This window comes from Erpetoichthys calabaricus, chromosome 8 (genome assembly GCF_900747795.2).
Source record: "Erpetoichthys calabaricus chromosome 8, fErpCal1.3, whole genome shotgun sequence".
Lineage (NCBI taxonomy): Eukaryota > Metazoa > Chordata > Cladistia > Polypteriformes > Polypteridae > Erpetoichthys > Erpetoichthys calabaricus.
The window spans coordinates 114,854,895-114,958,165 of NC_041401.2; the positions used below are offsets into that span (position 1 = coordinate 114,854,895).

At 38.2% G+C, this 103,271-nt stretch overlaps 1 protein-coding gene across 2 annotated transcripts; it reads left to right on the plus strand.

Annotated features, from left to right (window-relative positions):
• Window positions 1-1,230: 1,230 nt before the first annotated feature.
• On the plus strand, window positions 1,231-94,121 carry itgb2 (integrin, beta 2). 2 transcript variants are annotated; one of them, XM_028807315.2, is made up of 16 exons: window positions 1,231-1,383; window positions 30,519-30,567; window positions 38,641-38,729; window positions 41,032-41,224; window positions 46,616-46,786; window positions 49,017-49,258; window positions 51,421-51,576; window positions 51,663-51,758; window positions 51,967-52,056; window positions 53,789-53,923; window positions 64,701-64,885; window positions 77,079-77,317; window positions 80,049-80,268; window positions 81,674-81,876; window positions 83,151-83,317; window positions 91,733-94,121. In XM_028807315.2, the coding sequence occupies exons 2-16, from the start codon at window positions 30,522-30,524 to the stop codon at window positions 91,802-91,804; spliced, it is 2,304 nt and encodes a 767-aa protein (XP_028663148.1). In that variant the 5' UTR covers window positions 1,231-1,383; window positions 30,519-30,521; the 3' UTR covers window positions 91,805-94,121. The 2 variants fall into 2 exon arrangements, with proteins under 2 accessions (XP_028663148.1, XP_051787170.1); XM_051931210.1 differs by lacking the exon at window positions 1,231-1,383 and adding an exon at window positions 21,582-21,649.
• The last annotated feature ends 9,150 nt before the right edge of the window (window positions 94,122-103,271 follow it).

Genomic DNA, 103,271 nt, shown 5'->3' on the forward strand with positions numbered 1-103,271 from the left:
CGTGCTGCCTGACAGGACCAGTGCTGTACGAAAGGTTAACAGGGTACAACCAGTTCAGCCACAACATCTGCCTTTTTTTCCTTTCATTTTTTCTTTTCCTTCCACTCTCTTGTGGTACATAAAACACAAGGCATCAGATGGATAAACCTCTCTTCTGTTTTCAATGACCAAAACATCTGCATTCCTCATTCCTTGTCACTGCATTACAAGTGCTCACAGTGCATATAATGCAGTGACAAGGAATGAGGAATGCAGATGTTTTGGTCATTGAAAACAGAAGAGAGGTTTATCCATCACACGGAGCCCGCCCTTACGACTAAAAACAAAACCAATACTATTTTGTCAGGGAGAGTGGCAGACTAGATGGAGAGAGTGGCTGTGCATGTCAGAATACATGACAGATGGCCACGGGAGTGCACCACGAATGTATGTAACTAGCTAAAGTTATGTTAATGAAGTCTATGTATGAAAATTGCTGGAAAAGTCATATAATTTGACATGACCTCGAAATCAGCTATCAAATGAGTTATTTGAATTAAGAGTCATTAGTGTTGGCTTGCTCTTTGTGGGATTTCCTATCACATAAACAATTTTTTTAAGCTAATGCTCAATTACCTTCTACTCATCCATTGCTTAATCTCACTAAAGGAGTTAATTAAGAATAGAAGAAATAGCTTTGAGTTTTACTGATCAATACAGATTACTCTCATTACAATATACGTGAAATTTAAAAATACACATGAAGAACATGCTAATTTCACACAGCAGTGAACCCTATCATGAAAATTACATTTGGATGCCAGATTCTGTGAAACAGAAATGTTACCACATGTACTACAGCACCAAAAACCTTTTTTTATCAGTGTATTTAAATGCTTCAAACAACATTTTATTCACTGAGACATTTAAGACTGCTAAAGAATTATGCATTAGTTCAGTTCTTCTTAAAAATCCCTTTGGAGCCAGAGTGAAAATAGAAACCAGACATGAATGTTGCAATCTTTGGCTGTAGTACAATGTTTGAGAAAAGGTTTACAGTTATACAATATATATTATGGCAAACAGTTCTAAAAATATTTCTTATGAGAGCATTGATCTTTAATGTACAATCAAAAGAAACAAAACAAATGGAGCCCCCACCTAACTGTCTTCATAGAGTATCATAACATTCTTGCAAAATGGGCTGAACCTTACACTAATGTCTTTCCTTATTTGTGCAGATGGTGTATGCTTCCTGCAAGTTTGTGGCTTTGGCAACAACAGCGAGAGGAAGCAAACTCATAATCAGAACTACCAGCTTCATTTAGTTCAGAGCAAGTACAATTTTCACTCCCTTTTCAGCGGCAGTACGTGAAATAAATAACAAGTAAGAGAGTAACTTTGGTAAGTACATATTTTCCATTAACTCTTTCTCAAGCAGTGCACTCATTTGTAAAATAATGATTTACAGTACAGTGATAAAGGAGCTTGAAAAAAGTTAAAAATGAATTGATTATTATTTCAGATATAATGAATATTTTAAAAATAAGGAAGTGATGACGGCATACAGCCTTGTAGATATTTTATACTCTGAAACTTTCTAACTTGTTGTGTGGCATTGAAACTTGTGATGTATGTAATTAAGCAAGAAATCTTTTCTTTTAATTTAAGCTACTTCCTTTATGGATGTCAGTCTTTTTGTTTGCCTCAAATATAGTGCCCTAACCAAGTGCTGCTCACTAAAAGGAGTACAAAATAATAAAAATGAGCTGCAAAAGAGCATGATATGCAGAGATAATCAAAAAGGACAAAGGGTGTGCCATGTTTATAGATGACAACACAAAATAGATTTGTTTTAGTTTTGTTTTTATAATACAACATACAACAATAGAAGGAAATAGGAAAGTGGCCTTCAGTATTAAAGCTTTGTTGATCTTGTATGCTGAGATGGAAACTGAAAATTATTACCGCCAAACACAGTACCCTCACCATGACCCTGAATTGGATTTAAACGCTGTGAGAGTGTATGCAAGTACCCGCACCATGTTGCTTTTTGAGGATGCAAGGCATGCGTTTTTTTTTGTGACATTCATTTTTCTAGAAATCATTAATGCAAATTATTGATCATTTTTCTGAACATATTTCCTCAACTAAAGCATGAAGAGAATCTATACCTCCACCAAAAACAGTGAGTACCAACAAGAACACAGTAAGAACCAGCTGTGGATGGTATGTCAGTCCATCGTAGAGCAGAATTATACATACACACATACTAGCACCATGTCATTTAAGTAATGCAATGCACTGGTGACATCTCAGTTGAAGCACTGCTTACAGTTTTTGATCTCATGCTAAAAACAGACATACAAAAGTGAGAGAAGTGTTAGAAAACGTCTAGAGAATAGTGACTAGGCCAATTCCAGGGCTATGAATTGTGATTTACTAGGAAAGATTGAAGGAGTTGATTATTTTCTGTTTAAGCAAACTAAATTAAGAAGTGACATGACTGTAGTCCATTAAAGTCTTTCTTTACACTAGAACCTTAGACAATAAATTACCAAGTAGTGTGGTGGAGAGTAGGAGTCTGGGACCTTCAAAACTTAACTTGATGTTATTTTTAAGCTTTGCTGGGCTGAATGGCCCATTCTTGTCTTTTTTTTTTCTAATGTTATAATTTAGGGATGCCACTTAACCTGACATCAACATTCTTATTATGTGGAAGGAGTCTGTACTACCAATAGAAAATCCATGAAATTTCCAGATTGGGATTCAAACCCAGGTCCATTGAGTTTTAAAAACAATATTTCTAAGCAAGGCATCAGTTTGGGGTGCAAACCCTACTGATCAGAGATAGGATTAAGGTGCAGCATGAGGCATTGCTTCCACCTGGTTCATGGGCTCCACATCGATTTCTATTAGGGTTGCTTTCTTTGTAGCATTTTCATGTTCTGCTCATTTTTGTGGGTTTCCATTAGAAGTTCTAATACTTCCTACATTTGAAAAGCTATTCTGAATTGACCCAATATGAGTAAAGTTTAACAGTGGGTTGTGTTAATACGTCCACAGAGGCCTGTTTCTTGTCTTGTGATCATTACAGTTGAAATAGAATGTGGTTCCTTAAGACTGTGAACTGAAAAAGAAGGTTCAGGATAAACTGAAAAAAAAACTGTATTAAACAAAAAATACAATTTTATTTTTTCAGATAAGTGGTAAATTATTGATTGAACAGTAGTGGGTAACGTTACATTAATAGCAGGCCTTTCTGCATTTGTACACTACCAACTCCTGACTGTTCCACATAAACAACAGGTTATCAGTGGAGTGGATTTAGATGAACTTGCCATTTTGGTTGGAGATTGTTTGTGTTGTAGGAAGCATGAAAAAACAGCCCATTCACCAACAACATACTGTAGCCCAGTATCCTATGTAAGGTGCTCCACCATAGACTGCTCAGTTGTCTGTAGGTACTTTTCCAGGCATTTAGTATAAACTATTCTTTGATAATATTGCTGTAATTTGCCCAGTACCTATTTCAATGTGTTACTTTTACCACAGCTATTTTGTCTTATGTTTGTTCAACATTCTATGATCGTTCCATCTAGCAAACAGAGAAGTACAACACAGATGTTTCAAACTTTGTACCGTTAAGATCAAAGGTGTCATATATTGTAGTGCTATATTGAGAATGGAGATGCTACCTATAATTAGCAGCACTGGAAAAAGTCCAGAGAAGGGCAAATCAGCTCATCCAGGGCTACAGGGGAATGAATTATGAGGAAAGATTAAAAGATCTGAGCCTTTTCAGTTTAAGCAAAGGAAGATTAAGAGAGTCATGATTGAAGTGTTTAAAATTATGAAGGGAATTAGTACAGTGGATCGAGACTGTTATTTTAAAATTAGTTCATTAAGAACACGGTGACACAGTTTGGAAACTCTTTAAGGTATATTTCGCACAAACATTAGAGGTTTTTCTTTACACAAAGAACAAGAGACACTTGGAATAAGCGACGAAGTAGCATGGTAGACAGTAGAACTTTAAAAAGTCGCCTTGATGTTATATTAGAAGAATTAAGTGAATACAGCTAGTTTACTTTGTTGAGCTGAATGGCCTTTTCTTGTCTAGATTGTTCTAATGTTCTAATAAACATGAATTTCCTAAGTAATTTTTATAAGATATATTTGAAATGAACAGTGACTGTTAACTGTTCAATAATGGTAACTATCAATGAGTAAAGCAGGGCAGAAAATGAAAAAACCTTGTGTTATATAAACAACTGATTTCCAGCATGAGGAGAAGCAATTTGTAGATATTAATACTATACTCTAAGTGATGTTGCTTTGAGCATACTTCTGTTTTTTAGTCAGTCAGTCATTTTACAATCCTAACACAGGGTCACGGGGGTTCTGCTAGAGCCAATCCCAGCCAGCACATGGCACAAGACAGGAACAAATCCCTGGGAAGGGCACCAGCCCACCTCAGGGCACACACACCCACCACACCAAGCAGACACTAGGGACAATTTAGGATCGCAATGCACCTAACGCTGCACGTCTTTGGACTGTGGGAGGAAACCCACACAGACACGGGGAGAACATGCAAACTCCACACAGGGAGGACCCAGGAAGCGAACCCCAGGTCTCCTTACTGCAAGGCAGCAGCGCTACCACTGCGCCACCAAGCCACCTACTTCGGTTTTTTATTTTGTTTTATTTGTTATTTTAAGACATGTCCCAAAAGCCAGTTTTGGCAACCGAGGATAGGACGCCAGAGTTCCCGCCTTCGGCTACCACCCATATCACATTGCACCCGACCCCTATGCCTCTCTTGCTGGTGCTGGGCCCACAAGAGAGCGGAACCACGTTGCTCATCTCGGGGCTGAGCCCGGCTGGGCCCCGTGGTCAAAGGTCCTGCCAACCAGGCGCTCGCCAGTGAGCCCCATATGGGGTCTCTTGAGAGAGGCTGGACTTTGTTCCACTCTGGAGTTGCTGTGGGTGAGACGCGTCGGGCAGGGGTGGGCTTGCTTATGGTCCCCCGGCTCGAGGCCTGTACGTTGGGGTTCTCCCGTTGGATGAGAGGGTTGTTTCCCTATGCCTTTGAGTTGGGGGAAGGACTCTGACTGTTGTTTGCGCTTATGCCCAAGGTCGCAGCTCGAGAGAGGGGCTGAGCTGTCAACTGATCACCACCTGGTGATGGCAGGAGAGGCTGCCAGACAGACCAGGCAGACCCAAACGAATAATGAGGGTCTGCTGGGAACGTCTGGCGAAGGAACCGGTCAGAAAGATCTTTAACTGCCACCTCCGGCAGAACTTCACCCTCATTCCAATGGAGGCGAAGGACATTGAGTCTGAATGGGCCATGTTCTGAGCCTCCATTGTCAAGGCAGCAGAACGGAGTTGTGGCTGAAGGCTGTCGGTGCTTCTCGTGGTGGCAATCCACGAACGGTCCGGGTGGTGGACACCTAAGTTCAAGAGGCCGTCAAGCTGAAGAAAAAGTCCTATCGGGTCTGTTAACCAGTGGGACTCAGAGGCAGCTGAGGGGTACCGGCCAGGCCAAGCGTGTGGCGGGCATCGGCTGTTGCACAGGCAAAAACTCGGGCATGGGAGGAGTTTGGGGAAGCCATGGAAAACGACTTTTGGTCGGCACCAAAAAGGTTCTGGCAAACCGTCAGGCGCCTCACGAGGGGAAAGCAGTGCTCCACCAACACTGTGTACAGTGGAGATGCGGCCCTGCTGACTTCAACTGCAGACTTTAATTGACCGGTGGAAGAAATACTTTGAGGATCTTCTCGATCCCACCAGCATGTCTTCCTTAGAGGAAGCAGAGCTGTAAGACTCCGGTGGGGGGGGGGGGGGGGGTTTGGGGGGGGGGGCCCGTACATAACAGGGGCTGAGGTCGCTGAGGTAGTAAAAAAGCTCCAAGGTGGCAGGGCCTCTGGGGTGGACAAGGTTCACCCTGGGTTCCTTAAGGCTCTGGATGCTATGGGGCTGTCCTGGCTGACACGTCTCTGCAACATTGCATGGACATTGGGGGAAGTCCTCTGGATTGTCAAAACCGGGGTGGTGTTCCCCTTCTTAAGAAGGGTGACCGGAGGATGTGTTCCAACTATAGGGGGATCACATTTCTCAGCCTCCCCGGTAAGGTCTATTCAGGAGTGCTGGAGAAGAGAGTCGGTCAATGGTTGAAACTCAAGAGGATTCAAGAGGAACAATACGGATTCCGTCCCGGCCATGGAACACTGGACCAGCTCTACACCCTGGCCAGGATCCTGAGGGGACATGGAATTTGCCCAACCAGTCCACATGTGTTTTGTGGATTTGGAGAAGGCACTTCGACTGTGTCCCTCGAAGCATCCTGTGGGGTGTGCTCCAAGAGTACGGGGTACAAGGCTCGATGCTATGAGCATTCAGTCCCCGTACAGGAGGAGCAGAATGACAGCTTGGTCTACATTGCCGGTAATAAGTCGGACTCGTTTCCTGTGAGGTTGGACTTCACCAGGGCTGCCTTGTCACCGGTTCTGTTCATAAGTTATATGGACAGAATTTCTAGGCGCAGCCAAGGAGTGGAGGTGGTTTTGTTCGGTGACCTCAGAATCTCGTCTCTTGCTATTTGTGGATGACGTGGTTCTGTGGCTTCATCGGACAGTGACCTCCAGCTCTCACTGGGAGCAGTTCGTGGCCGAGTGCGAAGCAGCGGGATGAGAGTCAGCACCTCTAAATCCGAGGCCATGGTTCTCAGCCGGAAAAGGGTGGAATGCTCTCTCCGGGTTGAGAACACAGTGCTGCCTCAAGTGGAGGAGTTCAGGTATCTCAGAGTCTGTTTCACGAGTGAGGGAAGAATGGAGCGGGAGGTTGACAGACAGATCGGTGAGGCATTATGCGGGTTCTGCAACGGTCCCGTTGTGGTGAAGAGAGAGCTGAGCCAAAAGGCGAGGCTATCGATTTACCAGTCGATCTACGTTCCTACCCTCACCTATGGCCACAAGCTGTGGGTAGTGACCGAAAGAGCAAGGTCACGGATACAAGCAGGCCAAAATGAGTTTTTCTCTGGAGGGTGGCTGGACTTTCCCTTAGAGATAGGGTGAAGAGTTCAGTTATCCAGGAGAGACTCGGAGTAGAGTCGCTGCTCCTCCGCATTGAGAGGAGTCAGTTGAGGTGGTTCGGGCATCTGGTTAGGATGCCCTTGGACGCTCCCTGGGGGGGGTGTTCGGGCATGCCCCACTGGGAGAAGGCTACGGGGCAGACCCAGACACGCTGGAGGGCTTTATATCTCCCGGCTGCCTTGGAACACCTCCGGGTTCTCCCAGAGGAGCTGGAGAGGTGGCTGGGAAGAGGGAGGTCTGGGCTTCCCTGCTTAGGCTGCTGCCCCCGTGACCCGACCTCGGATCAGCGGTGGATAATGGATGGAATATTTAAGACATTGTTGGATACAATAAATACAGTGAAACATGATATAATTATTAGGTGATAAGTCTCTGGGTGAATGGATTTGGAAAAGTAGAACCTTCTTCCAAAACCCTAATTATTTAAAAATAATGATAACTGTATTTTTACAAAGTAACAAACTGTGCAACTTTAGTTATATGGACAAGAAAGATACTTAGTACAAAAATCCTATACGCTCTGTGTACACTACTAATGAGTGGTTTCAGATACTAGCCACACAATAAATACAGTAGCATAAATGGCACAATTTATTACTAGAAGTTTGTAGGATGCTGAACATCTTTATGCTTACTTCAGACTGTGACCAACAAGAACTTCTGTCTAAAAATTACAAGAATGTTGTTGGTCTTCTTCTTTTTTATATATCTTCTGAGTGGCAGAAATGTACATGAGAATTAAAACCTAAAGACAAGAAATGGGTTGGGCAATTCAAATAAACTCCGCAATGATGAAATACAAAAATCATAGTCAACAGAATTTTTTAAATAGAAAAATGAACTTCTTAACAAAAATAAACTCTTTTTTTTTTCTTTTTGAAACAGAAATTTATTTTGTGGTTAAGTTGAGAGCATTGATTATTTGTAAGCCTTCAGTCTTAAGTATCATGCTGCTCAAAACTGCACGAACCGACACCACTGAGCTACACAATTAAACGGGCACTCATAGCAGCCTGAGTTATGCAAACATGAATGCAGGAAAAGAGATTAAAAAAAAGATAATAAAATAAAGAATTATGTCAAAATATCCAGGTCAATTCTAAACTACTCCAAAATAATCTTTAAGTAGCTAGAGATCATGATAGAGACAAACTTTACATTATAATTTGATTTCTATTGGTTGTAAATGAAAAAGAAAGTTTTGGTTATCCTTAGTGACCCTCCTGGAGACATGTCATAAAATTAAGCTAGTGACTGATATTTACCCTGTTCTCAGATTTTTTTTTCTACAAGCTTCAATTTTTTTAGTTTTTGCTTATGCCTTTTTGCAGTGTGGCATGAGACATTTACTGAATTATTTTTTTATCTATTAGTGAGGGGGAATTATTGTACCTTATCAGAAAGGTGTCATGTCCTATTAATCTTAATTTATATATGACTCAATCAGTTTGACTGCTTAATGGAGAAAAACATAAAATGGTTATCGTAAAATTTCTTACCCTGGGTTACTTAGGTAAAAACTCTGCTCTCCTGGAACCTAAACTTGGTTAAGTAGGCCTATTTGGTAACAGATTAAAAAGTTATTTTGAAATGAATGATTTAAGTAATTAATTATTAAATATGTAAATCCCCACTTCTAAATGTGCTTAATATGAAGTAATGTATTTTAGATATTGACAAACAAATGTATCTTGATTTATTGTCAGATAAAGTGTGAAATAAGAAGTGTTGTTATTCTTGTTTGGTATTACAATCTACAATCTATTACAATCTATGTGTTCTTGTGTATTCAACAGCGAAGTGTTGATGTGATTTAACATGTATTTTCTTTATTTACAATAAGCAAGGTTAAAGGGATTTATGCCAATGATGTCAAAATGAGATACCCGTGATAATTATTCAGCTAGCAGATATTTAAAGCAGATTGTAAGCCACACCCAAATTCTTTATAGCAATCAGTGATAATGATAAGAGACAAAGCTGACACAAGTTCTCAGTTGCATAACTTAATTTCCAAATCAGGCAGGCAAAGAAAGAGAGAGACAAAATTCATTAAATGTTTCTGGGAATTGGATATTCTGATAAACCTAGCCGTCTTCGCACCCTCGTCCCACGTAGTAGTGAACAGGACAGTGAGGAGGGCCCTGCCCGGCTCCCCCACTCCTGACTCCTCCCCTCGGCCCACTGCCTCTGTCTCGGATTAGCATGAATATATCGCTCCAGCAAGCTAACTATGATTCTTAGCAAATGAGAGAAGTCGCAAATCAACTGGAATGTTCAAGCAAATTATAGATAAAAACCCAATCTGAATCTGTTAAGTAGTTCTCTCGTTCAATAGCTAAGTGGAGGTAAGCTACACCCCGAGGCTGGCGCGTGAGTAAGGAGGGCCCTACCCCCTCCCCTCGGCCCGTTGCGTGTCTCTTGGATTCGCGCAAATAAATTGGTACTGCAAGTAAAGTATCATACATAGCGTGATGAGAGAGGTCCGCAAAATCAACCGGAATGGTCAAGCAAATTATAGAAAAAAAACCAATCTAAATCAGTTAGTAGTTCTCTTGTGAAAAGTGGGCAGGCATACAGACAGACAAACAGACAGACATTGGATTTTATATATATAGAGATATTGATACATTTTACCTTTCTTCGTATTTTGGCCATGGAAGAGGAAGCACCTACCTCAGTGGCAGTGGCCCCTACCACGTCCAAGGCTCTAGGAGCCTGCATATAATATTTAGTCTAAACTTAAATTATTATTAAATTAAATTAAATTATTATTTTCAAATTACAGTATAAACATCTAAAGTAGAAAACACGAGTGTAAAAAAATGGATGGATAATACTGTGTAATGTAGTGTCTAAAGAACTTCACTTTAAATGATAAGGCGTCTGGTTCTACTCCTGTACTCACATCCCTGTGTGACTCAGAGAGAGTCACTTGACCGTCTGTAAAAAATACACGTTAGCTGTTGCATTGTATATCTGAACAATTTATAGGAAAATCAAAATAAAGGTTACTTGTTTCTGTTAATATTATCAAGATTAGCAAAGAATTTCAGGAATTATTCTCCCTCACATTGTTTCAACTGATGGGCAAAATACTAGTCCTTTACAGTAGACTGCAAATTAGTTATGAAGACTGCTACATTGTTTCCAGCATTCAGGATGATCATCAACATGAAAGACAGAAAGCTGCCTTACCTGATATATGCCACTTCTACAATTCTGTGTTATGTTTACTCAAAAATTCATGCTTTTTTGTATTTTGAAGCTGTGTTTTCTACTACATAATTATATTGAGCTGAAGGCTTTTCAGTTGAACTGAACAAAAAGGTCTGAACCAGCTCTGGCTGGGATGCTAGCCCATCTCTGAGAAACTACACATGCCAATACTCACTCACACAAGGTCAAAAGAGAGTCAGTCATAAGTTACCTCAACACAAAAGAATTTAATTTCATGTGCTGAGTTTCGAATGAAAAATTTTCCTCTCCCCCTCATTCACTGGTGAAGAGTCCTGCCTTTTATTCAAAAGCTCAGCATTATGTGAATGTGTTTCCTTTTTATGATATGCACTGATGTATAATATTATAAAAAAAATGTTTTGTTTTTCATATTGTTGCACAAACAACTGAATAACTGAAAAATGACTGACACTAATGACTGACTGTTTTTTTTCATCTACATTTTTCATATTGTTTCCCATTCATGATCATTGGCTTCTATTAAAGCATAACATTTTTTATCTTTATTCTTCACGAAAAAAGTTTTTCTAAGTTAACACTACAAAACATGTGACATAAGTATAAACAAGTAGATAAGAAAACAGGTTTGATGAATTAATTTTTTTTTTTTTTTTGTAAAATGTCTTTAGTTGTCATGTTCTTAAATGTGTGTTTGTGAATTTGAAGCTGTAATTACTGTCAACCCTTAGGTGACACATTGACAACAAGTGACTCAAGTTCATTGAACACTCAGGTCATAGTCTTTGGACTACAGCCTGACACTCTGAACAAAGGCTTGGGTTTTGCCAAACATAAAAAAGACCCAAATCCAATGACTTCTACAGAAATAGAAAGAGAGCTGTAAGTTGGGAAACTGTAGCACACCTTCAACTGCACAACTCTTTATTTACTTCATTTAAAAGAAGAGATCGCCTGATCGCATATGCTTTAGTGTTGACTTAGTGTGTTTTTTTCCTATACCTTTAAACAAGCTGATACTCTTTGTATAGTGGTGGCTCTAAATGTATTATAACGTAAATGTGGAAGATAGGGAGTACTATTGAACAACTTCTGAACCAAGATTGAATGGCCAGTAGGTTCAGATTAAAATATTATTGACTCAGGCGCCGCCGCTAGTGGCAGCCTTTCCAACAGCTCCATGTATGACTTTATCTTTTTACCTTTTTTCTGTATTTTTCTCTATTTCACTGTCAACTCCTACCACTTTCTTTTATGTGGACTAGTTCCCTAGACACTTTTTACACTTTTTTTACTACTTTTTACTACTTGGAAAGTGTGAATTTCCCCTTGGGATTAATAAAGTATCTATCTATCTATCTATCTATCTATCTATCTATCTATCTATCTATCTATCTATCTATCTATCTATCTATCTATCTATCTATCTATCTATCTATCTATCTATCTATCTATCTATCTATCTATCTATCTATCTAAAAGAAAAAAATACATCTTTGTTATAAGGCACACAAAGGAGGGGATGAGCTGAAAAAGAACCCCACTACAGTAATATAACATTCTCAAACTTAAATATACAAAGATGTAGGTCCCTAATTGACTCGCTGGTAAAGTTGATCATGGTTTCCACTGTTATCCTTTCTTGGAGATAGTGAAGGAAATGCTAAGTTGTCCTTGTGTGCGTGTGTGTGTGTGTGTGTGCGTGTGTGTGCGTGCGTGTGCGTGCGTGTGTGTGCGTGTGTGTGCGTGTGTGTGCGTGTGTGTGTGTGTGTGTGTGTGTGTGTGTGTGTGTGTGTGTGCACTTTAGTTTATGTGAACTCTCTTATGGGCTAACATCCTGTTCAGAGTGATTTCCTCATTTAGACATGTTCCTTCTGGCCTGGATGTTGACTGGCCATGACTTCTTAGATGTTGCTCAACACAAGTTGCACTAGCCCACTCACACACAATTTTGTGAAAAAGATAATGATGTGTTAATTTCTGGCCATACTGTGGTTCATTTTATTATTCATAACAAAAAATAAGGCACTGATATAAAATATTATCATTTTTACTTCATGTTTTGTTCAATACCACACCTAATTGAATGTATTTACTGGAAAGGTCTTCATTTAATGACTTTTCTAATTGTCTTGTAGTTTTATCAAATGTGAATGTGCCAGACCATTTAAGAATCTATGTGTGCATTAATCATTGGTTCCTCCTTCTTTTGCATGTTTTTGTACATCTTAATGAAATCACATAAATGTTGCTCATTTGCTGATTAGATCTATCAGCCCTTGCAAAAGTGATCGCATTTTCAAAAGAACATGATACATAAATGAGCAAATGCGGGTTACACTTTAGAACCATGACCCCGCATTACTTTAGCAGCTCCACCCACCCCTCCTATAGAAGTTCAATAAATGTGCTCACTACCAAACAATTTCTTATGAACAGTCCTGAGAACAGACAGCATGACAGAGTCTGAACAGCTCAACGAGCGTTTGTGGGGAAATAAAAGTGAGGTGTGATGTTTTCATTATATGTGGTCTGAATATTTTAACTTAAGCATTCTTCAAAAAACTAAATTTCCTCTGCACTTATTATTGAATACTCATTTGTTCAGTGCATGATGGCTACGCAATAAATGGATATTGATCTATCCGCACACACATGCCAACACTGCTTTTCAGAGGCCCAGAAAACTGAACCCCATCCCAGCAGCATACAGTGCAAGGCAGGAATTGAACTATGGATGGACAACCAGCTCATCACAAAGCATGCACAGATGTCTCTAAGATATGGGAAGAAAACCAGAGAATCAGAAGAAAAATCCTCTAAGAAACATGAAGAATGTGGAAACTCTACACATACATATAATACTATCTACATTACCTGTCAAAATCAGGTGATAGAATAAATGTAAAAATATTGCATATCTTTTGTCTTATGTGTACTCTTAGCATTCATCCTATGCCTTCTTCAGTATGATTGTGTGCCTCAACCTGACTTGTCTGGTGCATCCTCTCTCATTTGCGCTCTGATAAAGCCTGGTTCTCAGACTCTGTCATTTTGAGGCCCCTTGCTTGCTTCCTGTTCACTTTGTGACTACCACTAATGATAGGTGGCCCCCTATTATCTGCTGCAAAAACGTTTGTATTTCTGTGAGTACTTCCTTTGTTTGAAGGCAACTCTCAGTGAACCTCTACACCTTTCTTTGGTATCCTTCTGTGTGTGTCAACCTCCCTTTGCCTGGCATTTCCTATCTCAATCACATTTGACTGAGCAACTATAGCGAAATTGATTAATCATAATGCTCGGTGGGACCAAACACACACATAGACATTAGCGTTCTATTATATAGATAGATTATAATATAATGTAATATGATATAATAAACATCTACACGTGAAGTGTGTCTGTCTGTCTGTCCGTCATGGAAGTGCGAGGTTGCCCAGAAGTTCGAGTCTACAGCATGAAGCTCAAAGAACCGGCAAGGTGTCCCCAAGTTAATGAGTCAGAAGAAGAAAGAAGTACAAGGCTACAACATGAAGCTGAAAGAAAGTGACTCCGTCGCCAAAGTAAAACCGCTGAGGAAAGACAAACGAGAAAGAAATTCGCTTAGCTGCTGATAGACAAGGGGGCGAGCACATCCACAAAACAAAACCGCTGACTCTGCATTTCAATTTTTTTTCCTGACGATTGCAACAGTTTCTAGGAGCCCAGGCTTTTTACAGCATGGGCTTACACAGCTAATATAATATAATAAGAGTCATAGCCTTACAAGTAGCTTCAAGGAGCATTATTTAAAAGTGCCAAAGCACAACAATGGGTCTAATGTTTAAAGCAGGTTTTTACCCCTCACTAAAATAGTATTTTCCATAATGTAGTGTGCAATTTTATTTAAAACAAATTATAGAGAAGAATAAGATATAGTTCTGATCCCCAGACTAATTTTATAGAAAATATCAATAAAAGAAACATTAATAGGAGTGAGACAGTGGCAAGTGTTTTCTGCTGAACAACTCCAGAGTTCAAATTTCAAATCAAGTCCAATCAAATTTTATTTGTCACATGCAAATTATATACACAGTGCAATATATAATAAAATGCTTAATTGCTCAACTCCAAGACTGCCTTTAAGAAGAATACAAAATGACAATAACAATAATTGATGACTTTATAATTATCTGAAATAATTAACAGAATTTTAAGTATGTGATAAAGAAATTATTAACTTAAATAACTTAATGTTAGTGAACATGAGGATGGCCTGTGGTAAGAAACTCCTCCTCAGTCTCCCTGAACAGGACTTTAGGTAGCTGTAGCATTTACCTGACTGCAGCACAGAAAAGGCCCAGTCCGGCATTGCTTGGTGTAGGTGTCCGTGAATTTAAGGAGTGCACAACCAGTGATGTGTTCATCTGATTGCACCACTCTCTACAGAGCCCTTGTGGTCCTGCTGTGTGCTGTTTCCAAACTAGGCAGTAATACTTCCTGTCAGAATACTTTTAATGGAGGATGTGTAGAAGTTCTTTAGTAATCAGTAGGGCAGCCTAAAATCCCTGAGGTGGTAAAGACATTGTGCCTTCTTTACCAAGGTGTTGGTCTATTTGGACCAGGTTAGGTCCTCTGTGACACTGAGGTATCTGAAACTGTTCATCCTCTCCACCCGAGTGTTGTTAATACTGAGAAGTGTGGTTGTGCCTTTGCTGTTTTCTCCCAAAATCCACAATCAGCTCCTTTGTCTTACTCACAATTCAGGAGTAGATTGTTGTCCTGACACCAGTGTGACAGACTCTCCACTTCATCCAGGAAAGCCTGCTCATTGTCAGATATCTGGCCTACCACACCTGCGTTATCAGCAAACCTGACAATGATGCTATAGTCGTATGTAGGCAAGCAGTCATACTGTATGTGTGGAGGTTGTACAGCAGTGAAGCCAAAACACAGCCCTGTGGAGTCCCTGTGGGAGAGTGAGGGTTGATGAAGTGTTGCCCACTGTTGAACCACCTGAGGTCTGCCTGTCAGGAAGTTAAAAATCCAGCTGCACAGTGATAAGAGTTTAGAGAGATTTATTGTGTTAAGTGCAGAGACATAGTCTATAATTAACATTTGCACATAATTCATACTCTTGTTAGGTTGAGGTGGGCCAATATTGTATAAAGGTGATGGCATCCTCTTTGGTTCTACTGGAGTGATATACAAACATTAATGGATCCAGTTCCTTTGGAAGAGAAGAGCATATGTGATTTTTGACTAACCTCTCGACACACTTCATTTCTATAGGCAATAGTGAAACAGAATGATAGTCATTCAGACAGGTTGGATGTCATTTCTTAGGTACTGGGACAATGGTGGATCTCTTAAAGCATGTTGGTATGACAGACTGGGTTAAGTCTGGGGACTGTAAGTGTGAGCTTTACATATTCTCACTGTATCTGCCTTCTTTCCAGTTTCCATCCCTCATCCAAGAGATGTGTATGTTAGTTATGAATGCTAGGGGTCACCAGAAAACGCCAAACCTCAAACACTAACACAGTCCCGAGTTCAAATAAGTGGCATTTATTATACAAATACTTTGTAAACACAAGCACAAATAACTCACTCTTTCAACCTCCTCTCCTCTCTCTACTGCACTGCTTACCTCCAGTCGAGTGTTGCCTTCCTTCCTCCCAGCTCCAACTTGCCTGAAGGCAGTGCATTCCCGTTTATTAAGGACCAGGGAGTACTTCCGGTGCTAGGGCTCTGGCCTATTGGAAGCAATTCTGGGTCATACGGAAGTCCCAAATAACAGCAAGTGCATCTCCCTGCAGTGCCCTCTTGTGGCACCATCAGACCCCAGCAGGGCTGTGCTATTGTACTACAATCCTTGCTGGTGTCCGAATGGACACCTCTACCCAGGGCTGCTGCCATCTAGTGTCCTGGGGGAAAGAACATCCCTTAGTGCCAGGTCTTCTCTGGCCTTCCCTTTCATCTGAGCCAGGAAAGTTATTACAACTGTGTCCGAATGGATGAATGAAACACCAGTTTAAATAATTAAAATAAAGTGGAGCTGTCCTAGGTAACATACACGTGCATTTGCAACAAACATGACAATAGGGATGCGGAATTGGTTTTTAAGGTGGCTCCAAATGGTTCAGGACATTAGTAGGTGGGGGAAGGTAACGAACATGGATGACTGATAATGCCGCCCTTGACTCATGAGACTGGTTCCTATGGGTATGTTAGTTTCATTCTAAAGCAGTGCTTTTCGTTTGAGCTGCACTATACACACTCACACTCCTATACATACTGTGTTAGTTGTAATAGATTCCATTAGGATATAAGAACATTTTAAAACAGCTCTGGTGATATTCTTCAGAGGTCTTGCCCATTACTAAGATGTAGATATGCAGGTCGTTAGGATGACACGGGGTAATGTTATAGATTCTATTGTGACCCCACAGTCATTTTTGTGCATAATTTGGTACCACAGGTGAAGTAACAGCTTCATCATTGGAGAGATAATTTATTGAACATCATATTTCATGATTACATACATACACTTACATACAAACACTGTTGTAAGTCGCTCTGGATAAGAGCGTCTGCTAAATGATGTAAATGTAAATGTAAATGTAAAATTTGAACTTTTTGCTCCCGATTCATAAAGTAATAACAATACTTAGATTTATGCCAAAGGGTTTCAATAATTACTATTGTTTTTTTTTCTACTGGCTGGACTCAGATTATCCTGATCTTAAAATGACCAGGAAACCATATTAAATGCCACCAAATACTCAAGTTTTCTCAGGCTCAGGTCCTAAGTAAACACTTTCACCTACAGCACCATGGAACCCTTCAAACCAACCTAGAGCAAAGACTACTTTTAACACATATATGTAAATAATGTACATGTTTGAATTGATGCAAATCAGAATATGATAAACTCTTCTCTTTTTAATGTTTTATGGAAGTAAATTTGTCATTTTGTGTTCCACAGTATGCCTTCACATTGATGAACAGATTTATGTCTGCTGAAAGCTGTCTTCCTTGATATTTTGATCTAGAACTTAGCACTCTTCCATCCTCCAGTAAAAGAAAAAAAAAATGAAATGAATGAGCCTGTTTAACTAAGGCTGCTCTTAACTACTGCAGAAAGGCTTTATTCCTCTTCTTTGTAAGATCATTAACATTACTTTGGTATGAGGACCACACTTCCTTTATTTTATAACAGTATTGAATCTTACTGTATGGTTCCATGGTATCCATGGTTCCTGTATCATGGCCTCCCTAGTCCATTTTCAGTTCCACATCATCTAATAGAGTGTAGATTGTGATCCCATTTGTTTTATGGCTGAATGATCCAGAAAGAAGCATAACCTTAATGTGAACATGTCTCCCCTAATCTTTTAAATAACAGTATTTTTACTGCTACAGCTATGTTTTTGTAGGTGAACTAAAAACAACAAACGCAGAGCAGCACAAACAGTAATAAAGGCTACAACTCTGCATGTATACAATATACCCATGCTGCAATGTGCACCTGCTTATGCCAGTGGTCTAGATTGTGAGAATTGTCCAGACCACAAGCCATCATCTGCCTAGCTTGTACTACTCCACAGATCATTAAATACATTCTTCTTTCTGTTAGTCCCATAACTTTAAGTCTGATGAATTATAACTGACTTAAAATGTAAAGCTTTGTTAACTTTAAATTTATTCTAATAATGGCTATTTATTTACTACTATTCCTTTGTACAGCTTTGGACATGAAGCCTTTAAACTTTGCAGTAAGTTACCCTAACATCTATCCTTTCATCTATTTTGAAACCCGCTTAATTCAGTACAGGGTTACACTGCCAGTCAAAAGGCAGGAACCAACCCAGGATGGGACATCCGTATTTACCTAACAGGAGTAATAGAATTCAAACTAAACAGTTGATTTAATGGTGGCTATGCGTATTAGTTTTTCTTATCCATTGTAGTGTTCTTGACATTTCTCTGACTACTATCTAAGTAAAAGTGTGTTTTTTTTTCTGTAACTGAACTGGCTCTAGAAAGCAAAAGCATAGCCAATCATCACACTAGGTAATAGCATTGCTATAAAATACTCCATTTGCTCCCAGTGGTTGTCAGTAAATCAATGCAGAAATAAAAAATAAAAAAATAGACAGGCTGCTCAGTTGTAGACCTAGAAAGCTCACCCTTAAAGATGAAAGGCTATAAATATGGGATACAGCACTGAAAATGCACTGCTTCCTAGACCCAAAAACTTAATGCACTTTAAAATTCAGCAGTAACCCCAAAACAAGAAATCTTGCAGTTTAAGGTCTTTTGTGAAGTAGCACCTTTCTAGTTGTTCTGGAGAGGAAAGTGAAAAGAAAAGGAATGGCAAGCACTTCAGACCTAATTTACAGCAAGGCTTTAGTGAGATACAGTGAACCCAGAAAGTATTTACATACTGTCAATTTCAGCACACTTGACTGTATTTGTAGATTTAATTGTAAATTAACACATTTTCAATCTATACTCAAAAACCCAAAATGTGAAAAAAGTGAAAAAAAAACATGTTTTCAGAAAGGATTGCAAATTTATTAAAAACCAAAAACTGAAATCTCTCCTTCATACAAGTATTCAGGCACTTAATTATTACTTGGCAGTAATTACAGTATTACTTTGACAGTAATTACAACTTTAAGTCTTCTTGGCTAAGTATCTACAAGCTTTGCACAGCTGGGGCCTCATGTATAAACGGTGCATATGCGCAAAAATGTTGCGTAAGAACATTTCCATGTTCAAATCGTGATGTATAAAACCTAAACTTGGCGTAAAGCCACGCATATTTCCACGGTAGCTCATACCCTGTCGTACGCAAGTTCTCCACTTGGTTTGCAGACTGGCAGCACCCAGCGTCAAAGCAGTGCTACTGTTCCTGTGTGGTTACCCATTCTTTTTTAGATCCACATCCCTGACGCAGCTTTATAAATACATTGAAATTAACCGCATATTGTTTATTAGTTTAATGCATCTGACTGTAATTAACCTGTAACAATATAATGGTCCACAGAATGGTCAAACTATTCCAAATACCATAACTGCTTTAGCGTTGTTACTTTCACTGCACCTTCTTCTTCTTCTTTCAGCTGCTCCTGTTAGGTGTTGCCACATCAGATCATCTTTTTCCATATTACTCTCACTGCACCACTCGGAGTATTTATATCACTGTATCTGAGTGTGAATCACAGCTGTACAGCAGCTGATCGGAAAGAGAATTATCGGTATACAGCATCAAGCACACGCTGCCTCAGCCATTCGCTATTTGAACTGCTCTCATATGACAAACGCTTCAGTCTTTCCTGTACTGACCTCGCGGTTCACAAACAGTTTCATCCCAAGAACTCTAAACGCACTCTATCAGTCTCCATCAAGTGCTCCTTGCAGAACTGTTTGTACTTATAAGTACAATTACCTCACTGTAAACTTGCGATACACTTATAATATTGCACAACTTGAGCCACTTTATAAAGCGCGTATTTACATATGATGATGAAATCATTTTTAAGATGAAATGCAGCAAAATATGTTTCTTATATTATACAGATAAAACTTTAACTTTAACTACACGGTGCCGCAGCGCTAGCGAGGAGCTGGAGCTTCGTTCACGGATTGTTCCTGCCTCACGCCGTATTCTTGCTGTGGCTGGTGTGACACTGGAAGGATAGATGGATAGAATAATTAAACATTACGAAGATATTTCAATGTTCCTTAAAAGTTTTGAAGAATCGGCGCTCTAAGCTTACAGATGGCTTAACGTCTATTACAGAGCTGATTGTGTGGTGATTGGGTATTTGGAGAAAGAAAAGTACGGACAGGAATTGGAGGTTAGTATGTTTGAAAAAGACAGTACTTCTGTAATAAAGTATTTCATCGAAGGTCGCACATGGCGCAGCAAGCATCTTGCGTGAGACATGAACAATCACTGCACCACCGTGTTTCCATGTTTAATAACATGCTTTAACTCCTATCATCATGAAAATGATATCACGTATACTTCTCAGTATTTTAATTATTCAGAGAGCTGTAATATTATGAATGTAATGGATTCTGTGTCCAGTCGGAGGAAGAGAAAGCACGGAAGCACGTAGTGATTCACGCACATAGAGCACATAGAAGATCAAATACAAAACATAGCATTTAACGTGCTACTTTAGTTACGATGGGATTGAGAAACTAGTAAATTAAACGATTTAAAGATGAAGTGTATGATGTTCAGCTTTAATGACAAAATAAACTACGTGATTAAAGTGGAAATTTCATGTTTTTTTCACACTGTGTGCCTTTTTTTCCTCTGTACCCTAATAAGCTTTCACATAACACTCAGACGGTGGGCTACGACTCGCCTTTTCACGGTGACTTTGATATGTGACAACTTCTTTTTTATTTCGGCACTGTGCGACTTTGTGAACTTGAGCTTTCGAGTTTCTCCAACACACTATGTCACTCGATCGACTTCCTTTTGTAGTTTATACCATTGTTTAAACCAACAAATAGTAAGTTTTTCCTTGCCTCCACTTGGTATTCGCTGAAATTCTTCTATTTTCCCTCGTACTTTTGTTATTGTCTTTTCACAGAAGGCTGAGCTTAAGGGCTATTTATATTGATTTGCATATTCAAAGAGGCATGATTCTGGGAGGAGTTGGGGCGAGACAGCAAGCGCGTGCACGTGCGTTAATTTTCACGCTGACCGGGATTTATGTAGTGGAAGAACGTGGAAGCTGGCATTCGCACAGATTTATGCATCTGGATTTTTTTGTGCATAAGCACATTTCCGGTTTTGTGCTTACGTCATGTTATAGTGTGAATTCTACGCACGGCGTTATGCATGAGGCCCCTGGACTTTGGCAGATCCTCCCAACCTCCATTAGATTGGAAGGGAAGTGTCTATAAACTACCATCTTCAGGTCTCTCCACAGATGTTCTATTGGATTTAGGTCTGGGCCGTGGCAGGGCCTCTTAAGAAAAGTAAGAGATTTGTCCTGAAGCCACTCCAGTGTTGTCTTGGAAGTGTGCTTTAGGTCATTGTCAAGCTGAAATGTGGACAATTGGAACAAATGGAGTAGATTTTTTTTAAGGACGTTAGGGATTTCTGGCTTCCCACCCAATCACTAAAGAACTTCTATGAATCCATTATCGAAAGTATCCTGACAGGAAGTATCACTGCCTGGTTTGGGAACAGCACACAGCAGAACCACAAAGCTCTGTCGAGAGTGGTGCGGTCATACATCACTGGGTTTGTACTCCCTAATTTCGAGGACTTGTACACCAAGTGATTAAGGCCAGGGCAAAGAAAATTAACTGTGACACCAGCCCTCCCAACAAAGGCCTCTTTTCTGTGCTGCAGTCAGGTAAACACTACCACTGCCTAAAGTCCAGTTCAGAGAGACTGAGGAGGAGCTTCTTACCACAGGCTGTCTGCATCTTGAATAAGGAAAGTGTCTAGAATATATGATGCCCTATTTTTAACTCTCTACATTTATTTAGGTTACTAAGTTATTTACTATTTATTACATATTTATAATTCTATTAATGATTATTGCTATTATAAAGTCATGCATTATTTTTATTATTCTTTTATATGCTTCCTAAAAGCACTGTCTTTGGAGCCGAGCAACTACACTGCAAAAAATGAAATCTAAGCAAGTCTATATGTATTTATTTCATGAGATTAAATCTTGTCTTCCTTATTTTAAGAATTATTGACTTATCGAAAAATTTGTATTAACGATCATTTAGCTTACTTTAAGAAGTCTTGTCAAGTAAATTTTGCTCACCCCATTGGCAGATTTGTTTGCTAAATAAAAGCAAAACAGCTCCCGTTCAAAGTTTTTTTGTCTAGTTTTTGCGTATGCATTTTTTGCAGTGTACCCATTTCACTGCATAGTGTACTGTGTATAGAATTTGTATGTGACAAATACAATTCGATTTGATTTATTGGATTTGAAAGTAAAGGAGTCTGAGTACTTGCTCAATCCACTGTATACTTAGGAAGAAGTTTAGAGCACGTATTCATTTCAGTGTTCAGTTTCATTATCTTTCAATACTTCAATACACTTTTTTCTATATTCATTTTGAGAATTCTTTGTGAAATCCTTGATTTTAAAATACACAGGTGTCCCTGCGCCTATGGGGATCGTTATGACAGAGAGCCCTTGTCCTTATATAAATAACATAACCTTCTCAAACCTGGTAGCGTTTGACATAAGACAGAAATAAACCCAAAACAACATGCCAGTCCTTCACAGGGCCCACTCATGTTAAAATTCATACAGGGGCAATTTGGAGTTGCCAATTAATCTAACACATATGTTGTTGAGGAAGTTAGAGGATAACCTACTTGAACATAGGGAGAACATGCAAACTGACAACAATTAGCGACACGACTTCAACCCATTGTCTCTGAATCCATAAGTTAGTAGCAATGATCACTATTTCAACATCCAACACACCCAGAGACAGCTGCTATTCTCATGTTTCCTTCCTTATAAGTGGCAACAGTATTAACCACAGAGGAAGTACTGTGGAAATACTTTGAGTTGGCATCATTTTGTTCTTATTCCTGGGCATTGGACTACATGGTCTCCTATTGACTATAAAACTTCATTCTTCTAGCATGTCTTGCATTAGTTCACTTGCACACAAAAAAATTCAAAGTTTAACTAATGTGGAAGTATTTCACTTCCTTTTGCATTTTCAAACTGAACTATACATAGATGCAATGAGCTAAAGAGTCAGGAAGAGTATTTAATTAAGAAATGGAACAAGCAAGCCTATTTTCAGAAGAGGAAGAGAAAATCAGTTTGTTGTTTGTGAATGTTATACAAAAAATCAAAGAACTCATGAACCTAGTCTCACCTTACAAGTTTCCAGTCCCAGTTTAGGCATCTTTCTTTGCAAATGGCCAAGCAGAGACTGAGTGACACTATATCAGCAACTTCCACACAGCCCTTGATCAAGATGGCAATGTGCATACCTCCAAGCACACATATATTATTCATGGACATGACACTAGGGATTGGGGTGTGTTTTCAAAAAGGGTGCAAGATATTTAGAAGGTGGGAGAAATTATGGATGAATATTGCCACCTATGACCCATGGGACTGGTTGCCTTGGAGCATGCTAGTTTGGTTGTACAGTGGTGCAGTTCCTTTGAGTTGTACTCCATACTCTCACACTCTCATATATACTGTATATGTTGTAACACTTCTTGTCAGGCTACAAGCAATTTTAAAACAGTTTTACCGAGTTCTCCAGGAGTCTGATCCAGGCAGACCAAGACTTAGACATGCAGGTCGTTAGGGTGACACAGGGGTAATGTTATGGATTTTTGTACACTTTCATATGATTTCATATAAGAGGGAATTTATTAAACACAACATTTCATTATTACGTAGAATTTGAATTTTACACTCCTGATGCATAACATAATACTTAGGCTTAGATTAGTACCAAAAGGTTACAATATTTAATTTAGTTTGGTTTTCTCTGGCTCTCTTAATCTGAACAGGAAGCGATGTCAAACCTTCTCAGATACTGAAGTTTTCTCAGGCTCAGGTTTGTGTGTGTGCCTACACTCTACAGCTTTGAAGCTGGCCTTTAAATAAAACAGTTTTTTCAGAAAGGCAAACACTTTGCAGAGATGAGGGAGTGCCAAGGTAGCAGAGCACACATCTCAGTGGCTTGAGAGCTTAGACTGCTTGCAGTGTAGGACTTTGTGGTCACCACATCGATCTATTTAAAGTAAAATACTGCATTTTTATATCATTAACACATAGTCGCATTCACCACTTCTTTGTTAAAAAAAACCTGTTTACTGTTATTCCTACCACACCTTTTTCAGAGTTTTACTTTGTTGTCATTTGTGTAAAATTTGATTTGGTGTAAACTAATAACACTTTAGAACAAGAGCTACAAGGGCTTGTTAAAGTGCATCTATTAGGCACTTATTGGTATACAGTGCTGTTTAGTAACAAAGTACAAATACGTCTTTACTGTACTTGAGTATTTTTTAAGAATATTTCTACTTTATTTAAGTATAACATTTTGTCTACTTTCATTTATACTTCACTACATTTCCAAATGCAAATGGCTTCTTTTGTTTTGACATATAGTTTTCTGGACACATTCTTTACTGTAACATTAAACCAGAAAAGAGTTGGGCTACACAAATACACACCAATGCTTTGCTCAGTCATTTATCTGAAATACAGGCTTACCTGCTTTTCATACATTCACTGCAGACGATAACACTGTTATCTATGCACTCTTTCACTGCAATCGGCAGAACAGGACAGGGTTGGTTGACAGTGAGAAGCAGTCCAAGTCTCCCTCTTTATATGAGCAGATCCTGAGTTCACTGTCCTCATTGCAGACTCTGAACCAGGCAGGGCTGGATGTCACTACATTTGGTTCAAACACTGTTTTCAGGGCCATAGATATACGTTATGTACTGTATGTTCAGGCAACCTGCTGGATGCTATCTCTGCAGCATGGAGCCTCCACCCTGGAGCTCCAAGTTCATGGAGCTAACTTACTTGCCAGTACTTGTAGTAATAGGGTGTTGTACTGTGTTAGCCAGTATGAGAAGTCAAGCAAAATGACACCTTTTATTGGCTAACTAAAAAGATTACAATATGCAAGCTCGGGGCCTGAGTTGCCTCAAAAGCTTATACAGGTGCTGGTCATAAAATTAGAATATCATGACAAAGTTGATTTATTTCAGTAATTTCATTCAAAAAGTGAAACTTGTATATTAGATTCATTCATTACACACAGACTGATTATTTTAAATGTTTATTTCTTTTAATGTTGATGATTATAACTGACAACTAATGAAAGTCCCAAATTCAGTATCTTGGAAAATTAGAATATCAATTAAGACCAATGCAATAAAAGGATTTTTAGAAATGTTGGCCAACTGAAAGGTATGAACATGAAAAGTATGAGCATGTACAGCAGTCAATATTTAGTTGGGGCTCCTTTGGCCTGGATTACTGCAGCAATGCGGCGTGGCATGGAGTCGATCAGTCTGTGGTACTGCTCAGGTGTTATGAGAGCCCATGTTGCTCTGATAGTGGCCTTCAGCTCTTCTGAATTGTTGTGTCTGGCGTATTGCATCTTCCTCTTCATAATACCCCATAGATTTTCTATGGGGTTAAGGTCAGGCGAGTTTGCTGGCCAATCAAGAATAGGGATACCATGGTCCTTAAACCAGGTACTGGTAGCTTTGGCACTGTGTGCAGGTGCCAGGTCCTGTTGGAAAATGAAGTCTGCATCTCCATAAAGTTCGTCAGCAGCAGGAAGCATGAAGTGCTCTAAAACTTCCTGGTAGACGGCTGCATTGACCTTGGACCTCAGAAAACACAATGGACCAACACCAGCAGATGACATGGCACCCCAAACCATCACTGACTGTGGAAACTTTACACTGGACCTCACGCAACGTGGATTCTGTGCCTCTCCTCTCTTCCTCCAGACTCTGGGACCTTGATTTCCAAAGGAAATGCAAAATTTACTTTCATCAGAGAACATAACTTTGGACCACTCAGCAGCAGTCCAAAGGCGAGACGCTTCTGACGCTGTCTCTTGTTCAAGAGTGGCTTGACACAAGGAATGCGACAGCTGAAACCCATGTCTTGCATACGTCTGTGCGTGGTGGTTCTTGAAGCACTGACTCCAGCTGCAGTCCACTCTTTGTGAATCTCCCCCACATTTTTGAATGGGTTTTGTTTCACAATCCTCTCCAGGGTGCGGTTATCCCTATTGCTTGTACACTTTTTTCTACCACATCTTGTCCTTCCCTTCACCTCTCTATTAATGTGCTTGGACACAGAGCTCTGTGAACCGCCAGCCTCTTTAGCAATGACCTTTTGTGTCTTGCCCTCCTTGTGCAAGGTGTCAAGGGTCATCTTTTGGACAACTGTCAAGTCAGCAGTGTTCCCCATGATTGTGTAGCCTACAGAACTAGACTGAGAGACCATTTAAAGGCTTTTGCAGGTGTTTTGAGTTAATTAGCTGATTAGAGTGTGGCACCAGGTGTCTTCAATATTGAACCTTTTCACAATATTCTAATTTTCCGAGATACTGAATTTGGGACTTTCATTAGTTGTCAGTTATAATCATCAACATTAAAAGAAATAAACATTTGAAATACATCAGTCTGTGTGTAATGAATGAATCTAATATACAAGTTTCACTTTTTGAATGGAATTACTGAAATAAATCAACTTTGTCATGATATTCTAATTTTATGACCAGCACCTGTATATTGTAATTTTTTTAGTTATCCAATAAAAGGTGACATTGTGCTTGACTTCTCATTGTCAGTTCTTGCAATTATTTAAGCCAGATAACCCTCCCACAACTCTAATCTAAACTGTAGACTACAAGGGTGGAGCTCTGGAGGTTTACAGCTAGACTCTATTGGTGCCTATTGGGGTCAACTCCACCTACGTGGAGCTCCAGGCTGCAGAGATATATACTTGGTTGAATGGCCCAGGTCTGATCTGAAGTTCACTTGTCAATTCATATACAAGGACATGGGAAGGAAGATGCTGAGGGTGCTGCAGTGCCCTTTTTGGTTGTGATAATAATATAGTACTAGGTGTCCTACCCATCTAACATGGGTTGATATCTGAGTATTCAATATTAACCTAAGCCATTAATGCAATGCATATGCCTGTGTTGGATTCATAAAAGCTTTGTTGATGTCTGTAATGCGCCATCTTTTGGGATGACAGAGGTGGACAACTGGACGGACACACAGACACTTTTCATTTTATTAAGGTGGATTAGTATGGTTGGACTTCTGCACAAGCTAACCAGAGCTCAACGGGCTACAAGCAACTCGAAACTTACTAACTTGTATGAAAATATATTTATTCTTTGGTTTTTCAAAGATTGTGTCCTCTTTAACCTTGTCAGTATTATCCCTGGCTAGCCATCCCCCGTGGCTCCGCCTGCATAGTAGTGAAACAGGACAAACTTTAAAAATCAATAAATAAACAGGTATCGCTTGCTGGAGGCAAGGTACAGTCCAAAACGCACAGGTTTTCCAACTCGAATGGAAGTTGGCGTGTAAGTGAGGCTCCCTACTCCTGACGTCACACTAATCCCTCCCCTCGTCCCACAGCCTCTGTCTCAGATTAGCGTGAATATATTGCTCCTACAAGCAAACTATGATTCTTAGCGTGATGAAAAAAGTCGCAAAATCAACCGGAATGTTCAAGCAAATTATGGAAACAAAAACCTGATTTAAATCAGTTAAGTAGTTCCCTTATTCGCTAGCTAAGTGGAGGTAAGATACGCCCTGAGGCTGGAAGATGAGTGAGGAGGGATCCGCCCCCCTCCACTCAGTCCACTGTTTCTCTCTTGGATTCACACAAATAAATCAGTACCGCAAGCGAACTATGATACTTAGCTCAATGAGAGAAGTCACAAAATCAACCAGAATGTTCAAGCAAATTATAGAAAAAAACCCAATCTGAATCCGTTAAGTAGTTCTCTCATGAAAAGCGGACAGACAGACGTTCCATCCATCCATTTTCCAACCCGCTGAATCCAAACACAGGGTCACGGGGGTCTGCTGGAGCCAATCCCAGCCAACACAGGGCACAAGGCAGAAACCAATCCTGGGCAGGGTGCCAACCCACCGCAGGACACACACAAACACACCCACACACCAAGCACACACTAGGGCCAATTTAGAATCGCCAATCCACCTAACCTGCATGTCTTTGGACTGTGGGAGGAAACCGGAGCGCCCGGAGGAAACCCACGCAGACACGGGGAGAACATGCAAACTCCACGCAGGGAGGACCCGGGAAGCGAACCCAGGTCCCCAGGTCTCCCAACTGCGAAGGCAGCAGCGCTACCCACTGCACCACCGTGCTGCCCCCAGACAGACGTTGGATTTTATATATATAGAGATATCACTCATTCACCGATAGTTGCTCACACACTGCCTTTCCCGATTTTAAATGTCTCCAGTGAATAGTGGCTCTTGACACATCGTTTGCAACAGCAGAATGGGCAGAACATGGGCTGTCAGAACGTGAAGTGTTTGAAGAAGAGAGCCATTTGTTGTGTTAATGACAGATATTCAGAAATGACTTGTGACTGCATTAAACAGTAGATTTCAATTCTAGTGATAGTGAAACATATGGATGTGATGACTTTGATGAAACAGTAAACTCTGAAAGTACACATAAATATTACACATTCAATGCCCAGTACTTAGCTAAACAAAGTTTGGGAGACCATTGGGCATAGACCATGGTTAGTCCATTGCAGGTCTAAACACACCTTTTTTTGTTGATGATTAAAGTTGTAAGGTAAGCCTACATCTTTGTTGTTAAAATGACTAGTAGCCTAATAAGTATCAAATTCAGAATATAGTCACGTATAAGTCTTCCTGTTTCTTTGTGTATGCACTGGCTTGTGGCCTGGCGGAGTGAGCTAAGGATGTTTGTGTTTATTTTCACCCTTTTCACTACACTGGCACCGAGCCACACACGCTCAAAGCCTAATTCAAGTTGCTGATAAAGTCTGATGTCATGACGAGTTGCTTTCTTTGCAGTATAATTTAGAAGGTAATCATTTGAAATGCCTTATGGACTACAGATCACAACTAAAAAAATGTCAAGTGTTTGCATTTTGTTACTTGTTACCTTGCACACTGCCTGTGGTGAGAAACCCCTTTTGAAAATAAAAATGTTATTTAATTATGTTATTATTTAAGATTCACTAGGTCTACATACCTGAGCAGAATGTTGTTGTTCACAAATCATTTATGATTTCAAAAGATCATTTGGCAATGACGCGACATCAGACATCATACAGACATGATGCAATTACTGAGCTGGCACTATGTCCACCCTGCTGAACAACAAGCAAAGGTTATTGCAAGTTTAACAAATGAGTCTTCAAACTGGAAAAAAATAAGCCTGCTTTGTTTGTTTTTTTAAATTTTTTTCAATTAAATAAATTAAATTAAATAAATAGATTATATGGTGGCTGTTGCCACAGTAGAGCTAGACATGGGGACTGATTTCTCATGCATGTGCTGCATGTAGGTCAAGTAGGTCTAAGTGGATCATGTATGCATACTGTATAGTCTTTGTAGTCAGCAGCACCGACTAGGAAGCCTTTCATTAGCATGATCCATGGGCAAAATGTTACATTTCAAGAAATATTTTGAAGCACAGAACTAACTTTCGCTTATGTAAAAATTGTATATTTTGCAAGTACAAGCTGAAACAGCTGTTTCCCAACCGCAGGGTGCATTACAAAAAATGTTGGATGCAAATAAAATATAAGAATGTATTTTTTGTTTTTAGACAAAATCACTTAAGGGATGAAAGATTATAAGAAAAATGCAAAATGCAATTATGGGATAGACAAAGTATGAAAACCTGCAGCCCTTAAAAACTGGGGTTCTCTTGCTACACCACCAAATATCTCACTTTTCTTATTTTCCTTTTCTTCCTCTTTCACTGTATCCATCTTTATCACTCTCTCTCTCTCTCTCTCTCTCTCAAAGTTCACACTTCCTCCAGACTTTTCCTCATGCAAAGCCCATTTTAATATATAATTTCTAAAATCATTTGTCTTACTCCCACTATCCGCATACTCTTCTATATACCATCTCTTTAAATACAATCGGTTTCTCTAACGGTGGAGTGCCCCGATGCACTTCTAGCAGCTAACATCTGGCCTCGGAGGTTGGCGAGCAAACCAAGCAGGGGGCGGAGCCTCCTACTTTAAAAAAAAAAAAAGTATTCTGTATATTAATGTACCAGCCGCACTTGAAAATAGATTTTATTTCATACATTGCGAAACAAAAATATATAGATTATTGATATACATTTAATGTTTTTTTCTGTTTAGACATATTATTTCTTGAAGTTATGTCTGTTAAGTTAAGAACAATACAATAATAATTTTAATTTAAAATAATATTAAACATTTCTCTTTTTTCACTTTACAGTATTGCAGACATATTTTCCTTATATAAGCTAAAGTATCAGAATGCACAATGCACTCCATAAAGTATACTTTATGCAGTAGTCGCACCAAGAAAATATCTCTCCCTGTGTCTCACTTTTAACTGCCTCTAAAATTTCTCACAACTGACATGCAACATAAATCTTACCAACAGAAAAATCAACATCTTTAAAAAACCGTTTTGCTTATTTTTATTTATTTTTTGCTTTTTAGGTCATGTGGTTCCTCTTGTTCACTCTCTTGCTGCTGGATAGAGAAGCAGGTAAGTCCCTAAGCTGAATATAGAAGATGAGCAAATTCCAGTGCAGTGGAATATAATAAGATAGCAAATAATAATATCAGCAGTTCTTAAACTCACAGGTCACATGGCTGTGCATATCATTAAAATGTTTGATGTTATTTTGAGTTCTGCTTCCCATGCTAAGACAAGTTTATTAAAGAATAATATGGAGTTTACCGAGACTTTATGGGCCATGTCCAATGTTGTGTGGAGCTGTTTAAGTAAAGAACTCTGCTTGTGGTGCAGTGCACTCATTTTCTTTGCTATGTGGCCCTTTTTCTGTGTCTTCACCTTAATTTTGGTGTTAGGCTGTTTGCTGTGTGCTACTGCTACGATAGGAAAATGAGGAAGTTTTTTAATAAGAATGCACCAGGAGATGAAATGTTCTTCACAAGTCTATTTAAATGTACTAACAAAACTCAGCCAGCCTGTCATTAAGCTTAATACAGAACCCAAAAGTTGAAGGACTAAAACCACAAAGTCTATTGCTAGTAAAACCCTAACCAAACACAGACATGTCAAAAGTTTACATTTCTATCTGTAAACTCGGATAATCAGGCCTTGACCTATACACCAGTTCAACTATGACTTCACAGGTCGTAACCAACAAAACCATGCACCCTAATAATGGGTCACTGCATCATGGCAGCAGAGCTAAAAAATGGAGGTGTCCATGGAAAACCAAAATGGTGTCAATGAAGATGCAAAACATTTCAACTTCTAAAAATAATTGGTTTATAAAAAAAAAAATGATTGTCAGTATCAAGTTCTGTTTGCTTCAAAATGACAAACAGATAGAAAACAGTCTAGAAAAAGCTTAAAATGTAATGGAAAAAAATTAAATCAAAACCAAATCATAACATGCTGTGGCCGTTCCTAGCACAAATGTTTAGGTGCTCCGATTAATTTCTTATCCTAGTATGGACTCAGTGATTGTCTAGGGGCTTAAGTATGGAGTAGGTAATCTTAGGGTTAGTGATCCCTCCACAGAGTTAACAGAGATTTCCAGCTTCAAGGCACCTAAGAAGTGTGACGATTTTTCAGGCCCAAACAGAAAATGAGTGATCTTCCTGGCTCCAAGGAGAGTGAAAAGATTCATATACTTATATTTAAGAAAAGATATAGCCATTGCTGAGTGTAGCAGATTTCCCTTTCTGCTTGCAGGACCATGTCGTCTCTTAGATCCCGAGTGTCCATCAGCGTAACGAAGAGTTTAACATGTGATTGTATGGTCTTTTAGAGTTTTTAGGTGTTATGACTGATGCAGCTTTTCTGGGGAATGTTTGGGGCATCTTGGTAGCTAATGAGAAATTTCTGAAGCAAAGGAATCTGATTTGACATTTATTTTGCTCTATATCAGTTTCTAAGAAAGCAGTAAATTTCTACCATCTTTCCATGATGCCATCCTGAATATCAACAGGTGCCACTATTTTGAGATTTTTACAATGTCCATTGTTGAGATATAACTTCCCAGAACCCCCTGAAACGCACTTCGCATGACATCTTCTGGACAACCCTATAAATGGTCATATATATGCACTGCTTAGGCATCAGTGTTTGGATTCTCTTAACTTTTTGTGTGCAGCTCTTGCTGTGGTTTTTCCAACAACTTCCTGAACATTTTTTGTCCTTTGATTTCGATTCTTGGTTTGTGTTTCTGGCTTTGCAAAAGATTGGTTTGTCATTTGTTGAAGCAGGCTGACACGGCAGGGACGCCCTCAGCCCCCAAGAAGGCACTCAGAGACTTCAGAACAGACAGCAAAATTAAGCTTTATTGTATGGTGCCCATACAGACTCATCTTGGATGGAATAATGAGTCAACAACTAAAAGCAACTCTTACATTTATTACATTTCTTATCACACAAGTGATTATTCATCCTCATGTGACTCCTAGCATTCCATTGCTCTAGACCAGGGGTTCCCAAACTTTTCAGCTCACGACCCCCAAAATAACCGTGCCAGTGACTCGCGACCCCCACTATCCTCGGAAGTGGTTAAAATATACAAATGTTGCGCGCAACGGTGCACATGCGCCAATAGGCCTATCCAAACACGAGAATGACAACACGAAAGAACACAATGGTCTAACAACCATATAATTTTTTTTAATAGTAATTTACTCATTTGTTTAATTTCAACAAAATATCTTATCCAAACAAGAGCACGACAACAAAAAAGAACATAACGCTCTAACAACCATATAACTTTTTTCATCCAGCTCAGAAAACATATCAATCCTTCCTATTTCAACTCGCTCAGTCCAGCGCTCAAGTTTTCTCTTGAATGCGTGGATTTTATCATTTAGCGAAATTATGTGTGTGTTCTCACCTTGAAATGACATATTAAGTCCATTCAGTTTTTCAAATATGCAAGCCAAATACGCTAGCCTTGTTAACCAGTCAGGATCAGTGAGGTGATCAGCGAGCTAGGACCCATGCTCCATCAGAAATAAGCGCACTTCGTCCCGCAGCTCAAACAGGCTGCAGAGCACATACCCTCGCGAAAGCCACCTGACTTCTGTATGGAAAAGCAAGCACTCATGCTCCGATCGCAGTTCGTTACAGAGAGTAGCAAACAGTCTGAAATTGAGTGGATGCGCTTTTATATTGTTGACCATTTTTATCGAAGTCTCAAGAACACGTTTAAGTTCTGGGTCAAGTGTTTTGCTCGCAAGAGCTTCTCTTTGTATAATACAATGCGTGAATTTTACGTGAGGCGCCACTTGTAAGACTCTTGCTTTAAGACCTTTCTTTTTCCCCAGCATCGCTCCAGCACCGTCTGTACACACACCGACGCACTCGCTTCAAGACAGTCTGATGGCTTTTTAATTTGCATGTTTTTTTTAAATGTAACTATTAACTACTAGTTTTTATCTTTTGTTAGTTATGGATAAAATGTTATTTCTAAAAAATTAAATTAATTAATTTCTAAAAAGTTTTAAAAAAGTATTTGATTTCTTGGAAATCATCTCGCGACCCCCCTCCCCCCCGCCCCCCCAAATGTCTCACGACCCCCTACTTTGGGAACCACTGCTCTAGACCTGCCTCTAATTGATCTACTATTATCTCTCGGCTGGATGGGTGTCAAACTCTTCACTGTCCGTCAAATCTGTCTGACAGCCCCTACCTGCACCCCCCTTCTTTCCCAGTGCTCACCCATTATGTACAACCCAAGAGTTTACATTCCCTTCATTATCAAGGGGCCAATCTCTTCTCAACTCTCCTGCACATCCAGACTTTAACTTTGAGAGATAATGGTGGTCTGTGGTTTATACAGGTTAATAAAAATATATAGGCATGAACTTTTTAACTCCTAACTCTCACATCTTAATACTTAATAAAATATAGTGTCTGCTTTTCTTATGTGGTTATAAAGAAAAGCCAAGCAAAATGACACATTTTATTGGCTAACTAAAAAGATTACAATATGCAAGCTTTCGAGGCAACTCAGGCCCCTTCTTCAGGCAAGATGTAATACAGAAACTGGAGTTCCCTGTGTTTATATACACACTCTAGGACAAGAAACAACATTGGTAAATCTTTAAATGAGAAATTTTAAATGTAAAAGATTAATAGATTCATTCAGGCTAGGGTTAATTTAACAAGAAAGAGAAGAACAATCATACTGAGAAAAGCACTATATAAATGTAATGAATTATTATTATTAACAATGTATGGTCAAGATCTTTGAATAAGATAACTGTCCAACAAAGTCTTTTGAAGTTTGTAATGAGTTTTTCAAAACAATGTGGATCTGTAGTCAGGTTGTCTGTCATTCTGAGAGATGTAAACAATCCTCATATCTGGCCATAAAACTCTTGTCTTTATTCAAGCCATGTTGTAATGTATTAAATTTTAGCATGAGTTTAACTTCCCATTCTCTTCTCTCTTGCTGTGTTTTGAAGTTGCCCATAAGCACTGTGACTTTAAAGTCCCTCTCACAGTGTCCATGGCTGTTGAAGTGGGCCGCTACAGGAACATCTGTGTTGCCATGTTTGATGTAGAACCTGTGTAAATTCATTCTCTGGCGGAGTGTTTGTCCAGTTTCTCCCACATAGAGTGCAGAGTCAGGACATTTCATGCAGAGAATTAGGTAGACTACATTAGATGATCTGCAGGAAAATGATCCCTTTATGTGATGTTCAAGTCGGCAGTGTGGTATAACTATACGGTCTGTATCATAAATGTGGGCACATGTTTTGCATCTTTTCTGTAGACATGGAGATGTGCCATTTTCTGTTGGTTCACTTAGGGAGCTTCGGACAATTAGTTGCTGAAGGTTTGGTGGTTGTCTGTATGCCAGGAGGGGAGGTTCAGGAAATACATTTTTCAGTGTTTGGTCATTGTTTAGCATTGGCTGAAGTTCTTTTATAATTTTTCGAAGTGTTTCAAGATGTGGGTTGTAGGTGACAACAAGGGGGATGCGGTTCTTGTTGTCTTTCTTTATATATTCCAGAAGGTTGTCTCTGGGTATGGCAGTAGCTCTTCTTATTTGAGTGTCTGTTGTTTTGGGGGTGTAACCTTGTCTGATGAAATCTTGTCTGAGCTCCTGCAGTTGTTTATCCCGGTCTGTTGGGTATGAGCAAATACGATTGTACCGTATTGCTTGGCTGAAAATAATGGAGCGCCTTATATGCTTGGGGTGGAAGCTATCACTTTTCAGGTAGGTCAGTCTGTCTGTCGGTTTGTGAAAAACAGAAGTTACAAGGGTGTTGTCTTTCAGTTGAACGGTGGTGTCAAGGAAGCTGACTTCTGTTTTTCAGTAATTCAGCTTCAGCTTTATGTTGGGGTGAAAAGAATTATATTCATTATGAAAATGAAGAAGGTCCTTCTCACTGGCAGTCCAGATTATGAAGACGTCATCTATGTAACGGAGATACAACATTGGTTTTACAATGCACATTGACATGAAATCCTCCTCCAATTTTGCCATAAATAGGTTTGCATAGTGAGGTGCAAACCGACAGCCCATTGCAGTCCCCATTTGTTGCAAGTAGCAATCTTGTCCAAAAGAGAATAGATTATGTGTCAGAGTGAATTTTATCATTTCTATTACTGACTTTGTGGGTAAATCATGTTGTTTGAGGTACATTTCACATGCCAATATGCCATCATCATGGGGGATGTTTGTGTAAAGTGCCTCACCATCCATTGTTGCCAGTAAGGTTCCCTCAGGTAAGGGGCCTAAAGCAGACAGTTTTTTTAAGAAGTCAGTGGTGTCCTAGATGTAGCTGGTTGTATTACGGGTGAGGGGTTTAAGGATGTGCTCCACCCAACCTGAAATATTTTCTGTAAGGGAGCCAATTCCTGAGATTATAGGCCTTCCTGGGTTCCCTTCTTTGTGGATTTTAGGAAGCATGTAGAAGTAACCCATTTTGGGGTTCTCAGGAATTAAACTGTTTGCATGATCCCTGATGTCAAGAGGAAAGCTACTTACTATCTAATACATTAAAATTACCAATTATATGAATATATTTTTCTATACTTTTTGGTAATGAGCCCTGATTGCAACATTGCTTCAGTTCCTAACCCTAAATGAAACTTCTCTCTGCTGCAGCAGAACATTAGGTTAGCAAACATGTCAGCTCATGTGGTTATCAGATGAAATTCAGAAAGCAAGCTGACCAAAGCTAGTCTAGTGTCAGAGCAGCAGAACAGTTCAGCCACTCACTTTAGGGGCAGCTGGCTTTCTGCAACTCTGTCACAATGTTCTTTAAGCAGAGAAGGTGTTGTGTGCCATTAACAATGTAACAAAATGGAATAATGGCCACAGTATTGCTTCTCTGGCTTGCGTATTTGGCAAATGTTTTTTAATAAACATTATGTCTCATTTAAAATGAATATAAATTCAGTTAGTCATTTGTTAACCCCCTTAGTCCTGAACAGGATCATGGGAGGTGCTGGCGCCTATCCCAGCGAACATAGGGTGCAAGATAGGAACAAACCCTGGACAGAGCCCATCGCAGGGCGAACACAGCCACACACACACACACATAGCACACACTAGGGCCAATTTAGGATCGCCACTTCAACTAACATGTAAGTCTTTGGACTTTAGGAAGAAACTGGAGGTAACCCACATAGACACGGGAGAACATGCAGACTTCACATAGAGAGAACCCTGGTCTCCTTACTACCACTGTGCCACCATGCCACCCCAATGTAAATTAATTTTTGAATATTTAATTTCTGCTTATTTGCTGTATTGTGTTCTCTTCCCTTGCTTTATGTTGTGATGATTGTGTTGTGTTTTCCTATTTTTCATGTGATTTGTGACAAGCCATACACCATTCTGCAAGTAGTACATAACAGTCATGTCACTCCTCTCACCTATTAACACAGCCCACTGTTTATCTCTGTCTGCTTACCTGCAGTGCCCTTTGAATTCTATGTATCTGGCTTATTATAATTTAGTTTCCAAGCTTTTTATCAGGGTTCATATCCAGTTACATGTATTTCAAGCTTTCATTATTTCATCATTAAATATGTTGTAGTGCTTGGTTTGGTGATCTTATTGCTACAGGGATCCATGATGGCTGCCATATAATGACCATAACATAATGTAATGGGATGAGACTTGTCAGCATGTGGTGTTAGCAGGCATTTTCTGCCAGTATCAATACAAGTCTTCAAATGGAAATTTCTTATCAGTTTTTGATCCATTTTCTAAACTTTTTATTTATTTTTTTGTTACAAGTCTGTGTCTGTAGAGTTTTGTATCTATAAGGAGTAGTTAAAATGTAGATGTGTTTGCACTGACTGCATAGGGTAAGATGGACAAAGCAAGCTTGTGCTTGTATTTTCTTTTGTAACTTTAGTTATGTGATCTGTCAGTACTTTTTCACACTATATACTATTTTCTTTGTTTATGTTTTTCTGCTAAAATCTTTGGCAACTTCAATGACATTTTTGTTAATATTAAAGTCTTTGCTTTTATGTGTCAGCTGCTTTTTGCATATTGCTTATTGATTAGCATTATTGACCTTTTAGCTACCGTATATACTCACAGATAAGTTCTCCCGTGGATAATTATTGTTGTACTGTTGTTTTATAATGCCGGTCATATAAGTCAAATGCAGAAAACTCATGCTATTGGTCCAAAAGAGATTATGATATGCTAAAACCCACCTGAGAGAGTAACCATGGAGCACACTGCCTTTTTTTCTATGTGGGTGCGGCAATGCGCTATATCAGCGCGTGCTCCTAACCTCTCTCTCTCTATTGTGCCTAAATGACGACATGGTAATACCCAAACTATTCCGAAGCAAAGTTTGCACTGATTTGTGTTTTTTGTATCTCACACCCTCATACACCTTAATTGCAAGAGCATCCCTTATCTACGATGGAGCGTGCGATCAGAAGAAAATATGAAGCTGGTTTTAAATGAAACATTGTTGAAGTAGCAAAAGAAATTGGTATCTGTGCTGCTGCAACAAAATTTGATGCGTCTGAGAAACTGGAGCGAGATTGGAGCAGACAAGAAGATGTAAAAAAAAAAAAAATGAAGTGTCGCTTTTCTGAACGGGCTTATAAGTCAGTGTTTGATTTTATGATTGATTTTTCGGGTTTCAAGACCTGACTTATATGTGAGTATACGAGTATATGGTAACTGTCAGCATTCTGTATGTTGCCATCTTGCATTTTGTCAACCATTTACCAATTTACTGAAAAGCTCAAATGACTAGTACTATGCACACATTCAGAAAGGCCTTTGTACTTATATTTCACACAACACTCGACTAATGATAAATTGTAAGCGTGGGAAACGATTGCTTTTATAAAAATGCAGAGAAATTCTATGTACCATGGCAGCATAAATTAAAGCAAGTAGCCTAATGCATTATGAGAACATTTAAGTCCACTGTTTTCTGTCTCCATTGGCAATTGTTAAGTTCAAGATATATTACAAATGTCTACGGAGATCTTTATACTTGGAGCACATACAGGTTAATGTGACCTTTTCAGGATTGCATATGGTTCAAGGTTCTATGCCTAAGCCACTGCACCACATTGTCTGCCTAAATTTTATTAATCTTATCCTCCATTTTTCTTCAGTTTTGTCCCAGGAATGCACCAAAACAAATGTGAAAAATTGCAATGACTGTATGGTTTCGGGCCCTAATTGTGCCTGGTGCAAACAAAAGGTATGTGCCATTTCATTTACTGTTCCCTGCTGCATAAATTCTTCAAAATAAATGCTTTGTTAATTGATACCCTCCAAAGAAGAAGTGAAAATCCAAATCCTTAATGATGGGACTAATATCTAATAAATGATAACTGTTATTAGGTGTTGATTAACAGATTACAGATGTATCATCACAAAGGAATGTAATTTATTCTTTAATTTAGAAGTCTGTGTTGGCTTCAGATATCCTCTTTGCTTGATACACAATGTAAGTACCCAAGAGGACAGACGAACAGCCTGGCCAGGATGGAGGAGGATTTCTTGCCCAGTAGGGAAGCCATAATGGAAGGATGGCCAAACTGCAGACATCACCTGACCAGGAAGCCTTATAACTCCTGTCCTGACTGTGATGCTGGATGGAAGAATAAACTGGTTAGAGGTGGAAGCCAGGAGCAGTTCATCCCCCCAAATTAATAAGTGGCAGTGTTCCTCGCAAGTACTTCCAGTTTTGACACCCACAGGACTGCATGGGAATTGGAATCTAGTGGGGATCTTTGGGTGATGAGAGAGGGCGCTGCTGGGAGGTGACTCCCCGAGTTTTCATTTGACCCAGAAGTGCTTCCAACAAGCCACAATGTGCCACCAGAAGTACTCACAGGTCCAGCTTAAAAGGAACCAGCTGCCATACTTCTAGTAGTCAGAGTCAGAAGGCAGCAAGGAAAAATCTCTTAGAGGATGGAAGGAGATAAGATATGTATTTATTGTATTATTGCAGCTGGTTGGATTAAAAATCTGTTTATTGAGCCTGGAGTTATGTTGGGTCTTGTGTGTCTAGGGATTGGGGGTTCAAAGACACCCCTACTGGTGACAACAGGTTACTTAGATTCTTTTAATACTGTGAATGTCCAGCCACAGGCCCCACCTTTGCACTAGTTAGTCTTCATAACTGAACTCTGTATGTAAGAAAAGTATAAAAGTATGGCACTATTGTCAGGATTGTGTTCTTTCATTTCTCCAGTTTCTTTAACACTGTCCTGCCATTTTGCTTAGATAATTAGAAAAAGTCAATACAGGTAGATTCCTCTATAGCTTTCTGAATCATGGACTATATAAATGAATGAAACAGTGTGTGAGGCGCCAGGAATTCCCACTGGAGATAATGATTAGCAGTGGTAGCAAGGGAATTGCCTTGTGTCCTTGTCTCTTCACTTGCCGCACAAAGTACATCTTCAATTTACTTCATCTACAAAAGTTCTCTGATGACCACTGTGTAGTAGGCCCGAAACAGCAATGAAGATGGGAAGGAGTATGAAAAATGGTTGTGGAGCCCTAAGAATCAGACTGAAACTGAACATAATATTTACCATAATGAGGAAGGAGGTGCAGCCTTATTTCTAGGGGTCTGTCTGATCAGTAGATTGTAAAGGGAGGACAATACAAATTTTCTGTACACTGCCAGAGCAGTCTGTTCTTTTTGAGGAGGTTCAGGTCTTTTAAAGTATGAAACAAGGTATGTGGGATGTTCTACCAGTTCACAGTGGCCAATGCACAGTTCTACACTGTGGTCTACTGGGGGGCAGTCCAGGGTATTTCAGACAGGCCAATAAACTGATCAGTAAGGATAGCTACATTATGGGCCAACCCCAAACTTAATGGAGACAGTGTGAGGAAAAAGAATGATAGCAAAATTAACCTTGCCAAATCAGCATCAGTGTTTTCAGGACTACTTTGCACTAAAAAAATTTAAAAGACTTAAAAAATGTTAATTTACCTACTGTTATTTATAAATTAGGAGGTTTCCTCATACCCCAATTAAAACTGACTATACTTCATCATAAAAGTGTTTATCCAGTAAAAAGAGTGGAAATTTCACTTTGAAATGCATGTAAACTTGAAAATGTATTTTGTGAGGATTGGTTGTTAGAAAAAGCCCTTTTTCCCTACTTTTCCATTCATTGATGCCATGTAACTAATTGTTTAAAAATAGCTTTTGACTACTCACAGGCAGCATGACTGTACTTTACATTAACATTTGTGGGCTTCCTTTTCAAAATGTCTGGCACACAGAGCCTTAGCAAGCCTTAAAACAATTGCTCTACCAAGCACAAGTCTGTGTCAGAAGCTTGGAAAAGACAAGGCGCGGGTTCATTACTGCTGCAGGATGATGAAGTTAGTAGATAGACCCTATTAAAGAAATAATACATTGGCTACTTTTTAAAATCCCTTTTACTTCTCTCATACAATTCAGTTCAATGTTTGTTTGTTATAGTGTATTCTTTTGTTTTAGTACTTTTTTTTAACGTTGCTTCTGTCATTCACAGAACTTCACAAAACATGGAGAGCCAGATTCGACTCGCTGTGATACTGAACAGCAGCTTCTCAACAGGGGCTGTAAAAAAGGAAATATAATTGACTATAACAGTGTATTTGCCATAATACAGAACAACCCTATTACACAAGGTGAAACGCCTACACAGCTGGCACCACAGAGAATCCGACTGAACCTCAGACCTGGTGGGCAAGTTTTCTTGTTGTTGATGTTGTTGTTTTTGAACTTTAAAAGAACTGAAATGTACTTTAGTGAAAACAAAATGTAAATTAAAAAAAACTAAAAACCAAAGTAGCACATTAAAAATAGAAACACTATTACAGAAACATCTGTCAGAATACCATTTTTCAATACTTTTTTAAGAAAAAGGCATTACAACTACATTAACAACAGCCACAATCCTTATTATTAAATATATTAAGAGAAAACATAATAATAGGTGAAATATTGTTCTACATTCTATCCATTATTGAAGCTGTTTAGTTTAGTTTTGAAGTGTAGAGAGTAAAGCATATCTTGGCATATGGGTCCAATGATTAGGAAGAAAATTGCTCTTGGCCAAAAAAACAGAAAAAAGCAAAGTATTCCTTTCATACATTTGTGATCTCAATCCTAGATGTCTCAATTTATCCACAAAATAGATGTGTAGTCCAAAAAGAAACCATGCTGCACAAAAAAAGAAAGCTTTGGACATACTCTAGAAAAGAAAATATCCAAAGTTTTAAAAAAAATTAAATTGAAAAACATGGGCCACATTAAAACATTTTAAAGCATAAGGGTCAAAGGTCCTTTGGGACTTATGAGTGGTAGAAGCAAGCAAAATTATTGGGCCTGATGGTGATTGCTTGTAATGCAGAAAAATAATTAAAGACGTGATTTCTGAGCTGCAAGAAATAACTTTGTAGCAGTTGCATCATACACTAAAAGTTGAATAAAACATTGAAAATGTGTATTCCAATGTACCTGAAGAGAAACAAAGGTTCCATCCATCCCTCCATTTTCTAATCTGCTCATCCAGTTCCAGTTATGTGGTGTCTGTCCTAATACTACTTGACAAGCCTTGGGTGGGGTCTTGGTCCATTGCCAGGGCACATTAATGAAGACAACTACTGTATACCCACATTGACAGTTCCACTCATTCATCAAATTTTAATTAGTCAGTTAGCATAAGTACTGTATAGCATGACCATTGTGGACCTACAAGAAGAAAAGTCTAAAAAGAAGTTGGGATTTAACAAATCATTCAAGAAGAATATAGAAGAGTTTGAAAGGCTAATAAAATGTTAGTCTAGATTGTGAAAACTGTCAAATATTAAGCAGCAGCAGATGTTATATCAAATCTCTGTCATGTTGCAGTAATACCACATTTTGGAATTCTGTGTGCAATTTCGGTTACAATGCTGCCAAAAAAAAACAATGGATAGCTAGACAAAATGGGCATTGTATTCTCTTGCTAAGAGGGCTTAGCCTTTTAAATAGTACGCTATTTAATTACGCTAAAAGAACAGTATGCTGCTATGCTAACAACAAGCCATGGATTACAAGTGACATCAACGGCCTTTTGAACCAGAAGAAAAGGGCTTTTAAAGGCGGTGATCAGCATGAGCTCAAGCGCGTGCAGAAGGAACTACAAGTCCAGCTCAGGGCGGCAAAGGAGCAGTACAGGAGAAAGCTGGAGCAGAAGTTGCAGAATAACAGCATGAAGGAAGTGTGGGATGGGATGAAGATCATCACTGGCTGCAGCTCGAAGTGGGGTGCCACCATCAAGAGAGATGTGGAGAGAGCAAACTAGATGAACAACTTTTTTAACAGGTTTGACCATCCTAACCCACTCTCACCTCGGAGTACTGCACCCTCCACCCATCCTTCTGCTGATACCAGCATAGGGGAGAGTCTACCCCAACCCACAATTACAGCAGCCCATGTAAGCAGAGAGCTGAGGAGACTTTGTGCCAGCAAAGCAGTGGGTCCAGATGGAGTATCGCCACGACTGCTGAAGGCCTGTGCGTTGGAGCTGGGGAGTCCTCTACAGCGTCCTAATGAGCTGAATGACTTCTGGCCTGTCGCTCTGACATCGCATGTGATGAAGACCATGGAGCGGCTGCTGCTTCACCACCTGAGGCCACAGGTCCGTCATGTCCTTGACCCTCTGCAGTTCGCATACCAGGAGAAGGTGGGAGCGAAGGATGCCATCATCTACATGCTACACCGATCCCTCTCCCACTTGGACAGAGGCAGTGGTGCTGTAAGAATTATGTTTGTGGACTTCTCTAGCACCTTCAACACCATCCAACCTCTGCTCCTTAGGGACAAACTGACAGAGATGAGAGTAGATTCATACCTGGTGGCATGGATCGTGGACTATCTTACAGACAGACCTCAGTATGTGCATCTCGGGAACTGCAGGTCTGACATTGTGGTCCGCAACACAGGAGCGCCGCAGGGAACTGTACTTTCTCTGGTCCTGTTCAACCTATATACATCGGACTTCCAATACAACTCGGAGTCCTGCCACGTGCAAAAGTTCGCTGACGACACTGCTATCGTGGGCTGTATCAGGAGTGGGCAGGAGGAGGAGTATAGGAATCTAATCAAGGACTTTGTTAAATGGTGCGACTCAAACCACCTACACCTGAACACCAGTAAAACCAAAGAGCTGGTGGTGGATTTTAGGAGGACCAGGCCCCTCATGGACACCGTGATCATCAGAGGTGACTGTGTGCAGAGGGTGCAGACCTATAAATACCTGGGAGTGCAGCTGGATGATAAATTGGACTGGACTGCCAATACTGATGCTCTGTGCAAGAAAGGACAAAGCCGACTATACTTCCTTAGAAGGCTGGCGTCATTCAACATCTGCAATAAGATGCTGCATATGTTCTATCAGACGGTTGTGGCGAGCGCCCTCTTCTACGCGGTGGTGTGCTGGGGAGGCAGCATAAAGAAGAAGGACGCCTCACGTCTGGACAAACTGGAGAGGAAGGCAGGCTCTATTGTAGGGCCAGCTGGACAGTTTGACATCTGTGGCAGAGCGATGGGCACTGAGCAGGCTCTTGTCAATCATGGAGAATCCACTGCATCCACTGAATAGTATTATCTCCAGACAGAGGAGCAGCTTCAGCAACAGACTGCTGTCACTTTCCTGCTCCACTGACAGACTGAGGAGATCTTTCCTCCCCCACACTATGCGACTCTTCAATTCCACCCATGGGGTGGGGGGGGGGTTGGTAAACGTTAACATTATACAAAGTTATTGTCTGTATACCTGCATTGTTATCAATCTTTAATTTAATATTGTTCTTTATCAGTATGCTGCTGCTGGAGTATGTGAATTTCCCCTTGGGATTAATAAAGTATCTATCTATCTATCTATCTATCTATCTATCTATCTATCTATCTATCTATCTATCTATCTATCTATCTATCTATCTATCTATCTATCTATCTATCTATCTATCTATCTATCTATCTATCTATCTATCTATCTATCTATCTATCTATCTATCTAGTATACTTTGAAGGCTTTACAAAGAATCAATACAAGTCATCAGATTTTCCAACATCATGGATGTAGATGGTCAACTGGCTTTATTCACTGTAACATTTTTCACTAAGGGACCTTTATGGGTGAAATGGATCAGTGGACTTTTTGTCACATGCATATTGACTAGATTGGTTGTCATGCTAAACCATGACTGACTAAATGACAACTGTTTTAATTATGGCCTTGTGATAGTGTATCATCACTTCCTCAGTGACGTCAAAGTCTATCAGCTGTTGTAGACAGATGCTAATGGGCTTTTTTATAATGACTGTACGTGGGGGTTCCAAAGAACTTTAAACTGTCCAAAAATTCAGACAGGAAAGTTTTGATTTATCTGTACAGTACTCCGATGTTTTATCTTTGTATCATTTGATAAGTATCATAATCTATGCCCTGTTAGTTAGCTTACACTATTTTGTAATTTCATTGTTATCATAGATCAGACTGGTCAATATTTTAGCATCGATTGCTCTTATTAATTTACAGACTGCGAATAGCATACACTGCTATTTGCGTTAAAAATTAGCAGAGGAGATAAGACATGATGTGGTATTCTTGTAAATCATCACGATTTTGTCAAATAGCAGATACAAACCACATTTAAACCTCATTTGATTTCACATAAAAAAGCATTATGATTCTATATTATCAGTATAATATACATATAACTGGTTCTCAGACTTAGTCCCCTGTGGCTGCTGGCTTTTGTTCCAACCAGATTCACAATCAGAAAGTCATTTTACCTCCAATTGATCTCATTTACATGGGGTTTCCATCCTTCCCTACCTCTGCATTCAAACAGAACACCAGTGCAATTTATACCTTTGTTAGAGATTTAGAAATGTTTGTATTTTTGCTATAGATTTAAATGCCTGACTATCTTTTGTAGTTTTCTATAGCAAGCCAAATTAATATTTAGAGATATCTCATAATAAATTTCAGATACCTTAAAATGTAATTTGCTTTTTAAGATATATGAAACTCATTTTAGGATATCCATCCATCCATCCATCCATTATCCAACCCACTACTGTATATCCTAACTTTTAGGATATCTGCTATTAAATTTTAGATATCTCAAATACATTTTCAGATATCTCAAATAACTGCATGTACATTTCAAGATATATCAAATGAATTTTTAGGTATCTTAAATTGACCTTTAAAATATCTTAAAGGCATTTCAAGATATCTCAAAATCACTTCCTGTAAAATTGCCTATTCTTTCAATGGGACTTCCTGTTTATTGTAAGATATCTTTAAATGTATCTGAGATATCTTGAAATGAGCAGAAGTGATTTTAAAATATCTTGAAATATATTTCAGATGTCTGAAAATACACAGGAAGCTATTTTGAGATATCTGGAAATGTATTTCAGATATCTGTAAATGTATTGTAGAAAGATTAAAATACTATTCAGAATTCATGAAATAATTTAATGCCTTTTTAAAGATGTTTCAAAATGCATTTGAGATACATTGAAATACAATTTGAGATATTTCAAATTCATTTCAAGATATCTTTAAATAGTTGTCTCTGCTCCACTTGAGATATGTTAGAAAGAATTTCAAGGTTATCACAGGGTAGGCATGTTTCCTTTTTATACCAGAAATGATTGCATGTATGGTAACCTTCAGCACATCCTAAAAAAAAAGTGCCAAATCAACCTTCACACCCTGGAGTATTTATCCTCATATATCATATATGCTGACACAAAAATACAAAATAATTAATCATTTTTACTACTAATTCTTATAATAAAACAAGTTCAGCAACAATAATTTTATTACAAAAAAAAGCTATAGAAATGGCCATAATTAAATCATGTTTCCAGAACTATGAGGCATCTCTGCTGTTGTCCTTTAATCTATCCATTTAACACATTGAGGGAACAGACACACAATCCCTTAGGATTCTAATCCATCTTACCATGTTTTTGTTTTTATTAATTGGTTAATGAAAATGTTCTTTTATTGCTCAATGTATTATGTTTTAACAATAATTACTAATGAAGGAAATTTTCATTTTTAGGAAAACCATCAACTTTTACAGTGTACTTTAAGCGTGCAGAAGGCTACCCTGTGGATCTTTACTATCTTATGGATCTTTCCTACTCAATGAAAGATGATTTGCTTAACGTGAAAACATTGGGATCAAAAATCCTGGATGCTCTCAACAGTATCACCAAAAATTCACGCATTGGTAATGTCGTTTAAATCCTAACTAAAATATTAATATGAAAAAAACCACCCCACAAAATAGGACCTCTTCTGTCCTTTGTGATGTTTAAAAGGAACAAGACTGAATTTACTGGGTAGACAACAGTAATGCTACACCTTCTTAATGTTCACCTTCTTAATTGTGTTAAAATATAGAAAAGATCCTTCTCTTGCTATTTTCATTTACAGATAATCTATACCTTTATACATTTTATCTTTGCAGGCATTGTGGCCTCAAGTTTGAAGTTGCAAGGCTCAAGGTTCAGTTCTCTATGTGACCTAGAATGTTTAATCATGGGGAGGTCACTATATATTGTTTTATACTTTTAGAACACCCCCATTTTTCCCAGCTTTCATTGGAATTTTAGCACAATTCCACTAACAGTTCATAAAGCTGTCCTGACTTTTGTTGATTACTTATAAATGCTCTGTCTGTATAAAAGCAGGCACAAAGCTGAAACACAACCAGGTGCCTCACTGCACAGCAGCTTCAAGTGCAGCTTAACAGCTGTGCAATGTCCATATCTTCAATTGCTTAATTGTTCTATGCATTAATTTTATTACTATTGGCAATGGTTCCTGCTCCAGGTAAGCCTCTTTTTGCAATTTTAGCAGTGATGTTCTTACTGCCACATAACCTGTTATATCTGCATATTGAAATCTTCTGTTTACAGTTAAGTGACACTTGCTTACCTCAACCACTGTCCTGTGAAATGCCTTTTACTCAAGCCATTGACTCTCAGAAGATTGTCTTCTGATTCTGCTGTATTAGAGTTTCCTCCAGTTTTTAAGTTACTTTTGATGGTGTAGGAAACTGTACTCACTGACACCTTGGCTCTCTTTGCAATTTCTCAAAAGAAAAGACTGTTATAATGGTCTGTCTGTCTTCCGTTGTTAATTGTTTTTTTTGCCACTATGATAACAATATGCAGTTCAGTATTGTCCAAATAATACTTCAAAGGGTATAGTAACGCAGCTTGTTCCAACACTGCTTTTATTCAGACAGAGAGTTTGTAAGTAATCAACAAAGGTTGGGACACCCGTAGAAACTGTCTGCGTCAACTTTCAAGGCATTAACTTTCATTGCTACAGAAAATGTCATTCGACTCTGTGTTGCTTATTTGTTTCTCTTTGCAACATCTTAAACTTCATTTTGGGTCCACAAACACTGCCATTTTGAATACCGTTGTTTCTAGGGGTATGTTCTCTGTGGTCTTGACCTGTGATTATTGATGCAACAGGATAAAAGGATGGCTTTGAGCTCATTTTCTAAAATCTAATGTACTTGAAATCTGCTAAAAGAGTAAATGCTTGACAAAATAGGTGGATTTTGTTCTTCAGCAGATTCAATTTTACTATAACATATCACCATAGCAGTAAGAATGGAAAAGTAGATGCTTTTTCTCATGTTTTTGTGCCAGATGAATGTAGGGAAGACCCCGTATCTATATACATGAAGAAAATGTATTGGTATGCTTATTATACCAGACACAGAGGTTTATTATGAGCAAGATTTGTGCCATGCAAAATCAAACAGATTCCTTCAAAAATGTTCCTTCAGGAAAATTAGTCACTTTTGAGTAACTCCGTCTTTGGCCATTTTAAAAAATTACCTTTTCATAGAAAGGTATGACAATTGATTTAAGAAGCTATATCACAACATGTGAAGCTTATTTTTGGTCTAAGAATCAGATAGGATTGCCTATTTCGATGCTCCATCCCCTTTCAGTGCTTTTTTGCCCTTGGGAACATATTTCTATGGACTTATATCACAGATCTGCCTCCCTTCAAGAGATACACCACCATTTTAGTCGTAGTGGATAGGTTTTCTGTCTAAAGTGCAAACTTTGTTCCCCCTAAAGGGCTACCATCATCCAAGGTATTAGCAGATACAGTATCTTCTTGTATAAAATAGTTTGTCTCCATGGTTTTCATCATATTGGACAGAGGTCCACAATTTATTTCTAGGTTCTGGAAGTCATTTTGTGAAAGGTGACCTTGACATCGGGGGTATCATACAGAGATAAATGGGCAAACTGAAGAGGTTAGTCAGGACCTAGGGAAATACCATCGACGTATGGTAAATTCAAATCAACACGATTGGGCAGATTTGTAGATATTTTTATTAGTACAAAAATGCTACTGTTTAGCAGATATGTGTTTTGTTAAGTGTTTACGTGTATCCTAATCAAAGTTCATTTTTATTCTCATAGGTTTTGGGTCTTTTGTGGACAAAACTGTTTTGCCATACACAAATACTCACCCAGACAAGCTGAAAAAGCCGTGTCCAGAATCAGAAACATTTTGTCAGCCAGCTTTTGGATATCAGCATGTACTTGATTTGACAGATAACGAGGAAAATTTTAAGAATGAAGTTTCAAGACAGGCCATTTCAGGAAACCTTGATGCACCAGAAGGTGGCTTAGATGCCATCATGCAGGCTACAGTCTGTGAAGTAAGGCTTTTCTTTAATAACGTTTTAAGATGAAAAAGTGTTGTTTCCAGTTTTACGTTAAATACTTCATAAACTAGTCTGTAGAAAACATAATACAGTATGTTGATAAATATAATTTGAAAATGTTTGCATATTTGTTAGCATATAGGTCTTAGTAATGTTTGCACTTTGAGAATTACATGTGGGATGAGAATCAAGAAAAAAATAATCTTTGCACAAAGGATTTTGGGAATCTGAAACATACTGTCAAGAACAATACGTGAGGTGGAATCTTTGACATTTAGTAGGATGTACCTGGTTGAGATATTTATGCAAGCAAGTGTTTTTAACTGAATGTTTTTCCTGTTTGTCAAACATCTTATGCTCGTATTCTTATTTTCAAAAATGAAGAGAATCTGCATATCATACCATATTAGAAACAGAAAAATTTATAAATAGATTTTTTTTATATATCTAGCTTTTCTGGAGTAGAGCTACGGTGTCCTCCATAGTGTTTAAAATACTGAAGATTCAGCAGCCTTCAACCCAAGTCATAAAATATTGAACTCTCTGTCTTCCAAACACAATACACACACATGCAGATCACTGAAATATATTAAATTGGCAAATGCTAACAAGTCCAAGACTTTAGAGGCAAAAGGATGATGAATATAAATGGATGCCATCAATGTCAACCCAAGTGTTTTACTCTGCACGATCTACACATAACTCAGTAAAGGAAATATGAAGAGTAAATAAAACAATCCACTGTCACAAAGTCTTTCTTGAATTGGCATATGTCAACAACGTACACCAACAGGGCATGTACCACATTGTCAAGTACACTTCTGTCTGACATAATTACTCACTGGCTCATATGTTTCTGTCTCTGTGCTACCAAGTAAAGATATTGTATTGTATTCTCTTTTCATTGGCATTCTCTGCTGAATAACTGAAGAAATATTTGCAATTAACTTAAAAATATTTTTAAAATACACCAATACAACAAATAGCTTTCTGTATGTTTGTGAATTAGAACCCGGCACAGACTCACACAGAGGCACGTGTGAAGTCCAACAAAGACTTCATTTTTCTTCAGTTGGAGGGCATGTCTTCCCCATGAACCCTCCAGCCACAACACAGCCCCAAAGCACTTTAAACAAATCACCACAACACTCCCGTTTGGCACCACCACTCCTCCTTGGCAACCTCGTCCTCTTCCTCTCGATTCTGGCTCCTGAGTGCTGGTTGCTGGCCCTTTTTATAGCCCACCCAGAAGTGCTTCAGGTGCTTGATCACTTGTTTCTGATTGCACCTCCGGGCGGGGCTGTATAGTTGTCCAGGCCAGCTCAGGGACCCATGCAATATCCCCTGGCGGCCACCCCAGTTCCCAACAGGGCTCCCATGGAGCCCTGCGGGAAACTGAGGCACCATCGTCAGCCAGGAAGGCTGCCACCAACCATCCCGAGGGAGGTACTGAGGAGTCCATGGTTGCTCCCCCGGAACATATGTAGAAGGGGCGTCCTGGCCGGGCATGGGATCCAGCCATCTGCCACACAATGCTCTTTCATTTTCATTGCATTAGGGTGTAAGGATAGCACAAAAATGTTACACAAACAAAACACTAGTGAGTCAAAAAGGATCAATGTTTCTACTGCAAGGCCACACATAAACCAAGAAAAAAATATATAATGCTCTCTCAACCAGTTAAAAAGTACACCCCAAAAATTTCTAAATTAATATAATGTTATTAATATTTACAGAAAAGGGAACCCTTCAGAGTAAATCACAGATTGCTTCATTTATATCAGCTTATGTCTAAAATATCAACTGATTGCTGTGATCGTAAGCAGTAAGAAGAGAAACGCCTAGCCACCAAGCAAAATTCAATAGCCAAGGAGGAGGACAATGCTTTTATCATTTTCTTGAAGATAACTGCAGCCCTAACTCCACTTGGCTTTTTCAGAGGACTAAATCAATACTTTTAGGACAAAAAAAAAAGCATTTTTACTGATGTGGAACCCAAGTCTTAGTAACAAAGGCAGGAATTCACAAAAGTTTAAGAGAGGCATCTGTCAGATAACGTAAACAGGACTTTTTGCATTCTCTTTCTGTACACTTACATTTTTCACTTCCAGGCTCGGGTTCTAAGAGTATCATGCTACTGTATGTCTCTCTTACAGAAAGACATTGGGTGGAGAAACAACACCCGCTTGTTGGTCTATGCTTCAGATGATGGCTTCCATTTTGCAGGAGATGGGAAACTGGCAGCAATTCTTACACCTAATGATGGCCAGTGTCATATGGTAAATAAACGCTACTCCAAAAGTAATGAAATGGTATGTGAACTATATTTAAAATATTTAATTTTTCATAAAATGTTAGTTTAAAAATTAATTATAAAGGATGAATATTGTTTGCTTAGGACTATCCTTCTGTGGGACAAGTGGCACAAAAACTTCAACAGAATAATATCCAACCAATTTTTGCTGTTACAGAGAACATGTATCCTGTATATGAGGTAAAATGAATTTACAAAACTGTACTGTAGATTCTTTGGTAAAAAAGTGTATAGAATATTTTTTATATCATATGTTTTATTTTCTGAATAACTACAAAATTACATTTTTTAATTTCTTGTTTCTTTTTTGTTTAATAAACTGAATTAATGATTTCCATTTGTCAGAAACCTAACAAGCACATACAGTATATTGATGTTTTATTCACAGGAACTTAGTCAGATGATCCCGAAGTCGGCAGTTGGCAAGCTGTCAAATGACTCTAGTAATGTTGTAACACTCATAAAAGATGCCTACAATGTAAGTTCATTTTAAAATTCTGTTCAAAATAAATACTCACAAACCCCAAACGTTACCAGTCAAGGGCTTTGTTCCTGGTTAAGAGTGGCAGGGTGGTTCAGGGGTTAGCTCACATACGGCCCCATGAAATTCTTTGTCTGGTACTCTTTGTGTGGAACTGAGTTTTTCTCCAAGCACTCTAGTTTTCCATCGTCATCCCTACGTTAACTGGTAAATCTTAATTAATGATAGATTTGCACTTCATTTAAGGTTGGTTTCTGTCTTGTGCCCAATGCCAATTCAGACAAGGATTAGTAGGTTTGGATTAAGATAGATTCTAATTATTTATTGTTTATTTTACTGAAGCATAAAGCTGACACAGATGTACAAAAATATATTGACCAGGCACCAGAGTTGGCCAAGCACCAGAGTTTCTTCACTAGATAACTAGACTCAAGTGAGCATTGTAGATGATGTAAGCCATGTTTTATTTATTTACTAAAGATTAAGAGGTAGTGAAGTATTTAGAGCTACCACTGTAATATAAGCTTCTTTTTTACATAGTCTCCTGCATTTACAGATTATGCCCACACAAAGAAATGGGACCATGTTGCCTTCTTAGGGCCAATTCATATTTCACACATAAATAGATCCACACTTCTGTGCTCAGACAAACACGTGCCATATTGATATTAATCAAGATGACTGCACTACTCAAATCTCCATTTGTGAGTATCCATGCCAATGTAGTCCCAAATGAGGCACATTACCTACATTGTGAGGGAGCGTCAGTTATAGCACTATGGTCATGTGGCGTGATTCCCCAAGGGTGATCTAGCTCACAGGATACTCATTGTTGACGGCCAGAGTGGCTGGACCAGGCCAATGGGATGCCCACATAACACCTGGCTGCAGCAGATAAATGGTGGGACTGGACTACATGTCTGTTTGAGGAGTTTGCAAACCAGGATCCCAAGCTGTTTTGTTGTGTGGTGGGTGCGGCAATGCACTGTACCAGTGGATGCTGCCCAGCCTGACCTGACAATGCCAATGTGTCCACATTGACTGCAAATGTGTTGTGAATGACATATACAGTACTTGACATACTCTAAAAATGTAAAAGGTTACATGTTCAAACTATGTGGTAACCACTTTGGTATGAAATGACTCCTGTCTTCTTTCTGTGCATATGTAAACTTAATGTCTTTTGTAGTACATGGGGACTGGCAGGTGGTAAGGTAAAATCTTTATGACTCTAGGTGGCAGCAGAGTCACAATGTAGTGCCTCTTAAGCGTGGGCAAGATGTTGACTGCCTCAGGTATCTGTAGTCAGGAGAGAGTTCTGTAAAAGTTCACAGTAGGAGGAAGAGAGGCCTGGTGATATATAAATAGGAGATGAGAAAGGATGAGCCACCCCATCTGGTAGGCAGGGTTTGAGACCTGCATAGTTGGGCACAGAGGGGAAACCCATTTGTATTTTTTATGTGTTCTCACTGTTTTAATCCCAGTTTGGCATCATTTTGTTTTATAAGGCGCTATTTTAATATTTACAGTTTGCAGTCTATATAAAAATTACTGTTATAAGTGAATTTTGAAGCAATATGGGTGATAAAGGAAAAAATCAAAGATAGAAAAATGAAATTTCTTAATTACTTGATGCATGTTTTAACAGTTGTGTCAATATTTGATTTATATAGCAGAGGTTGTAACAAACTTTTTATAATCATCTCTGGTCATTTATTTTTCTTCACAGGACCTCTCATCAACTGTTATTCTAGAGCACAGATCCCTTCCAGAAGGACTTAAAATTTCATACAATTCAAAATGCTCTGGAGGAGGAACAAATGAAGACAAAGGAAGATGCACAAATGTTAAAATCAACAAGGAGGTATATGTTGTGAAAAGAGAAACATAGAACAGAATAAGGGCTGGGGACCTCTGGGCATCCTTTTAATTATTTTGACAAAAAAATTTACTTGTAATAAATCAAACAAAAAACAGAGTGAATGGCTCCCCCATCCAGTACCATCTAGGCTTGATAAGGTGCGGTTTTAGGGCAAGACCCATCTCCTCCAGGGGCTGATCACTAAATTGAATGAATTTGAAAGAAAGTAACTAATGGGATTTTACTGGTTATATAGGAATAGTTGGCATTTGCAGTGGCGTGTTGATTAAAACATCTTGGAGGGTATAATCCAGTTTGAGACTTTAATAAGAAGTTAACACATGGCATAATACAATCACTGTCTTCTGTATCAGGCAGTTAAACAGATGGATATGAAGTTGCATATGTGTATGTGGCGTCTACGAGAAAGAGGTTAAACAATTATTAAATAATTTAAAGAAAACAAAATAACAAGTTTTAATGATTTACACAAATAATGAAAACGCCAAAATCACAATTATAAATGTTATTATCCATCCAACCATCCATTTTCCAACCCGCTGAATCCGAACACAGGGTCACGGGGGTCTGCTGGAGCCAATCCCAGCCAACAACAGGGCACAAGGCAGGAACCAATCCCGGGCAGGGTGCCAACCCACCGCAGTAAATGTTATTATGAAATTATATTTTTTTCATTATAGTATCTTAAAATGCTGTGCAGACAATTAAATTTCTCAGAAATGTAGTAACTTGTGGCAGACTGCCAGGGCCCCTACCCGGCTGGGATGCCCCAAGGGGAGAGAATATTTTCAAGACTATTTCTCCCCCGGACCAGCAAATGGCAGCCCTCTTGGCTTCCAACAGGGCTACGGGTCATGAGCATGGAAGCTCAACCTTGCTGGGGCCCATGGCCACCACCAGGGAGCATCTGGACACTTGCAGGGCCCTATTTGGCAACACTTTCGCCACATCCAGAAGGGTTGCCAGAAAAAGCTTGTTGGACACCTGGACTCCTTTCCGGGTGCCCTATAAAAGGAGGTAGTCACCACCACTCAAAGGCCTGAGTTGGGAGGAAGTGGACAAAGCTCATAAGGAGGAGTGGAAGCGGAAGGACTGGCTGAGAAAAGGGGCAGTGAATTGTCTGTTGTCTGTGTACTGTGTTGTGCTGTGCTTTATGTACTGTGCTGTGGGGAGCAGAGAAAAGCGGGGTTAGGGCAGCTGTACGCGCCCAGTGCATCACAAACTTTACTTATTCATTTTACATATTTAACTTTTAATAGAGATTTTATACACTGGCACTAAAGTAAACATACCGTTTATACAAACAATTTATACAATAAAGTAAAACATACTAAGTGAACTTACGTTGTCTTATTTGATAATATTTTACTATGCTAATTGGCAAACTAATCAATTAAAGAGACATGCTTTTGTCTCAATAGAATCCAGCTGCAGACAGGAGACTTTGTGCTGAAAAAGGGGGTGGCAATAGTGTCTGACATGCACAGAACCACTGGAGGCTAAAAACTATCCTGGCTGTAGCTGGACATGATGGGAATAAGATTCTGGGTTTGTCTTGAAAGCGATCTCACTGTTCCCCCTGCACCTTATCTTCTGCTTTATGGAGACAAGAGGGGAACCTGTCAACAATTGAGCAACCTGTGTGCTCTTGAATTGGGTTCCTTACCTTCGTGTGGTTTAGCTGAAGAAATGTTCCAGTAGTTAAGAAATCATAGAACTGGGTCGCATATAAGAAGGTCTCAGCTCTTGGAATTTGGAAATATAATGCTAAAATTCTTTAAGAGTGATAGTTTTCTGACTAGTGGTTTGTAGTCACAGTAACCTGTTTTAGTTTCCTAACAAAGTGGAAGAGTTGGAAAGTGTTGCTGCATAAAAAGTGTTTGAACATTTAATCTAATTTATTATGTTTATTAATGTTAGATTTTAGTTTTCATATGATGAGGCATGGGCATGATATTAAAAATTTAATTTCATACCAAAATTAGTCTTTTCTTAGGAAAGAGAATAGTCAGGACTAAGCAGAGTTCATTTACTAAAGGCTAGATTGATATAAAGTAAAAAGGGCAATGCAAATGTGTAGTCAAAAGTTTGTTTTCTCTACCTGAAGGATTTCTTTTATCTATCTATACTAATTAATAAAAGGCAAAGCCCTCACTGACTCACTGACTGACTGACTGACTCACTCATCACCAATTCTCCAACTTCCCGTGTAGGTAGAAGGCTGAAATTTGGCAGGCTCATTCCTTACAGCTTACTTACAAAAGTTAGGCAGGTTTCATTTCTAAATTCTACACGTAATGGTCATAACTGGAACCTGTTTTTTGTCCATATACTGTAATGGAGGAGGCGGAGTCACGTATCGCGTCATCACGCCTCCTACATAATCACGTGAATTAAAAACAAGGAAGAGATTTACAGCACGAGTCAAACGCGGGAACAAAGGTAAATGACGTTAATTTTTGAGTGTCTTTTAATACTGTGTAAGCATACATATTAACACATGTGCAATTAAACGTGTGCATTTACGGGGTGATTTCTCAGGCTTAAAAGCTCGCCTTTTATTAAAAAGGTAAATGCTAACTGTTTTCATTCTGAAGGGCACAAACCACGTTAAATTTCAGCCGTTAAACTCGCAAAAATGTCGGTACACCAGATAAATAAGCGCAACATATTATCAGTTGTATTGTATGCTTACAATACATATAGAAATGTGTTAATCGTTAACTAATAGTATGGGATGGTGTTTTTTCGACTCGCGCCTTAATTTAAACGATTCCATGTCTTGGTGGGTTTGCATAGCTTATTGTCAATATCTTTACACCTCTTTTTAAGACTTAATTTAAAAAGGTTTTCTTTTCTTCTTAATTAAAATTTAAAAGCAATACTTCACCGCTGCGAAGCCCCTCTAGCGCTGACGTCCGAGGTTCGATTACCGTAAGCGAGTGCAGTGAGTGTGTACGCCTGATGAGCCAAGAATAAGGGGGAAAGACGTGTCGCATACTCTTTGCATTATTTGACAGTAAACTATTTTCAACCATTCTATGATCTGCTTCTCACAACTGAAGGCACCGTGGCTGATGTTACCTGACTTGCTGGCCAACCATAAGCGTTACCTGGTAGGTAACCAGCCACTCACTTCACTCCCTTACAGGAATCGAACCTCGGACGTCAGCGCTAGAGGCGAAGCCCCTAAAATTGCGCCACGGCGTGTGGTTCGTTTATTTGACAACATGTAGATCGGGGTAATTACATTCATGGCATTCGTAGTCTGATTCTCAATCTGATTGTATGGGTGGTTACCTACCAGGTAACGCTTCATAGTTGGCCAGCAAGTCAGCTCGAAGTGATCACTCGAGTGAAGGCAGCTTCACAAAAAAACAGATCCTTAACAAACTGTTATTAGTATATTTTCCCTCAATTTAAAAAGGTTTTCTTTTCTTCTTAATAAAAATTTAAAAGCGGTACTTCGCCGGTGCAAAGCGCGTGGATTTGAGCGACTGACGCATATAGACATATTCATGAGTGCAGGTACTTCGGAAAGAAAGCACCGTGTAAGCCTAAAGTTTAAATCAAGTTCATAGACCTACAAAAGGTTGCCATTGATTTGAGGCAAGATTGCTTTTCTCCTGTACAACTATACGTTGCATTCTCAAGAGTGTGCTTGCACAGCTTCGGATATAGATATATATATATATATATATATATATATATATATATATATATATATATATATATATATATATATATATATATATATATATATATATATATATATATATATAGATGTATATAGAGATATAGATATACATATATAGATATAGATATATATATATATGTATGTATGTCTATATATATATATATATATGTAAGCTTATAAGTACTGCCTTACTTCTCTTTAAGAAAGGAAGATGTAATGATACTTGATTTAAACGATTGCATGTCTTGGTGGGTTTGCGTAGCTTATTGTCAATATCTTTACACCTTATTTTAAGATTTATTGACTGAAACGGGCTTTCACGAAAAAAGTTAGGGCTTTGCTACAGGATACACCCTCCACAAGTTAAGCAAGTAAAAATAAAAGTATATATTTCTGTTTTATTTAAACCTTTTAAGTTTGTATGCATAGCCCCATTTGGCTGTTTTAGTTTTTTTTTTCTTTCTTCAGTAATATTTAATCTCCTTAAAGAAAAAGAACATATGCATTTTACTTTTTTTGTATCTCTTTAGTAATATTTTAGTTTAAAAGGATAACCAGTATTTAAACCTTTTATGTTACTTTATAAATTTATTTTACACAATGTTGAAAAATTAATAAGAAAGCTACATATTTTGGCAGCTGCTGCTTTAATTTTCAATGAAATGAAAAAAGCTCTCCAAGAGAAAACGTCAATGAAGAAGAAACAGTTTGCACTATCTAAAAAGGAGAAACCCTCATTTATAAAGGTTTGCTGCAGATGACTTAACTGAAAATAAATGAATAGTTCCTATGTGTATAATACATATTTATCTATTTTACTTATGCCTTTATTCCAGCAACTTGCAACATCTGAGGTACAATTTGTTACATTACTTTTGTTTTTTGCAGCACAGGCAAGTGAAGTGACTTCCTCAGGGTCACACAGTGGTGTCAGTACCAGGATTTGAACTGACAAGCTCCGGGTTTACTGAAATATTACTGAAGAAAGAAAAAAAAACGAAAACGGGCAAATAGGACTATGCATACAGATGTCCATCCATCCATTATCCAACCCGCTATATCCTAAATACAGGAGCCAATCCCTGCCAACACAGGGCACAAGGCAGGAAACAAACCCCGGGCAAGGTGCCAGCCCACCGCAGGGCGCACACACCCACACACACCCACACACCAGGGACAATTTAGAATCGCCAATGCATCTAACCTGCATGTCTTTGGACTGTGGGAGGAAACCGGAGTACCCGGAGGAAACCCAGACAGACACGGGGAGAACATTCAAACTCCACGCAGGGAAGCGAACCCGGGTCTCCTAACTGGCACCTTTCACTGCGCCACCATGCCGCCCGCATACAAACTTAAAAGGTTTAAATAAAACAGAAATATATACCTTTATTTTTTACTTCCTTAACTTGTGGAGGGTGTATCCTGTAGCAAAGCCCTAAGTTTTTTCATGAAAGCCCCTTTCAGTCAATAAGCCTTAAAAACAGGTGTAAAGCTAAACTTGCAGCACCGCTATTCAATTACACTTGCCTAACGCCACTCCTAAGGGGAGATACTGTGGGATCTGGACATCAGTCAAAGCACCAATCACAGGCCCGATTAGAAAGCGGGAAGCTGTGATTTGTCGTCTCCCTCCCATGTAACAATCATAGCCCGTGTTACAACGCACTATGTATGTATGTATGTATATATGTATATATGAAGAGGATGGATGGATGGATGTATATGTGTGTGTTTATGTATATGTGTATATGTATGTGTATATATATGTTGATATGTGTATTTATGTGTATGTGTATGTATATATGTATATATATGTTGATATGTGTATATATATATATGTATATATATGTATATTTAGATATGTGTATATATGTATTTATGTATATACAAATATTATTTAACACACTACTTCTGTGCTGCGAAGCGCGGGTATTTTGCTATATATATATATATATGTGAATGTATGTATGTATGTATATATGTATGTCTTTATTTATATATATATATATGTGCATATGTATATATATATATATATGTGTATATATATGTAGATATGTATATATTTATATGTATATATATATATGTACATATGTATATATATATGTAGATGTGTAAATTTGTATATGTATGTATATGTATATGTGGATGTGTATATGTATGTATATATATATGTATATGTAGATATGTGTATATGTAGATATGTATATATATGTATATGTATATATATGTTTACATAACCTCTTTAACACACTACTTCTCCGCTGCGAAGCGCGGGTATTTTGCTAGTTAGAAATAAATGGCAGACAGTTGCGCCTCCTTGAATAAAATTGACATCAAAATCATATAGCAATACATGATAGCAACAAAGTATAAAATGACAATGCTTGATATCACCAGTATGTGACAAAATGGTCCAGAAAATAAAATACTGAGCAAAACATTTGTTTTTATTTATTTATTTTTTTTTTATTACCAAGGGCTAATATTATTGGCAGGCAGTGTGTTGTTAGTTTTTAAGGCTTTGGACCTAGGACTTCAGATTCTGAAGTTATGGATTCAAATCACACTACTGATACTGTGTGACCATGAGCATGTCACTTCACCTGTCTGTGCTCCGATTGCAAAAACAAAAGAAATGTAACCAATTGTATCTCAAATGTTGTAAGTCACCTTGAATAAAGGAATCAGTCAAATACTAAGTAATAATAACATTATTAGGTCACTGGAGCTGCTTGATATGGTGGTTAAGGCTTTGCACCTCAAACCCTGAGGTTATGGTTTGAAACCCTACAACTGACACTGTGTGATTCTGAGCAAGTCACTTGACCTGCCTGTGCTCCAACTGGAACACCAAAAAGAAATGTAACCAATTGTATTATAAATGTTGTAAGTCACATTGAATAAAGACATCAGTCAAATACGTAAATGTAAATGCTTACTCCTGAATATGCTTGAAACAGTTATCCATGAAGAAAACATTTTTGCATTAGAGCAATTTATGCTTTTCCTAGTGATTTGTCTTCTGTTGATGGTCATCATCTAACAAAATTTTGCAGAAAAGTGCATTCTGTTGAATTGAAACGGGTGATCAGTAGGAATAGTGTGAAATTTGAGTATGTATTGTAATAAACGGCAATGGTGTGTAAATGGAAATTAATACTGCGTAAAGATTTATTGGAACTTAAGCTAATGATTATATTTATAATTATATTCCTATAATTATGTAAATATTATAAATCAAAAACACTGAAAAAACTGCAATGGACTGAGAACTATTTACATCAACTAGTTACATTAGTTGGGAGAGTCAGGTTTCACTGCAAGCTCAACAGAAGAAGCTTCTTCTTCTTGTCCTCTTCCTTCTGCAGATAACCATGAGCCAGTTAGTAAATACAGGGTAAGTCAAAATTATGTTAACACTAATGGTACTGCTATGTATATACTTATATACAATTTTTCTGGACAAATTATGTGCCGCATATGGTACATGTGTTGAGACATTCCTGTAAATCATACACATATGAAGTATGTTTTGTGAATAAATTTTTTGCCACCATTCAAATGTTAACATAATTTTGACTCACCCTGTATGTATGTAAAGAGCAACCTGACAGCTACAGACAAGGCACAAATAACAATATGATGTCCCTGAATAGAAATAAGTAAATAACATTGGGTCCTCAAAATGTTTCATACGTTAATGCCATAGCAGTTTTCCCCCAGATCAACAACCTGGCAAGACACAACAAAGGCTTTAATTAATTTGATGTACGAGATAACATTTGTGTGACTTGTTACAGACTTTAGCAGAGAGGTAGGCAAGTTTGAAATTTGGTAAAGCACCCATTTAGCAAATTATGTCATGGAAAAAGCTGTCTTCAGTTTTCAAAGAAATTATTCATGGAGACCAGATGAAAGTGCCGAACAATTCTTTATTTGCACATAGATATGCACAAATGTCTCGGTCCATGGAGTGAGCAATTAATTAAACAATTCATTCCCTTTTATACTTTCTACTAGCAAAATACCCACACTTCGCAGCGGAGAAGTAATGTGTTAAAGAGGTTATGTAAACATATATATACATAAACATATATACTTATATATACATATCTACATATACACATATCTACATAAATACATATATATATACATATACACATCCACATATATATACATATATCAACATATATATACACATACATACATATACACACACACACACATATATATATATATATATATATATATATATATATATATATACATACAGACACATATATATACATATACATATTTACATATCTACATACATACACATTTATCTATATCTATCTATCTATCTATCTATCTATCTATCTATCTATCTATCTATCTATCTATCTATCTATCTATCTATCTATCTATCTATCTATCTATCTATCTATCTATCTATCTATCTATCTATCTATCTATATATATACATATATATCTCTGTCTATCTATCTATATATATACATCCCCGTGCTTTGCAGCGGCGAAGTTCTGCTTTTAAATTTTTATTAAGAAGAAAACCTTTTTAAATTCAGTGAAAATCTACCAATAACAGTTTGTTAAGGATCTGTTTTTTTTGTGAAGCTGCCTTCACTTGAGTGATCACTTCGAGCTTTAAGCCTGAGAAATCACCCCGTAAATGCACACGTTTAATTGCACATCTCTTAATATGTATGCTTACAAAGTATTAAAAGACACTCAACAATTACACAGTATTAAAAGACACTCAACAATTAATGTCATTTACCTTCGTTCCCGCGTTTGACTCGTGCTGTAAATCTCTTCCTTGTTTTCACTTCACGTGATTACGTAGGAGGCGTAATACGTGATGACACGATACGTGACTCCGCCTCCTCCATTAGAGTATGTGGACAAAAAACAGGTTCCAGTTATGACCATTACGCGTAGAATTTCGAAATGAAACCTGCCTAACTTTTGTAAGTAAGCTGTAAGGAATGAGCCTGCCAAATTTCAGCCTTCTACCTACACGGGAAGTTGGAGAATTAGTGATGAGTGAGTCAGTCAGTCAGTCAGTCAGTCAGTGAGTCAGTGAGTCAGTGAGGGCTTTGACTTTTATTAGTATAGATTACCATTACCTTATCTAATACATCGCGTCATCTGACTCTTAATATTCTGTCTTCTTAACCAATCAACTACAGCCACCAGTAACTTTGTATACATGTCAATTCTAAAATTATTCTAAATATCGCTTCATTAATTTCGGTCTCCTATGGGTTTTCCCATTGATCTTATCACCACTTCATAATAGAGGTGTCTGGGTTTTCTCACTAGTTTGTTCTCGCTTTTTAAGGGGGTGTTCATTACTTATTTACCTCATTTTAACCTTGGGAAATCACACTGGCGGTTTTCTCTAAGATGAGACAGACCTCACCTGCTGAAGCTTTAAGCCACGTTTAGTTAACCCTTTAGTTTCCTTCAGTCCTTTTCCTTATGTTTTAATAATTTCATTATCACTACTTCACATAAGTATATATTTGTAATAATTTGTAAAGACTATATATTAACTAAAAAATCTATAATTACTAGGGAATGAAGACAAAAAAGTGTTAAATGCAGGAAATTGTCAATGATTTCTCAGAATCCCATTAGTATAGCAAGGGGCTTACTTTTAGTTTTTTTTAAATATATTTTAACTGTACTTTTTATTATGATTAATAGTTATGAACAAGTTTGAAATGTCCTGATTTGGTTTATTTAATTTGTGGATTTATTATTGTCATCTTTGTTGTTTCAGATTGCTTTTCTTTTTCATAGACATCGCCATATAGAAACTGCACCATTGTCAAATGTGTATAACCTTGCATTTGATTTTTTGAAACCAAAAACAGACTACATTCACACTGCATTTTTTCACTCATATGTGACACAGGTCTGATGTTTTTGGAGTGTGATTATCAAAAAAAATATTGAAATTTTCAGAAAGGATTTACATTGCACTCGTAAAAACAGTTTTGCATCAAAACAGCAGTCCTTTCAGACACCTAGTCTGTCTATAAAACAGTGGCAGTAATAAATGTGCACAACCCAACATCAATAATGTTTTGTTTCCCATTTCTCTTTTTCCTGCCATCACCAGCTTATGAATTTTCAGATGCCCTGCACTGAAACAATGTAAAGCAGAACAGCAACCAGCATCTGTCTGACAAAATTGTGGGGCACATTTAGAATAGATGTTCTCATATCAGATTAGGATAAGTTGCAAAATTAATTTGAGCAGTCAAAAAAAAAGTCAGATACAAGGCAAAGGTCAGGATACAGTTACTTTTAGCTGCAGTATGAATGTAGACCTCCTCAGACCTTGGCTATTTTATGTTCAACAACGACTAAGTTAAATGTGCTAAAATGCCAAATATGGGAATGTTAAATCTGGGTTCCATTGTAAATGTTTTTTTTCTGGGAAGGGCCCCCACTTCCACTCTTGCATGATGGTATGAATTTTAAGCTTCACCAGTGTGTCAACTGTATGTACCAGACAATCCAAGAGAGCATAAAAACTTTAAACAATTATAAAAAAAAATCTGTATACCTACATTATAAAGGTGTCACTTAAACACTTACCAACCCTTCTCGGATGTACTCCATGGTTTCTTTATGTTTTGGCTGCCTTTCTTCATAATTAGGTTTTGTCCCAAGCCGTCTTTTTTCTTCTATTTTAATATATATTTTAATATATTAGTAATGACATAACATATTTGCCTGTTTTCTCTATATGTTGTCCATAAACTACGACTAATCTCTGCCAATTTGAACAGATTGCTTTGTGTAACTCTGCAAGTTAGAGGTGAAGAATGAATGGGCAGCTTTGAGGTTTTTACTTTAACAGTCATCTCACTAGCCATAAATAAATTAACAAATGCTTTCTCTATCCTGCCTTTGTTTTCAGCATGGAAGGAGAAACATTTGATATCTCTTTTACAAACATACTTCTAATAAAAATAACTAATGATGCAGATAATATACAAGTTTTCATATATGTGTATTTCATATTTGTATTTAAACTTTCAGATTTCTTTCGATGTAACTGTGACTGCGGAAAAGTGCATTAGTGAGCAAAGCTTTGAAATCAGTGTATTGGGCTTCACAGAAAAAATTATTGTGGAAACACAACCCCGTTGTACATGCAATTGTGATGAGGTGCACGATCCCACAGACTGCAGCGGGAGCGGAAAGATTACTTGTGGAATCTGTAGGTAAGGCCAGATGAGTAAGTGGGGATGGGGATTTTTCTTCATCATCATCATCATCATCATCATCATCTCCACTCCTTTTTCCTATTAGGGGTCAGGTCTACCTATTACTGCTCTGTACGCCTCTCTGGCTGTTGCTAAGTGCAGGTCTATCTCTCTGTTATCTTCCTTGGTTTTCCTTCTCCTCTTTGTCCTTCCCCTTTTCTGCTGCACTTGTCATTTTTCCAAATGTCCCTCCTTATTTTTACACAAGCCCAAACCATCTCAGCCTTGATGTGTTAATTTTTTTCTAATATTCATTATGTTTGCCTACTATCTGATTTCTCCATTATGCTTTATGTCTTCTGTATTGCACTTAAGCATTAATTCATCTCCATAGCCTCCGATTTTCTTTTCTCTTTCACAGCCCACATATCTACAGCACACATTAGAGCAGGTCTAACCAGTGCTCTGTTTAGAACTGTTTTCATCTTAAGTTGGATCTGTATGTCCCACTCCACTCTTGTGATCTTTCGCCATACATTGCCTGTGTTTTACTTGTTAGCTCCCTGTCCTCTTTAGTCCAGCTTCCAAGATATCTAAAAGATTTCTCCTACATTCATTTTTTCCCAGTCACTTCCACTCTCACTTTCTTTAGCTTGATATGAGCTGTTAACCATCAATACCTCTGCTTTATCCTTACCTATGCATATTCTATAAATGTATAGCACTTGTTTTCATTCCTGCACCTTTGTATATAATTCTTCTGCTGAGTCCATTTTTAATGTGATGTCATCTGCATGCTGTACCATCACCTCTCATTTCATCTTTACTACTCTACTGATGTTATCCACAATGTTGAATAACAGAAGGCTTGATGCTGACCACTTGTGTAAACAAACCTTCACTCTGAAAGCATCAGTTGTCCTGAAACATATTCTAACTTTTGTTTTTGGTTCTCTATAAAATGCCATTACCATTGTAATGAGCTCTTCTGGTACTTTGTACCATCTGAGCACTGGCAAGCCAGGTCCTCTTGGAATCTTGTCATACACCTCCTCCAAATCCACAAGTGCCCATTTGCTGTTCTGCTGGAACTTTTTCCTTCTTTTGATCTGCTGATTAAATTAAATTTCCCATTGGGATTAATAAAATTTATCTAATCTAATCTAAAAATGAACAATGGGTCCATTGTGCATCCTCTGCAAAATCTAAACTGTGCCTCCTCTAATTTTTGTTTTATAATTACTGTTATTTTTTCCTTTAGAATTCTTTCTAGAATCTCCATGGTGTGTACCAGTACAAATTCATAACACCCCCCAAACCCTAGCTGCCATATTCTTGCAAAACAGTCCTGTCACCCATCCCATTCCATTGTCTGTGAGTATTTTAAATATGTCCATAGAAACCTCATCTCATCATATACTGTAGGTACTCTGCCACTACCACCAATGTTTCTCTCATATATTTCCATTCCTCATCTGCTGTTTCCACTTGCTGCCCCCCTCATCTTTTCTAACATTAGCCTTCTAAACTTTTCTGCTCTTTCCCCTATTAGTCTTCCATATCTTAACCACCTTTCATTTGACAGTAGTTTCCTACTTTTTCACTTCTCTGTCTCCAAGGTTTTCACAAGCATTCTGTTCTGAGTTGAAGCTCCCCCATAAGCTGGCCCAGGGCCATCATAACATATGGACACATTGGGCACTGCCTAGGGTCCCCAGGAGCAGTTTCTGATGCCTATGTATGTATGCCTATGATGCAGCTCACTCCTTTGCTTGGGGGCCTATGATGCTGGTAAGACAGCCCTGAACTCACCTTGCAGTCCTTGATCAAACACCATTGTGCCTTCCTCACCAACAAATTAACTGTTTGTGATTTCACCTGTCCATCTTCATATGTACACAGTTGAATATCTGTTTTTTCAGACCAAGTGTCCCCAGTTATCCATTGATTGCTAATGTAGAGGTCAAGAATCAATACTCCTGCATTTCTTGTTGCCCTTCCAAAACTACCTAAACATTCATCATACCCTGGCCTGTCCTATCCACATATTCATTTATATCATCCAAGATAATAAACATCACCTCTCCTCCTGCTTTTTCTGCCAACAAAATGCTTCCTTTCCTTCTGCTTGACATTGTGTCTGAACAGAAATACAAACAGTGTAGATCTTTTCTATCTAGCTTCTTGCAAACATAGCATATCTAGATTTTTGCTTTATTATGTAATCTCCATCCCTTTCCCTGTTTAGGAATACAAATATAGTAAAGCTACTCTAATGAATTTGTATTTTGTCTTGCTGCTAGGTCCACAAAATTTATGTCTGGTGGTCTAGATTTTGGAAAAAAAATTTCAGCCAGACACCAGTCATCAGGAATCCAATTGGCTTGGGGCTGCCAGACTTAAGGCAGGCAAACCTCTGGTCTAACATTCAAACCAATAACACTTAGCTTGGTATCACTTAGCTCCTATAATACTAGACTGGTTGGTGATCCCACAATGCACACTTATGCCACCCTCCCCCTTTTGAAGCTATTTCTTGCTTCAAGAGTAAATGAATGCCCGTACTTATGTGCTCTTCTGCTTCAAATGAGCCTTTTGCACTTGTTTGATCACTTGTACTGATAGACACTTGGACCCAGAAGTATCTTCAACAGCCCAAAACATTGTGCACCCTCTTCCAGTGTGGTAGTGACAGTTGGGATTAACATGTAGGGTCAAGCCTCCCATCTTAAAAGTACACATTTCCTCAGCATCTAAAAATAGAATGTTTGGTGGAAACAATGCTATTACAAATGGTGTGAATTTTTTAGCAACAAATTAATGAAAGTAGCCAACCCGTAGCATACGCCGCATAATTATGTATTGATGGGTGAACACTTCCTGAACGACACAGTTGTCCAAATGGGGTGGGTTTGAGGATACTACTGTGAGTGAATGAAAAGATGGACCTCTGGAGAGAGCAACATGCAATTGTCCGTGACTGAAAGCGGGATCGTCTGTGACAATGGAGGCCATGCTGGTGAAAGTTACTTCGTCGGTAGGGATAAGTTTCAGCACTTGTTCATTAAGGTGTAGCAAGTCTTCGTTGTTGACGCTTAATATAGCTTGCGTACTGAGTTGTTCCAGAGTCACAGTTGAGAAACACTTTTTTAATGTCTTTTAAGCACAGGGAAAAAAATGAACATGTGAAACATCCGTAATGTAATAAGCCACCAAGAAAAGTAACATTGCAATAATGCACGCTACGACCCAATTGCTGTAAACAGAAGTGAAAACAAAATCGAGCCCGGTGCATTCTTTAACTGCCTTGTAGCGCAGTGGTAGTGTTGCTGCTTTGCAGTAAGGAGACTGTGGAAGATTTTGGGTTTGCTTCCCGGTTCTTCCCTGTGTGGATAGCGCTTTGAATACTGAAAACACTGATATGTAATGATAACATCAATGTAATGAAGTATTATTATTCTTATGCGTCCAGCGCTCTCTCTCTCTTGCGTGCGCCTGTATGTGTGTGTGTGTGTGTCGCTCGCTCTCTCTCGTTCGCTGCACGTGTTCCTGCACGCATACGCCTCATAATTATTTATAGGCTCACCCACCTGTTAAGGCGACCGACTTTTAAGTCGACCACTTCTTAAGGCAATTCAATATGTAGATCAATTTGATATTTTATACAGTGAAAAATAAAATTCATGTACCACAACTCATTAATTTGGTTACATTGAATCTGAGCCGCATTAATTTAATACTTGTAGTTTCTGTTATTTTTGCAACGAAATTTAAACTTTTGTTCTATATAATTTCGAAAACTTCCTTGAATACTATATTCGGTGTGAAAACTCTATTAGTGCCTTTTATCAGTTTTCCCTGTTGTGGAGTGTCCACTACATGGACAACTACGTCCTCAGAGCGCTTTGTTCTTGAAAATGTAGTGTCGCAAAAGTCAATGAATGACTGATAATAAAGTGACCATGTTAGAAGAAGTAAGGCAGGACAAAATTTCTTTGTATACAAATCTAAAAATAGCCTACCTAATCTCCAAGAACACGCACAAAAGCAAGGGAACGATGGGAGCACCAGAACTCTGCTCACATCGCGTCGCTTCGTACCGCAAGCTGCAAGTAGTAAGTCAGTGATAAGCGGAATACTGCTACGCTTTGCACTCATGGGACGGAAGGACAATCCCGACCGCTTTTATATAGTGTCTTGATATGAGGTGAGAGAAAATCAATTGCTCCTTCCAAACATATTTTTGTTTTATGCTTATTTTCACTTTAGCAGAAGCCATCACATGTATAAGTGGAAGCATTATACCACTCCTCTATTTAGTACAATTTGAGTTTATAAGGCCAAGAATAAGGAATTTGATTTCTGTAAGAGTTGTTCCAATAGCTTAATTTTGCCCTAGTGATGAAAGGGGAGATGTAGAGAGAGGCTTAGACATTTCTCTTATTTAGCCAATAGCCACTTCCCCTTCAGAAGCCTGGCCAATTGTGTCTTGTGCAATCTTTCTGCAATAATAATATATGGCTAAAAGTGGATTCATAAGAAATGCATGTAGATGTGAAGTAGCATTCATCAGGTTCAAATGCTGTAGATGAATTTTAAATGACTTGATCATTTTGAAACACTTTTTTAAGTATCCCATGTGTTAATTCCAAACAGCAATACATCTGTATTAGCACTAGAATTACCAGAGCCTACGAAAAAACTTGTAAATCTGGCCCACCTTAAATCCGTTCACACCTCTCCCTCAGCGTCTTTTGTCCTGTAAATGTGCCGATTAAGACAAGTGGTAAGCAACCTGCTATTCCATCCCCCACCGCCACAGACCGTGCACAAACTTCTCCCAGCTCATGCCTTGATTGATTATCTGGGAGTGAAGTGCTGGAGTTTTAAAGTGGAAATAATAGATCATTATTTGGAACAAATGCATTTCATGTGTGTTCCGTTTCTATAATAATCTGTGTAAACACATGTTTAAAACAGAAACGTTTGTCATATTTTAATAGTAAATGACAAAATGTTGTCATAAACTATATAATGTGTGAAGCTGAAGTCCAAAGATCAAATAAACACTTTCACAAAAGGTTCAAGCATGATACAACAGCTTCCGTGGCGTAGCGGTAAGATTTGCTGACTTGTAATCAAGAGTCCCTGGTTTGATCCCGTCTGCCTCCTGTATTTGCTGTTTTCAGTAGTGAGCTGCTCTTATTGTTAATATTATACAGTACATACATATATTTGGTTTGCATCTGTAACAGACGGTGTACATTTACAGGACTTGTGAAAGTTACTGTTTTTGCTCACTTTTATTCTCTCAGTCACGATCGCGATACATACTACCACCCTAGGGATCTGACGCTGTTAGTTTTTATTTGAAACTGGGAGTAACTGTAGATGTGAGTGGTGTTTTGAGGCAATGGAACTGGACATTCTCTGATCTGGAAGGATAAAAGCTGACACACAAACGCTGGCGAATCTGCCTTCTTCGTATCTCACCATCACTTAAATTTTTTTTATTCAGTTTTATTGAGTGTTCCTGCTCACACTGAATTAGTATGCACCTTATGGTCTAAAAAAAAAAAACTGAGACATAGGTATATATGATATTTGGAATTATTCATTTTATGACCTGTATAGTACATTTCGGAAAACATTGTGGCATGGATGCAACATTATTCATATTATTCATATTTATTCGCATAACACCGCATGTTTTTTTTCCCTGATCTTGCCAGTCCCCACATGTTGCTGTTTCTTTTGTACTCCAGGACATGCAGAGGTAACAATAGTACAGAGAGGTCAGTTCAGCACTATATGCAATCATCACATTCAAATGTTAATAGTTCAAACACACGCTAGGACCTGTCCTTCCTACATTTACGAGGTGTGTACCTGTTGCAATGCGCACACTTTTCTCTGTGCTGTGGTTTCTATTACACACCTGAAAGAGAAACAATATATGTGACATTTTGAAGAAATCGTTTTATGACCTGAATAGTACCAACCAGAAAACATCATTGCACTAATGCAATATTATTTGAAAATGAACAGTTTCAGATTGGGTGTGAATCTATGCTGGTGCTGTTACTTTGAGTCAGATCAGGAGGGGCAGAGTTGGGGGGGGGGGGGGGTATTACGGCATGATCGTGATTCAGAGAATAAAACTGAAAAAACTACAAGTACTGTACAATAAATTTATACCCAATGTCCCATATACAGTATTTGTCTCTTTCTTTTGTTCTCCGTGCTGCATTGACATCGTGCACCAGAAGGCGTGAGCTTATTCAGTGTGCGCAGGAACACACAGGTGGCCAGTTGCTTGTGCTATAACAAGCTTGACCTGGCAGCGATCAACATACATGTACTGTGCAAGGCATGTACGGAGGCCACTGAGAAAAGAAGAGTGTTCATGGCTCACTTTGCAGAGGAACTTCGTCGTCACATCATACTAGAAAAGGCGATGGAAAAAGAAAAGGAAGATGCAACATCGACAAGCTTCTGTTCCAAGACAGCCGCTTTCCCCAGGAAAGTAAACGGAGTCAGTGTCAGGTGCCCTTTCAATGTAATAGGAACCAAAGCATAGAGAGAAGTGCACATTGCAACAGATACACACGTTGTAAATGTAGGATGTGTTATTTCTGCTTTCCTCTTTCTGGGGCAAAGCTTAAAGTGAAAATTATGTAGACTTTACTATTTGTGGAAAATTAGATCAAAATTCATTTGAAAACTCCAACGTATTTTCTTTTATGTTAACACTTTAGGTCTTCATTACACTAATAACATCAGGCTATTCAACTATGTACAATGTAGCATATTGACGTAATAATACATTTACTTGTTGATATGAATAGATTCATATAATAAACATGTAATATCAAGAGAAATGTGTCTCAGTTAAGCCACTACAGACCACTCCAAAGTGAAGTTTTGTTAGTAGGTAATATTGCAGAGATGAATAAACACTGATGTTTTGTAAGTGTTATGAAGACCAAAAGAAGTGTATGTTAAGGTCTAGTTACATAATCGTAAAAAAGTAATAGATGCATTTTTGAAGTACCTGAACTAAAATTGTTGCTTGATGTATTCCTTTAACCAAACTTTTATTTCTCTTGTGGAATCACATTAATTTTTAAATGTAAATTGAAAATGAACAAATTTAGCTGTACCTACAAATCAGTTTACACAGTCTTTTAATTAAGATAACATAGCATGATATTCTTAAATTCACTTAATCCAATTCAGAGTTAGTGGGCATGGAGCTTATGAATTTACGTCTCTCACGGAGGCGACACCACCTAGGTACACTTTCCTCACAGAGCCTCGTAGCTCAAGACAAGGCGGAGGACTTGCAGTAATTGTCAGAATGGAATTAAACATCAAAAGAATCCCAACTGATTGTCCATTGTCTTTCGAGTGTCTGGCTCTTAAATTAATAACGGAATCAGGTCCTGTCTTACTCATTGTTCTTTATCATCCTCCAAAATACAAAGCATCCTTCTTATCTGATCTGACTGAACTATTAACCCACTTAAGTTCCTTTTCCCAGAGAGCCATTCTTCTTGGTGATTTCAACATCCATATTGACATCCCCACATCTAAACTGAGAAATGAATTCCTGTCCTTACTGGACTGTTTTGACTTGACACAAGATGTTGATTTTCCTACCCACTCTGGTGGTCATATACTGGACCAGATCTGTACATCTGGATTATCTGTTGCCAACACTTACAGCACTGATTTGGGACTCTCTGACCATAAAGCAGTACTTTTCACTGTTTCCTTACCTCTCCCTCCTCTTACCTGTAAACAACAAATTTCTTACAGAAACCTTAAAAATATCTGTCCCTCTGTTCTTGCTGGATCCATTTCTAATCTTTTACTGTCTTCACCTATTCCATCAACACCAGATAGTCTTGTTGACCACTATAACACAGCCCTTCATTCAGCATTATATAAAACAGCTCCTTTAAAAATAAGGACGTTTCCTTTAAGCATTCAGCTCCATGGTATAATTCAGAATTGCAATCTATGGAGGCAGCTGGCTGACACCTTGAGAGAATGTCACGTATGTCTGGCCTCACCGTACACATCCAGGCTTTCTCTGACCACCAAAGAGCTTACAGAGAAGCACTAACTGCTGCCAAGAACACCCATTATGGCAGAATAATAGAAAGTGGCCATGACAACCCAAGGGTTTTGTTCTCTGTAGTTAATAAATTATTTCAACCTGCATCTGACCCAACTACCTCTTCTACTGAAGTCTGTGAGAAATACCTCCACTTTTTCCGTAACAAAATTAAAGATCTAAATAATTCAACTAACATAAATACATCATCTGTTTATATCTTTCCCTGTTTTCCCACTCCATCCAGCTCCTTCTCTAAGTTCTCACCAGTCACATCTGCTTTTGTTAATGACCTGCTTTGTAAGATGAGGCCGACTACTTGTGTACTGGACCCCATCCCAACCACACTTCTTAAATCCTGCTTTCATGCCATAATCCTGACTGTTACAACAATAATAAACTCATCGCTTGACACTGGCTTTGTGATGCTCACTTTTAAAATCGGTTCTGTAACCCCAATGTTAAAAAAAGTCTGGTCTTGATGCTGTCAATCTTAACAATTTTCAGCCTCCTTCCCACTTACCTTTTCTGTCAAAAGATCTTGAGCGTGTTGTAGCTTCTCAACTCACCAACTACTTAACTTCTAATAATTTGATGGAACACTTTCAGTCTGGTTTCAGAGCACAGCACAGCTGTGAAACTGCTCTGGTACGGGTAACCAATGATTTGCTTATGGCAGCAGCCTCTGGACAAACCAGCATATTAATTCTATTAGACCTCAGTGCAGCATTTGACACAGTCAGACATGACATCCTGCTGTCCAGAATGGAGAACATGCTGGGTATCTCTGGCACTGCCCTCCAGTGGTTCAAGTCCTATCTGACTGATAGGCAAGAGTTTGTTAGTCTTGGCAACAGCAGGTCCAGTACAGCGCCAGTCATACAAGGGGTTCCACAGGTTTCTGTCCTCAGTTCTCTGCTTTTCTGTATTTATATGCTTCCTCTTGGCCATATTATTCATAGCTTTGGACAGGGTTATCATTTTTATGCAGACAATACTCAACTCTATTTCAATGTTAAAAGTGGAACTTCATCAGAGCTTTCTCAGCTCACAACTTACCTCAGTGAAATTAAAACCTTGATGGAGCAGAACTCTTTAAAATTAAATCACAACTCCTGCAAACTGGGACTAAAGTGCAACTTAATAAAATGAGCTCCTTTCCAGTCAATCTTGGCGGTGATCTCAACTGACCCGCCTCTACTGCAAAGAATCTTGGTGTCATTTTTGATTCCTCCCTTTCTTATTCTGCCCATAAAAATCACATTAAGAAACTTTCTTACTTTCACCTCCGTAACATATGACGTGTTTGCTCCTTCCTTTCCTTTTCTAACGCTGAGAAACTTGTCCATGCTTTTATCACATCCCTCATCGATTATTGTAATTCCCTACTGGCAGGTGCCCCTTCTAATCTTATATAACAGCTCCAGCTTATTCAAAACTCGGCTGCAAGAGTCCTTACACAGACCAGCAGCAGCGAGCACATAACACCCATCCTGTTTCGCCTTCACTGGCTCCCTGTGTCTTACAGAACTGAATATAAAATTCTACTAATAACCTACAAAGCCTTTAACGACCTTGCGCCAAACTACTTCAGTGACTTTCTCCATCACTATGTGCCTGTCTGCCTACTAAGATCCTCTGATTCTGGCAATCTTGTTGTGCCCCACACTAATCTACACTCCATGGGTGACAGGGCCTTCAGCTGTATAGCGCCCAGACTCGGGAATGACCTACCGAAATTAATTAGATCAGCTGACTCCATGAATTCTTTTAAAAAACAACTCAAAACTCATCTGTTCAGGAAGGCTTTTACCTCTACCTGACTTTATTACCCTTCTCTCAGTTTACCTCTCTGTCAAGATGCTCATGTAACCTGTATGTGTGTGTGTACTAGACCATCAATTATGTTGTCTGTTAGGCTTTTCTCTGAATTACTATCTTACTCTTCTTTATTTATTTATCTGGTTTAGTACAATGCTATATACTGTATACCCTGCCATTCTTTCTTAAACTCTGTGAAGTGCCTTGAGCATGGGAAAGGCGCTATATACAGTGATCCCTCGCTATATCGCGCTTCGCCTTTCGCGGCTTCACTCTATCGCAGATTTTATATGTAAGCATATTTAAATATATATCGCAGATTTTTTGCTGGTTCGTAGATTTCTGCGGACAATGGGTCTTTTAATTTCTGGTACATGCTTCCTCAGTTGGTTTGCCCAGTTGATTTCATACAAGGGACGCTATTGGCAGATGGCTGAGAAGAAACCCAACTTACTTTTCTCTCTCTCTCTCTTGCGCTGACTTTCTCTGATCCTGACGTAGGGGGATTGAACAGGGGGGCTGTTCGCACACCTAGACAATACGGACGCTCATCTAAAAATGCTGAAAGATTATCTTCACGTTGCTACCTTCTGTGCAGCTGCTTCGTGAAGCGACATGCTGCACGGTGCTTCGCATACTTAAAAGCTCGAAGGGCATGTATTGATTTTTGCTTGTTTGTTTTTATCTGTCTCTCTCTCTCTCTCTATTTTTCTTCTCCTGACGGAGGGGGTGTGAGCTGCCGCCTTCAACAGCTTTGTGCCGCAGTGCTTCGCATACTTAAAAGCCAAACAACCCTATTGATTTGTTTGCTTTCCTCTCTTTCTGACATTCTGTGCTCCTGATGCACACTCCTTTGAAGAGGAAGATATGTTTGCATTCTTTTAATTGTGAGACAGAACTGTCATCTCTGTCTTGTCATGGAGCACAGTTTAAACTTTTGAAAAAGAGACAAATGTTTGTTTGCAGTGTTTGAATAACGTTCCTGTCTCTCTACAACCTCCTGTGTTTCTGTGCAAATCTGTGACCCAAGCATGACAATATAAAAATAACCATATAAACATATGGTTTCTACTTCGCGGATTTTCTTATTTCGCAGGTGGCTCTGGAACGCAACCCCCGCGATGGAGGAGGGATTACTGTAAATAAAATGTATTATTATTATTATTATAGCCACATTGGGCATAATGGTAGGAAATGGCCCTGGACAGGATACTAGTCCATCACAGGATCACCTTACACTCCCACCCACATGGGGCTGATTTACATTTTTGAGTTCACCTAACCTGAAGTTGGTTGGGATGTTCCAGGATAACCTAAGTATCCTGCTTACCCAAACAAACATGGAGAAAGCATGCAAACCTGCCATGGACTATGAACCCACCACACAGATTCCCTGAGACATCAGTGCAAATCCCTCTGTGCCACCTATTTAAGGAAGGTGGTGCTTCTAATTTTACTACTACAGTAAAACATGGAGCTATAGACTAAAACTTAAAAGTGTTAGAGTGCCTAAAGTAATTGTATCATTCATTTCCACAAATACTTTTGTTAAATATTCTATCAAAATGCCAATGACATTCTCCCTTTCATCACTAATAATTTAGTAATTTTTCCAGGGGCTACATCTTCACAAGTATTGTGTTCTGCCTACAAATACAAACTGGAATGAATTTCCTTTGCTTTTGGAATGTCTTTCCATGTTTGCAGGGTTTTAATCCTGGGACTCCAGTTTTCTTCCACTGTCTAGAGATTGACAAAGCTGTGTTCAAAAAGCCACCCTGGTTATGATTTTGTGGTTTCTGGACAAACGTTGGTTAAGATACTGCAGAGACTAAATTATAAATTTATTATTATTTAAAATAATAAATGGATGGTTGAAGGTAAAGCATCATGAATGACGCATGTTTAACACATTTCTTAGAAAGCTTTTCAGTTGCTGACTTTCTGCCTATTCTTTATTTTTCTTTAAACTGGCTTTGTTCTTTATATCAAAAGGAAGCATGTCCGGATACAGTGAGCATTCACACACAGACACACTCAGTAATTCACACTGAGACACTTTAAAGTCACAAGTTAATACAACATACATATCCTAGCAATGCAATAAGGAACTACAGAAAAGACATATGGGCACAGGGGAAGTGTGTAGATAGTGATTTAACCCAGGTTCCTTAAATTGTGAGACAACCTTCTTGAACCTTCATGCTATTACTCTATATCATTTCAATTGTTCTAAACTCTTTTGTATTTTGTATTGTTTTGTATCAGCTGTAAAGAAGGATTTGTAGGCCAGAACTGTGAATGCCGACTCGGGGAGAAGAGTGAAAAAGATTTGGTCAGACTGTGCCAGCGAGACAACAGTAGTATCATCTGCTCAGGTCTGGGTGATTGCGTTTGTGGCTTCTGTCAGTGTCACAGTGGAGATACAGAAGGAAAAAAGATCTATGGCAAGTACTGTGAATGTGACAACAAGAACTGTGAACTGAACAATGGACAAATCTGTGGAGGTAATTGTACAAAAGAGACGATCTTTAAAATATAAATGCTAATGATACTGCATCAAATTATTTGCTTTTCAACTTTAATATCGGTTCTTCTAGTCTTAATGGATTAAGTTCAAAACATGTAAATCCAAGCATCTTCGGGTCTCCTTCTGTTGTTTACAGAATTTGAGTTCTTCAGGTGGATTAGAACCATTCCATGAATGAAAAAAGCTCAGCAGAATGTCTGATTTATTCGATGCCTGTCCTTACCATCAATAGGAGGATTTTCAATAAACTGTATGGGTCAGTTCAGTACCAGTGTTTAACTAAAAGTGTCTGAAGGAAAAAAAATCTACACAGTTTAATACACACATTGGATTGTTTGTGCTGTAAATTATGATATTGTGGCACTTGATTACTTTTATTTAAACAGTTTATTTGCAAAATGTGATTTTTTTAAATGTTAAACATTGCTACACTACTAACAGTAGGGAACACGTTATGCAAATGTACAAGGTACCTTTCTGTCTCTTAAAAAAGTGTGTGATCATTTTGATTTAAAGACACACTTCACTGAAAATGGTAACCTGTCCATAACAAAAATAATAAAAGGCTACACGTTGCAACTGGTTATAAAAATGAATCGTTACATAAGTTCAGTCAGACATTTTCAAACCACCAGCTATGTAAACAATGTAAACAGTAAGTGATAAAATGACTCACTCATTGTGAAATTGGCTGGAAGAAAAATCTGCAGCCACAAAGCCCCCTGGAACTTAACTTGGAAATCAGTATGCTAAGGTCAGAAACTGTCCCGTCTTTCCTCAGAAGAACATTATCCAGTTTGATTGATTATTGAAACTTTGGTCTATCCAGTAGCCATACTGCATGCAATTCAGATACTGAGTGCGTTTAGGTCTGGCCAGTACTCGAATGGGAGAAAACCAGGAAAAGCTTGGGTTGCTGCTTTTGAGGTGGGGGTGAGGCCAGCAGGAAGTTCTTACCCTGTGGTCTCTGTGTTAGGATTCCAATGCAGTCTTGAGGACACTGTGCTGTACTGCAGAAGAGATGTAAAACCGAGTTCTTGAATCTCTGTGGTCATAAAAGATCCCTTAGCATCCTTCGTAAAAAGTAAGGTGTATCCCAATGCCCTGGCTAAATTGCACACCACAGCCTAGTCATTCTGACCTCCTAATCATCCCCTGATCTCCCCCACCACTTCACCACCTAACAGCTAATGTGTGGTGAGCGTACTGGTGCAAGAATTGCTGCCGTCGCATCATCCATGTGGGTTCTGCACATTAGTGGTGGTTGAAGAGGCTCCCCACTCACTATGTAAAGTGTTTTGAGTAGTGAGAAAAGCAATTATACATGTAAACAATTATTCTTATTATTACTATGACAACTATTCATACTTCGGTTCATTTATGAAATAAATATTTTAATTGCTTCCACTTTATTACATTTTACAAATTCAGGGTACAGTGAGTCATTGTTCAAATTTTGCTTTCCAAAATTGATTTTACACAGATAAGGGGAGTGGCACCGCAGTGAGTCGATTAAACCAGCAGAAGCCAACAGCCATGTATTTATTTTTAATTTTAATCCAGTCTATACCATTGCTGCAAAATTCTGGAGTCAATCCTCACAGAAATTGGTGTAAGGAGGTGACCACGTCTCAATTTCATCATCTTTCTCTCACAATAGAGCAACTTCTTAGCTTATTATCATTATTGCATATTTGTCAGATGGTTGTATCCAATGTCATTTACAAAAGCAAAAACAAAATAATAATAATAATTTGAACACATATTTAGATGTGGGAATAATTTGGAATTTACAGAAAATTTTTAGAAGTCTTTTTAGTTAGACAATTAATGGTGTAATTTTGCTTGACTTCTCACTACATCCATAATGGCTAACATGGTACAACACCCTACTACTACAATCAAAAACTACAGTAGGTGTACCAACCAAGGATTCAATGAAAGACCTAAGCCTAAAGATGCTAAGCTACACTATTGGGTCTCATTCACTTAATAAACAGTTGTTATTTTATGCAGTCTTTTAAATGATAAGTATAGAATAGAAACAACAGCTGAATTGAAGCTAGGAGCTGGATGAGGTGAAAGGTGTTGTCATTTGTCATTGAATGGCAGTAATATGGACTTTGCTGCCTACATTTGATCAGACAATGGTTCTAGTGATTTCACTTATGACATTTTTCTCATTAGGTTACATATGATGCTAGTGCTTGGTTTAAAAATATCTTCAACTCATCATATTTTTAAGAATAGAGTATTGTACTGTTTCAATGTTTCAAAAATATGCTCATTATGTACTATACATTTTACTTAAAGAACAGATCTACGCGATATCATCAAACTTTTTGTGTATCTTCCAACGATTGATCAACTTATTGATCTTGCTTAATATCCTTAATATAGTTAACACAATGATATAATCAGCTGTTACACTTTAGTAATAAAGCAAGCTATTTTGCTGTCTTAAATTTAATATCATAAAGGTATAAATTTGTTTTCACTTCATGACTGTGAGCAATTCACTTAAGCTACCAGCATTTGAAAAGCAGGCATGTGCCTTGTATTTTTTACTTTGTTAAAAACAAACAGAGTTGGTTTATGGCCATGAAAGATTAGATCAAGTCAGTACTGCTACAGATAAAAGAATGCATAGTGTGTTGCCTGTAGGATGGTTCAGAATTGAAATGATGAATCCTTCTTTTTGCTTAAAGGAAAAGGACAGTGTGACTGTGGAAAATGTCATTGTCTGGAGGGCTATGAAGGCAGTGCATGTCAATGTAAAAAGTCTGAGGAGGGCTGCAGAAACAGCAGAAACTCTGTGTGTAGCGGGAGGGGAACCTGTGAGTGCAACACGTGTAAATGCAAAGATGGTTATCAGCAGCCTTTCTGTGAGGAGTGCCCTGCCTGCCAGCTCCCTTGTGTGGAATATGCGTAAGTAATGTCTTTTTAAAGAATGGATTGAAATGTCTTTTGAGTAGCAATTTCACAAGATTTTTATGTAAGCATTACAATGTCGAGAACATTTTAAAGAATAGCCATTTTACTCTCAAGCTACATGTATATCTTAAAAGTATTTACAGTATCTTTTTGACACTAATTTGAGATAAAGACAAAATATTAAAAAAAGCAAATCGGTTTAGCTAGATGGGAAATGTCCAACAATGATCATCGACCCAACAATGCCATTAAGAATAGTGGATGAACTTGTTTCAGGATTTAAGTACATTTTTTTCTTTGTTTGTTCTTGGTTATTTTTCACCATCTTGTTTTGGTGACATTATCATCTGTGCCATTTTGATAATACATTGTTAAAGATGCCATGCATTGTGGCTATGGCATGTCACATTACTACACACATGTATAGAAGACTGACTAACAGTTTGTTTTTTTATTCTTTTCAACGTTATGACTCTTAATGCAGAAAGCTTTTCCTTTATGATCTACTCAATTCCATGTTTGTTTTAGTTGATTTTGAATCTTTTGCCTGTTTAATGAGTATTTGTCATGGCTATTGATTTTGTGAACTCATTCTCTAGTGAATCGGATCTTGCCAGTCTGATTTCTCTTTTGAATCTCCCAAAAAATAAATAAAAAAGAACCAATACCTATACTCTCTCACATTTGTTTTCTCTCTCTCACTCACTCTTAACTTTTCACCGAAGCTCTTATTGACATATTACACCTTGCAGGATCAAACTCGATATTATTTCCTTTATCTTGACTAAATTCTTGTATGTGTGGACCAATGGCAGGAAAACAAAAAAAGAACAGATGGTTAGGGAAACAACACCTCATCTTCATCAAGTTGTGAGTGAGTGAAAAGGAAAAAACAGATTCCATATATCGTGCAGGACGGAGGGAGATGAATCAAGTAAAAGTCAAGGAAGTACTATAAGCAGCCATTAGAAAGACATCTATTTTTTACACTTTATCTCATATTTCAGTCCTTCCCTCTTCCTTGGTTTTGTTCACTCTTCTCCCTGCTACTACGTAACTTGTTTTCCGTTTCAGTTACACACCTCAATGAAAACTACATGGTGGAAACATTTCTTCTTTTCAGCCTTCACCTTTTCACTTTGCAGATATACATTCACAGAGCCTTTCACTAACTGTGGAATAACATTTTACGTATGTATATTTTTGCTGCAAATAAAATTTACTATTGGCATAATAAAATCTACAGAAACCAAAACTTATCTGTATATTAAACTCAAAGTACTCAAGCAGGTGGAAGTAGTTGATTTCCTTTGTAATAGTTCCTAAATAGATGACGCAATGAATAAATTTAAAGAGGTGGACTAATGTCCTTTTAACTATTTTTTTTTGTACTATACAGGCAATGTGCCGAATGTCATCTACAGGAAAATGGAAATCCAGAGGACTGTAAGTCAAAGTGCTTGATGAGCTCTGCAATTGTAACCGAAAGGCTGGTTAGTGCAGAATGCAAACACAAGGACTCTAAAGGCTGCATGATATTCTTTAACATGAGGCAACTGGATGGAGACAATATCTATTACATTGAAGTCAGCAGACACAAAGGTGAGTTGCAGTAATCAGTCTATAATTAATCATGGCATTCTGATTGGACATCTTCACTCCACCCAAATCAAGAAGAAAATGGGCAATGTTAGGAAGAACAAAATAATGTAGTAAAGTAAAATCATGTTTGAATATTTAATTTCCACCAGCTGGGTGCGCCTGCTGTAAAAATGTCCACAAAACAATTAAATGTACACAGAGCCAAAAGCACAAAGTATAAAGCCAGTTATTGGACATAGAGGTCTACAACCAGTGTCAAAAATCCACCCATCCATCCATCCCTTTTCCAACCCGCTGAATCCAAACACAGGGTCACGGGGGTCTGCTGGAGCCAATCCCAGCCAACACAGGGCAGGGAACCAATCCTGGGCAGGGTGCCAACCCACCGCAGGACACACACAAACACACCCACACACCAAGCACACACTAGGGCCAATTTAGAATCGCCAATCCACCTAACCTGCATGTCTTTGGACTGTGGGAGGAAACTGGAGCACCCGGAGGAAACCCACGCAGACACGGGGAGAACATGCAAACTCCACGCAGGGAGGACCCGGGAAGCGAACCCAGGTCCCCAGATCTCCCAACTGCGAGGCAGCAGCGCTACCCACTGCGCCACCGTGCCACCCAGTGTCAAAAATGTTCCATTTAAATGTTTTTTTCTCCTGTTGTTTCCTAGTATATTGTGAAGTCCCCATGATCTCTAGGCTTCCATGTAGAAACAGAACAACCCTGACATGCTACTTCTTTAAGAGCTGCAAAATACTACCATCACTGTTCCAATGTAAATGAAGCAAAAAGCCATCTTAATTAAGGCTATTGAACCATATAATAAATCCCACACACCACTAAGGCAGCATACGTTCCTTGAAAAATATAAGTAATGTCTTCTACAGAATAGTGGGCACCTTTTATTTTGCCAACCGTGGACAGGGTTGGACAGTCCATCACATTGCCCACTTACTTATACTTGGTCAATTTAGCATTACCAATCAATGTGACACATACTGTATGTATTTGGGATGTGGGAGGAATATCGGAATACCTGGAAAAATCAAAACAAGCTCAGTAGAAGCAGTTCCTGGGCAGGGAATCAAATGCAGCCTCCTGGAGTGATAAGGCTTCAATAATAACCACTGAAAACATAAAAATTTTTTGGATTAATAGTATTACTCTGCTATTCCTTATAAAATCATCTTTCATTAATACTAATACTTTTTGAAAATGTTGATGGGAACAAAAAGTAACAAACTGAATACTCCTTTGTGTTTCAGAATGTGTTGAACCTCCAAGCATTTCTGCCATTGTTGGAGGAACAGTAGCTGGAGTAGCACTGATTGGCTTGCTTCTTCTTCTTCTATGGAAGGCAGTCACTCATTACCAAGACCTTAAGGAGTTCCGCAAATTTGAAAAAGAGAAGCAAAAAGCCAAGTGGAACAATGTAAGTATTTTTGATTTGGATCATTTTAATAAGTTGGGACAGGGGCAATTTTTAAAGCCAATGAAATCTAAGGAACAAATTATGAATACCTCTGAAAAGAACCATTGTTTGATTAAAATGCTTCAAACATTCTGGAATCCTATTTAAGATGTATTCAACAGTTTAATTACATATTGATGAGTTACATTAGCACAGCTTTCAATTGGCTCACAGATTATATTACCTGAAGCTTGAATGTTGAAGGTGCTTAATGAGATACAGGAATTAATTCAGAAGTTCTTACCACTGCTTTCTGGTTCAATTTGCACAACAGAAGCCACTAAGATGTCAACATTATTTAGTATGTTCATCCAGTTTGTAACATTCTTTTATTCAGTTTTGCTTTTATTTGCCTTTTGTAAAAATTTTAATGAAATTCCTACTGGCATTCATAGTCTTGTGTAATTCATTAAAAATAAGAAGGGGATGCAAGAGTACATGGAAAAAGTGTCAACACACTCAAATGATGCAAATATTGCCTTATTGTTAGATATAGTGCATAAAATCACAAAGTGTCCTGGTCTCAAGAAACTGTTGGGCACACCAGGCCCTCTTATTCTTAGGAAAAGCCTGTATATATATCTGGGAAATTCAACCAAGATAAATATTCACCTCCATTTGTCCTCAATCTTCTCTTAGAAGGCCATAAATCATACACTCTTTGTAGGACGCCTTCAGGGACATCCTCTTTTATACAGTGGTTCTATTCTGAGGTTCTCACTATCATGGAGAGTGAACCCAGGGACTCTGCACAGGAGCCTCATTTTGGCTGCTCTTTTTCTGAGAGTACCCTCTTTCTGACAGTTCAAATCAATGGACATGAAGACAAATGAAGACTAATGAATACATCAAAATGTTTGTTTAATGACTTTACAACCACGGTCCAGTACAATATTAACAAATTGCAACTACTGTCCCATTTCACTGGTCAATTTAACAATACCCTCTACCCTTACCTACTCTGAAAACGACTCCAAGGATACTTGAATGCTTTTACTTTAGACAGCTGCTACTTGCAAATCTTCAGCTAGTAAACCATTCTTTTCTATCATTGGGCCATGACCTTTTACTTGGAGGTTCTGTTTGATTCTTATTATTCTACTTCACTAAGCACACAATTTCAGAATGTAATGAGGCCAAGAGGACAATATCGAGTATCAAGCATGTAACATTTCAATCCTCACTATCCCATCCTAAAAATTATGAACTAGAGGCACCTATGATAGTGTTCTATGCCCACTTTAAACATACTCCACACTAAGTATTGTGGACCACCAGGGGACACACCGCTGCCCAAACCCGACACAGACAGATATTGGGCACAAGCTCAGGGCACACGTTTTTCTTTTTTTTTTTCCCCCATGGGAAATGCTTTCCCCTGTTTCCCACATGTACAGCACAGTCATAGTACAAGTCAAAAGCACACTTCCCTTCTTTCTCTTTCTTCACCTCCCCTCCTCCTGACAAGCTTTGTCCTCTTCCACCCGACTCTGGCTCTCGGAATAGTGCCTGCTGGCTCCTTTTATAAGGCACCTGGAAGTGCTCCAGGTACTCATTGACCTAGATCTTGCAGCACTTCCTGGTGTGGTGGAAGTTCTTCAATTAAGAGTTCAGCAGCAGCTGCAGCACCCCCTGGCAGAGTCCATGGAACCCAACAGTGCTGCACCAAACTCCAGCTCCCATATATGAGGAACCTCTGCAACCCAGGGGGACTGCCACCTAGTGCTCCGGGGGAAGTAATGCTCTGGATATGCTCCCTCCCCTGGTCCTTCCAATGTGGAGGCTTCCCGGCCATATGCCACAGTATACAAACGCAGTCATTGCTCTACAAACATTGAATGGAATATAGCAGCAGATGCAGAAATTAATATAGTTAGTGTTTCAGATCTTCGACATTGGTCAGACATTAGTTATTCATCATACAGTCCTTACATTGATGGATTGAAGGCCAGATGTCCACATAACCATCATCATGTAATTTTTCCACGTGAAGCCTGAAAACCATGAAGACTGATTTAGATCATTTATGTTAGGTAGAATACCCAGTGGGAGCTGGTCTGTCTCGTGGCCTCGGAACCCCTGCAGATTTTGTTTATTTCTCCAGCCCTCTGGAGTTTTTTTTTTTGTTTTTTCTGTCCTCCCTGGCCATCTGACTTTACTTTATTCTTTGTTAATTAGTATTGCCTAATTTTATTTTTACATTTTTTCTTTTTCTTTCTTCATCTTGTATAGCAGTAAAATATAGTATAAAGTATAGTAAATCATATGACATGTTTAAATGAACACAGCTAATCTCAGAGACACACAATTAACTGGACTAATGAAACAGCATAATTAATTCCTGAAAATGTAAAGTATGTATCATTATTTTTTTAAATCAAATTAATGCTTATTAGTTTATAAGTATAACGACTAAAATATAAGTAAAGCAAATCTGAATGGTACTGGAGCAAATGCAATGTCATCTTAAGTTGCGACTAATTTCTGAATTTACAGTCAGTCCAATTCAATGACTAATTCTGCATTAATACACAGGCATAAGCAATAACAAAGTCTGCTCACCGAGACAAGATAGCTTGAAAACAGAAGAATAAAAGCTGTTTTGTATGAATTCTGAAATAATAATCCCAAATTGATATGTTTAAATTCACAAAAGTTGTATTACATTTAGGAAAATTCTTAAAAGGATGGAAGGATTTGTAAAGGTTAAGTATCAGGTGTGTGACATTTGAATTAATTTGACTTGTCTGTTAAACATTAGTCTTCATTTAATGTCTCCCCATATACTCGCGTAAACAAAACTCTCACCATAGCAAATATCACAAGCTTGACAAAGTGATCTTTCTGACAAAATTGATATGAAACGTGTGTTATTACAAATGAGTTTGTGTAAATTACAACATCCTGAATTCTCTAGATATTCAATAATTGGTGGATGAACAGTGATATAATACTGCTTAAAGTTTTATTTTTGATATTGATTTTAAGCAGTTTTTATTTTTCAGATACTTGAAAGAAAAGGTCAGTTTATTGTGTGCACATTTTAAAATAAATGAGGTAGTCCATGATAACTGTATTATTTTTACATATCCTATGCTGATATCCCACCCCACCAAATAAAGTCTCCCCTATTTGTTATTATACTTGGGGACATCTCCCTCTCAGTTCATGCCCTGCACTAGTTCTTCTGTACTGAAAATCTGAGCCATGCCATCCCCAAGTGGCAAGCAAGTGATAGCATATGCGAGTGTCCAAAACATACCATCTTAACATTACGTGACATGATCACACAGCTGCCATTTGATTTTTGACCTGAAAGGCATATTTTGGAGCAACCCTGTGTTTAAAAATTAAGTTTGCTACGAACAGGCCATAGCTAAAACAGAAATTCACTAAGAATTTGTCACCTTAGTTTACATTAGACAGACCATTCATCCCAATTAAGCCCTCCAGATACCCCTATCAAAAATCTCAGTTTTTTCAATGACCGTTGAATTTTACCAGAAGAACGGTGCAGGCAGTAAGTTAATTTTTGTACATCAAATCCACTATCTCGAGAAAGGCAGAATATTCTACAAAGTTGCTAGAGGCACAAACACAAATAACAGTCACCATTTTTTGTCACTGCAACTCAAAGTTACATTAAGGTTACCCTGTAATCTAGCGGTGGATATTTCAGGGGTGCAGCTACCAACCAGGAGTTTTTGAGTATTCCTACACCCAGGAGTGACTTCTTCTGTTGGGCTTCTCCACAACAGAAGTGACACCACACTTAATGAAGAATCTTTTCCAGAGGCAAAGCTTTCTGTGGAAGGGAGTGTCACTACATCTAGCTGGTATATTTTAACATCTTACACACAACATTTCCATGCCCCTGTTTTAGAGTTTTCTGCAGGTATTGAAAATGAAACCCAATCCCACCTGTACCCAGGGCCATCTTAACAGCATTATAAGCCCCAGGCAAAGCAGTGCACTGGGGCCCCTACTTACACAACCACTCACAGGAATAAAAATGTAAATGGTCTATAAAATTAAACATACATTTATTGTATTGGTCAGTCAGTCATGCATTTTCCAACCCACTATATCCTAACACAGGGTCACGGGGGTCTGCTGGAGCCAATCCCAGCCAACACAGGGCTCAAGGCAGAGAACAAATCCCGGGCAGGGTGCCAGCCCACCGCAGGACACACAAACACACACCAAGCACGCACTAGGGACAATTTAGGATCGCCAATGCACCTAACCTGCATGTCTTTGGACTGTGGGAGGAAACCGGAGCACCCGGAGGAAACCCACGCAGACACAGGGAGGACCCGGGAAGCGAACCCGGGTCTCCTTACTGTGAGGCAGCAGTGCTACCACAGCACCACTGTGCCACCCTATTGTATTGGTACTTCCAACAAAATCACTGTTTAAGCATTAAAAAACATGCTGTGCAGCAAAGATTAATCAGCACAAATGTTTGAACAATATAACATGAGCCTTGAAAAACACAAACATTTCAACATATAAATGATACTCAATTGTTAACCATACAGACGGAGATGGCACAGTATGAAATTACTATGAATTATTTATTATTAATCAAGTGTTCAACACAAACATTTGCGAAATTTCTTTGCAGAGAATGGAGTTGAAGTGACTTTAGCATATATACGCTTTTACGTTATGTTGTGTGTGAGATTCGTTCACATACATATATGTTTCAGAGGTGAACGTGATGCTAAATCAGAGGTGAATGCCAAATATCCACTTGTAACACAATAACAAATATTTATAGTTTAGTATAGTATTTATTTATTGACAGCAAGTCACAACATACATAGATTAGCAACTGCCCAGTATGCCCATGCATTAAGACGGCCCTGCCTGTACCATTGACTGTTTGTATGTAAACCCGCCTGCTTCTGCTGCAGTTTGAACTCATGTACATTAATTATCCCTATACACAATTTCCATTTTCTGACACTGTGCAACTGTTTGTTGTTGCTGAATAATTAAATTAGCAGTCGTCAGTAAAGTAAAGGGCAGTGGTTCTCAACCTGTGGTATTCATTATGAGTAACTATTGCTATTGGCCCCGTGACCCTGTAGTTAGGATATAGCGGGTTGGATAATGGCTGGATGGATGGTAACTATTGCTGTCCAATTCAGTAGCAAATTCTAGATTAATACACAGGCTGAAGCAATAGCAAAGTATGATCAGTTATGTGAGGCAGCTTGAAAACAATATCTAAAATAATAATTTTAAATTAACAAGATCAATTTCATAGTAATAATAATAATAATAATAATAAAACATCATATTCACAAAGATAGCCATATAGTTGCGTAAATTTTAAAAAAGGAAGGAAGATTTAGAAAACTACTGGAGTCATCAAGAGTTTTCAGAAGTTTGTGACATTTGAAATTTGAGTTCATTTGACTTGTTTATTAAAAATTACTCTTCAGTGAGTGTTTTTAGGCAGCTAATGTGTCCTCCATACAGTGATGCACTCTCACTTTTGGTATTCACTAATTTACATGGCAAAGGCATAATAAATGTCATTTTTTATATTAGTTTTAAGTAGTATTTATACTAAACAGAATCTGTAATTGATTAATTAATTGATAAATTTAATACATGCACATGGTAAGATAAATTGGGATGTCCATTGTTTATAAATCCTATGCTGAAATTCCCTAAAGCCAATAATTTCCCCCCCTCTTTTGTAGGCACACCCTACAGGGAAACATCCACTCTACCACTTTACTCTGCTCAAACTGTATATTTTTTGTAATTTAAAAGTAAGGAAATTTTAGGCTTTCTCATTTATATTCCATATCAAACCACAACATTGTTCATACATTAAAAAAATAATTAATTAAAAAGCATTAGGTGTATATAAGAAAAATTAAAAGACACATATACATGCTAAGTATCTGTAATGCCTTGTTAAAACCACCCCAAATACAACATTTGGTACCCCACTTTGTGCAGAAAAAGAAATGCCAGTTTTAGTTTTACCCAATTAAGGTTCAGTACTTAACAAAACTACTGAAAAAAGTTTTACTGTACCTTGAAATATTTACTGGGATGGTGTGTTAAGTAAAAAAGTTGAGAACTCCTGGTATACTGTAGATGTGTGTGTTGAGCTGCATGCCCAGCCAGTAATTGCATTGATTTAGAAATATAAATTCTTACGGGTTCACATGTGTTTCTGCCCACTTGCTGGATATACAGTACTTGTTAGGGGTCTGTAATGAGTGTGTACACTGTAGACTGGCACCCCATTTACGGCTGCTTCTTGCGTGATGCCTATTGCCCTTGCCTCTTACATACTGTACCTGTACTGGACAACATGAGTTTATGTAAAAAAAACAAAAAAAAAAAACAGAAACAAATATAAAATGAATGACAACATATTTCCCCTTAAAAGAGTACCCTAAATATGCAAAGAAAATAAAACTCTCCAGAAATGCATTCCTCAGAAATCAGTCGATGCAGAATTCATCCAGCAAGCACGACATAGTCTGCAGTCTTTTGAACATTATCTGTTTGTTATTTAAAATAGTTTTGTTGCATAATACTGTTACTACATTTATTGTTCATTCAAATATATTTTTAAACTTTTAAAAAGGCTTCCCAGTAAGGGTTCTTTCGTTAAAATTACTAATTAAAGAAAGGAAAAAAAATTGAACTACGTACTGTATTCTGTTTCTTCACTAGAGCATATGCCAAAGGCAACACATGCAAGATAGAGCCTCATCCTAGAATGAATGCCAGCACATCGAAGGGCACACGCACACACATCAGAGTATTTCTAGTGTCACCTGAAAATTACATTCTGTGTGATTTTGAATTGTGGGAAGAAACTGCCTTCTCTAAGTGCAAGTACTCAAATACACAGGGAATATGCTACAACGTACCTGCATTTGATATAAAGAAACATAAAGATCACTGCTTTCAGAACATTTGGTGAAATGTTCTCTCACCACATCCATAAACCTTATCTTAGGCCTTCCTTTTTTCCTCTTACCTGGCAGCTCTATCCTTAGCTTCCTTCTCCCAATATACTCAGCATCTCTCCTCTGCACATGTCCAAACCAACTCAATCTTGCCTCTCTGATTTTGTCTCCAAAGCATCCAACTTGAGCTGACCCTCTAATGTACTCATTTCTAATCCTGTCCATCCTCGTCACACCCAGTGCAAATCTTAGCATCTTTAACACTGCCACCTCCAGCTCTGTCTCCTGCTTTCTGGTCTGCTATTTTGTTTTAATTAAAATCATCATTATCACTTGGCTTTGCAATCATTTCTTGTTACTGTCACTGTACACCAAAGCATAAATTAATTCACTAGTATTAGTTAAAGGTCATAATGCACCACCTCTTGAAAGTACAGTAATGTGTAGTTCAGAGGACCATTTTGTATTGGTGTATTGTAGTCTGGCCAATTAAGGGCAGACGTTGTGATTCTGTTTGGTCAGGAGGGCAGCAGGAGCCTGTGGTAAAGTCTTCATACTACTTGAGGGAGACCACTAAAAGCACAAGGTTAGTGAGGGGTTTATCAATAAGTGTGAAAGGTCCCCTGACATTTGTTCAACTTTTACCATTTTGTCGCACAAGTTTTGATTCATTAATCTTTATACATACAGGTATTTTAAAATTCATGACAATCATCCATATAAAGATGTAAGATCTTGAAGTGCTGCTATTCAGAAAATATAGCCCTTAAGTTACTTACTGTATCAGTTCTGGTCTCATTATACCCTGTGTATAATTTGACAGGCAGCTTAAACTCACTCCCTTTTACAACACAGGAGAAGTTTGCCTAACGTATTTAATGTAGCAATTGGGAGAAGGTAAAATGACGATGCTTTGAGCGGCTTGTACAGAAAACAGATGAGGATCGAGTTAATAAAGTCAGCTGTGCTTCTTTCTACCAGTTACTACTGATTATATCATCTGATAGTGACAAATAAAAGGGCCATTAACATATTTATTTAGACTGCAGTACCAGATAAGATATAGAACTTAACTAAACAACACAGTTCTTTTTAATTAAAAGACATTAAACTGTGCCAGATTACAACTTTTATAAAGTTATATTCAAATTGAATATAACTGCTTGACATTTTCCTGATGCACAAAACTTTCTGTGCTTGTTCTGATTTCATGGCAGTCTCAGGACTGTAATGGCATAGGTGGCCAGTGCATATCACTAAATTACATTTTTATAAGTTTCTAATTTAACTGTTCAGATTGGCCAGATGAGCTATAAGGGTTGTGACAGTTAAGTGATTTTCAAGAAAATGTCAAGATCTGGAAGCATTAGGTTCTTTGTTGCAAAGTTCAAAACTTTTAATTGGTTTGTGTTTTTTGTTTTTATAGGCAGATAATCCACTTTTCACAAGTGCAACTACTACTGTAATGAATCCTCGATTCACTGGAGATGGAAAGTAGACTGAAGACGTGCAGGATTGGTAGCTGAAATCATGTTAAATTTAATATTTGCTATTCTTATGAGTATTATTAATTCAGATGTATATGACTGTTACTTACCTGTGTTAATTTGTTAAAGGCCTTTAGGAGTATTTGTTTTACATTACCATTTCAGTTTTTAAAAATTCATCATTTAAACCTGGTTGGACTCTGTCCCTGCTGTCAAATTCAATATGGAAAGAATGATGGCTTTGCTTCCCTCTGAACTCATTTGCACAAAAGGCCTGGTAGGTTTTAATTTATTTTATGAGGCCCTCTAGTGTACACATTTGGAACTGCACTGAAAACCTGCAAAATATTTACTTGGAAATGATTTTATGGTCCATCTTTACGTGAACTTTCTTACGTTTTTGCTAAACAGATTAAATTACACATTGTGTGCTCAGAGATATTTTAATATGCTGCAGAATCTTTTTTTCTGATTTTTGCTAGAAACATTACAGAGATTTTGTTTACTTCTTGTAAAGGGGGTGATCACATTGCAAAGATCATAATTGTGCAGCCTGTTGCTTGATGGTATTTTACAAATTAACCTGCTTTACTCCTCTGCGAGAAGACCACCTTTGCTTGTGACTTTCCCCAAATGCGCTCTGCTCCTTCTGTCTTCTGTTCCCCACCGTTAATTTGTTAGTGTATAAACCAAGACTGAATGGTAGACGTTTCAGAATGCAATTTACAGGTAAAAAATGAAAAGAAACTTCAAAGCAGAGCCCATCTTTACACACAAAAAAAAAACATGATTGTTGCGCTAAGAAAAATGCATTTTCCGCAATGTGATTGCACTTTGAAAATGTAGCAAAACTTTAACACAAATGTAAATTGTGTTAAGAATGGTCTAAATCAGGGCCGTCTTAACGTGTAGGCACAATGGGCACTGGCCGGGGGTCCACGATATTTCTAATGCCTATGTATGTTTCTGTTTTGCTTTCAAAACTGGAGCCCCAGTGCAATACTTCATCCATGGGGCCTATGATGCTATTAAGATGGCCTTGGAAATAAGTTTGTTCTATAGCTTCAGTATTCATGTGTAACATGACTTGTCACATTTTCTGCATACTTTTTATGGACAAATCTGGTTTATAAATAATATGTTATAGTAAACCAGTGCAGCCTTTAGGGTAACAAAGCTCCAACATCTTTACAATAATCCAGTCACCCACCATCAGAATGAAGGCTTTCGACATAAATGGAGTGCTTGGTGATGGCGATGTGCCCGCTGTCACTTTATGTCTAAGAGGCTGCACCTTACTGTTATTGAGGTGTAAAATGGAATGCAAAAAAAATTCAAATTATAAAAAGAGAGGCCATTCATTTAGGTTCAAAGACTACACTGTCTAAGAAGGGATGTCTTTGCAACTGATAGATAGATAGATAGATAGATAGATAGATAGATAGATAGATAGATAGATAGATAGATAGATAGATAGATAGATAGATAGATAGATAGATAGATAGATAGATAGATAGATAGATAGATAGATAGATAGATAGATAGATAGATAGATACTTTATTAATCCCAATGGGAAATTCACATTCTTTAAATGAAAATGGTAGAAACGTCAAGCAGTTTTCTTCTTCTAGCTGCAACTGCTTTTGCCATCATGGACAGGACTGAGGCATAAAGTTGAACAAACCCTGGGTGGCTCATCCACCCATCACAGTGGGGGACGCTCATGTATACACTCACGTGATGAACTAAATTCATCCCTTAACTGAATCTTTGGCATGTGGGAGAAATCCAGAAGGACCATCGAAAATTCACCCAAAGACCTGGAGAATCACACATAGACCGTGAAGCGGCTGTGATTTAAACCGAGCGTTAACATCGGAATGATTGTGTCATATTTACAATATATTAGTCTGAATGCACATTCATTCACTGCCACATACATAAAGGCAAGTTACGGTACATACATTTCTTGGAAGTAAGTTATGAAAAGTAAATGCACATATTTTTATGACATTTTAATAACTCAGCTATATTTGAATACAATTTACACTCTATTGCAACACTGGTATTTTCTTAATCGGTATTTGTGAAATAATTTTGTAAAGTTATGTGTTTTTATCTGTAATATTTAAATAATTTACATAACAAATTTAACAATTTCTTATCTTTTCTATTCAAAATATTGGTTTGGATGAGTTGTTAAATAGTTTTATAAGAGTAATTTAAGAAAATTAAATAATAGTATTCATTCTTTTTATAGCCCAACCAACTCTGAATGTGAAAATGCCTTGAACAAGTTAATAAAAATAATTCTCACCAAAGAAATATTTTATGTGAGCATTTATTTCTCCAGAATATTTTTTTTTATTTGCAAGGATTGCACAATATACTGTATAAAGCATTCTATTAGTCAGTCAGTCAGCTATTACATTTTAAATTGTTGGGATGGCAGAGTCAGACAGGAACCAACTATTTTTATTGTGTCAATCTGGGTTAATGAGCCTAAAATGAATGTTTCTCAGACGTGTAAATAAACGGAAGCCCTTGAAGAAAACCCACACAAACAGGGGGAGAACATGCAGAAAGAATCTGGTGGAAAAGACTATTGTAATCTAAAATGGGAAATTAAATCCCCGTTTGTGCCTGTTTTGATTATTTCCAAGATGGGGAAGGCCAAAACCGTTAAAACACCTTCTCCAACACACAATTTTTAATAGTTAAATAAAATTATTAATTTAAATAGGATAAAGTTCAAAAATTCTAAAAAAAAATAAAATTTACAAAATCTAATATTCAGAATTCCCAAGACAAAAATCTAAATTTTCAAAGAATATCAAAATGCCAACAAAGTAAAGAACAAAAATCATCAAAAAAAAGAAATACAGTGATCCCTCGCTATATCGCGCTTCGCCTTTCGCGGCTTCACTCTATCGCGGATTTTATATGTAAGCATATTTAAATATATATCGCGGATTTTTTGCTGGTTCGCGGATTTCTGAGGACAATGGGTCTTTTAATTTCTGGTACATGCTTCCTCAGTTGGTTTGCCCAGTTGATTTCATACAAGGGACGCTATTGGCAGATGGCTGAGAAGCTACCCAACTTACTTTTCTCTGTCTCTCCGGCGCTGACTTTCTCTGATCCTGAAGTAGGGGGTGTGAGCAGGGGGGCTGTTCGCACACCTAGACGATACGGACGCTCGTATAAAAATGCTAAAAGATTATCTTCACGTTGCTACCTTCTGTGTGCAGCTGCTTCGTGAAGCGACATGCTGCACGGTGCTTTACATACTTAAAAGCTCAAAGGGCACATATTGATTTTTCACTGTTTTGTTTTTCTCTGTCTCTCTCTCTCTCTTTGTCTGCTCCTGACGGAGGGGGTGTGAGCTGCCGCCTTCAACAGCTTTGTACCGGCGGTGCTTCGCATACTTAAAAGCCAAACAGCCCTATTGATTTGTTTCCTTTCCTCTCTGTTTCTGACAGCCTGTGCTCCTGATGCGCACTCCTTTGAAGAGGAAGATATGTTTGCATTCTTTTAATTGTGAGACAGAACTGTCATCTCTGTCTTGTCATGGAGCACAGTTTAAACTTTTGAAAAAGAGACAAATGTTTGTTTGTAGTGTTTGAATAAAGTTCCTGTCTCTCTACAACCTCCTGTGTTTCTGCGCAAATCTGTGACCCAAGCATGACAATATAAAAATAACCATATAAACATATGGTTTCTACTTCGTGGATTTTCTTATTTTGCGGGTGGCTCTGGAACACAACCCCCGTGATGGAGGAGGGATTACTGTAATTTCAAGAACCGAACAATACCCCAAATCTAAAAACCCCAGTATGCCAATGACTAAACTGTAAATAAAGAACAAAAAAATCTTGGAAAGAAAAACTCCAAAATTACCAGCCAAATTTCAGAGGAAGAAAAGGGGAGCCAAGGAACGTGGCTACAAGAGCAAATGCCACAGTGAGACAGTGGTGGCAGCAGGAGTCTTCAACAGAGCTTACAGGTGATCACCAATTCAAAAGCCCCAAATGATTAGAAATGGGACAAAGCAGTAAATAAAGACAAAAAGACAAAACACAGAAATTTTAAACACAGATGTGAATATCTGTTTATAAAAAGAAAGAAAAAAAAATCAAATCAGAATCACAGTCCTGACGGTACCAATGCAACACACTCTCATTCCCCGCTCAAAAAACAGACTTTTAATACTTGTAATGCACAATCTTTTGTTCCCCTTTAATGCTAAAAGCAGTGAGAAGAATCTGATTAGACCCTGTAAAAAAATGAACACTTTAAAACCCCTGATTTTCTGTGTGTTATTCCTGCCAGAAACAGTCATGAAAGAACTTTAAAAAAAGAGGGATTGGGTGAAAGAATGCTAAACCAAAAATGGGCGAAAAGTCAAAACCAGGAACTCATCCAAACAGATGTTAAACCAATTTATAAAACAAGTATACAATTAAAACATTTTATATGTTATTTTGTTTTATTTTTTATTGTGTTGAGGTTTCTTGATCATTTCATGTTATTTTGACAAAGTTTTATTTCATTTCTGTTCCTTTTCATTTTTTCTTTACACGATGTGATAGGACGTGTCACATGACTGCGATTGTCACAATAATTACGTCACAGAGTGTAATGGTATAACCTTAGCAGCCATTCCTGCCTGGGATTGGTTCCTGCCTTGTGCCCTGTGTTGGCTGGGATTGGCTCCAGCAGACCCCCGTGACCCTGTGTTCGGATTCAGCGGGTTGGAAAATGGATGGATAGTTAACTTCTTTAACAAGTAGGCTGAGGTTTTGTTTTCGGTTTATTGACTTTGGATTCTCGTTTTACCCTCGTTTTTTGGTTGTCTTTTGACATTTCTAAGGTCTGACCATTTTTAAGGTCTGGTTTTCTTTACTACAATTTTCACCAGATGTCAGCATTGCCTGGTTATTTAGCTACCTTTCTCACAACAATCCTCATATCTTATAACAAAAAGAATCAAAGTCAAAAAAGCATAAGCAGAACATTCAGGAACTTAATAAGCAAAATAATAGCACAATAGACTGTTACGCTTTTGATCCACCAACTTTGATGAAATGGCTTCTGAAGTTCCAGATTATAAAGAGTCAGGTGTGTCACATCACATGTTGTAGCCTCCTGAAACAAGCCCCCTGCAACCGATCAATGCTTCCCTAGTGACAGAGCCACAAAATGGTGGTCTTGTAAATAAATTGTGTTAACAAAAATGAACATAGCTCAAATTAAATAATATTAAAAATTAATATTTTAAAAATAGTTTCTTATATGTTTATAATATGTAAATGTTTATCATTATAATACATACTGAGTCTACAGAATTAATAACTACAGCATTAACAAAAAAGTCTTTCAAAATCAGCCATGTCTTAACACTGTGGTACTGCCTGACTTGTGCTATAAGTCAGGGGTTGCCAACTCCTGTCCTGGAGGACCACCATGGCTGTAGGTTTTCATTCTAACCCTTTTTTTAATGAGTGCCCAGTTTGTGCTTCTAATTAACTTCTTGTGAACTCATTTTCATTGACTTGCTTTTGTAAGATTTGTTCCCATGAATTTCTTCATCATTCCTCTAAATTGCTTCATTTCTTTCCTTAAATGACACCCAAACAAAAATGAAACATGAAGTGAGGGAACCAACAGAAGACCAACTAAGTCAGGGCCTCAAACTCCAACCAATTTTATTCCAACCAGCTGCTTAATGAGGTGCCGATTCTTGTTGTTAATGAAACCTGTTCTTTAATTCCATGGCTTGATTTTCTCTTTCTAAGAGCACTGTTAAAATGTTTTGGGGACCTGAGCAGATCAGCATTCCTGAAACCTTCATTTTTCTTTATTTTCAGATATTGTATGATGGACACTAGGGGCTTCATGTATAAACAGTGTGCACACACAAAAATGTTGCGTAAGCCTGTTTCCACTCTCAAATCACGATGTATAAAACCTAAACTTGGCGTAAAGCCAAGCACATTTCCACGCTAGCTAAATGCTTGCCATACGCAAGTTCTCCACTCGGTTTTGCAAACTGGTGGCACCCAGTGTGGTTTCCCTTTCTTTTTTAGATCCACATCCCTGATGTGGCTTTATAAATACATTGAAATTAACCACATACTGTTTATTAGGAATCTGATTGTAATTAACCTGTAACAATAGCTGCTTTAGCGTTCTTCCTGTCCCTTGCACCACTCAGACTATTTATCCCACTGTATCTGAGTGTGCAATATGATCGGAAAGAGAATTATTGGTATACAGCATCAAGCACACGCTGCCTCAGCCATGCTGTCTATTGAACTGCTCTCAAACGGCAAACACTTCAGAGACTTTCCTGTAGGGAACTTGCGGTTCAGAAACAATTTCATCCCAAGAACTATAAAGGTACTTAATCAGTCCATCAAGTGCTCCTTGTAGAACTGTTTGTACTTATTAGTATAATTACCTCACTGTAAACTTGCACTACAGTTATAATATTGCACAACCTGCGCCACTTTATAAAGCGCGTATTTACATATGGTGACGATATAATTTTTAAGATGAAATGCAGCAAAATATGTTTATTACATTATACAGATAAAATGTTAATATCAGTTAAATAATCTATATTGTTAATAATTAAACGTGAGGACACGGTGGTTACTTGGAGAAAGAAAAGGAAGGACAGGAATTGGAAGTTAGTATGTTTGAAAGAGACAGTACTGCTGCAATAAGTTATTTCATCGATGGTTGCGTATGGCGCAGCAAGCATCTTGCATGAGGCAGTCTCTGGACAGGGCGCCAGCTCGTCACTATCACTGCGCCACTGTGTTCCTATGTTTAATAACATGTTTTAACTCCTATCATCATGAAAATGATATCAAGTATACATCACGGTATTTTAATTATTCAGAGAGCTGTAATATGAATGTAATGGATTCCGTGTCCAGTCGGAGAAAGAGAAAGCCAATTTAAGAAGCACATAGTGATTCACACACAGAGCACATAGAAGAACACATACAAAACAAAGTATTTAACGTGCTACTTTAGTTACAATGGTATTTGAGAAACTAGTAAATTAAACGATTTAAAATGTTTTTTCTCACTGTGTTCCTATTTTTTTTTTCTTTTCTCTGTACCCTAATAAGCTTTCATATGACCCTCAGATGGTGGGCTATGACTTGCCTTTTCACGGCGACTTTGATATCTTCTGACTTCTTTTTTATTTCAGGCACTGTGCGATTTTGTGAACTTGAGCTTTCAAGTTTCTCCAACACTCTATGCCACTTGATCGAATTCCTTTTGTTGTTTATACCACTGTTTAAACCAACAAATAGTACGTTTTTCCTTGCCTCCACTTGGTATTCGCTGAAATTCTTCTATTTTCCCCCGTGCTTTTGCCATTGCATATTCACAGAACGCTGAGCTTAAGGGCTATTTATATTGATTTGCATATTCAAAGAGGCGTAATTCTGTGAGGAGTTTGGATGGGGCAGCAGGTGCATGCACATGTGTTACTTTTTACGCTGACCGAAATTTATGGAGCGGAAGAACGTGGAAGTTGGCGAACGCACAGATTTATGCATCTGGATTTTTTTGTGCGTACGCACATTTCTGCTTTTGTCCTTACGCCATGTGTTATTGTGAATTCTACGCACGCAGTTATGCATGAGGCCCCAGGTGTTTTGGCTCATTTTGTATCTCATTATTGTTTGGCTGCCAATTAAGGAAAATGAAACAATTATCGGGTCTGAGTCTTCAAGAGCAAGTCAATTAAAATTAGTTCAAAAGAAGTTAATTAGCAGAAGAATAGGTCACTCATTACGAAAAGGGTTAGAATGAAAACCTGCAGCCATGGTGGTTCTCCAGGACTGGAGCTGGCGACCTCTGCTATAAGTCACAATTCAGACATTTACAAAATCCCAAGCCTTCTACTTCTGTTCACAGTTGATGATCAGGACTCACCTTTTCATTGAGATTCTTCAGTTTTATTGTGATTCCACCACAGCAGTTGCACACACGGGCATGGTAGTTAAGACTATGGTTCTGAGAATAACATCCATCATACTGTCTGAATTCTGTACATGCTGTCTGAGGTCTGAACTTCAAGGACCCAAGCTGTTGGCACTCCATCATATCTCATCTTGAGGCAAACAACTTATTCACACAGATACAGCTTGCAGTAGGCCATTGACTACAATCTTTGTCTTTATATTGAGGCTTGCGGGCAACCTGAAACAAAAAAACGCAAGCAGACCATGAAAATTCTTTACTAAGGATATGCCAGCAGTCGACTAAAGTGGAGTTCAGGCATTGTGAAATGGAGTCTCTATTCATTGTACCACTGTGTCATTTAACAGCTGCACAGCAGCAGCACAAGAAGAAGAAGAAAAATTGTAATAGGAAAGTGGAAAATCCAACAACCTCACTGTGAGACTCATCTTGTGCAGCCTAATGGTAATTTTAAAATTTTTTGTCTGTGAACATATCAGTCAACGTGTGAATTTCAATATGGGAGCTGGTTTTAATCACTTGAAAATAGCTGTTGTGACGTCAACTTTAGGATAAGTAAGGAAACACGAATAAACCATAAATACAAGGTTATCATGACTTCTTTTTCTTCCTGTTCATGACTTCCCACTTCTGTGTGGGGACGATGTGCCTGACTGTCGCATTGCAAACACCTGATTTGGCCGGTGGGGTGGGGGGGAGTTTACCTGGCACCAAACTGTGAAATTCTAATAGTCATGTGTGAATAACATGCAGCAGATTGCCTCGTTGGCACTATGATAACCAAGAATGTATAATAGACTTATAGGATCCTTAAAATTTGTAACCTCATTTTATTTAACAGAAAATACCAATCAGATTATCTGATTATTCCTGTTTCCAGAACATTTCTGCAGTTATGTTCCCAATTTGTGGAAAAATGGAGCTGCTGAAGAATATTAATGTACAGCAGAATAGACACTTGGTGAATAGGGAGCTGTGACCACATGTGGTAAACTTCACTGCTGGTAAAAGTACTTGCCTCAGAAGCATTACATTTGCCAGGATTTAAGTGCCAATGTTTCATTTTCCTTTCTATTTATTTATTTAGTTTTCCTGGCTTTTCATGGGCACCAGAATTTTTTCCCCTAAGGTGCTCTGTGTTACTATGCACATGAAGTGTGAATCGTGAGATCATGGTAGTCAGTTATTTAAGTCCAGGCTATTAAGCATCAAATGGACCACAAGGTGAGATGTTATCTTTAACCCAGCCAAAGTTTGTATTTCACTCAGAACTTTAATTTTATTTTAGCCAAAACATTAAGAAATTGAGTTGAAAAGTCATTGCCAAAGATCAGTACGCTTAATCAGACTAAATAAACACTCTCCACAACTTTCAAGGTTTAATCTAATTTTGGATGACCAGGCGCCAACCTTCAGACTGTCTCATTGATGACATCGTGCGGCACACGTTCCCACTGATTCTTAGGTAATAAAACAACAACAACAACAGTATTTTGTTCACAAAATGGCAACACCCACAATGTACATATATAAAATGCTAAAGGTTGTGACCGTCTGTGATTTGATTACTCGTGAATCACTGAGCCTTGAACCTCAATTTTGGTCTTAATCAAAAGTTCATTTAACCTTTACAGAGTTATCAGGGTTTCCATCTCTTGTACAGCAACTGCATAGGCAAACTGATTGAGAAAGTGACATGGCAGACAGAAAAAAAGAGCAATGATATCTGCTGAGCATGAAGCAAACTAGAAACTGATTACATGATAGGAAGAAGAAGAGAACCTTGATCAAGAAGATCAAGAAGAACCTTGATCTTGGTGTTAATCTAAAGCTTATGATGTAATACATGCTGGAGAATCAAACATGTGGCTAGCAGTCAGCTGCACTTGGCTCTCGGGGCTTGTGTCTTTGTTGTTTCCTCAGCTATATTAATTTAGCAAGGTCCAAAGGGATGCCTGTATCTGTCATGAGTTGGTATGATCAAATACCCCATTGTTTATTACCATCGTTAGGTCTACACTTCCAGTGTTGCTAGGAGGTGTGGCCTCTGAAGTCACGACCCAGGCATAATCAATGTAATGCGATAAAAGAACAGCTATGAGCTCAAATCCTTATCCAATCTGCGGATATCAACTCTCTAAAGAATTCCAAATTTCTAAAACTTTCACCTCAAAACCCTCGTAAGCCCATCCTTTCATGTAGGAGGTCAGCCTCTGAAGCTTCTCCCCTCTCCCCTGACAGCATGATGTCATTATTCCTTAGTATCTGTTAGCTAAATACCTGCATTTTGCTTTTCCTACCCTTCTGCTAGACTCTTGTTTAAATATACATAATTAAAAGTAATGCTAGTTTTTCCCCATGTGCTGTTATTCTATGCTAAACTTGGAAGAGATACTTCAAGCACTGATTACAGTTTTGGTCCCCCGTTACAGAATCTCTCCTCAATTAAGTGGTCCCTTGAATGCCTGTGTAGCCCTCCTTTACACAGGTCACATCCTTCTTGGGCTTTTCTATAATGAAAGATGAGCACACATGTGTGTAAACTACAAAATCATGTACCCTGCACTGCATAAATATGTCTTATATATAATTTAATTAAAGTTCACCGCAGAATATTGTTCAAGTTCCTTTTTACAAATCTTAATAAAGCAGAATGACTAAAAAATAAACAGAAAGAGATGGAATCAGCAGTGTGATAAAGAGGAAGGAACGAAGGAACCTTCTGAAAGGTTAAACTTTAACCAGTTACACTTGCATATTTTACAAGATAATGCATCTTTCGATATCCGGTATTCCAATCAGGCACCTTATCTGTCGAAAAAATAGGCTATAAAGCTGTTCACCTTACTGTAGCACTGTAGTATGTGAGGCCTTCAGAGAAAGCAAATTGAGTCCCAAAATCACGCAAAATTCCCACTAGAGGAGGATGAACTGTCAACCTTTGACTAGTTATGAAAAGGTAAACAAAGAATCTTTATAAATAATTTATTAATCAAAAATGCTCTACTTTCCTGAAGTAAGCAATTCAGTAGCAAATAGGTACCAAAATACAATCTGAAAGAGTGTTCAAAATCAGAGAAAAATGTTTTAAAAAATCCAGGAACACAAAGAATTAATTGCACAGTAAAACTGAACTCAGCAACACCACAAAGCACATTCAATGAACCACAAGGGACTGCTTGTTCCCTCAGCCTTTATAGTACTGATGATGAATTGGTGGCCCCGCCTCTTGGGGAACCACTCACAAAACACATGAAGCAATGTAACATCAGCACGGGTACACAGAAGTATACACAAAACTAATAAAAAACACAGAATAATACACAAAAGTACCAATATCATCATGGACAAAACCATTAAAGACAAACAAACAAAAAAGACATAAAATGGGAATCTGAACCACAGACAGGTTTGCTGAAACATAGTATATACAGGTTGTATTGGAAGTTGGAAACTTCATCCTGTTG

Bases quoted from the DNA above. Each gene is read 5' to 3' on its own strand.
- itgb2 (XM_028807315.2), top strand. From the start codon at position 30,522: ATGTGGTTCCTCTTGTTCACTCTCTTGCTGCTGGATAGAGAAGCAG. The intron at 51,759-51,966 runs GTAAAATGAATT...TTTTATTCACAG, and splicing joins ACATGTATCCTGTATATGAG to GAACTTAGTCAGATGATCCC. The intron at 83,318-91,732 runs GTAAGTATTTTT...TTGTTTTTATAG, and splicing joins AAAAAGCCAAGTGGAACAAT to GCAGATAATCCACTTTTCAC.